Source organism: Meleagris gallopavo, chromosome 4 (genome assembly GCF_905368555.1).
Source record: "Meleagris gallopavo chromosome 4, MGAL_WU_HG_1.1, whole genome shotgun sequence".
Lineage (NCBI taxonomy): Eukaryota > Metazoa > Chordata > Aves > Galliformes > Phasianidae > Meleagris > Meleagris gallopavo.
In genome coordinates this window covers 31,859,221-31,973,721 of record NC_139407.1, presented here as the reverse complement: position 1 = coordinate 31,973,721, position 114,501 = coordinate 31,859,221, and the positions used below count along the sequence as shown (strand labels likewise).

The following is a 114,501-nucleotide window of genomic DNA, read 5'->3' as shown; positions in this document are numbered from 1 at the left end:
ACACACTGTGGTCCCTTTTGAAGAGTACTGAACACAATAGAACACTGCGTTCCCTGACCTTAAACTAAGGCTCCTTTCTGACAGAAATCAGGGGGTACGGGATCTTTTGGAAGGATGGTCCTAATGTGCAACAAGGATATAAATCTGCTGTCTTCCTTGAAGGCAGGTCCTTCACGGGCCCCCATGCCCCCATGTTTTGAATACAACCAAGCAGCCAGGACTTCTAACTTACCACATAGTACCTTGTTTCAGTCAACAGTGCTTTCCCATATAACATGACAGATCAAAACAGCTAATTGCCAAAGTTATTAGTGCAGTGAAATTAGGCAGACTACAGTGCACAGATTCTAAACAGAACTATACATTCACTCTCATGTGCTTCACAGTACAGTATATCTGCAGACACACAATATTCAATTCATAGCAATACAGCCAAAACCATTAAGATTGCAATAACATCTGAGAAATCTCCACAAGTTTCATTTTTTCCCCTCAATTTCCCACCTCTTCAGCTCACCTAGTGTTCCACTTGCCAGTGGGAAACCAGTGTACAACTGGTATGTCACAGTAAGAACAGAAAGAGCTGTTCAGAAGACAAGAACAACCTAACCCACATGAATGGAAAGCATATGCTTGCAAAAGGTTTCTATATACTGCAGGCACAAACCCCCTTCATTCCATAGACATAACATCATGGGCTAGGATACAGAGTTATAAATATCAGATAATTGGCTTATCATGCAAAAAAAAGAAAAGATTAATTGCTGATTTATTACTACATGAGCTTTTTCCATACAAACAAACAAATGCAAATTAAAACAAACAAACAAAAAAAGCACACTATGTTTAATTAGGTTTAATTACTGTTTGCCTAAAACAAGTTCTAGTCTTTACTCTTCCCATTGTTATGTTACCATGAAATGTCAATTCTTCTCCCAGGAACAAATGCTAAGCTCTCAAGCTTTTACTCTTGACTTTTCAGTCATACTGATGAGTCTTAGAAAACAGTAGCAACTGAATAAACAAATATCACAGGTGAAGCTGTAGAACTGGAAAAGCACAGAAAAAGGCACTATGAAATGAAATGGTTATCACCAAATAAACCCTAAACAGACACTTGTGCCTTGTTAGTTTTTTAGTCTTGGCTGAAGGTAAGAAGGTAAAATCAAAGTAGAACCCACAGCTCAATGGCTTCCAGTCTGAGGAAGGACTTTGAGCACCTTTTGGCCAGAACACTACTGCTCCACTCTCTGAGCCCAGTTTCTGACAGACAGAATCATATCTTATTTCTAAATAGTTATTTTAAGAGGACAGACAGATTTACCCTGTAAGGACTTACTCTGATACGGATTTCTCTCTCATTTCAATAAAAACTCTTTGTGAGGACTTTTGACTAAGCAACTTTCTGAAAGAAGCCTTTCAGAATTACAAGCCCCCTTCCTCATACCACACTTTGGCAGGAGTAAGTGAAGGAACGCAAATTGGCTCTGGGGCAGGCTTACAACCACTGGCTTTGGGTACTCCTTGTAATTTGTCTTTAGATTTCTTTGCAGTAAGTTTTCGTGTAAGTGCTTACAGGTTTAGGGGCAATGATGTATAGCAGCTTGAGGCAGTTAGCTGTAGATTGGAGCAGACTGACAGCATGTGTAATATGGCCTATAACTAAAAAGTTCCCTGTATCTCAAATTAAACCCTGCATTGACTCCTGTGCTGCAGTGTATTACGGAGATGCAAGAAACCATTGATGTCAATCAAGATGTTACCTAGGAAGTTCAGAGAAGAGGTGGGTTTCAGCTCCCAGCAGCAGCAAGCAGGCTGTGCTCTAGCTCTTCCTCCTCAGAAGAGGGAAACATAGCATGCTCCCCCGCATGGCAGGCTGAGCAGTGAAACTCGTCTCTTTGAAAGCACAGATGTCCAGGGAGTCTGATGGAAAATATCTATCCATCAAACCAACTCCTTTGAGTTTCCAAGGACTCTCAAATCTCAATGGTCTGTCAGAAATGATGCCTATATATTGCTAAGCTTTCCTAGAAAGATGCAGATTGCCAGCTGTATGTCTTTGGCAACAAACAATGAACAAAAGCAAAAGCTTGCCTTCTTTTATGAAGTATTATATTAATATTATAGCTGTTGTTCTCTTCAAGAAGTTCAATTTGCAGTGGTGTCTCAGTGTCAATTGGGAAAAAGAAACAGGAACACAGAACTCTGTATCATGTGATATATTAAGCTATCACACCAAAACTCTCTACACATGACAGGCTGTCTGAGACAGAGAGCAGAATATACCATGTAGAAAACTGTGAGAAACTGGGATCCAGTGAAGTTCTGTTGTATCCTGGAAACTTTTTCTTCATTCAGCAGAAGCTGTCCTTGGACTTACGTATGTACCTTCACCTCAATACACAGTTTTACATTTACTCATCTGTATAAATTTCTACAGCTGAGCTGCAAATACTACACATAACTACATATATTGGGATACCTAAAGCTGAGTTTTCATATAATACAGCAACCATGTACAGAGGAAAACTAGGTTCTTAATAATCAAGCAATGCTAGACCTGCAAAGGCAAAAAGGAAAATTAGTTTTGCAAGCTATTCACTCACAAGCATATGTGAAACAAGGAATGGAAAACTGAAAAGTGTGATGATGATGCTCAACTCAGAAATGTAGATCAATGACTTCATCAGATGCTGCTTCAGTGGCACATCTGTATGCATGTGCACATTGCAGAATGTGCAAGTCCTATTTATAAAAGTCAGAAGGTTGTTCAGCATGCTGTGAGTCACCTGTAGGTACAAGAAGGATACCCACTGATAGATAAATTACAACAAAAAATACAATGAAAACTAGTTCTTGTAGTGCAAGTTGACAGAAAATCTTAGTTGAAAGTATATTTTTACAAACAAATAAAAAAAGCAAACCCACACACACACAAAACCCAACGAACAAAAAATATACATGACTTTCTATCTTCTGTATTTTATTATGTTTAACTAGTAAGTGTTGAGTATATCAACAAATATGCATATATATTCAGACACTACATCATCAAGAATGTTATCAAAAACTTTCCAGTCCCAATACAACTGCACTAAAACCTCCTATCTGCCCCATTACATGCTACAGGAATCCAAAAGTTAAAGCCTGAATAGAGAGGGTCAAACACCTGCTCTCACTGATCTCTTGATCTTCTCAGCACCAGCTCTGACAGAACTGAAAGCAGTTTGGCATAACAGCACAAAGGGTGAAGAACCTAAACTCTCTCAAGTCTGCCACTGAGATTTCAGTATGGGAACCCACAAGAACATAAGAAACCACAGGAGAACATTTGAACCACAAAAACAGAAGAGACTTTTTTTTTTTTTATTCCCAGTAAAACTGATGAACAAATGGACACTTATAGTAAAAATCTCGTAAGAACAGAAGCAATCCTGCAATGAGAAACTTAAAATTTGTATCAGGAGGATGGTGAAGTCACTGAAACCACTGGATCCCATTGAAATCGATGTCTTCCTGACTTTTTAGAAAAACACACCTTCCAACCAAGGAGTTCACATTCTCATGGAAAAATCTTTTAGAATTTAATGACAGAATAAAATAGAAGCCCTTTAAAATGAACTTATAGGAATAGGTAACTTATTAGAATTAAGTAATTACTGTAAAAATTCTGCAGAAATATAAACTAAGCATCTGTTCTATAAAACTGTTTAACTGTCCTACAGAATTTGAGAATAAATATATCTTTCATTTTTCTTTTTTATAGACTGTGTCATAATTTACGCAGAAAGGTTATCACTTTATATTAAATGCCACAGCAATTTTTTATACAGGAGTCTTATTTCTTTCTCCTTGCTAATGTCTTATTAGACAGAATGCAGTATGCAGCCAAGTCTCCATTATTTGCTTTGGACAGTCAGTTTTGCAGCTGAGCCCATAACGCTTCTCCATATAATTATAAAGTATGTCTGAATTTTTCAGTGGTGGGTGGACAATTACATATGTCAAAAACTTTCCTTCCAGATAATACAAAACTGCATGAATAGCAAACCTGTTATACGAACTTTCAAATTAAATACCCAACATCATATCAATTCTTCAATTGAAATACTGCTGGAAAGCACATACGGAAATTACTTTATGTGAAAGAAAGAATTATTCAGCAGGGCAAGTATTAACACTCTTTAGCATAAAAATCTTACTTTGGCATAGATTTTAGTTGAAGAAAGAATAAACAATGGCCAAAAAAAAAACCTCCCAGCTGAGTATGTTACTGTTGGTTAAAGAAAGTAAAAGGTGAAAACTCCCTCCAAGACCATTTGTTCTTCAGATGGAACATTAATTATTTGAATCAAATTCAATTTCTGTCATTAGATCAAAAAGACTATCTCAAGCATCATCAAAAAATGTCATCCTGTCTCAGAAAGTATCATTTTCACTTCAGTCACCACACATCTATTTTGAACCTCATTTCCTATTTTCTATGGATTTATTCCAATAATACAAACACTTATTTTCTGACTATTTTCTCATAAAAACTTAGTTCCCTCCTCAGAATACAAATCAAAATTGATTATCACCATAGAAAAGTGTATTTCCAAAATGCAGAAAACAGGAATACATTTCAAAATCTACCACACTAAAGATTCCTAACAAAATAAAATTCCTGTGCATGAGGTAGGATGCCTGATGCCCTCATTTACAGAGCTTCCAGAGAGCTTTTCCAAAATGCAATCTTTCCATTATAGCTACAGTTCATTCTGTAAACAAAAAGCAGTTGATGACCATTTATGTATGTACCCAAATTATGTCTGGCACTACAGTTTGCAAAAGTGAATTTCCTGTTTACAAGCTCATATTCTTTTTGGAATTGAAATGCATATTAAAAAATAAAAATAAAAAATGTCCCACACAGCCCCTCATCTGAATTCAAGCGAGAAAATATTTTGATGAGCATTTCTGCTTCAGGTTTACAGTAATATTGCAATAGTTAGACCTCTTCATTAATTATAAATTACCATCAGAAAAAAAATTAAAAATTGCTATTGTAACACAGTGTATGCACATAAACAACTTCATAGGTCTGAGAAGTCCAGCAGTGTTCAATGATACAACAGTTAGCCATCTGTAAAAGTAAAAAAAACATAGCCCTTTTTTTTTGTCAGTCTTCCTCAGCAACTGTTACGCATCATTCACAGAAGTTTGATTTTCTCATATATTTATAAAAAATGATACATGATTTTAAAAAACTAAAGACTCATAGAATTATGCAGAGACATTAAAATATCTTATTTTCTTATTTTTAATGTATTCAGAAAGTGGCTTTTCCTCTCATTTTATTTGGTTACACAGTCATGGAAGAATATACGTTAGCTATGTTCTCCCTACATAATTGCATAACTTCAAAGATAATAGGTGTTATATTAAGGAAATCGAGTATTTATTTCTGAAAAGGAAAAATGACAGAGTCACAAGGATGGAAACTAAGTTGAGGTGAACAATTATGGAGTTAAGAGCACAATTACTTTGTTCACATACGACTTAAATATTGACATGTTCCACAAAAGAACATTGGCCACAGGAGAACTCAGTCTCTCCCATCACTGATTTCCAGCTGTCTGGATTAACAGTGTCTAAATTCCTAGTTTATTTCCAGTCTGACTCTACTGGCTTTGGATGAATTATTTCTGATTTATAATAGAACAAAGGATTTATTATCAGGGTCTACAGTAACATATTGGATATAAAGTAGCCAGAAGACAGTGAAATATTTGATCATGAATAATGTCTTTTAGAATCATGCTAGAACTGAACATCACTGCTTTCATTATTCAAGTCAGCACATTCAAAAAAGAGTCATACTTACTTATGTGGGTACTACACTGCCTCAAGTAGGTACCAGGTAAAAGGCCTGTTATTTTGCCAGTTACAAACTTGTCTTAGCAAATCTGTTTCATACAACAGAAAAAGTATAGGAATATTTGCCAGATAATGGCAAGCTTAATATATATATTTTAAAGGATAAAACAGTTCAGTTTCTGAAGTGTTCTGGAAAACAGAGACTGGGATAAGGGCTCAAATGAGTCATGCACTGTAATGTAGAAGGGGTTTTGAACATAATATTAAAAGTCCTTCTTGTAATTTTCCTTTACTCAGAAAAGCAAATCATTTATGCATTTGCAAATGAGTTACCTTACTGAATAAGTAATTTTATCAAAACTATATATGCAGTTGTGTGGGTACTACGATGTAAGAAACAGGCCTGGTGCTAAAGTCATTAGTTGTGTACCGTAGGCAGAATCATGATCTAATGTGCTATACTTCTGAATCCAATGTGGCAAGGCACTATGAGAGCCAGTACAACTAGTTAAAGCACAGCAGGGCAATACAGCTCATATCTACTAATACTAGTTGATGTCTCACTTCTTCATATATACACCTGTGGCTTTAAACCTGAGGTTTGTTGTCCCCATGAATCTTAAATACTCAGTTACTAAATGGAAACAACTATTGCCAGCAGGCTTGAACTTGCTCCATTGGATCCATTATTAAAAAACACTTTTAGGTCTCAAAACTGTAACATGACGAAAACCCCTAAAGCAACTGGACTGTAGGTAGGACTCATTGCTCAGTATGAAGTGTAATCCCTAATCATCAAAATTAGGTATTCAGTAACCACAAAACCCAATTAGATAATCCACATCTCATTCTTACACACCTTTAGATTGGACATGCTGAGCGAGAGGAATCTGCTGAGGGAAGCACAGTTCAAATCCCATGTGGAGGCAAGTAGAACTACTGCCTTAGAATGGTAGGCAGGGCAAGCCAATTTAATGTCTTTTAAAATAGACACATTTGGCAATCAGGTTGTACATTAACATTTTCAGGTGCAATTTGTTTTGCTTTGCAAATACCTTGGTAACTAGAGTAAAACCTCATGAGCATTTGGAATATGCCACATCTGAGTACAGGAAGTAGGGCTATGAGAACCAGTCTTTTTGACTGAACTAACATGCTCAGAGGCACAGACGATACAGTAACAAGGGGAACCTTTGGCTAATGTTCTCTCTTAGTTTAACTGGAGTGACTTAAATTGAAGATCTTCACTACTTCTCCATGAGATATGCTGCCTTCATTCCAAATGCTTGCATGCGGAACGAGCAGAAATGATATTGTACTTAAATCTTTTTCACTCGACAAGCATTCATTTTCCAAAGAGCTGGAGCAGTTAAAGATGCCATTCCTAACAAATGTTTGCTATTAGTAATCAAGCCGCTCATTTTCTGAGATGTGGTTGCTGATTTACATGAGTGTTCAGTGCATTTCACTGCAGGATGTAACAGGCTTCTCTAAACCAGATCAGCTGAGCAGTGGAAACAGTTTTTTACACAGCTACAAAATGTCAATGCTTAACAACAGCCACGGTCTTAACAAGGCCAGACAGGTCAAAGCCTGGTTTACATGAATCAGTCAGAATTTAGAAAATGGTAATGAAACAACCACCCCTTGAGGAATTGATCTAATAAATGCTCTTGCAAACATATGAATTCACATATCTATTCAAGAGGATAAAGCTCATCGCAAAACATAGTTGTAAAAATAACTACATGTTAGACCATAATTTGTACTTTCATGCAAGAATCTAGTTCTCTGATCACTAACAACGTGAGAGCTCCAGGTCATTCTCTTTCACATCTGCCACCACCCAGGAGTATGATCTAACCACAAGACTGGAAAAAGCATTCTACAGCCTTTTTGTTGAATCTCTGCCATGTTTCCTAGTAAAATACGGGACTCGCTGGTCCACAAAAAAAAAAAAAAAAAAAAAAAAAAACCATAAAAAACATACAAGAGACCACGTTTCTAAAGTCACATAGTTATGTCACTGACTAAGAAAGGGACAGCCTGGTTTCCAGTTCCAATACTTTGCCTGTATTTCATATAATTGCATAAATATACATAAACAGTACATAATTCCTTCCATCGCCTGTCACTTACAATAAAATAAGAATGAATTCTGTTCAGTTCTTTGAGAGAAAAGGAATTTTTCAGAAACATACCCACTCAATTCAGGTGGAAGCTTACTGACTTACACACCTAAGTCTCAGAGGCTGATAAGGACTGGATACATTCCTCCATATTCTTCCCTTCAGCACCTACTATATTATTACATAGATATTCCTATCCTGAAGCACCTTCCTGCTCAATACATTACCTTTCAGGCACCTTCTTCACCACATGGCATCCCCTAGGACAACAATGCATGTGGCATTTGTATTGCAGATTCTTCTTTGGGGCCAGACACTCAAAGGTTGCAATTCTCACCTCTTAAGTACCATAAAACAAATATGCATACTTTTAATCATTTAAGCTAAGAAAACCTGCTTTTCTCTAGATTTACTTCTTGTCTTCTCCAGTCTCTTGGTCCCTAGGACTTCTCTATTCTACCAGTCAACATTCCCATCAAATGAGCAAGCAGCATTTGCTCATATTTGTAGCATAAATATACGATAAATACATGAGTTCAACACTTAAGAAACTATCACCTAGACTGCCAGGTCTTTGCAAAGACAGACAGCATCTATGTTACCAAATCAAACAGGGCCAGGGAACTAGCCCAAGTCCTCACACACTGTCCAGGCTAAGTCTCAGCTGCAGTATGTGACACCACTCTGGTCTCAGCAGCCCAGCACTTTGCAAGACAATGCTCAGGTGTCAGCCTAAGAAACTCCCTGTGACACTTCACATGCACTCATTCTTTGCTGTAAGGGTGACTTTAGCCATACAAATGCAAGCCAAGTTGGGTCAGTTCACCTCAGGGCCAGAAAACAACCCCCTATATTTACCAAGCAGAAGTAGCCAGAGAAATGGAAAAGACATCATGTGTTACTGTTGGCCCAAGTCCTTGATTATACTGCACTGATGGCTCAGTCACAGAGCTAGCACAGTTCTGTCCACCACTGTAAGTCCTTGGCTGCTCCAAAGCAAGTTGCTGTGAGCCCACATTGCTGTGTGGACAGACAGCATTCCAGTTCCAGGAACTCAATGTTCCCACGTCCCAAGCTGATGTGCTCACAGCAAAACGTGCATTCAAAACACTCACACAATGATCAACTGTTTTTCTATAACACAGGGGCTTCTAAATACTTTTTTTTTTTTCAATACTTCTGTGAAAAAAAATGGGATTCAAGAATTGTAAAAGAACATTAATAGAGCCATGTGAACAGCAGTTGCCACTGCATACGTCAGTTTGAGTTGAATCAGGGCTCAGTGACTTCAGTCATCAACTGGAGAACAGAGGTAATGACAGAAATTAACCAGAGATCCTTAGCCCTGAAGATGAACTTTTATTTTCTGTGTTTTCACTTACTGCATAGAGCAAGCAAAATATAGATACAGATGCACACATGGACTCATGTATCTGCATAAACATCAACATGTGCATTGCTGTAAACTAATGTACTTAATAGATACGTTTTCATCTATCCTATTTGTTTAACGTGTTGAGTATAAGTATGTAAGTACAAATATAAATATTTGGATATGTTTGTTTGGGCGTATGCTACATGCACATACACATTAAATAGTTTTTGGGGAACAGCTCATGACATACATTCTGAAATATTTTGGCAAAGGTATTCTTAAGGATGAAACGAGCAGTGAACAGCTAGGAAAGTACCTGTAACCATTATTCTGTTTCCCTGTGCTAGTCTGTAATGTACATAGATGTACACAGACAAAAGCTCCCATGCATCAGTGTGAACTCTGGGCAAACTGTGATACAGAAGCACTCCTTTACAAGTATTTCAGTGAAAATAAATCACATTTGGGTAATTTCTGTGACTGATAGAATAATCATTCTAGCTAGCATGATGAATTCTAAGCCAATTCCTCACAGATTTTTAAACAAAACTTTTAACAGTCTAGAAAGCAGAACATAAGGTCAGGTAAATGCCTGCTCCAGCAATATATCACACATTCAGAAGTGAAAAGAATGTATCATATTTCAAGATTTTTCAGCTTTTCTCAACAGTAACTTTTTTATTTTAAAGCTGAATGTTTCTATAGGTCTCACGCACTTTCCTCCAATGCACTTCAGATTTTGTACAGATTAATTCAGGATTGTTTTATTTATTTATTTATTTATTTTACAATCCTGCATCTCTGAATTCAATCTAAGCTACTACCTACTAGAAATACTTCCACCTTTTTGATCACACACATTTTTTCTCCACAGCATCATTGCTATAAGGAGACTTAAACTGATGCCTGTCTCTGTAAGACAACATTTAGCTCTGAATCTCAGGCCCACTCCCACTATCAGGTATATTCTCTTTTTCTCATACACCCTGGGATCCAATTGTCATACCTGTAACAGTTCCAAAATTGAAAGTTTTAGCATTAATATCAGTGATAACATTAGCCAGTAATGTTAAGATCAATACCTCTGGCTTTGTTCCTATCTGCCCTGAAACACTGCTATTTTATTAACATTAGTTTTAGCCCACAGCTATTTACAGTTCCACTATTAACCTAAAAGGCAATACCTTTCAAAATATCTTTTTATATAATTATCATTGAATGATAACAGTAGATAGAGTACTATTCCTACAGAACTCTTCCTCTGGATGAAGCTCTTTTATCAATGAACTCTTCCCTCAGTGGTGACAATTTCTTAAGGACAGAAAAAATCTATTCTTATCTGTAGCTATGTTTATGTTTAAAGACATTTGAAATATATCCTATGGACATTTCTAGTCTCAATGATTAAGAAGTGAGCTAAATGGCAAAGATCCTAAGGAAGTAATTCAAAAGTATGGCACCATAGCAATGTGCAACATACGGAAAACAAAATAAACAGGGCAATCTATATTCCTGTTAAACAAGACAGAAAAAAAGAAGCATTTATAAATATAACTGATGATAGTTGTATCTACAAAATATGGTTTTCTAACAAGCACAGGTTTGGTATTTGAGATTTTTAACCAGAAAATTTTAAAGCAGCTAGGAGAAGCAGCTAGGTATTTCAAAAAGGGAAGGAGAAAGCTTGTGAAAAAAACAGTTGGCACATTCCTAACTATAGTATCATGAACAGTACTGTTATAATATTATTGCTGTAGGTTAATGTGATCCTTTATACAGTCTTTTTTCTTCAAAGTAGCCTATTTTCAAGAAGTAAAATGGTTTAATTTGAATTGCAAATCCTATCACATAGTTTTATTCTTTTGAGTTAGGATGAGTGACAGTGGTATATTAGAGTTAACAAACCTTACCCACTGTTAAATACATCTCTGGCATTGAAAGCTAACAGAGCTGAAAACTGAATGTCTAAAGGCTCTGCTCTGGTATTCATTCCTTTGTTGAAGCCTTGAAAGGACCGCATGGAGGGAACCTGATAGAAATTTTGTGTTGCTGCAGAACAGAACTCAGTCCAAAGTAGAAAAATGAAAGGTTAGCTCTGCTGTCTTTTATATAATATCATTGCTGGGCCAATGCTTTCAAAAGTAAAACCAGGAGCTGTGCAGCTTCTTTGATTCAGCTAGTCCCTCAATTTAATGGACTACAGCCCTGGCAAAATTGCTGAACCAAACCGTCTAAAAGACTATGCCTCCTGTACCTCCAAATCCACTAGTGTGGGGGGCAGCAGAAGATAACTGGGAAAAAAAAAAAAAAAAAAAAAAGCTGTGTGAAGTAAATAATAGCATCCTTTCCAACTGCCCAGAGGAGAGTCTGGCTGTCTTAACATCTCTATCTGTTCTTTCTTCTCCCCTCCCCATTCTGAAAGTCAGTTTATAGATAAAGTTGGAGATATGCTGAAAATGTAGGAAGAAGTAAAGTTGCATGATGGCAATAACAACCTTACTATCCCTTCTGTGTAAGCTTTTGGGTGGGGTGCAGTGGCCTGGTAGCTGACTAAGTATTACTCAGACAACAAACAAAGCAAACAGTTGACATGCAGATGGAAAACAGAAAAACAATATTGGTACAAGAGGAACAAAACAACAGCTGATATAACGGAAGGATCACCAGTGATATTTCCACACAGGAAAGAATTCTAACAAATGCAAAATACTCTGCTCACTATTTGCTTTCATCTTATTTTACCTGCCAACAAAACTGAAGTCTGGATATATCAGTATCTGAAGGCATGTCACAAACATTGCTTCCATCATTCAATCCAGAACCCTGAATTCTTTTCCTTCAGTGTTTCATATAAATAGACATTGAGAGTAATTAGAGAGATTTTAACAAGCTGGCTTCAATGTGAGGAATAATAGGCATCTCATTTTGGCTTCTCTCTCAAATTCCTAGGCTGACAAGTGTAACTGGTGAATTAATGTTGAATATGTAAACAATAAACACTCTAGGCTTTTCTGTAGCTCCAGTGATGTAAAGCTTAATTAGACAGCAAACTAGGCATAAGGCTGTTTTGCATCATTGTAGGAGCAGAAAACATCTGACGTCTACCCTGCTCCTAGAAATTAGAAGGAATTTAATTGCAGAAGCTCACTTTCCTAGTTGCCAAAAATAAATGGTCAGGGCTCTAGAAAAAAAAAAAAAAAAAGAAAAAAGAAAAAAAAAAGAAGAAGAAAAATGTGACGGCATCTTGTAAGTCTAAATGGTTATAAGCAGAAGACTGAATAAACACTGTCACTATTTTTATTGGAGACCCATTAATAAGTCAGACTCACCAGAAATATTCCCAGATAAAGCCAATAACTACCTTCGTTAGCTAACAACTGCAGCAATTATCACTTTTTGAAAGTAAATTTCAACTTTGAAAACTTATGGCAACTGTTGTAAATAAAGCTTCAAATATAAAAATAAATGAAAAAAATCCTGAATGTTTGAGAATGAGATTTTAAAAAGCTGAGCATTTTACCAGCATGATGAAAAGCAATCTTGTCCTGCTGAAATTCTCAGAAACTAATCAGCAAATACTAACAAAACAGAGCTATTTCTTAAAGTATGTCAGATCCTATTTATCACTTGACATGGTAATCTAAAGAGTTAGGATCTTCTCTGATGTATTAATTATTCAAATTTATTCACCAAATATGTTGTATAAGAGATACTTGTTCTTCTAGCAGTTTACAATCAAATCTCAGAGAACATTAAACATTTAGAATTCAAGCTCTTTTAAACACTGAAGTCATATGATTTATTTCCTTTTTTTTTTTTCCTCTGAAGAAAGATTACATGCAGTCATTTTCCATTACCTTTAGCAGTGGCTATTCCAGTCCTCATATGTGCCTGAAGAAAGTCACAGAAATTATAAAAAAAGAAGAGTCAAATACAAACAGAACCTTTAAAATTTTAACGAATATGTATCAAAGTTGTATAGCCACAAGTAGTGTAATTTTTAATATTTTTGAAACAATTTGGACATATTCACAGAGCTGGAAACATACTTTAATTCATGTAGGTTTTGATTCATTAGGAATGGCCTAGAGTCCACATTTTGACATGGCATGTATAATCCAATTCAAATTCTGTCTCATTTACTATTATTTTAACATCAGAAATCAAATTGCTGTCATTTAACAATCTATATCAGTAGAACTTTCTATATGTATGTAAGAATTAAAGGAGAATAAATCTCTTGGGCTTTGTATCATTCATTGTTTGTTTCTGCTGCATTAGTAAGATTACACAACTTCAGCAATGCACAGTCTCACTCACTAGACTATGGAGCTGAGTTTAGCAGGCTGACAGTGGAGTCTCACTCAGTATTCTAATGTCTGTCATAGCTGAGCATTTGCATGGTTTGGTATAATTTTATCTAACATAATTTAAGTTAGTTATCAGAACAGATGCATTTAGCAGTTTGCTCTTTCCCACTGTACTTCATTCTTCTTCATACATACTCTACCTAACCGTATTATTTTTATATAGCATGAAATACTTTTCCTGTCAATGTCATCTGAAAATAAAAACAACCCATCTCTACTTCCTTCACTGAACTTTATAAACGCATATCTTCCCTCAAGTACTGCTGTTAAAAATATATATGACTCAACTGTTTTGTTGCTGGTTCTTTAAACACATCCTTGTGTTTACTGAGTCCTTCTATTTACCTTAACATTCTGTACTAATGAGCCCACTGCAAAAGACAAACTGGATTACTACCTCAACAACCAATTCCATGCATTCTACAGCTGTCATCTGCACAGTATTGGAAACATTACAAAATCTGTCCTTTGCAGAGGGCTAGGCTAAGAATTTTATGCTGAAAGATAAAACCTTGAAGAGGAACAGAGGAGGCTGCAAATGAGAATCATAGAATCATTAAGGCTGTAAAAAACCTCTACGATCATTTAGTCCAACCACCAACTCATCCCCATTATACCACTAACCACATCCCTCACTGCCACATCTACACATTTCTTGAATGCCTCCAGGAACAGTAACTGCACCACTTCCCCAGGCAGCCTGTTCCAATGCCTCATCACCCTATCTGAGAAGAAATTTTTCCTAAAATCAAACCTGAACCTGTCCTGGCACAACTCGATGCCATTATCTTTCATCCTATCACTAGTTACCTGTGTGAAGAGGCCAACCCCATCTGGCTGCAACATCCTTTCAGGCAATTATTCTTTTTAAAACTTTGAAATGAACTGAATAAGCATAAAGAAACAATGTCCTTAAATAAAAAAAAAACACAAAACAGCAGTAGGCATTCTCTGTTTTATTGACTAACTATTGACAGTTGCTCTAACACAAGGACATTAGCAAGTAATCCAAACCAGTAGAAGATGACTCTTGGATTCAAAAGTCAGTGCTAAAATCTCAGATATGAAAAAATAACTCTGTAAGAACTTTCAGCTAAGTATGACAGACAAGACAGTTACAGATTCAGTGGGAGTGGCACTTCAAAATTTATCTCTATCTGTTTGCTTTCTAGAACATTAGAACAAGAAATTAAAACAATTATACAAGCAACATCCTTCTACAGATATCATCAAGTCTGAATTGCCTTTTAACATCAAGCACATTGCAATAATCGATTAGGAAACTTTTCTTCCTTTAAAAACTACATAGAAAATAGTTGGCCTTAGCTATCACTTGTCTTTATAATAAAGTGGCTGCTTCCACTTCCTCTCAGTAGGAAATGACCCATGTGAGATCAAGGCTCCAGTTTGCATTTTTAAAATAATATTTCTCCCTTTTAATGTGAACTAAATCTTCAGTAATTTTTTGTAGATGAAAAGGGAAGTAGAAAACTACTCTAGCTTTTCATGTTCTTTCCTATAATTAACATTTACCTATCCCAGCTGATGTGTCTTACATGCAAAATTCAAAACAGCCTGACATGAATGAACAAGTCTACCTTTTAATAGAGTAACATGTAATACGTAAGAGAAACAGTGCTAGCTTCCTCTCTGGAAAAGCAGAATCTGAAATACAGAGTAAGGAAAATTTTATTTCAGTGGAAATGAAAGGAAATAAATCTTATGTGGGAAAAGAGAAGATTTGTTCCTAAATTTAAAGACAGAGTACAAAAAAGCATATGGCTACCCTTCACCAAAAATAACAAATACTTCAAGAATTAAAGTGTCTAGTTGCAAGTACATACAGCCAAACATTTTCAAAAGAAAAGTTCCAATGTAAAGCAGGATTTGATTTCAGAAAAGAGTATTCCAGGCATCAACGCAGTAATGCTCTTAAACAAAGAAGGAAAAAGTCACACTTATGGAGGGAAGATGGGGAAAAGGTGAAAATGAAAACAAAGCTATGAGCCACAGAAAAAATTCCTCAAGGATGCAACATCACTGAACGTTCACGGGAGCTATAAGAAGTAATTTGGACTCACCACAAAAAGCACAGCATATTCTATTCTTCACTATTGCTGGTACAGAGACTCACACTCACCCATTCAGGTGTCTGCCATTTTTATTCCACTCACTGCATCATCAGTAGTCCAGCCATGACAACTGACTCTTGTATGACAGTCAGTGCAAGGTGCAGATCAGAGACTTTCTCAGGTGGTGCAAACAAGTCTGGCCAGTTCTGTGGAGCTATCCACAGCAGGTCGCACTACAGCTGGAGAAAGAATCCCCCGTGATTAATCACCCTGTAAGCAACAGCACTGTGAAGAACACAAGGGCTCTATATGTTCCACAGTTCTGTTTAAAACATAAATCCTTTTACATAAACAAATCAACATTGTTTCATTCTCCACAGTAATATGAATTGCGGATAGAAGGGGCTGGTAAATTTGGTACCATTTCAGTTAAACAACTGATAACCAAACGTGGTAACACTTTCAAACAGATTGATCTGAAAATGAGTGTATTCTAAAGATAAATGTCCACAGAGAATGACTAGAAAGAATGGTGGATTTTAGGCTACTTCTAATGTTAGCATTAATACATCTTTTATTATTATATCTCACACACACAACCTCTCCTACAAAAAAAGGCTGAGGGAACTGAGCTTATTTAGCTTGAAGAAGAAAATGCTCCAGGGAGACCTCATTATGGCCTTGAAGGGATTTTACAAGGGGGATATTGACTTTTTACAATGCCTGATAGTGATAGAACAAGGGTGAAGGGCTTTAAACCAAAAGAGAGGAGATTTAGGTTAGATGTTAGAAATATATATTTTTTTTTACTCAGAGGGTGGTAAGGTGCTGGAACTGATTGCCCAGAGACATTGTATATGTCCCATCTCTGGAGATGCTCAAGGCCAGGTTGGATAGGGACCAGGGCAGCCTGATCTAGCAGCTGGCAACCAGCCCACGGCAAGGAGTTGGAACTATGTGATCTTTAAGGTCCTCTACAAAATAAGCCATTCTGTGACTACACTTGATACTTTGGAAAGATAGAAGAAAATTATGGTTCCTTACTGGAAGAATTGACAATGTCAGAATTGTTTTTGCCTCTTTTTTTTTTTTTTTTACTAGGTGATTTTGATATGTATTTGGCACTGAGTTCAGGAGCTGAGCTTCATAAGGTTAACAAAGAACATCAGGAAACTGAAAATGTGAATCAGAACACGCAATTGAAAATCTTGTCTGAACTAGTCTCTGAAGGAACTTCTCTCCCTCCTCTATGGTTCTGTAGGATACCAAATATCAATACTCAAATTAGAAATGGTAGTTTTTAAGTAGTTTTAATTTTAAGAGTCAACAGTATTTGCCAAAAATACTTTTTGAAGCCAGGGATAAAAGCTCTCTAGCACTAGCTGAACTATGCTAATGGTCTCAGATTTAACACTATGAATTAAGAATAAACAAAGTCTAATTTTTGCATTTCCAAAATGAAATATTACTTTATATAAAAATGATGTTTTATTCAAAAAAGAAGCCAAGTATCTTCACACTCCAAACCAAAACTATTGTCTTAAGACAAGTATTTAATTTGATTTTAAGCCACCCTGCTTTTTCCTCTTTCACTGGGGAAAAAATATATATACATATTTTTCCCCACTTCTTTTTCATATAGTCATTTAAAAAAATTACATCTCTAACAGCCTACTCATGAAAGGCACACATTGTCTCCTTCTAGAAAAATTCTGGTCTTTTGACTTTCCATCTGAAACACTCAGCCATAGAAATATTTCTCACAGTAAACGACATGAACGTATTTAAAAGTTCAAGCAGTGGAAATGAACTGCAAGTGGGTAATAAGTATAGAAGTGGGCTGGTATATACTACCTCCTGAATCAATTAAAGCTCAGTCTCACTTTCCATTGCTGCAGCAAATCAAATGATTGAAAGCAGAGACAGGTAGTGAACTAACTTTTGACAGGTGACCACAGGAAGCAAAATCTATGTTTAGGACACTGGAAAAATCATGAGGAAAAAGAAAAAGGTTTCATGTTTAAAACCTACTAATCACAGGATTTTAAGATGTGCCAAAAGGAAAACAAAAAGCTTTAAACAACAGGAGGGATGGAAAATGACCCCTAGGAGGACAGGTTAAGAGAGCTGGGGCTATTAAGCCTGGAAAAGAGAAGGCTCTGGGGAGACCTGAGAGGAGCCTTTCAGGGGCATCATAAGAAAGAAGGGGACAGATCCTTTAACAGGGTCTGTTGTGATCAGACAAAGGGAAATGGTCTGGCACTAAAAGAGAGGAGACTTAGGCTGGATGTAAGGAAAAAGAGTGGCTCAGCACTCATACAGGTTGCCCAGAGAGATGGTGGATGCCTTATCCCTGGAGACATTCAAGGTCAGGCAGGACAAAGGCTCTGAGCAACCTGATGTAGCTGTAGGTGTCCCCGTTCACTGCAGGGGACCTGGATCAAACGACCTGTAAAGGTTTCTTTCAACCCAAATGATTCTATGAGAAAAAATGTTTTCCAATAGTCACTTAAGCCCTCATTTAACATGATGCACCTCCTGAAAAACAAAAGTTGTTTCAAGTCATGAAGTTATCTTATAGGTAAAAAAATGTAAATATATATATATATTAATCTATATATATATCTATATCTATCTATCTATATAAATATAATATCTATCTATCTATCTATATAAATATCTATCTATATAAATATATTATATATTATATATTATATATATAATATCTATATATATAAATATATATTTATATAGATAGATAGATAGATATAGATATATTAAAAATTAGAATTTTGCATATTTCCTCAAAGAACATGCTTTATATTTTTCCTATTTAAAAAAAAAAATCAGATTTTCATGTATTTATCTATATGGTATTATCATGCTTTCCTCAGGCTTTGGAGTGGACTAAAGTGTTCAAAAATCTCTTAGAAAAATATTTGTGAGGATTGAAAAATAACCTCAGGAAGTTAGACTTGACTCTATTGGAATGCAAAGATCAAGGGTTTATTTTCACTACTTCTTTTATAAACAAAGAAATTAGTACAATTGCAGCAGCATCGCTGGGGGAGGTAGAGGGAAGAGATGAGGAACAGTTGGAAAGATAGAAAATATGCAGATACTATTTGAAGGCATTGGGTATATTCCTCCTGTATTCTCCATATCACTATGGAAATGGTGAGGACTTCTCACCAAGATCTTTTCCCTCCTATCTGAATTAAGGAATAACACTACAAATCTTGAAGGATGTTTTAAATGTGTCTATGAGAATTAAGATGCAAATTTCTAAAACAGTCTTTTGCACACATAGAAAAGAAAAACAAAGAAAAACAGAAGGAGGAATAAGAAAAAAAATAAGCTTCATTTCCTGAGCATGCAAACCATGAGGGATTGTTTCATCTTTAACATTAAAAGCCCCAGCCATCGCTAGCATGTAGAGATAAGAAATTTACACCTCCACATGAGAGCTCATACAAACTGTTTCTTGTTTATATCCCTATTAGGAGTTCACAGCAGTCACCAAGATTATTTCACTTGATTTGATTCCTTCTCTGTTCTGTATGGCTCATTTACCAAGTCCTATACAAAGCTATTCATGTCCCTTGAGAAGAGCCGAAGTGAGAATTTGTAACTCACAAAAGCTGCAGCCAGATAACACAAAGTGGAGCCCTTGCCATCACAATGCCATTTCTCTCACAGCACTTCACAAATGGTCTCACTGAGGCAAAGGGGTAAAGCAATTCTCCATGCTGCTGCCATGTTACTGCTTTTCCCATATCTCCCCTTCTATCAAGGACAAAAAGGGGTATTATGACAACGTGCCAGGGACAAACAGTCATAAGGTTAAAGTTGTTGGTTCACATGGCATTCTTTATATCCCAGGTTTCCTGATGCAGCCTTTCTGTTGCAAAAAATTAAAAGTGAGAATGCCAGTCACTGTAGAAAGAATGTTCATCTGGGTAAAACTGAAATACATTCCCAGCAAATCCATTGAAATATGTATTTTTTTTCCTCCTGGATGACTATGATGAATCACTGGTTTTGATCTTCACACACTCAAGAAGCAATGAGGATCTTATTTTTCACCACATATAAACATATAAAAGCTGTTTTCTCACTTTCAAAATATGTGTGTGTGTGTATTATATACATATATATAAAAATATATATAGAGAAAAATAAATGCTCATCTCCCAAGTTAAGTTCTCTGCTAATAGAAAACCAAAACTATCATTTTGTTTTGTGTGACTTCTGCAAAGTTATTATCAGCCTGCTGTTAAACAATATACTTTATGTCATTGTATAGGGTTGATCTTAATTCATAAATGAGCCATTCATTTCTACTTCCAAACCTGATGCAGCAGAAAAAGCCAACATAGGAGCAATAGAGGATGGTATAGCTACTGTAAAACATTCACAGTTGTTTTGTATTAGTATTTGTACTTTTGTTTATTGCAGTGAATACTATCAACACTGCTGAAGAACTACAGCAGACCTACTTTTTGACACATATCCTCAGTATGAAAAACTAAGCAAGCATTTGAAAAGGACAGTTTAAAAAAAAAAAAAAAAAAAAAAAAAAAGTAACCATAACAGCAAAGGTTTTCTTGTATCTCCTACTTGAGAGCTATCCTGTTTGACCCAACAACCACAACATGAGGAGCTAAGAGGCCACACGTGGGCCTGTGCCCAACTACCCATCCTCATCAGACTCTGGCTGACCCCAGTTATTACTGCTTCCCAGTCTGCTCAGCTCTCCAAATGCTGTGGAACTGAAGCACTTGCTGAAGAGGACATTATCCTTACCCAAGTCATGGTCTGCCTTCAGCTCCCACCTGATGTTCCCCTGCAATACAGCCTGCTCCTTCACACACTGGGTTTCGCTTTAAGAATTTCAGCTGTACTCGAATGGCCATGTTTGCTACTCTGAGGTAAAACAGTCTCTTCAGCACACTTATGGAATTCTGTATTCTGCTGTAATCCAGGGGGAAAAAAGACTGAGGAGGGGGATCTGATTAATTTTCATAAATATCTAAAGGGAGATGGGAGGCAAATGAATGAGGCCAAGCTTTACTCAGTGGTGCACAGATATAACACAAGGAACAATGGTCGATCTAAAAATTGAACATAGGAAGTTCCATACAAACATGTGAAGAGCTTTATGGTAAGGTTCATAGAGCACTGGAACCTGTTGCCCAGAGAGGTTGCAGAGTCTGTTTCTACGGAGATATTCAAGACCTGAGTGGATGCCTACTTGTGTGACCTATTATAGGGAATGTGGCATAGCAGAGGGGTTGGACTTGATGATCTCTTGAGGTCCCTTCCAACCCCTGTGATTCTGTGAGACCAACAGTAATTTTATCATCCTGATTTTAGTCATAAAATATATTTATTTTACTGATGAAAGGAGGAGTTTTGCAGGAAGTCAAGAATATAAGACGTGAATTTACTACAAAATCTTTAGTATTAGGCTTCATAAGTCTTTTAACTGAGATACTACCCTCCTGAGAGTTAAAACAATTCAGTGTTACTGTCTTAACTTCATCTGTAAAGCATGAGACAAACTGAAAATGTAACCCTGAGCACTACAAGCAATCCTCCAAAAAAACTTCTCACTCAGTCCTTAATTTAACCCCCATGCCAACCAGATCTCTGCACTCATATCACATTCTAAAATAGCCAGTATATGTCTCACTTTAAAAAAAAATTAAGGATGTGTAATTATAACTAATGCAATATTCTTTCAAATTTTTTGGATATGACCAAATAACAGAGGCTTCTGAAACATCAGCCAACAATAAATGACATATCTGAACTTGGTACAATTCATTTGCACATGTGGACTGGGAATGAAATAAAATACAAGTATTCTGGAAGGAAATTAAAGGCAGTTAGTTCTGAAGACTTTGAAGGTAAAAGCAGGAAACAGAAAAAAGGATACTTAATCTAGACTAAGGCAACTAAATTCCATAGTAGAAAATGCAGAAATATTTCTTGAAAGAGAGAGAAGTAAGTAGAAGTCAGTAATGTTTAAAGCAAACTATAGCTAAGGACAAGGGATCTGTTTTTCGCATCTGGTCAGAATCAAGCCAGTGGATGTACATTAGACTGATGTGATTGGGTCCTGTGGCCTGCTCTTAGATTTTCTCATTGGGTTTGGGTAGCTTCCAGCATTGTCTCCTCCTCAAGCCTCTATCGCACTGTTCTCCTCTGCCTAATGAAGAAGAAGGACCTCACAAATCAGCACTGTTGCATTAATCACTGTCTCTCCAAAATATTCCAGTAACTTACAAACATGAAATTCTGTGCTAGGATGAAGCTAACAAACAGCTGAGCCACTCTAGCAGCTTCATTATCTTTCTCCTTCCTGCTTCTTTCATCCCTGCTACAAGCTGCAAGGTTCAACCCCTCCCCTTGTACTGACACTAGAGCCCATCACACATCTATCCCCTTTGCTGATGCACTTTGCTATAAAACTAATCTAGGAGAAAAAAAAAAAAATCATGGAAATTCATGAACCCCTCGCTGCTTTTAAAGCAGTGCAATGACCTTTTACTTTAAAAAACAATAAACACAGATTTTTATAAAGTAAGAAATTAACTACAGTTGCTTTTTGCCTGCTTCTCTCATCACTCTGAGACATGCTTCAAATCAAAATTTAAGGGAATGCACTTGAATATAAGCATCTCCTTTTCTACCCTTTTCCTATACACAGGCTTCTTACTTGGTTAATTCTTCAGTGAAGGAAGTCCTACAAGTTCTCAGTCAAAATGTTTTCCCCTCTGCTGGTCTCTCTCACCTAGACCGGTTCCTTCCTTACCAGGGTAAGAGAAATATCCTTGTCTGTCCAACAGCTACTTCCAAATAATGGCTTATATGAGTTAGATAATCCTGTCAGCTCAGCTGACTCATAATTCTCCAAATCACCACACAGGGCCCCTTACTACTGACATCTCTAATATCAGTATACAAATATTAGTGCAAACAACTGCAGGCAGTTCCCAAGGCTGCCACAGGTGATATCTGGGACTGCTCGATTGAAAAAACACTGAACAAGAAAGCTGTGTTTTCTCCTTCTTCAGACATATTAATTTCATATTTATTCCTATATACTCTACTAGCAAAAGAAAAAAAAAACAAAATTATTACAGAGAATCAACCAAAACAATGGACTCAGCTGAAAGGCTGATGCACAAAGACCAAATCAGAAATGTAGAACTGTGACCAAGTAGTCCTTACCTGAAAGTTACAAACACATCAATAGAAAGAAATTCTGAAATATTTACTCTATCCCTTTACTTCTGTTATAGAGCACAGTTTGATGGATGCTCCCATTTCATACAAATTCAATAGTAAAGGAGATATTAGGCTCTGATTTTTTACTTCATGACTAACAACATTTCTCTCAATCAAGAATACAACAGGAATCTTTGGAAATACAGGGTTGGGAATAGATAAATGGTGAGAACAGAGTCTTAGAGAAATTCTGCTTGGAGCCTAGAAAGCAAATCATAGAGAAGTCTGAAATAGACTCAGTGATATTAAGCATTGTTACACATTATTTCTCTTGTTTGTATTTCATTGTCCTTGTCAGGGTAATTTAGCACAAAACCTTGTTTCTCCCTTTTTTTTTTTCCCAACATTGAATATTTTGATCTGCTGCAGACATTTCTTAACAACTGCATAATAATATATATACTTGACATCTTCTTCCATCTTTAGATGTTCTGGTTTACTTCTAAAGGGAAAATATTAATGTACCATAAGTTATGGTGATGCCAAATTTAGTACAGAACTGCAGTTTTGTAAATCCAGGCTGCAAGAATGTAAGTTCTCTTGAAAAAACATCTTTTCTAGATGAACTGCCATGAAAACTGAGTTCCAGTATTCTCTAATAATTAATTATTTTCACTAATTCTGAAATGAAAATTAGTTTTATAGTTTGTTTTTAAGCAAGAAGAAAATTATGCCAAAAAAAATATAAAGGATATAAAGAGTAAAATATGTAAGCCATTAGATAAACAGGGAAATAATGGAAGGATGATGAAAATTAATGAAAATTAAGATAGAGGGAGCATTCAAATCAAAACCAGTTCTTCTGACTTCATTTCTGAAAAAGACCAGTCTGGGACTTTTTATTAAGTTACTCATACTTATTTTGCCTTAACAATCTTAAGATAAGCCTCACCTGTTCTTTAAAGTGCCATCTTTTGCCTCACTGTGCTCTGCTTTCTAGATTCTTACTTCATAAGCTACCTCTAGGTATTCTCTAATAGGTGTACTACTGATATTACAATCTACTTCCTAATCCTTCCTTTCCCATTCAATGCTACTGTCAGAACAGAATGCTGCCCTTCCTCTTATCATTACCTCTCAGACAAGGCTTATCAGGCTTATCCTCTGGAAAAAACTCAGTTAATCCACATCTTTGCACTTTTCCAAATGTAAAAGCTTATGCTGATTGCTTTGACTCTGCGCATAAAGTATGTTATCGCAGCAAATGATACTAGAAGGCCTGAATTCTATTTTTACTTTAGAAATTAACCTGTAATGATTTTTCAGGAAAAACCAAGGGCCAATTTTTAGAAATATTATCTCTAGTACTGGATGTCTATATATAGATACATGCAACTAGACTTTCTAAAGAAACCAGAACACATTTTAGCACCTAAATAAAGGTCAGATTTCCCAAAATGATCTGCAGCTGGAAACTCTCACTGCATTCAACACGCTAAACTCTTGGAAATCTAGCAATATATTTAGACACCTCAGTAAGAGCTGAGTTCTGAGAATCTGCTCTCAATTGTGAACACTTGTATCTTCCAATTAGACAATGATTCCAGAAGAACTGACTACCTACAACTCCCACAGAGTCTGAATTCCTAACTTATCTGAAAATCAAATCACATCTGATTGGGCATTCAAAAAAGAAAATACAGTTCAGCCTTTCTTAATTCTAAAATATCCATGTGTTTCAACAGCACAGGACTTAATTTGTTAACATTTCTTAAGGACTCAAGCTTCATAGAAATTACAGACAACACACTAAAACACATAAATAAAGACATCTAAAAATGAGCCATATATTCAAGGCTCCAGAAGGGTATAGTTAAGTTAAACCAGTCTTCTTAGTGGAAACACCACTATATTCTTGGAAAAGAAAGAAGAGGGGAGTCTTCTACTGGGAAGTTTTAGCTGCATGTAATTATGAATCCCTTTATATATGCCATAAGTATTCCATGATTTTGAAACCAACTATTTTTTCAATTAAGACTTCAACAAAAAGTAAGCAATGAAGCACATGGGGTTGGTCCCAAAAAACACAAACATCAGCCTCAGTCTGATGTTGACACTTTATAGCTTATTTTCAAAATACTTTGGTTCCCGCTCCCATAGAATTAACATTTTCTTCAATTGTCACTGTACCATAATGATAATGATACAAAATAAGTATTTTTCATCACTCATGTAACATGAAATTCTTCTCAGTTTAGCTTATGCTAAAATAACCCCAAAACTGAGAAGGATGTTTCCCATCCATGCTACTCCCTTCATTCTCTAGTATTACGACTACTATAACAATTTTGTATGCTGAATCTTGAAAGCACAGTAGTAGTACAGATTTAAATGGCTCATTTTCATTTTGAAATCAATTAAAAAGCAAGTGCCTTAGAGTTTCAGACTGGAATGCACTATTTGAACCTCCTCACAGAATTTTGCAACAAAAATTATATTCATTTATTTTTCCTTGGGAGGGGGATGGGGGGGGGAAGACAAGAACCTAAAACACAGCAATAAAAAAGTCAAACATACTAATGAATCTTAGTGTATAATTAATTTCTTTTGCTAAAGCAACTCAAAGCACTTAACAACAGTTGAACTTGCCTCTTAAATAGCTTCCATGCATGTTACATGGAAGTACATATGACATGGGATATACTCTGAACTGTAACATTTCAAGTGCAGTAGGATATCCAAACTAGGAAAGAGACATTAGAACATTTTTCTTGCTGCGGTACATTTGGTCAAAAAAGAAGGGGGGGAGGGAAAAAAACAGGAATTTTTAAACTAAGCATACTATAGATCTATCAATATTCCAAATGAAAACACAAGTGCCCTATGATCTTCTTCACATTAAAAAAAAAAAAAAAGATTAAATAGATTTTAATAACCAATTCTTCCCCATATGATCATAATCCTGGTTACAAATACCAAAACACCTGAGATAAAACAATCTGATGTACATAAATAATTATTCCTTGTATACAACTGCTATATTTCAGCCTGAGAAATGTGCTAGGGATAAGTCTTCAACCAGCATACACTGTTTTTCCCTCTTTTGATTGCCTTTTGTGAGTGTGTGATTGTAGCACTTTTAGTTGCTATTGTACCTGTTTGGATTGATTTGTGGCTTGGGTTGTTTTGTTCTGTTCTGGGCTGTGTGCATCAGTGGGGCTGCACCATAACTAGAGTGCTGATTTTAGGGAACACCAGAAGGAAATTGTATCTGAAAAGTACAACAATGTCAACATTTTAATTCAAGTTTCCCTTTCAAAATCAATATCCCTGTGACATATTTTGAAGACATATTTCAGAGCAACAGAGTGGGAGACTGCACTCACTACAGGTGTAAATTCAAGCAGCAAAACTGTCATGAAGATAGATTTTTTGGGTTACAAAATTCCAAAGCACTGTACTTCTTCATATTTTGTGGAAAAGGTTCAGCTTGAAGAGTGCCTCCCTGTGGCAAGTGAATACAGCGAAGACCTAGTAAACTACGGACACTGAGTCCCAGGTTCTTTTTCCAGCAGCCACAGCACTGTTTAACAAGCATTGGGATTATGAAACCTGAAGACAAACAAAGATCCTCTCTTTCTAAAACCAGAAAACATAGATAGAAAAACCACAGGATAGATAAGTATTTCTAGTACCCTCAAATGGACTCAGGGACTCAAGCATGAATAGCATCATATGTTCCTCAGACCAGGCTCTCTACTTCTGTATGCTGAGGCAGGAATGTTCCAGAATAAAATGGAAAAAAAAAAAAAAAAAAAAGAAACCAATTTTTTTTCCCTAGCTGTACATTTTAAAGTTTGCATTTAGTTTTTACTTGCTTTAATCAAATAGCATTATATCTAGCTTCGCTTCAACATCATCCAAACATAGATGCAGGCATACTTTTATAACAAGCTACTGTGTCAAGTTCCATTCACAGATGATAATCCATTTTCATTGCTCTCCTTCTACTCACTGCATCCTGAAAACAGGATTGTTGAGCTGCATTAAATACCTCTTTCCCTGCTGAGGGAGCTACTCTTCTAACGACTCCAAAGTGCCTTTAGTTCATTTGTTTTATTTTCCACATCTCTGAAGTATGCTACTTAAAAAATAAGTCCAAAGTTATCATTCAGCAGTTACCATTCTTTCAGTATTTTGTTAAAATCTAATCTAGCCAGTATTATCTCAAGAAATAACTATATTGATTTGATCTGAATGAAGATCAAGTTGCAAAAACAACAGTAAAATCAATTACATTACTCAAGTTGAATCATCACATACATGCTATCAAGTGTTTTCAGATGTGGTTTGTTTAAAAAACAAATATTTCTAAATAAAGACAACTGATTTCTAAAATGACAAATTTTAGATCTCGTTCTCCTTAGGTTGTTTCTCCACACCTTTCTCTTTTCACTGTTTTTCATTGGCATGTTCCTGGCTATAGAAGGGTCATTCTCTCTGAATTCCTCAGAAACATTTAACTACAATTTTTTTCAACGTGGTAAATAATAAAAATAATTGACAAAGAATCGATTGTTTGCTCTACTCTTGACCTATAAACAGATTAAGAGCAAATTTTTCCACTTCTACACACTTTTCCCTTCTCAAACTTAAGCTACATCAGGATGTGCTGCAAACAAACTCTTCAGTATTGTTCACAGGAGCCCAGTTCTGAATAAATCTTCTACATACACATTGTAGGAATATAAATCATAAAATTCAAGAATGTAGAAGAAAAAAAATAATCCTTTATTCTGTCAAATGTAGAAGTCAACAACAGATAGAAATCCCCAAGATCTTGCTCATTTTTACTTTTTTAATATTCAGTTTTCATTGCCATGAATGTTTGTTGCCTCATTTAGAAGAAATTTGAGACTAAAACTCCTTAACGAAACAGAATAAGAACAACGGAAGTTAAAAAAGGATTTACACTGAGTCATATAGCCTACCCCTGCAGATGTAGTATTGTTCCCTACAGAGTATTTTTAGTTAAAATGGAAAACTGCAACTTTCCAATTGAGTCCAAAAGGGAAATGTTCAAGAGTTCTTACATAGGAGCATGAGCTGATCCAGTTTCCAACGGACATTACTATATGTTCCAGAGAGGGTTATAAATAAAAAAAATCTGCATTTCAAATGCTGGAGGAGTGAGTGCAGGGCCATCAGGTAAAGCAGCTGTAGTGGAGTGAGAGAGAAAGGAATGCTGAGGCAGCAGGATGCATTTGAAGCTGTTGGTGGCTAAATGTGCAGCTTCCCATTGCAAGCCCTTCATGCTACCTCTGTCGTGGAAGGGAGGCAGAGAAAAGGGCTTCAAATCACCCAACACAAGGAAGGCAATGAGAACAGGGCAGCAGTGCTTAGCAAAAGAATCCGAGATTTCTTCCTTTTCCATTTGTAAGAGTCAAAATCTATAAAATGATAATGAAACATTAGCATAAGTATGTCGGTTTAGGTTAATCAAACATTCCAACAGCTTGCTTTGAAAAATGGTGCTACCATTTTGAACTGGCATCTCCAGTATGATCAGTTTTCACATTCAAAGAAAAGAGTAATTTCAACCCTCCAAAACAGATCATCTTGATTCAGAAGCAGATACAAATATACTTAAATTCATGTGTTTATTAGATGCTAATTAAAACTAGTATTTATCTGTGAACAGTTTAAATTCCAGTGAAGTGCATTTTCCAGGGAGAAAGGAAAACTTTCTTTTGAGTCCCCCGAGCAGTGATGGAACCCGTACCCTTCACCTCCCATTCTGTGCACAGAGGGGTAAGTGCAACTGAGGAAACATTCTCAGTTGATGTTATACATCTATTGCCACCCCAGATAGCAACAAGGTCCTTGAAAAGTCAAATATATGCACTGTACAAACACTGAGCCTAAGCATGGCCTCAGACGTTGACACTGAAAGTTCTTCAAAGCATGAGTGGATGTGGCTCTTGTGAGAATTATCATTCTCAGGAACAGCTCAATAAACTTCATGGAGAAAGACTTCTGGAAAATAATTACAAAATGCTTATAGCAGGAGAGTACTCTTTCAGAGCAATATAGACATAGTTTAAGATGTTAAATCACTTGCATTCTTTATCCCATAAACTTCTTTAAATTGTGTTATTCTCAAGGTTTTAATAAACACTGAAGGAAGAAACGACCACTTCCTGAAAGACCTTTTTCCCTCTATACGTTAAGCACAAAGATGGGAAAGATCCAGTCATGGCGTTTCAGTAGGATACATATAATATAAATGACTCAAAAAATATATGCACTAACATTAGGAACAAAATATTACTGTCTTGATTGAAGAGTTTTCATTATTTATTCTCAGTGTGAATATGAGTGAAAATGACCAGATTTCCTAAGAATCAGGGCTCTACACTACTGGGTATTTTACAAATAACAAGACCTGGGCCCAACTGTAGAATTTTACAGTTCAGTGACAAATACTCTCCAAGTTCAGCACTCCTCCATCATAGTTCAAATTGATGTACTGCATAATACTTACATATCACAAAAGAATATAGTATTTTGCTTAAATTAAATTGAAAAGTATTAGAATTTTATCCAGGTTAAAAGAACAGAAGCCTGTTAAAGAACAGCTGGACTCGTAGGAAGTAACCTTGGTGATATTGTTTCTTGAATTAATTAAAACTACATTGAATGTACCTCAGAAAGAGAATTTTAACATTTTTGTGATATGACAGTTCAGTAAAATATGTAAGAAGTACTGAAATTCTATACCTTTTGATAAGTGAATTCAGGAATCAATTATTTGCGAGTGCTTTGAGAGGGTACACATGTGAACAGACACAAAATGAACCTAGGAATTACATATCTTCTATTTGTGGAAAGCCATTGTAAAGTTACTTTATTCAGCTACTTCAAGCCATTCAGGTTTTGGACACAGTGCTTGAAGACTTGGCATAAATCTCTTCCCCCACTGTGTTAACCGTTTACAATGCAGTGATGCTTAGCCTACATAACACCTTTATCACTCTTAATTCTATCAAATAACAGTATTTTGTATGTATTTGTATGATTGCCTGTACAGTATATTTGATGTATAAAATCACATATCATTGGAGTTTCAATGTAGCACAAGCTGTTTATACTTACTGATTCAACATATATGTATACATATATATGTAACATCTTCCTTAGACTTGTGTATGCGACATCATATAGGTTTTTCCAATTGGGTAAATGGATGCTTAAAATTTAAGATAAAAGAAAACAGCTTTAACAAGAAGGATGTTTTTGCAATTGAACAGCAAAATATGGATTTAAGAGATGTAGTTGCAGAGAATTACCATGGGTTAAAGTTAAGAAAATAATTTACCACAATAATAAAATAAATATTTGACTTTTAATGAAAGCAATAAATAATATATTGTAACCGATCGCTTAAAACCTCACTAATTTGAAAGCTATCACTATAGTAGCTATTCAAATACATTCAAAAGTCCACACAGACTTTTGAGTCTGTGAGGGCTTTCTGGTTTTAAAATACACCCAAAAAATTCTTCAGATTTTTGTTCCTCTATTCTAGAATCCAATGTAGGCAGATGAAACTTATCATGGTATCATTGTGTTCTGAATTGGCCTTAACTGCAAAATAATTTTTAAGTCAAGGTCTTAAGATATTTTATGACCCCCTTATCTCTCTCTCAGAAATATTCTTGAATTGGCTTAAAAGAGAACTGCACATATGGTCAAATGGAATAAATGGGGAGGTAGGAAAGTCAGATTATTAGAAAAAATAATTTATATATCCTTTTGTATTGGCTTTCTATTAGATGAGTAGTAAGCAAATGAAACTGCAGAATTTATAACCAGCTATATTTTGGATTAAAGAAAAGACTGTTAAAAGAGATTAAGTTAACCTGATTCTGAAAAGTATGACCAAAATCTGGAGATGAAGGGATGAAAATTAGGAAGATTTTGATATGCAATTGAAATACAATTCTTCTTATAGCATATTATTTACCTTCTGCAGTCAATGTTAAATCAGAACTTCAAACCCCATAGATTTGGAATTTATGTTCACATTATCAAACAAAATTGGTTCTTCATATTAGCCTTCACTCTCTTAAGGACAATGGCGAAAATTATTACTCAATGTTCATTATATGTAATCCTTTCCTTGAGGGCAACAACAATTAAGAGAAGCAGTAGTGTCCATTTGATGATATACTGATAGCTCTAAGAAATTTCTTGCTAAATTTTACTAGAAATATCTTTGTACCTAAGAGGACCTATTCTAAAAGAAGAGTCGTTTAAAAAAAACCTGCATATTCTGAAACAATCCCAGCAAAGTTGATCTTTAAAATACAATATATGGAAAATAAGACTGTCTTTACATAGGATTAAAAAAACAACAAACAAAAACTAGGATTTTCTGTTCTTCTGCATTCTTCAGTAATCTTTGAGAAATAAGAACTAAGAACTAGTTCTTCATATGCAGATCATCCTATAGTTACCTAGTAAAGGATTTCTTACTCTTTCGCTTCGTAATAGTTTTGTCTGACTGCAGAAAAGGTGCCAGACTGACACTGACTGGCTTTTGTTTTTCATGGCATATCTAAAAGTTTATATTTAGTAGTCAGCTTAATAAGTGAAAAGAAATGCAGCTGACATTGGTTCAGGCAAGGATTTTCTTCAGTAGAAAGAAAACTTTAGGAAGTGCTTCTGTCAATGCTAGTAAGACTTCAACAGTAACAAGAAACCTCCATTCTTGACCCAGAAAGCCTGGACTGCAATTAACTGGTCTGCCTGCAAAGCTATGAAAAATTTCTCTTTGTGTACTGTAATATTAAGTATATATATTTCATACAGCTGGGAAACAGTATCTCCTATTCAGAGCTGCTGGCAGCACAACAGAGTACTTTCTTTGTTAAACCCTCTGAAACCATCTCCTCCCACCCCCTTTTTTTTTTTCAGCTCTGCTTTTAGGTGCACTGAAGAAGCCAAAAATATAAAAGTCAACAAGAAGAGTACATGATCACTGGAAAACTAAAAGGATATAAATCATTCTTAGTAGAAGCACAACATTCAGTGGAAATCCAGGGAAACTGTCAAATCTGTTGGGTTGATGTGAGGAACTAGGGAAGGACCTAGCTGAAAACGCTGAGCAGCCTGAAATGAAATCCTCATGTTTGCCCTGTCCACTTTCTTCCCTGAAGATCTTCTTCAGTACCAAGTTAGGGGGATAATTGCACATGACTAATAGCACATGGACTTTTACAAGGTAAATATCAGCACTACTAAGAATTTAGTTTATTTTCAAATCTAAGCCATTCAATATATGATCAAACATTCTAAGACAAGGAATTTCCACAGGAAAAGACAGAAGCTTTCTAATTAATAACTCATACAACTGTTGATGTGAATACTCATGACAATTTTAACATGCTTGCAAAATGCAATCTTTTTTTACTATTGGAAAATTGAATGAGTTAAAGCATATCAACATTACAGAACAAATTGGCCAACAAATCTATGCCAAAAGACTCTCTAGCGGAGAGAGAACCTGTTGGGATAGCCACATCAGCCACATAAAAGCATAAAGAAAGGTAACAAAGGAGTTATTTCACATCTGAGATGCCATTACCTGCACTGTGCTGGCAGACATACCTTAGGAAGGGTAGGAGTGGGACACAAGCTTCCCAGTTTCCATTTAGTATACCTAAACTAGCAAAGTTTATAGCACAGATTGAGCCTGAGCTATGTACAAATGTACTCATTGGGAAGTTGGGAAAAGAGTATCTGGTTAAAAGGAAGAAAACAGTTATTCAAAACAGGTAGATATTGATAACAAATGAAGACTTTTCATTACTCTCATACTGCTTCAACAATATAAGATCTGAATTTGTGAACACCTCCTATTTACAGGACTGCAAACAATAGGACTAATGCCTTAGCAGGTTACCTTGTTGACATACACAGGAAAAGACCTACTAGCCCAAAGCCTCCCAATAAAATACACTCAAACTGCAGAGCAACGCACAGCTTGCCTGCCATTTCCTCTCTGTAGCACCTACAGTGCTTCATTGGCCAGGGCTCACACAACACCACAATAAAGCCCATTCTAGAAAAGAAGCCCTCTGGCCTTTTTTTCTTCTTAAGCCTTTTCTATTTGCTTGTTTTTGTTTTTTTCCTCAACTGGGGGATACTTCGAATAAGCCATAAAATCAAAGATGATAGGAAGGGGACACTAAAAAAGCACTATTTCTTTCTGGCTCTGTTGTTTCTGAAGCATAAAAGTCAATTTCTAAATTGACCTTCAGAATTTCTACTTTCCACAGTACCAACTTTTCTAGGCCTCCACCTGATACCCTTGACCAAAACTAGGTAGATAGGAGTGCTGTCTATTGTCTGTCAATTAAATCTGATTTACTCATCCAAACACCTTGACATCCACAGATAACTAATTGGAGAATTGGAACTAAAAGCTTGCATATCTGTGATTCTAATAAGCATTTTTGTTCTTGCATTTTGTCTGTCTTGGTGCATTCTCTACAAACACTCCAAGGCAGTGTGCGTCTGGAACACACAGGAACATTTTGATCTTGCAGTGCTTCTTGTCTTTAACTTAAATAGATGGAAATAAATCAGGAACAGTAATGAGAAAACTCTCTGGGTTATTTTTCTTTAATCCTGAGTAGGTATTCCTTAGGTATTACCATGGTAGGCACTGAACAGGTGCTAAAATCAATACTTTCCGGCTTCTCCTCAGAACTTGTTTGTTGCTGTCCAATGTAAAATGCTAAAGTATTACCATTTGTGTGGTTTTATGCCTACAGTCAGTGTGAAATCTTTTCTTACAACCGTCTGTAACTGCATAAGTTACAGGATGCATAAATACATTTCTGAATACCAATTAAAGAAAACAACAAATTTTAAGTATGTATTCCATTTGCTCAGGAGGAACAATTATAAAACCAGATGTTGGAGCCAGATGTCAACGAATTATTTTTCATAAGTCACAGTTTACAGCTATGTAGTCTCCATTTATCATCTCAGATGGGAACACTTAATTTGACAGCAAATGTTTTGGTTAATAGCCAGTTTCAACATTAGCACTCATACTGAAAATTTTATGTAAAGAGATGTGATAAAACTGTCTAATGAAAATTCTGCTATTTCAGTCCTGTACCTCAGCATTTACAAATCCTGTATATTCTGTGCATAAACTGTAAATACACATGCAAACATCTATAGGAATCTGTCTCGACAGACATACATCTTTATATATGCAAGCATATGTAAAATATATGTACTGATAGACAGACATGCAGCTCTCCTCTTCAAATAAACTTGCTTAGGACAACTGAAAGTAAAAGGTCCGAATTTACTGCATGTTCCAAATGGTTATTGATTTCAGGTGATACTTCTGGTGAAAGAATCTCGCAGGATCATCTGTGTTATTTTCACTACTCAACCTAAACAGTAACTATTTTAGACCTAGAACTCTCAGGGCAGCCTATATTTAGCAACACAAATCTTTCGTTCACGTATGCTTCTTGCATTTCTAGGTAAAATCTATGCCAGACCTTCAGTTGCTGTTAAACTGGCAAAGATCCACTGACTTCAACACTGTATTCAAGCTTCTTTTATATTTATGACAGTAAAAAGCTAACAGTTCTGCAGCCAGAAATAGCGAAGAATAGGTTAATGTTAGCATACCTTACAAGTATCTGAATACTTGAATACTGAATACAGTCAAGCCTGATTTTAGCCCTGAAGGTAAAAAGTTCCACTGCAAGGCTTCCTGCTAACAGAAATGGATTATCTTATCATACATAATACATGACAAATTTAAGAAAAGAGCAAATTTGCTTTCATTCTCACTGAAGTCATGATTTGATTCTTCAGATAGCATTAAGAGGATATTTCATCTTACGATATTTAAGGTTTGAATTATTTTATCCAGACAGCAAAACACATTTTTTGGCTGGGGGTCATAGATTTTCAAATCCAGGTCAATTTTAGAATAAAATCCTGAAGATCAAAGAAACAAACAAAAACAAAAAACAAGATCCTGATGTAGCTGTATCACATACACACATTTATACATACTATATTTTATGTCACTGCTGTATTTGCTAAAAATTAGGGAATGGACATTTAGATTACTTCTATTCTCTAATCAAATAATTAAACAAGGTTATGTATGAAGGAACTGAAATGGAATGTACAGTTATCGTGTATCAACTCCTAGAAATAGGAAATGGAGACTAATCATAACACACCTGTAATTTTTCAATAGAAGGAATGGACAAATCACAGAGTGCAACTTCTAATATGAAAACCAGAGTCTCTTAAATGCAAATTAAGAGACAAGTAATAGCCAATATCCTTCCTTTCATGTTAACATAGAATAAATGTACGTCTGCTGTTCTTTATTGCTAAAAAGGGTTTCAGAATATTTCTGAAAGAAAAGAGATGCATCTATCTGAAATTTTTCTTCCAGAATTTAGATCTATAGGTATGTATTCACACTTATTTGTAATAAAACAAAGAACATGTGGGAGAGGCAAATAAAAGTCCTGCTGAGAATGGAAATGAAGTATTTTCACCAGCAGTGAACAACCCAGATGAAAGAACGTAAGTCTAGTTGCTGTGGCAATTTTATAATTAAAGAAGCTCTTTGTTGAAAAAAAAAACAAATTTATCTTTAAAAAAAAAAAAAAAGAGTAATAATATCTAAAAAATTAAGTGGGGAAACATTAGCAGACTGTCTGGCTTCCTGCTAGTTTACTTAGTAAGCTATTAACAGAAATCCCAAGCTTGTTGTCAGGTTCACAGCTCTAAGTCAGCATCATCACCCATAGGACCCTAGAACCAAAGATCCAAAGGGACTATCTGGATCCTCAGACTAGGTCGCTTTGCCATACAGACTGTTCCGATGTTGGTGGCATTGGGTCATGAAAAGTCACTGTTCACTGAAGAGAGCTTCAAGGCCATAAGGATCCTGACTCACACTGGGGTGATAAATATTTGCATTAATGTTTCTACAGAGTTCAGAGGCAGAAACTCAGAAGCCCTGGAGGCAATTAGGCTCAAAGAGCCTTCCAGATTCTGAGCTGATGCAGATGAAAATATTGGGACTTCTGATGAAAAATAAATGTTTTCATTGTTTTTATGATGGTTCCAGACTTCTTTTCCATGATTATTTTCCCGTCTCAGAGTCTGGAAATTCTACCTTTCAGAAGTGGTGGAATGTCAATCTTACAAGAGTTGGGCAGAAGGCAAGCAAAACAAAATCTAACATACTACTTGAGCGTGTTAGTAGATCAGAATTTACTTCTGACTTTTCTTTCCAGTTCTGGAAGAAAACCAGTACTGAAACATTAGAGTTATTCATTTACAGAAAATCCTGATTTTTCAATATCCTGTACTAATAAGTCAGTGCAAAGCTTTTAGGCACATCTCAGTTTCTTTCATGATTTTGATTGCTAGTGTTAAATGTTAAAAAATTGAATTCGGTACTGATTTTTTTTTTTTTTTTTTTTAAATGTGTACTGTATGAGGTTCTGACACCATTAGACAGAAGAAAGAAAACCTGAGAACGCTGGATGTAATTTTTGGCTCCAGCTGTTATGGTCTGGCAAAAGGTTTTCAGTGCTCTTATATCTGCTAAAGCTATAGGAGCAGAACATCACCATTTAATTAGCATACTAAAAAATGCATATCAAACATGAGGCAATGAGAAAGTACTAGTATACCTTTTCATATGTATCTTTCATGTTGAAGAGCTCTAACATTCAGATCATTAGCCACAAGAAGTTGTTTTTCCAGTTGCCAACATCCATATTTTTACTTCAGCAGCCATAACACTCCTAATGTCTAAATGAGTTTGCTTTCCCAGAGTGTCTGGGAAATGGTTCTGCTAATCTAGTCTACAAACTCATTACCAAACCGAATTCCAGCATCTTTTCTAGTGTCTAGCCAGAATATCAAGTTTCAGGCACCTTTCACTGCTTCTTATTTATGTAATTCTTTATTAAACCTGCACTTTACAGCCATTTTTTACAACTCGGGTATATTAAGTTACAAGGTTCTGGATTGGAAAAGATTCAGCAACAACTCCAGAGGAACCAAAGATTTGGGAAGGAACTGTAAAACAATTTACAGATCAATGATATACACAATGCTGGCAGTGGAACAATTTGATGTTATGCAATTCAAGGGGCTGCTGCTGTGTGCTTTCCATTTCACACAGGAAGGTATGTTACATTCCTTCCTATCTCATGCTGGTCTAGGAATTTATTTCTAAAGAATAGCTGTTTCAAGAATAATATCAAATTACCACAGCAAGATGACCTACACAGCAGCTACATAATCTGTATATATGAAGTACTGTGGATGTTTGAAAGACTGTGCAGACTTAACTACCTAAATCTTCACCATCTTTACAAAGTAGGCAGAAGGGAATACAGGAGAAACAGAGTGATGTTGTTTCAGCCAACAAGTGTACCAGCACCAGTACAAGAAACAGAGACAAGCTCTTCTCATAAGCATGTGGCAAAAGGCCAAGGAGACAACAGGCAAGAGGGAAAAGAGGAAATTACTACTATGCACCAGAAAAATAATCTTAAAGAAAGGGTGATCATACATTGGAACAAGTTGCCTCACTATGAAATCTCCAGCCTTGGACCTGTTCAAGACATAAGCCTGGAAAAGGCCTTAGGCAACCTCAACTGACTTCCAAATTGTATTTAACTACATAATCAGCTCTACTTTAACTGAGCTTCAACCAGATGCCTGCCCACGGTTTCTTCCAGCCTAAATTATTCTATGATTTGATCTGATTTTCCATCCCACATTCAGCGTTTCACAACAATTTTGAAATTGATAGGGGAAGTCTCAGTTGTGGGAAGTTGAGCCACCTTTTCTATAGCAGACATTAGGAAACCTGGCATCAATCCGAGGAAAGGAGAAGTGGTTTCCAGCAGCGCACACAAAATTCTTGTTTCTTTTAAATGTTTGCCATAACCTGTGGTACCTAAAGGAAGATATCATACATTAAAATCACAAATATTACTATTCTAATTTTGTCTTATCAAACAATATTATGCTGGAAATGCTACGATATGGTAAGGTTTTTAATGGACTTATCTCACGATATCTCACTGCAAACAAAGAATGCCAACAGATGGAGGCATGACTGATACAGGAAGCCATTAACATTCTATCCTAAATTAACCTAAGTGGATATACTATTAAAAGAGCATTGCTAGTTTTTGAAAATATATTTTTGCTCTTTTAATATTTGTCCCACACAACAGCTTTTAGCTGTTAAATTCCTTATTTAATTTTTTGCTCCTTTAGAATCTCATTTTCATCTCAGTTTTAAAGGCTTCAAATTACCTACTGAGAGGGAAAGATAAAAGTATACCTATCATAAGTAGTTCAATATACAACAATCCAATTAATTCCAGTTTTACTCGTACAGTCAAATTAGCAAATCCAACTCACAATCTTAGTTCACAAGAAAGCTAAGAATACATTTAAACTGAAAAAAGTTTAGAATCTTCTTCACTAATCTCACTGATTATTCTTAATAAACTAAGCAGTTAAGGCTTCTGTCATACTAATATCTACTTAAAGTCTCATGAAGTACTCTCCAACATTTAAAAAACAAACATATCCATATCACATTCTTCACAGCTTCTAGAATCAATTTCACAATTCCTTTCAAGATATTTTGAGTTGTTTCATTTTCTTTTTTAACAGTGTTTTATGAGTTAGCAATGTTCTTGTTCAAGAGTAACTTACAGGAAAAAAAAAAAAAAATGAAATGCTGTAAGATGAAGGACTAATGCGAAAGTATACATTCCACAAATTCTTACATACAGAGATGGAATTCAGAAAAATTATTACCAATTCCAATGATCATCAGCAAACGGCTGTCATATAAAGTTCTTTAGCAGGGACTGAAAGTATGCACAGATCTGTTATTCAAATTAAGTTCAGCCTTAAAATATGATCTTGGAATTAAGTAACCACATCACCAATTGATTTATATATCCTAATTTGTTTATTTCAGTTAGAACATAAACATTTCATGAACTGCTGAAAGACCAGGCACTGAAATTAACTGGTGGATACACAATATATGCAAAAGTTGTTGCTGTAATACAAATATATAAGCTGAGGAATTCAGCTTTCCAGTGCAAAAAAAACTAAAGCAAAATTTGTCCTATTGTCAGAGTTAATTTCAGACACCATCTATTTTCTCTTGCCACTTTGATAGCTTTTTTGAAACTCTTGAGTTGTACCACTAGGAAGCCATGGGAATATCCCAATTTGAAACACAATCCATTGGAAAAACTGGCACTGAACTGAGCACCAGTTCACAAATAATTTAAAAGATATGTGCAGTTTTGGATAATCTGATTTCAAAACCAAACATGAAGACCAAGCTACAATTTAACATCAGAAGCTGAATGAAATATTCAAACCAATGGTAGTTTAAAGATAGAACTTTGGAAGTATAGAACTTTAGAAGTATACCAATATGTACTGTACAACAAGCAGCTTTCTACATAATATCATTCTATTATATCATTTTATTTAGTCATGTTTTGCTTAATTTTCATCATTTTTTTAAACACAAAAAAAATTAGCAATTTGCTTATGCAACAACTTCCTTTTTTTGTGAAATTAAAAGCAAATCTGATATAGATAATAAGTTTTAAAAAGTAATAGGAAGCCAAATCCAAGTACGTTAATCTGAGTTACATCAGGAGAGCAATACCAAGAATGAATGACTCTCAGAAAGTTAAATTCTGTTGTAATCTGTTCTCGGTTCAAAGCTGTTCACTTCAGTAGATCAAATCCCACTTCTCTCCAATATAATTGAGAACAGGCATAGACTTGTTTAAGTTTCCTTGACTTCACAATTCCATTTTTTTAATTTTTTTTTTTTTAGACTTTTTTTTCAATTTAAATCACTGAGGGATTAATCTACTATTAAGACGTTGCCACTTGTAGTTGGTATTCATTAAGTTTTTGCTAACAAATTTCCTAATATGTAACAGTTTAAAAGTTTTTTGCATATTTTATTTTTTTTGATATTTCGGTTTTTGTATATATATATATATATATTTATTATTATTATTATTATTTTATTTTATTTTTCAGACCTTTAAAGATTTGGGAGGAAAACCTTCAGCTTTTTTGCCTTTAATTCTAAAATTCTATAGGCTCAGTTGAGTAAAATCTGCTTTGTGATGTACAACTCAGTCCTGCTTTTTGCTGATACTTGGAAAAAGTATTCCTGCATTTGCCAGGATACTCATGTTATAAACCAAATGTGATGGTAAGCTGACATTCACATTGTAACCCCTTTTCAAGAATGGCCTCACAATTTGTCAAAAAAAAAAAAAAAAAAAAACAGCTAGAGAACAAATTCTTGTATTTACAGTTGCATTACAATATAAACCTCTCTTGATACAGTCTGACAGAGCAGTTTTTATTCTCCGTATGTGCATATATGAGTGTATGTAAAACCCAACAGGAGAAGTACCAGAGTCAAGAGTGGGAGATTTCAACAAGCCTAGACAGAATCAAATTATTATTTTTTAAATTATGCCTTCTATGTTCACAGGTTCTACAAAACTAGAAATTACCATGTACAGCTTCTGTATGACACTTATTTCAGATTAATCTCGATGTCAATAACCTAGATTAGATTCTAGTCCTTAATCTGGACCACTGAAGAAATAACAAGGCCCCATCAGGTTGGAAGACTCAGACCCTGAAACAAACTTCTCTGGCAGATTCCGCATGCCTTTGTGGACAAGTAAAGCTGAATATATAGAATCTAAGGTGGAACACACCTACATCTGAAGCCAGAAGAGACAGTCTAGCCTAACCTTCCCCCTGCCATCGATTCTGAATTTCACCCAGGTACACTTATTACTGCATTTAATATCTTGTTCTTAATATCAGCAAAATTAATTTGCTGTGTGCAGTGCATGACATTACCAGCAAAAGAAAGAAACTGATTAGCTAAATAGGAAATGAGAAGCTTGCCATCTTTCAGGAAGAATGCAATAATGAATAAGTACTTACAACTGGTTTCAGGAGCTTTCATATCATTCCCAAGCAATACAAATAATTTTTCATGGCATAGTTCTTAATTAATTTGTTCCTAAAAATAAATAAAAAAATAAATAAAAATTAAAAAAAAAAAAAAAAAACAGGTTACCTGGAATAAAAACACTTTCCAAATTTCAGAACAACTTCAGAAAAACAGACCGATTTCTCCAACAGACTTATGCATCTTCCTTGACTTCTCTACCTATTTCTTTTAGACCCCTCTCCTTATACCACAAGACCTCCACACTTTCTGGCTCGGTTGCAGTGAGAAGACCAGCCTGTAGAGAGTGCCTGAGCAATGGGCTGCAGGATTTTGGAAGCAAACATGGAGACAGCTGGAGGATGAGCTGGGCTCATGCATGGCTTTTCCATTCATTTCTGTAAAACCTCTAGGCCAGCTCAGATGATACAGAAACTCTCAAGTGAGAAATGATCCATTTTCATTACTGTCACATTTCCATAGCAAATATAAATCATCCTGGGCTTGTAAAAAAGAAAAACGCCTAAAAAACAAACAAGATGTAGAATGATTCAGAATACTGTTTTTTTACAGCCCTATTGTTATTCTCAAAGGAATTCACATAAAAGGTAGCCAGCATGACATCTGTGTTAATATATACATGTAGCACCTATGGATTTACTTTTTAATTACAGCAAGAAACTTTATGTCATCTGTACAGAGTGAGGTAAAGCGCATTTTTCCTGCCTGTATAAGCTTGGGTATACCAGTTTCCTCCCTAAAGTGCACGTAATAGCTACATTTAAGTAAATCAGGCCAATGTGTCCTCTTTTATTTTATGTTAAGGTAAACTAGCCTTCCTCTCCCATTGGAGCCTAATTTTTCTTTATGGCTATTTAAAACCTATTATAGGTTAACATTAACATTCAGGCTGCTTCCTGCACTGTCTGATTCTGCTAGATGATAAACTTAATAGCTTTCAGTGACAGACAGCAACTGCAAAGTTGGGGGGAAGGGAGAATTTCATCTCCAACAGCAGTCTATGACATTTATAGCAGTTTAATAACAACATCAATAAAAATGCAGATCTACTGTAAAATGCCTGTGGTGGCAATTACTCCAGTTTGTTTACTTTGGCCGCAGTCACCAGCAAGGAGGACCTATTCGGCTTATGAGGCACCACCTCTTCTTTTCCAGTCATTCATATCCCATGTCTGGACCAAGAAAGGAATAGATTTTTTTGTAGGATGAGTGTGGTGAAAAATCAGGAAAGTACAGGGGGCATACACTGTACCACACCTGGCATAGAGCTTATTTCTTCAGCACACAGTCATTCCAGTATTGTGGCACGATGAACTAGTATTGGCATTAAGTGATATGCACACAAAATATAACCTTGAAAAAGATATTACCTAAGAAGAAAAAAATCTTGCACTGTATTAATTTTATAAAATTGAATTAAGCCTGCTTTTATTAAATAGGTATAGCAGTAGTTTTGAAACCCAAATCTGATGCATACATCACTCTACGTTGCCTTAGAGGTTCAACTGCTGGATATTTGAAATCCTTCTCCTGATAGCAAATAAAAAAATCTCTAAAGAGACTTTAATCAAAAGGTTTATGTTTTCTAAAATTGGTCTTTCTTGTTGGGAATAACGTGGCTTCTAGAGATAGCAAATCACCACTTGTCTTACTGGTTGCTTTGGAATATTTTCACTACCCAGAGGTAGTATTTGTATTATGAGGGAACATGTAATCTAATTCTACAGCATTTCCAAATACACTCACACTTAAAGAGAAAACTTTCTTGTAACCATGACAACTGAAAAAATGGCTGCCTTCACCTGTGTGGGCTTTCTCCTTCGCATATCTGCTCCTTCGATCTGCACAAAAAGAGCACTGGTGTACATGGACACAGCCTTGAAGGATCAAGCTGATGCTATGCAATGAATCATTTGTTATTAGGTGCAAAGGAATTTTAAACAATATTTCAGTGAACATCAGCCTAGCCAAAAATCCCATTTAAGACGGGTTTGATCTATAGCCAAGCCTCCCATGGTTTCAAGCTTTGGGCCTTAATAACAGCAACAACAAAGTCTTAGTTTGCAAAAACTTGTCACGTATGTGATCATGTTTCATTGCTATGCAAACCCAACTAGCTATGCCAGCATTTTTTTCACAACATATGCCTACTACACGTGTAAACCTAGTGTCCATGTTCCAGCCTGATGGCATGTTCATGTTTAACATACGATGTTATTTTGACTTCAGTAGCTCTGAACAGAACAGATGGCACATTTAAGAAAAAATCATTAAGTCATGTGAAGATAAGTTTTAACTTTTTCATGTGATTTTCTCCTTATTAAAAATATTTTTGGTAACCACAGTCAGAACATTTTACATTCATTAAGTTTTGTTAAAAGGCAACAAGCCTTCTGCATTAGAAATTCACAGCTGGTTAACTATTTCTTTTGGAAGGCTAGAAGAACTTTGAGGATTATTTGATGGTGACAGTCAGTAAGTGAGCAAAATCTAATTATTTTTAAAGAAAAATGGATTTTATTTTATGCTACTTGAATTTAGAAAGAGCTTTTGGAACTTGTGATATACCATGATATAAGTGAGGAACATAAATGGTGCTAAGATGATCCTAAGATTGGTGTGGGTGTTCCTGTCTTCAGGTCCATTTGGTAAAGGCTAAAACACTTGGAATTAAGTGAAGATGCTTCAACACTATAAGAAAATTATGTACTCGAGGATTTTCTAAGGCTGATAGTTTCCACATGGACAGGGAAAAAACATCAGTATGCCCTTGTGGCTAGGTTTAGCTAATTTTCTTGTGCACACAGGGAAGTGTCATAGGAAACACTTCTATCTCCTTGCAAAAAAAGCATGTCAGGAAGGTATTAATCTGTTCTCATTTATAGATCATTACAAAGCATTATTATTTGATCTTCATTCTAATTCAACCAGTTAACAGCCAGGAGTACAGATTTTACTATATCTCCCTGTGAAACTCAGAAAATGCCCTGTACCTGCCTGAAAGTTTCAAAATAAACCTATAGCAAAATATACGCCTATCACAATACCAGGTACCCATTCATCTTCACAGCATATCATGAATATTTTTCCATCCCAAAGAATGAGAAAGTGTGAAAGGAGGAAGTTGTGCAGCACTGTGAAGAGAGACTCTAGGCTGCACAAGGGAAGACTGCAGTCTAGCAGGTCTCTTCTTAATGCACAGTCGGGCATGGAGTTCATTCAAATTCAACACACCTAGCTCACCTGTGCCACATGTTGTTAAAAAAAATTAAATGCACGTCTAACAGCAGAAGAAGAGGCAAATGTCTACTGTGTACATTTTATTCTCAACTTGAGAGATTCCAAAGTATTCAGGAATATCAACAGCTTAAGAGCATGAAAATTTATGTAATCAGAAAGACAATTACCACATATAGCCCTCTTGCTTCCCACCCCCACTGTACACACCAGTTCCAGAACACAGTGACATCACACATGATTACAGATTCTCAGGAGTTGGGCTGCATCTTCTGTCTCTCTGATAAATACCTTGAAAGAAGATAGGGCTCAGCAGAAACTACAGAAAACCTTTGAATCTAGTCTAAGTCGGGATTTAGGTAGGTCCCTAGCCTGCCCAAAACTACAGAGAGGCACAAAAGTACTATAAAAGCACCCTTCCACTCTAACTCCATTGAATTTAGCAGGAGGTGAGTCCCTACCCTCACAGCTAGTGGAAAGTACGGTTGGTTGGAAAAGGAAGACTTAAAATCACTTTGCAAGACAACCCTTCAATGCTGAATCACAGCTGAGAGCAATACATAACACAAACATGCAGATAACATGTACAAAAACTACATAAAATGGCCAGCAGGGCAAAAGCACTCCACCTGCCAGCTAACATGAGATGACTGAATTTTGGCTGAGCATACAGTCACAGATGGTTTCACTGAGATGGGCAGCCAGCATCAGCGGAGATAGTCTGGCAGAGAAAATCTGGATGGCAGACAAGGTAGAAAGGGGATAAGCATTCCACTCCTTCTCAAAGTAAGTTGCTGTTTTCTTTTCGAAGTTTCAAACTCTTTGGGCCTAATTAAATTTGAAGAGGGAAATGAGGAGTAAGCAAAATTCTTGGACAAAAGGGCTGGTTTTTTCAGCTCCGTGAGGATTGCAAGCAACACATAAAAGGCAGTGTCAGGTATTAAAGCAAAACAGTGTGCCCTTCAACAGCAGTAAGGAAAGCACGAACAAGAGAGAGGACCTGTCTATTTTAGGAGCGTAATTGTTTTGTAGAAAACACACCAACCCAGGCATTCCTCTAATCCTGTTCACTAATACACAGTGCTTCACAGCATTTCCAATCAGGGAAATCAACTGTTACACCTGATAACATAAATATTTGTTCCACATAATTTATTTTTTTAGAATTATGAATGCTGGCATAAACACTGCTTATTCAGCTGGTTGCATGAAGAATTAAGGAGCTCTGCCCTTAGCTATCCTGTGCAGGCCAACTGCAATGCAGGAATGCAGAGCAGCATCTAGGAAGCCAGTAGTCAGCTACTATCTTCAAACCTCAGCAGTAGCCTTCCAGAACCTGCAGATAGAGACCAATGGAGTCTAACTGTTACTGACCTTCAACAAGAGAGATCAATGAACCCTGGGTAAAATGAGCAAACCACTTTACAATTACAGAATTCATGCCTGTCCATGGCTATACTGCACCAGTTCTTCCAGACAATCCTCTAAACTGACTGTTAGTCTGCAAGTTATTTAACAAATGAGAGCCAAAACAGCTTCTCAGAAATAAACTTACTGAAGATCTACAGTGCGTGTCTTTCATATTCAATTAAACAGAGACAGAATAAAGTTTAACTACAGCTTTGTCATGATTTCTGGTGAGGACTAACGTAGAACCATTAAAGACTTGAATTTAAGCTTGTCCCTCAAAATTTGCCTGGATTTAATCCTGCTTATTGGTACATTTATTACACTACTTGCCATCATGGTGAAGTGCCTTGCACAGATTTCACTAACATTTTACTGAAAATAATAACAAAGATACAATGCTATATTTTTCTGTGAGTGGTTCAAAAGACTTCCATCTACACAATTCAAAGTACAAATTGATGAACTCATGTCCCAACAAATGAATTTGGACCTAAATGTCCACATTTTAATAGTGGAAATGGAATGTGGAAAATGAGGAAAAGAGTTCATGACCTCTTGAAGCGGTGACATTTTGTTTGGGAAAAAAAAAGCTTTGGGAACATTAAGACAGAGAAATGTACTTTGCAGCCCATAATATTTGATGCATCATAACACGCAGGACATAGTAGATTTGAGACCTGAAACTATTTTGAACCTCAGCAGCAGGTATAATGCTACGATTGTTCTTGTCTTGTCAGGAACAAGCCTCTATGTCTGAGTTTCACCACAATGACCTCTGAGTTTTCTGAGGAACACAGTCCTGAAAAGCCTCTACAAAGACTGACATAATAGTTTTTCCTACAGCATTATCAAAAACTGCTTGTGTATAACTTGCCCAGCTATAAATGTCGAACCACTCAAACACTGAGGTAGTAGATGAGATGGATCATCAAATATAACACATCACTTTATTAATAAATAAAATTACAGACATCTTGGCTGACTGTTTTTGAGAAACAAATAAGATTTGTTGAAATTAGTTAGGATCTGTAGGTGATAATTTGTTTTTTTTTAACTTTCAAACAAAGCATAGTCTCATGCTTTTAACAATTACACTTTTATAAAATAACTGGAGTACACATTTCCAGATTTTTATGCAGCAATGTTATGTGTGAGAAATTTAAAGATGCAATCTTTTCTTTGCCTCATACTTATCTTCATGTCTTTCATGACATTCAAGGAATTATAAATTGCCATCTGATGTAGTCTGCTGTGGGCCACCACTAAAAGAAAAGATCACAGTTATGCATTTGTGTATCTCATTTCTGCTGCAGATTTTCATGTATTGGCTCTCTTTTGATAACAAAGGTTTCATTGTCTTCTGTTACAAATGCCAATGGGATTCCTCTAAAATCACAGAACACATTAGATACATTATCCCTTTCATACTTTTGGTTTCAACTCTCTATTGGGAAAAGTGCACTTCATCAGTTCTTCCTTATGTCAAATCTTCAGTAATGCAACTCTCATGCAAATACAGCATACTGCCTTGGTATTAACCCATAGTAGACCAAGTATGCTGACATTATAGTACAATAAATAAAATAAATTTCTAATCAAGACTCTCTTAAAGTCCAACTTAAAAATGTGAAAGTTTCCCGTAACAAAAGCATCTGCTCAGTTTTCAAGCAAGATATTTTTATACCTTCACTTACACACACTTATGAATTAGGCAGAATCAGTATCAAGGTCTGTATTTCTGCACTCAATCAGAGAAAAAGAGTGCACAAACAAAATTAATAGATACCTTTATTTAAAAAAAGGAAAGAATAAAGAAAAATTTAAAAAGCTCACAAATATATAATTAACTGTACCTTGATAATCTATGCAAATCAACCATAATTCCAGGAAGTTGAAGACGACTGCTCACTGGTAGAAAACAGAAATATCTAATAACATTTCCTTTATAAAGCATCAAATTTGTATGTTCACAAGACCCATCACTGTAAATAGTTCCTGATAGCTCAGAATTAAAACCAGCATGGCATATCAGAGTATAAGAGTAATTTTATACTGACATACAGATGGAAGTTGCCCCTTCTTCGTCAACTCTCTCACAGTGGCCAAGAGCAAATACACAGAAGAGAGAAAAGAAGAGAGAAGCAGGGAGCAAAACCTTCCTGATATACTCTCAGTTCCAGCAGTCAGTAATTCTCAGACTTCCTTAACTTCATGCAATTCTGCTTTTAATGGCACTGCACGTGATTTCGTTTCATGATTGTTTTATTGAAGCCACGTAAAGTTCTATCATCTTTTAACCATAAGTTACAGTTTAAATTTCTCACTGCGTGGAGAAATACCCAATTCACTTTGTTTTAAATCTGTAGCCCGTTATCTTCAATTTGATCTTGTAAATTTCTGTTCAGGGAGAGGAACATTAATGGAATTTTTGTGGAACATCCATAAGTAACAAAGGAGATAAGTAAGATAATTGCACAGAGAGAATGTTATAGTGGCTCTTGCAGATATAACACAAATTTCTTAGGTTATTTAATTTGTTCAGAGATCTGCCTCTGGAGATACCAGTTAGATAAATGTATCTTCCAATGTCATTTAGTAGCCCACATAAAAAGGGACTTATTCTGTTCTTTTCCAGGTAGAAGATGTTAATCCACACATTAACATAAAAAAAAATAAAGGGTAATTGTCACTATAATTAATCATCTCAAAAAGGGAAAACTTACACCTGTTTGAATTTAGGGAATCAGTTACACTTTCAACATCTTTAACTAGAATCAATATACAGTTTTGGAAAGTCACCAATAGTGACTTCAATAGTACCAGACAATTAAAGGAAAAATGTCATGTTTCACAGACAAAATTTAGTCAGCTGTATTCTTTAGATCTTTGCTTGAAGCAAGGATTCAAAAATCAGAATTCAGGAAGAACCCTGAAATGAGACAAGTAGAATATTAACAATTTATTTTTATTTATTTATTTTTTTAAATACAGCTGATTTCATTCACTAGATTTCTATATTTCTAGTTGTTTATATGATCTCTATTACTGTGGTCACTTAAAGATTTTACTGAGTTAGTTAAGAGTTTTTCTTTACTTATTTTTAAGGAGGAACTCCTGTTTGCTTGCAAATAAAATAAAAAGAAACATTTACATGTGAGCTGAAATTAATGGCTGTAGCATGGATCTTTACTGAAGTGTCCTAATGATGGCCACTTTCTATGCAAGCATAGCCTGCCATAGAACAGGTCTTTGGAAGGCTACCACTGGAGGCTGCCCACTGACCCCTGGAGCCCCAGCAGCTGAGCGAAACCCAGCAGCTAATTGGTGATGTGAATGTGATGACAGTTTCCATGTTTACTTTGAAATTAGTCATTTCTCCCTGTCCAGTTTGTAGGAAATCGTGAAGAAAAAAAAAAGGGAAAAAAATTGTTTAGTTTCAGTTCAACCAGATGCACACTAAATAAATTCTGAATGCTGGCCAGCTTTAGTTTTTATTTAACTTATTCAAGTAACTCCTTCCCCTTTTTTGGTGTGGGATAAAAGAGGATCAGTATCAGATGGCCTTTCAGGTACAAAAAGATTTACCCAGGGGCAAAGCAAAAGTTCTGAACATGCTCTGAAAAGTTCTGAACAGCCCATAGGACCATTTTTCCTGTCTGAACCATTTAGAATATTGTATTTTGATATAATATTAGATTTGAGTAGAGTAGACTTATAGAGCAAAAGCTTTTTTTTTTTTTTTAAATGAGCAAACCTTTAAGAGTAATGCAAATCGCAATTGTCTTGAAGCTGTAGAAGGTCTCATCAAATTTCACCTTTTATGTACTCCCATATTATTTTGGCTTCACTTTTTGCTAGATCTTAGGTAAAAATTAAAGAATAGAAAGGACGTGTATACCCTCCTTACTTCAATAGAACTTCATAAACTGTTTCCTTAAAAAAAAAAAAAAAAAAAGAGAGATTCTATTCTGCTAATAAGTACCTGTACTTCTCATACATACCACCTTACAAATGTAACACTGCAGTACAGGTATTTTAGTGCAGTTTTTTATATCTATATGATAAAACAGGTATAGTTAAATGGTAATGTCAGTATATTACTAAGGTATTTAATAGTCAAGTACTTTTTAAATAATTTCTTTAAAAGTTGTTGTCCTCTGAGGCCTGACATGGAATTAAGTGATAAAATCTCATTTAGAAAAGCACTCATAGGCTTTAAAAATATAAATATTCTCAAGAAATAAACTAGTTTAAAAAAAAACAAAAAAAACAAAAAACAAGCTCTGAAACACAAAGTGCTGAGAACAAGGAACCTCAATAAAAATCAGTTACCACTCCCACAAGAGTACAAGGGAAACACCTTCATTTTTTCATTGTTGTGATCATTTCTAAAGAACACATGTAAAAAATGTGTTTTTTTTAATGGATAATTTTAAAGGGGACTATTTTCTTGTTTTCTGACAATACTACCATTCACTGGAAGCCTCATAAATGCTTTCTAAATGTAGTCTATAATTCATCTCACATATTTGCACAAATCCTATATTTGCAGTGTCCAGAACAATTAGCACATAAATAATGTTTACTTTCCAGTAAATAAGGCTCTCAGGAAGTAAATCAGAGTAAGCAATCCCTTTAAAAAAAATAAGTGACATCACAGCAACTTTAGCTATTGTATATTTTCTCTCCAGTAACTGTCTCTAACTGTCAGATAATAATGGATAATAACTGAAGGCCTGCCTGAAGATAACAAAAACAATATGCAACACTATATGTAACAGTGCCATCTGGTGACCGCTACTCAATAAGTGAACTTCCTCATTTTCCAATGAAAAAGTTCAAAAAACTCTTTCCACATCAATTCTGGTTTCTCCAGTCCCAGTTGCCTATGCACATTTTTCGTTCAGAAGCTGCAAAACCATCTAGAAGAGACCCAGTAAAAAAATAGGAAAAAGGAATCTGTAGTGATGGATGGATCAGTAACTACATCAATGGTTTCTCTCCCCGGGCTTAGATTTCCAGGAAAGAACAAGGACGTTCAAAGGGAAGAAGCACTGTGCTGAACTGCAGACCTCAGACTTTGCTCAGAGAGTCACATTTGGAAAGGAACAAAAGATCACCCCAGTTATAATTTACTCTTTTGTTAAGAGATACTGCAGTGAATATATAGACTATACTTCAAAGCACTTCTTAGCTGAATAACAATTCTTCTTTGAAGATTGCTCTTGATTTTAAAATGATGAATTTCTTACCATACCATTTACTAGTCAAAACAAATGTCATTATCAAGATTCCCCCACAATTACCTTAGCTTACAAGACTCAAGATGTTTTATGCTTTCATACACCGACACTGACAACAGTCAGATAATACAAACCACGTTGCAATTCCCCAATGACTTTTTCATGTGAACTATAAATAGGGAATATTCAATGGAAAGAAAACAACTAGGGATTTTTATAAATCTGCAGAGTAACAGGGGAAATGGCTATTCTTTTTACAGACTAAACTGCACATTGTGTATAAACCACAAACATAAAAACAGACATTAAAGAAAGGAAAAAAAAAAAAGGTAAATCTGATGTTCATTTCCATTGCATGAAGAAAGTTTCACTTTCAAAAACTGAGTGTTGTGATTTCTCATCCACTTCACTGGGATGACTTTGAGCTTTTCTATTAATTAAGTAATTTGTTTGCTTTTTATATGTTTTCTGTAACTTTCTCATCCAAAGAGATATTTCCCTAAGATGATGAATTCAAACAAGTTTGTAGTCACTTACTATTTTCCATAGAAAGCACAGACATGGTTGTGATGTCCAGGACTTCAATTTCTCTCTAGTTCAGAGTCCCTGTCAAACACTGTTTTGAGTTAAACCACAACTGAGTAGTCATCAAATAGCTGAGAAATATAACAAGCATGTAAGGTATGTAGCAATTTTGCGAAGTTTTCAAAGACATTATGTGGAATATTTCTAATACATTAATTTGATCTTATTTCATGCAATTTTAAGACAATCATTTAAAATGCAAGTTGTATCAAAATTTCAGCCCACAGATTCTATGATACAAAGTTTACGACTGAAGCGTTTCTAGAAAAATTTTGAAATACTGAGAATTATATTTGACTTTGAAACAATTTCACCAAAATATACAATATGTCCAAACTGAACTGCTTAGCTAATACAAAAGTCAAAAGCCATAGAACAACAAAGAACTTTAAAATCAAAAGAAGAAAAAGGGAGAAAAAAAATGGAGAAATGCATCTGGAACAATGACAATCTCAAGATCATCTATCTGGGATGTGGATAAATTCATCATAGAAAACAAAGACAGATGAGAACCTTGGAACTAGTTCAAATTCTGAACATTTCTAAAGTCATAGAGAACTGTTTTAAGTTCCACGATCTATAACAAAAGGAACTACTTTATATTAAGAAAACCTACACTTCATGACAAAAAGACAAAAGTTTCATTGTTTAAATCACAAGCATACATTCTTTGGTTATGGCTTCCACTCTACAACTCTCCTAGTGTTTATCACCATCCACCTTCCACAGAATTTCCTTCCAGAAACAACAGTACACACACATATGTGCACGCGCACACACGCACACACCCACACACACAGACAACCCAGTTGTTCCTAAGTAAATTTATAGATATACTCAAATAAAATCAGAAGAAAGGCCAGTCCACATGGTCTGCTTCCGCAATATTGAGACTCATTTCCTGTTTTCTCACTTCCACGTGAAGTTTAATTTCATGATGGTTTCCATTTTTAGAGAGCAATTTTCTGAACTACAATTCAGATCTGAATCATCTGTAAATAAAGATGCCTTTAGCTAGGCTAGAGCTAGATGCCTTTAGCTAAGCACTAGACTTTGTTCTTGCTATAATGACTTCTTAGACGTAATTTTCCCCAGATTCTGATAATACTAAATTTAGAACACAACAGATTTTTTATTACATTCTCTGGCATCTTTGCACCACAGCCATGTCTCATACTAGCTGAACTGAGTAGCATTTTATTTCCATGGCTGTTTTAACAAGAGTGGTGCAACGTGCAATGCATGAGATAATATGTAGAAAAATATATTTTTTTTCAGATGCTTATGATATGTTTATATAATCATATTTATAAATAGATTTCCCGTCTCTTATTCACATTTTTAGATTGAAAAATAACAGAAATCTAATCCTTTGTTACCATTTTCTTACATGATTTCAGACAAATAAATACAGACCTTTATTTTTATACAGAACAAATGAAATTTCAAAATTTCCAGAAGAAAAAAAACAATTTCCAAGACCTCAGCCAAAATTCTATAAATGTTAAAAAACCTAATAATGTCACATTTTTAAAACTAGATGCAAATAGGCAACAAGAAAACTTGGAACTTGCCTAATATTTTATCCCCACAGTGATTGGAGTGAAAAACTAATTTGCCAGAGGTTGGAATCTTGACTCCGGATATAGTAGACAACCCTTTGACCCTAAAGAGACGAGAAATTTATTTGAAACATTAATTTTTTAAAACATGAGAGAGAGGAGGGAATGTTTCTAAGCTGCCTGGAGTAGGAAATCACCACAAGGCTGGTTAGATAGCCTTAACAAAATTAGGTAAACCCAAAACATTTAAATAATTAGCAGAACAAAATTAATATTTTTCTTCAGCTGTCCTAGTAAGAGTTTTTTCCTAAAAGACTCATCAATATAACACCTGAGTTTCTTTTGCTAATACACTATGTCAAGATCATGGCAAATGGTCACACTTCCTAGTCCCCAGGACTGCATTATCACTCAGATCTACGACACAAAGTGGACACAAGATCCATCAGACAGATGATGCTGATGTAAGGTTATGTGCCCTCTCCTGCTTCATATCTTGTTCTGTTTTTTGGTTTGGTTTGTTTTTGCACAGAATGGACGTTATGCAGAGCAAGCTTCAGTCGTGTCCCAATTTAAGTGAATGGAGAACCAATGTTCATGCAAGCACTACAGAAATCTCCTGCCTCACACATTAGACAAAGCTGACATTGTATCAGCTGCATCTGACTGTGTTTGCTTTTTAATGATTTATGTGCGTGATATTTTTGCAATGCTGTTGCTAGATTTTCCACATGCTCTTTTATTAGCAACATCAAAGTTGATTTCCTATATGTTTCCTTTAAATGCTTTGTACAGTTCAAATTCTCGACTTTCTCTCTATGTCTTGTGTTGATCTTCAATAGTGAGACAAAGCAAAAATTACTTGAAGGAAGCAATGTTTTTAAGTCTGAATATCTTGAAATAATATGGAAATATGAAAATGTCAGAAGATAACATACTCCATCTGCAAATTCAGAGATTCTCAAACTGTTTTGTTCCATGTTTCACCCTGCATTTGATAACTTCTAAAAATAATTTAAAACTTGACCAAAAATTAATTATTTCTGTCTTCTATATTTAAGTAAAATGCATAGACCACTCAAGTCAAGGTGGTGCCTTTATTTATTTATTTATTTCTGAATGTAATTGAAAGGGTTCTGCATCAGTGTTAAGTAATATTTTGCCTTGACCCATTTCACGTTCATACTTTTTTCTACTTTCAGGCTATTTGGCAATAACAGGTCTTTCATAGTGATAGTTTTCCTCTTTTGGCAAAGACCAATTTTTATTCCTTTTCTCCTAGCATCTTCGTACACTTGTCCAGTCCACTCGCCTTAAGTCCTTACTATCAATAACTTCAATAATTTGACCATTAGTGAAATCCCTAACTGTTTTATTTTATTTTATGGTCTGCTGACCAATTTGTTTCAGAAAACAGATGCAGAACTATCTTCAGATTATTCATGGATCAATAACCATATTTGCTATAAGCTTATTGCTATAAGCTTATCCTTTACCTCTCAAGATCTTTTCTTTCTAGTAAAGGTATCATCTCATTAACTCTTTCTAAATGATCTATGGCAATGCTGAACCTCTCAAACATTAACATTCAAACATCTTATGTCTATAAATTAAATTTAGTCTTTTTCAGTTCCAAAATAGGAAGAACAGCACGAGGTAATGCAAACAAACTACCTCCAAAAAAAAAAAAAAAAAAAAAGCTTTCCCCTCATTTTATTTTGCAGTGAAAAGTGTTGTGAAGCCAGGGGACAGAATTCAGTTCCACTCATCTGCCCAAGATGTTGGCATCTAGAATAAGAACTAGCTGTGTGGGCATACCCTGCAGAGAGAAGAGCACCTTCAGACAGGGAATTACTCCAATTCAGTGTATACCTACTATGGTCTTAAAAGTATGTAATATGGTTAGGTTGCGGTTGGACTTGATGATCTTTAAGGTCTTTTCCAACCTGAGCAGTTCTACAGTTCTATGATTCTATGAAAAGGTTAAATTTAGAAGAGGTACATCCTCCACTGATTTATGTAGTTGGCAGTCAATAATGTCGTGTCTGACAATGTATGGTTATTCTTTGAAATCCAGCCTACTGTAGTAAAAGAAATCAATAATGTATCTCAGTCCAATAACCCATCCTTCCCTGCAAAACATTTCCTTTTCCTTTTCTCTTCAAACATGTCACAATCAGCATAACAGCTACATGTTCACTCTGCTTCTAAGTAAATGTTTTATTCCAGTAATTCTTAGTCTGTGGAAATGTGTTTCAGAATACAACTCAATGCTTGATAGACACAATAAATCTTTCTCTGTTTTTTCTTTTGCCAGTATTTCTCATCAGTGTGGTTTTGATCAGACATAACTCACAGTATTTTTATGATTTTTTCCTGAACTGGTTTATTTCCATTATAATTAAGCATTTTTTCCTCCCACCATTCAGTAAAATTGATGGTATTCACACTACTTGAGTCTGATATTGATTTCAAGGATTTCTATTTATTTTCCAGATGGTTTTTACAAAGTTGCTACCTAATTGACCTATATTTTTATATCCATCTAAATATTTGCTTTAATGGGAGCAATTTCAACAAGGAGCATTGGCAGGTACTTCACAATTTCTATTTTTGTCTGTAATCTATGCTGTGCTAGTCAAAATAATAAAACAATGACTCCCTTATAACAGCAGATCTGAGATGTCTGCAAAGGCAAAAGTTTAGAAACATTCTGCTAGGAATTTTCACTCCTTGGCAAGTTGAAGGAGAAGATTATCATTTAATAAGTATACAAAAAAAAAAAAGAAAAAAACATCAAAAGCAAGTCTTTGCTTGCAATTCTGTATCCTAGACTCTCTTTAAGGTCTGTGGATCCACACAGCAATAGAGATATGGACTACGAGCAAAGAAATAAATATTGTAGGATACCGGTAAAAGGATCTGGGTGATTTCCCTAAATCTCATTCCAAAAGCTTTCACTACTGCAGAAAAGGTTGATTAGTCTAAGTATTGTATCTTTTTAACCTTAGATCAATTCTAAGGAATAAATCAGCTGCTCTGCAGTATAGAAGGAAGGACAAAGGCAGACTCATGAAGTCAGCAAGAACTGTATCATCTCCTGCTGATCAGTTCAGCTTCCACCCAGGACCACAATCAATGCTTACATGAAATGCAGTTTTTTTCAGGCAATATTTTCATAGAATCATAGAATGGCTTGGGTTGAAAGGGACTTCAAGGATCATCAACTTCCCACCTCCCTGTCACAGACAGGGTGGCCAACTGCAAGATGAAGTACTAGATCAGGTTGCCCAGAGCCCCATCCTGCCCGGCCTTGAACACCTCCAGGAACAGGGCATCCACAACCTCTCTGGGCAGCCTGTTCCAGCAACCAATCACCTCTCTGAAAAACATCTTCCTGACATCTAATCAAAATCTCCACTCCTTTAGTTTAAAAACATTTCTCCTTGACCTTTCTCTAGTTATCTGAGTAAAAAGTTGATTTCCTTTCTTTTTAAATACTGGAAGGTTGTATTATATCCTTCCCTTATCCAGATTGAACAAGCCCAGCTCCATTAGCCTTTTTTCAAAGGAGGGGCGCTCCAGCTCTCTGATCATCCTGTAGCCCTCCTCTGGACTCTTGCCAAAAGCTCCACATCTTTCCTGTGTTGGGGACCCCAGACCTGGATACAGTACTCCAGACTGGGCCTCACAAGGGCAGACTAGAGGGGAACATTCATCTCCCTCGCTCTGCTGGCAACTCCAGGATGGCCACTGGCCATCCTGGGCTACAAGAACATGCTGCTTACTTAGGTTAAGTTTTTCCATCTATCAGCACCCCTAAATCTTTTTTGAAAGGGCTACTCTAAAGGAGTTCTCCCAGTTTGTATACATATCTGGGATTACCCCAGCCGAAGTGCAAAAACTTGTACTTTGCTTTGTTGAACCTGAATAGGATCACATGAGCCCACCTTTTGAGATTTTCAGCATCCCTCTGGATGGCATCCCCTTCTCCTGACATATCAACTACACTTCTCATCTTGGTGTCAGCAAATTTGCTGTGCGTGCACTCTATCCCATCATCTATCACTGATAAAGACGTTAAAGAGTACTAGTCCCAAGACAGAACCCTAAGGGACACTGCTCTTCACTGGCCTCCATCTGGACATAGAGCTATTGACCATAGCCATCAGGCTACAGCCTTCCAACTAATTCCTTATTCATGGAACATGCAATCCTTCAAATCTCTCTCTTTCCAATTCAGATACAGAGATGTGGTACAGTAAATCATTTACCTATAATAGAGATGAATATATAAAACCCATCTTTCTAAGTTCCTCCTATTAAAAGACCTTGTAGAGAACTCAACACAAATGAAACTCATAATCAATATGTTGTAAAGCCTTACATTGTGATTAATAAGAGCTTTCTTAGATGTATTCTGCAGCTAAAGTTCTCAATATGTGGCACCGCAGATAGCAAAACAACATCAAACAGAACAGCTACTTCAGACAACTGGTCGAATTTATGTTTATAGTTATACATTCATGTTATAACATTTAAAATATGCTATGATCATTAGTTACCAGTTATCAGCAGTTTAACTTTCCTAATTCTATGATTGTACTGCTTTCTGGAACAAGGGACTTGATCTGATTCTTATAGTTAAACGTCCTTCAGTACAAAGCTTGGTCAAACCAGACGGTTTAGCTAAGGTCCAGGCTTCAAACAATTAAGTAACACTGAACCAGCACACAACTCTCTTAAGATAGATGACTGAAGAACAAACACTGACTTCAGCTTCTTCAAGTCCACCCAGTCTACCGGGGGCAATCACACCTCTGATCATCTGCAAGCTATGTCAATTGCATCATCTCTTTTCTTTTTTTATTGCTGATTATGGTGCTTAACCTTACTGGCAGACCCAATGAAATAACTACATCTGCAATGATCATTTAAGCTTTACTTTGACTACAGAAAGATGAAGGATTACAATTCATCATCTGTAATTGTGTCACTTTCCAATTCAGTACAAATCCCTGGGGCCAGGACTTTTGCCTCAGAAGCAGCCTCTTCTCAAACCCCTGCCTTGGCTGCCCACCCCATTCCTAAATCTTCCCCATCTTCAATGACTAGACATGAATGCTATGTTACTCAAATCCTGCCATATCATTTTGCGTTTCATGCCCTCATTCATTCTTTTACTTCAATACCTTTTGCCATGTTGTCTATTGCTTTGGCCTTCAGGAAGCCCTTCATTTAAAGTAGATTTTAAAATTATTACTTATCTATATTTTTCTTTTGGTATTTACCAAGAAAAGATTGACCCTAGAATATATATTTGAATACAAAGGACTTGCATCATAGCAAGAGGACCTTCTCTCCAGACTCCAGTAACAGTTCAAAATCAAGATTCACATTATTGTTATCAAATAAGAAACTTTCCAGAATGCTGGTTACTTCCAGTAACTTAACCATGAACACACATGAAAAAAAAAAAAAAAGGCTAAATTCTAGCATTACCCCAATTTCTTTGCAACTATTAATTGCAGATCAGCTTTTGAGTTTCAGCCTTGCCAAGAGACATTGACAAGTCATCATCTGAATCTGACTGAGCTGCTGAGCATAAAGCCAGCCAGTCAAAATGGTTGCTACTTTAATCATCTGCCAATCTGAGAAATTAATGCAGTTCTCTGATTCTTTCTGGTAAGTGTTATATCAGTCATTATAGAAACTCTATTCAAAAGCTTCATTTGCTTTTGCATTAGGCTGTTTCTCTACCTTTTAAGTGACATAACCTTTTACTAGTCTGGTGTGACATTACAAAACTCTTTCAGCAGACTAGTCAATGATGCATTAAAAAAAATATTTCCCCATGCATTTAATTTTATACCTTAGATCATAATTCTATTTTCAAATAAAAAAATCTAACTTAATATGCCAATATTTAAGTTTCTTCAGCACTTAAATAACACATTTGAACTGAAAGACAAATGCAGTAGTTATAAAATTGAATTTTTCATACAATGAGATGTGATCTATGGCGTATTTGAATTAGAAGCAATATTGGAAAGAGAGATGTTTTTTAAATGAACTGTTCTTATTTGTCTCCACACAAAGCTGCTTTTATATAGCCTGTATGGGAAGTTGCTATCTTGTTTGAACCACCTTCAGAGACCTGTAATAGTTTTCCACTTACAAAAACAAGCTCCTTCAGGTATTACATAGAAGTAAAAGTCTAATTTTAGTCAGAGCACGCAAGATAACAGTCTTGAGAGCAGAGGCAGAAGGGTATTCAGATCCATGCTCATGCCCTCAGTCTTTCAAGGTTGCAACAGATAGCCCTAATGACAAGTCTATGGGCTTTTGTTCCAGTTTCCTCTGCGGCTGCACTTCCACTTTTACATACATAAATCAGTGATTGGAAACCTAGATGTGTATCTACAAAATTCCAAAACTGGACTGTAGCATCATACTATAGATTTGACCAGAAATGTTACCCTGGAGCTTTCCAAAACACCACATGGATCTTCCTGCTTAATAAACTGCAAATGGCCCAGCAAAAAGGACCAACAGACATTAAAAATCAAAAACTTGATTAAAATAGAAGAACATTATAGATGATGCTTACATGCCAAAACAATCAATCCTGAAAAAGCTGTGAAGACAGGGTTAAGAAAGACTGCATTAAACCACTAGAGACTTCACAGGGACAAGAGAAAAACAGAAAGACAAACATTTTAAATGAAAGAACACCTGAGTATTTTGTAGGTATGCTAATTCCATAAGTCCACAAAAAAAAAAAAATTAAAAAAACTAAATACAAATGCATACTATACTGCTTTTTTACTGTTCTTAGATACTTCAGGTGTAGAAAAAAATGACAGAAATAATGTGACAAAACTGCAGCCTAAAATAAGTTTTCATGGCCTGAAAGGCCACAAATGAGGAGCAGATAATACATAGTAAGTTGGTTAGTTGAAGGAGCTCATTACCTTTTCATTTTGATAGTCAGAAACTCCTTGATCATCACAAAATACATGAGGCATATAAAATGCCTGTGTTATGCCATATATATATGTCTAATAGTAGATTCTTAAAGCAAACTCTAGGATCTCAACAGAGTTCCATTTTTAAGGATACTTGGTACCTCACATTAGACACCCTGCGATGTAGATGTAAGTTCTCAGCTATGGTAAAGCCTTGTTCATGCTCTTACTTGCTGTATTTCCCAGGATCAAAACTTCATCTATGCAGTCCTCAATACTCTCCTTCTAGTATGTCATCAAGAATGTGTTGTATTTTCCTGTGAAACACCTCAGAAGCCAAACACAACCTAAATGACAGTTTGAGGAAACTGTTTCTCAGAGTAGATGTTGAATGTGTGCAAACACATGCTCTGTTTTTATAAGGGCACCAGCCAGATCCCTGCTGATGCATCAAGTGCAGAAAAATATTTGCCACCAATTCCAAGTCCCAGAATTTATCCTGTTATAGGTAGTGGAAAAATGTGCCTTTTTAGTTATTCGATTCTGTTGGGCCTGTGCATAAATGAAGCATTCTGTCTTCCCTGCTGTGTACAGACCTGTAAGTCTATCCACTTGGCTGGGCTTCTAAGTATGGTGAGGTCCAAATCTTTCCTATCTGCATTTTAGCCTCTATTCAAACTGGAGGTATTTGCCAACAAGAACAAATCACACAACAGGTGTGGGGGAGGTCTCTGTGCTTCAAGTGCAAGCCCTAACCTTTGTCTTTATTGAACACAGCTGGCTCTTTAAAGCTTACCAGTCTCCCACAGTTCCAATGTTTTTCAAATCTGGAGGAATTTTTAAACGTGAATTCTGTAACTCAAACTAACTTCTTATTTCACTCCTAAAACTGGGACTTGTTCAGAGGCAAAATTACCCAGTGGAAGTTTAGTTAACCATTTTAATGAAAGAGAGGCTTTACTACTATATGAATCATTTCTGCTCATTCAAGTAATTCTGCTTGAAAGGTACTGGTTGTATCAAGGAGGAGCCCAGTGACAACAGATAGAAGAACAGGTATTCAAACTCCTTCACCTTGGAGATTAAGATCCAAGTTCTCTCCAGGGATTCCAACTTTAATGCTCACGGTACTGGTATTTTTGGCAACATTGTCAATTATCCTTTAGTCATGCTTAGAGAACCCAACCATCCTGAAAACCCTTCTGTGCTTATCAAATGTATTTTAGAAACGTTTATGGTTCTATTTGCATTCTAAAAATTGAATCTAATTAGACTAAATATTTTATTTCATTCATTTTCAGTAAAACGAAAATAAATGCATCTTAACATGCTGTTTTGTTTTTTTTTTTGTTTTTGTTTTTGTTTTTCCTAAGCTTTGAGGATCTTTTCACATTCAAACATCTATGTGATTATCTTCAGTAAAAGATTAAAAGGGTTCTTCAGTAAAAGATTAAAAGGGTAAATCACAAACACTTGGAATATAAGCAAAGAAAGGATAATTTCCTTTTCATTTTAAACAAAGCAGCAAAGTGTAAGGTCTTGCAAGTAACAGAATAATGTTTATGGCCTTCCTTCTTTTTGCTTAACATCAGGATTGTTACAGGAAACAAAACTTGAACTCATCACAAGCACATTTCTCTTCAGTACTTCATGATAAACTGTCATGTAAACATAGGGGACTTCTGTCACAAAGGCTGAAATATCTTGTATTGGAATACCACAGATATGCATGATACTGTGATATAAGATTTAGGAAATGAAAGTTTCTCCTAGCACAGCTTCCTCCAAGCCATGCTGAAGTGAAAAGCATGCTTTCACTCTCGCTGAATGATCCACTCTCACCAAACACAACCCTCAGGAGGTTTCCATCGAAAACAATGTCTTAATAGAAGATACAAAAAAATACAAACATCTCACCTCTCTCCAGGAATCATCTAGATTTATAGCATGTACTGTAGCTGTCAGAGGTTTTTAGCATGAGAAAAGCATAAAGTTTCAGATCGACAAGGAATCTGAAGGAGGAATATTTCCTTCATTAACTCATTACAAAGAAAATCACATGATCAAAAGCTAGCTTTTTCCCATCTCCACAGCATAAAAGAATTCATCTGTAGCATTTGAAGAAAAACATATTAATTGTGATGAAAGGCATCATATCATAATAACTGAATATCCTCTACCATTATCTTAAATCTTATTAAAAATCGAGACATATTAATGAGCAGATCATTATTTTGTCAAAATTACTCTAAACTATCATGCCATGTTCACTTCGAATAACACTGAGCATAGTTTAACTACAGATACTCTTAAGGTTTGCAGTTCTGAGATCTGAATAGGCTTTACTTATCTTTGTTAGGAAGACTAGAATAACCTCCCTCTCTAAGCACCAATAAGCACTGTAGTGTAATTGTCCCCTAACAGAGGAATACCTACTGGTTAAATTATCCATGATTCATTACTACATTATGATTTTCATTCCTGTTGTCTTATCAGTGCTATACTTGAGATCTGCAGGTTTATTTTTCACTGATAGAAATGAAAATCACACTGATGAGAAAATGAAGACAATATGAGGACATAGTGTCAGGGCGTAAACACACGGATATATGGAAAAAACATTCTTACTTCACAGGAAAAATGGATTTTAATCCATGCTGCAGTTTTGATCATCTTTGACTTACTTCCTTGAGGTACCTTCTTTTTTTCCAGATTGAATTGTATTCAATGACATTGAAAAAATGTCAATTGCCAAACCACCCCTTTCCTTACTTTCATCTCTGTGAACAAGGTTTGAAGCCAATAACATTCCAATAATGTTACTTAATATCAGTCTGAGGAAAAAACCACAATAGAGATTTCCCTTTTTCATCTAGCGAAGCTATAATATTTATTAAGCAATTTCTAACATCTAATTGAAAAAAATATATAAAAAAAATAAAACCAACATCAAGGAATGGAAATATTATATGGATAAGATTTGGGCTCTATGATGTGTTTTAGACTAAAAATCAACATGCATATGTAATTTAAATGTAACTAGTACTCTATAGATTGGAAACAAATTTCTCTAGAAATAGCCAATGGAAGAGGGGAAAAAAGAAACCCTGGCCAACAAAAAATTGGCATTCTTAAGAACTATTAATAAAAGATCTGATGAGAAGGGCATTTGTCTGCAGAACTGGGTAAATATGAAGTATTTCCACCATTCATTTTTTCAAACAGTAAATCACTAAAACATAAGCCAGTATCAGAAAAATAGTCCAGAGCCAACACATCTATGGTCCAAAATGAATTGGTTAAAATAACTTAATAATTATACCTCTTACAAATATGTTTATGTTCTAGTTAGGAACTATTTTTAAAAATGCTCCAGAAAGGCAAACAGCCATACAAATAGTTTTCTGCATGAAGTGCCAACTGAAACAAGCATGTAATAACATTGTGAAATTACGTTATCTGACACATTTCAAAAGCTTATTCAGGTGCTTATTTAAGCCCATAAAACCTGTAGGGAAATAAAGACAGGATGACATTTCAGTCAGCTTACCATAACATTTTTCTAGTGAAATTGCATAGCAACATATTAGATGCTGCAAAAAATGTCAGCAGTAAAAATAAATGCTAAAGGCTTCTATGGAAGACTAATGAAGCTACTGTTAAGGTAATATCAGCATATTAAAAAGGCATGATAGTCTTAATAGGAGTTTACTGCATCAAATGTATGCAATGAAAATATCGTAAAACATCTTCTACACTCTAAAACAAGAAAACAAGGCAGTTGATATCACACATGCTGTGTGAAATCTGTGTCTCAGATCATTCTGCCAATACACACAATTGAGAGGAAACCACCAAACTTTTCAATAATCCGTGAACAAGCAGACAAGGATATCTCAGAGTCAGAGCTTTTCATAGATAAAATAAATATTCAGCAAAACATCTTAACATAGTCATCAGTTCACACACTGAATTGAGACACACCATTCTAGCTTATGTGATTCCTGGTCCAAAAAAACAAACTAGAAAGAATTGGATGGTATGAAAGGTCTTCTTCATACCTAACTGAAATTCTTTTAGTGATGGAGATACGATGACAAAATATCCCTTTCCCCATGATCTAGTTCATCTGCAAGTTAACTCGGATCAGAATACATAAAAAAAGGTATACTTAAAGCAAGAAATAGAAAAAAAAAGTTGTGATTCTGAATATCACATAGGGAATACAATAAATAATGTTATTCAAAATCTGTAAGTACCAAATCATGAAGTTTTAGTCATCTGCTTTCCATAACAGTCACCAGTACATTCTTTTCACACCCAGACAGCCACTGAAGTTGCACCAAAAGGACTGTCAGATCAACATCTAGATGCTAAATGATTCAGTTGGAAAGGTACAAGGAAGCATTTAAACATCTGAAATTTTATTCTTCTGTGCTCTCCCAAGTACACAACAATCTCTTCCAAATTTATTTCCCATTCTTTACCCATTATACTATTTCCCAGGAGAAACATCTGTTGCCTTGATGAAGAAAAAAATGACATGGAAAAGCAAGCAGAGAGAGATGAAAGTTAACTGTCTTTGATGGTTACATCTCTACATACATATGAAGGCAATATGATCTCCTTGGTGCAGTCCACGTTTTAGCGCTCTTGGCAGACACTTCTGATTCATTTTTATATCACACATCTTTATGTTTCAGCACTGTCTACTTCTTAATCTCAGTACAAGTGAATTAGCACAACTGAGCTGGAGCTCACAGCAGCACAGATGCCTTAGGTTGCATGTTGTCTAGCTGTAAAGGAAACTACCTAAAAAGACATTCTTGAACACAATTAATTTGTTCTCATCTAAAATCTTCCCTCCAAAGAAATACGTGATACAATCATACACAAAAAGCTTTTCATATATTCTTATAAACACCTGCTTGTTTTTAAGAGATTCAAATGCTTTCCATCTAAAGCAGAAGAGTACTTCATTTGTTAAAGATATCAAAGTCTATAAAAAATAAAATACTTCCTTGCTATTAATCTATTATTACAAGCCATACTGTGTAAAGAATAAGACTTGGAAAAGTTTGGAGGAAAGAAATAAAATAAACAATTTTTCCTTATTCTATTATACGCATTGCTTTTGCAAATTCCTACCCAGAGATATTCACTCCCAAACTCATACTGCAGTAAGTTATTTCAGCTGTGCCAGTTTACACTGATATAAATCCACCCTTAATCCAACACTTGAAATAAAGGGGCAGAAGGAACATTTAATCTGGTCAACAGCACAGGCCAGAGAACAGTTGACCAGACATCTCCAATGAGGCAGCAAACCCCTACACTGAAACAATCAAGTAGCTGGAAGCCCCACAGGACAGTTTGAAACCTATCTGAAGGCTGTCCCCACCTACGGCAGTGGAAAGGACTGAGCTGATATAATCTTCAGATGAAAACTCCATCTGTGATTCCCCTTCCAACATTATTGGCTTGACTTGGCCACAGCGCAATGGAGATCACTTGAGATAAGAATGAGGTGAACAGAGAAAGAGGAAATGAACAAAGAAGAAATCAACAGCACTTCCTTCTGGAGGGTTACAGAGAAGACTTTGCCTTTGAATATAAACTTCTGATCAAATAGATAACTTAAGTAGTTTATTAGGCAAAAACATAAATGCCTCATACAGATAGTACAGCTAAATCTCGAATTTTCTGTTCATAACATTTTTAACTGGAAGGTCTTAATGCAACCACTAGAGAAAAAGTCACATCTCCTAGTGGAAAAAAAAATCTCTATTTTCTGCCAACCCTCATGACATCAGACCTAAAGTGAACAAGCACCAGCCAGTGCCACCTTTCTTTGGCATTCATTTGTGTTCTCACACTCCCACAGACAGAAGTGATGACAAAAACTAAACCTGAGTTATGAGGCAATTCAGAAGAATATGAAGTTTTTCAAAAGAAGTATGTAGTGAGTACATTACATTCCAAGCTGTTATTTTTAATCTCCACCTCATGTTCAGTAGTTTTGGTTAAATTTAATTCCAATAAAGAAAAAGCTCTGCAAACTGAAAAATCTTTTCCTGCATAAACAGCTTTGAATCAGGATAGTCATTTAATGTTATTTTTCTAAAACAACAATTCAACATGTTTCCCAGAGGGAAAATGGAATTTAAAAGATATACAAAAAAACCTTTCTGAAAATTTTAAATGCTCGGTGTTTCTTACTCTTGTACCATTCAGAAGGCTGCAATAATGAATGAATATCATAATCCATCTCAAAACCTGTCCTGACTACTAATAAATCTGTAAACAGCCATTCAAAATTATCTACTCAAGTTCTACTCTAGCAGACAAAATTTAGTACTCTATAAAAATTGAAACAGAATACCAATTCTAAATTTAAGCAGGACCTCGGTTTATAGAGAACAGATAAATAGCTGAATGAAATTATTGCAAATAAATAAATAAATAAATAATAAGCTTACTTCTAATTAAGGTCTCTACCTTTCTCTACAAGAAAATGTATTATCTTTAGAAAAAAAGAATTTTAAATATTATAAGACTTCCCCCCCCTCATCCTCCTCCCCCCCAGAAGGAATAAATGCAAGTCTGGATTTATATTATTGTTTTGGCTTGCAGCAACACTGTGGTGTGTAAGTCAATTCTCTTATCACCTACACTTAGGTTAAGTCTCCTGAGCTCTTCTGGCAAGCTTGGGCTCTCTTAGGATTACACTAAACTAGAAGCCCTGCTCTGGAAGCAATACTACACCCATCCCAAACACAACTAGGCACACGAGGAAACAGAAGCTTGTCCTTTGGGAAGTCTCGGATTACACAAAGTGGTAAGGAAATGTTTTCTGGAAGACAAAGGTAAATTCTTAAAATGACAAACCATGTATACACAGAAGCCTCAGCTTCCATTGATTTAACATACTCATCCATTCTTCTTCTACCAACCTACTTGTTAATGTAGGTATGGCAGGTCCCACCCATATTTGAGGAAAGCCAGCTAAGTTTTCCTGTCTTTCAACCCATGAGCAGTGTTTAGAGTTATCACATCTGCTTTCTATTTATCAGAGGTATTAAAGAAGGCTATTAAAGAAGGATAGAAGGGAGCCAGCAAAAGGAGGGAGAATGGAAAATGAAACAAAAAACACCTCACAAAAACAGCAAAGTGAATGTAAATTTTAAGTGAATCCATGATTAAATGTTGGAAATTAATAATCTATTTCAAGAGAGTATGTATAGGATGCACTAGCAAAGATTGATTTCTTTACACCGATTGTTTTGCAGACCTTCTTTGGAAAATGATTTAGCACTGTTTATAGATTGACTAAATCCCACTTCAGAGTAGTAGAACTGTTTCAAGGTGCAAACAGGGCCTCTTTCACAGCGAAGTGAAAATAAAATATGTACACATGTATTTAGCTGTCATATTATTTGGCTGTCATACAGTATCATGATAGTTGCAGACCACATGAACCATATCAAGTGTAGGTCCTTTGTGGGGTATATTACAATGAAAGTTGAATCTTGTTTTCTTTCCATCTGATCATATAGCTAACATCTGACTTCTTAAAAAAGTAAACTTTCTGAACTGCTAAATACCAATTTCAAGAGTCATTTCAGTACTTAAGGGTTTATATGATAACACTAATGAATTCAGTTAGAATTTCCCAGAAGTGATTGAAAGACTGTTTACCATCAGGAAATCAAAGGGGGAAAAAGAAATTAAATGTCAAGCACCAGAAATAAATATTGGCTGAAGTCAGGGAGGAGCAATTCCTAGTTAACAAAATTTATTATGTAAAAAGTCACCGAAAGCTTCTAAGATAATCTTATTTGAGGGAAAAAAGAAAGAAAAACGAAAAAAAAAGAAAAAAAATTCTCGTAATATAAAGCCACCGAATCAAGCAGAACTCTTCCAGAATTATCTTTCCATTGCTGAATCTATACCAAGATAAAAGTCTGATAGAAACGTAATATGGATAATTACATTAAGTTGGTTTTACAGCTTTGACACACAAATGAGATGGATAATCAAATAACAATTTCTATGAATTCAGTTCTACATTTTGGTCACAAAAATGGCAACTTCATCCAGAACATGCATCTGAATCTACAGTAAAGATTATTAGACAGTAGCTAAAAGCTACAAAACTCATTCCAATTGCCTTTCAAAGATTTTCAAAAAGTCTAGTCTTCTCTACCCATCTAGTATTTTCACTGTAAAAAACAATAAAAGGTAACAACAGGTTCTCCATTATCCTCTTATTCTCATAGCCTTGTCAAAGCATCTGAGCAGAACATATTCAGGTTTAAGAAAAGCTTTAACCATTGGTAAAAATGCTGTTATTTTCTCAAGTATGTGAATATCCACTTTATGGATTTCATTTTCTCATTCAATAAATTCACTTCTGTTTCATAGATATCAAGACTTTGTAGAATTAACTTAGAGCATTCCAGTAGAAGAGAGATTAAAACCCTCAGAATTTAATTCCAAAGCCAACTGGCCAAGAAATTTCAAATGATAACATTTACTCCATATCATATTTTGAATAAATTAGTACAGTGCACTATTTCAAGAATGATTTTGGATCATATCTATGGTAAATTAGAATTTACAGAGTTTTATTCATCGTGCAAATAGGTATACTGTCCTAATGTATTTATTCCAGAACACAGAACTTACAGCAATATCCATTTTTCCAGTTATGTTTTTCATGAGTTTCTCTTGAATATTCTTGCTGCTGTGTATATTTTCCTCTTACCTTTTAGATAGATGCACTTTTATAACAATTTAACAATTATTCTCTCATCTTTTTTCCCCATCCACAAAACCTCAGATTAACATCTTCGCTATTTCACTCATTTCCTATTGAGCAAAGGATTACGGAGACTCAACTGCTTTAAAAACAACTCAACCTTTTGTGCATTAGTTCTAAAATATACTCAACCAGGGCCAGTTTTCATGCTCTTTGAAATGTATATTCTAAAACTCAGTGTTTTTAATAACAAACTCAGTAACTTAAAAAAAAAAAAAAAAAAAAAGGAAAGAAAAGAAAGAACAAGCAAACTAACAAAAACAACCAACCCAACCTACCATGGACTGATATCACAATTAAATTTTAGTGTTGCTGCATAGAGGAAATTTTCAGTATTTTCCTATTATATTTTCAGTTATAGAAAGCCTACATTTAAATTCCATGCTCACTTAAGAACCCAAAACAAACTTAGACCGGTAATAAGCCTTTTTCTCTTAGCCAACAATATCTTAAGAAAACTTTCCATTTCCTTTGTTTATAAAGTTTCTTCTAACTCCCATGCTGCATTCAGCACAGACTCTGAGAGCGCCATTCATTTAGGAAATTACTGCTAAATGAGGTAGAAAACATTATGATGTGCAACAAAACTGCCACTGATCACAGGTCCCCATGCTCTCTTGCATACTTTACATATCCAGCTGTCAAAACTGATTCTGAAGAGATACAGATCTGCACGTCATTTTCACTTTTTACTTGTTGTTTTTCCTCTAAAACCTAGCTTTCCCGACGTACTGGAAAATAATCTATAAAACACAATAAAAAACAAAAAAACAACAAAAAAAACCAAGAGCATGTTTGTGAAAAGTATTAGTACAGTTACAATGTCAAAAGAACAAGATCTTATACCCAGAAAGTGTTCTGCAGTAATGTCTCAACTGCCAGTAAATCTTAATCCTTATCTGCAGGAACTGCCTTGGAGGCAAAAGTGAATAGTTGTCTCCATGCCCATTTATTACTTGTGAAAGTTGCCAATTTTGCCTCTTTCTATAAAGGAACACAAATCCTGTATTTGCTAGTTTTCTAATTCACTTATGGAGCTCAGCTATGCAAAGCAGCAGAAAAATTCAATACACATTCCAGATTAAAACTGAGAAAACACAAAACCAAAAACTAAATCCAAACCAGTCCCTTTTCACACAGCACAAGAAATGTATGGCTTATTTTTCTTCCTTTTGCTGCAAACAATACACATGTGAAGATATTTACTAAGCAATGTTGGGGGGAACTTTCTGCTGCCTCTCAGCCTGCTTTCTGGGGAGGGCAATAGTCACTGTGAAAGCCATATGTATTAAGTCTTAAAACAATTACTGAAGCAATTCACACAGCCTATATCTGCTAACAGTGGCTTTTACCCAGATGTCAAATCTGCTCATTTGTAAAACGCACAAGCCATTAGAAAGTGAGGCAAATTACATGGAAGCATTTGGCTTCGTGCAAATTACGACAGAAGTAACAGGTTTTAAGTAGAAACCTCTAGATTTTAAGAATTTCTTTTAATTACCAAAATGTTACTACCATCTGTTTACCAAAAAAGACAGAAAGGGCTGTTACAGACTGCATACCAGTTTATTCGAGAAATCAGTGGGAAATTTGAATCATTTATCTGAGACACATCCCACCTGCTCTAATTTTGATCCTATGTTCCACATGCCTGGATGTGGGTGCCACTGCCAAATTACATTTGAAGTTCTGTCTTAAGTTTTTCTCAGTGCAAAGAAGAATCGCTTTTCATTCAGCCTGTAGTGCTTTTTGTAGATTCGAAGCCTACAGCAAGAAATCGTGTTTTTGCTAGAAATGAGGAGAAATTGAAAGCTAGAAGGAAAAATGTTGCCTGAAATCCTTGGCTTGCTCACACAACTAAGAGTCATAACAGCTTTAAGAAAATGAGTGGTCATAACTGTGATCCTCTCAGAAGACACCAGCAGCACTGGCATCTTTTTCAGCTCACCGTCAGCCTATACTTAAAATACTCTAGCCAGCACTATGGAAAACAGAATTGAAGTTAATCAACTTCATGTGAAAGAGAAACCAGAAAAGACATGGGTGTCCCGGAGATGCAGTGCCTCTTCATGCTTAGAAATACATCCTTGACACTTGTGTTGCTGTGTACTCTTTTGGAGCAATAGCATAATTACAATCCAACTGAGTGGGAGAAGGATAAATGATGTTATAAAAATCAGGCAGGATGGTACCTAACTGGGGACAGATGACGCCACAGCTAAATAAAACTGAATTCTTTCACTTTTCTTTGAACAGTTCAGGTTGGTGGATGTCAAAACGAGATGCAGACATAGATGGAATTAGCCTGCCACTGTGGAAGTTAGGATTTTCTCATAGTCCTAGAAGAACATGCTGCATTTCCTTCCATAAATGCTTAAAGCCATTTCAAGTATTAGGTCTTTCTCTGTAGATAAGAGTACAAGTGTTAAAGACTGTAGCTGTCTCTAAATACAAAGCTAAAAAATGAAGAAATATCTTTGCCAAAACATAACAGCAACCTCTGAACTCTTTCTTTAATTTCATATCTGGCTTCTGTTTAATCAAAACAGTCTCTCCCCCCATAAAAGCCACTTTGGCTAAACTATCTAAAAAACACAAAGCACAAGTTCTGATCTGGAGCTGTCACTTGAAAAAAAGTGACATTTCATGAATATAGAGGCTGCATTGTCACCACAGTATGGCATTCGTCATATTGAATTTCATTAATCAGTGAGGTAATAAAAGAGTATATGCTGCCTTTTGCTCAGGAATTGAGAGTCTTCAAGCCAAACCATAGAGGTTTTTTTCTGTCTTTTAAGAAGTAGTAACCCAGCAGCACAATTACCTTCTTGCTATAGGCAACAAACTAATATGACTCAAGGCTTTAATTAGTCTGTTTTCACAGAATGCACAGACTTTTACAGAGGCATTGTACTATCATCCTTTAGAGTAGTAAGAAGACAATCATTCACTTACCACTAGTAGGATGTAAGCTGTTGTTTTAATTCTTTCCTTGTGTGCATGTACTTGCACCCAAAAGACGACAAAGTTTCCATCAATGGGATCTGTTCCTTACCATTTTTAATCAGTTGTTTGGGGGATTTGGAGTCCAAGGAGGACCATTAAAATGATAACGGGAGAAAAGAGGAAGCCACATACATACTAGAGGTACAGTCATGGACAAAAACCAGAAAACATTTAAGATTTCATTCATAGTTTGTCTGTTTCAGGGCTTAATGTCTAACTGAGCAAAGTGGAATGACATGGAGCTCTCTAATTAAAACACAGAAAGAAAAAACACAGGGAAAGAAACATTAATACAGTATAAAGATATTTTACCTCCTGATGTCAGATGCTTGTGTCTTTTTCATACCAAATTTACATTCTTTATTTAGGATAATGGCAAATAAAATAATTCAACTTCAGAGACATTTAACTTGGTTAAATGTCCCCACATTTTTCAAGGAAATTATTAAGAATATCCTGGGATATTCTCTGAAGCAGAGAGCTTCAGAGAGTTGTGTGAAGTTCCCTGAAGAAGCTGCAGTATGCTCCATCTTTGTGAGCTGAAGTACCTATAATTTATGCTTGAAAAATCTCATTCCTTATGGGCACACTCACTCTAGAATGTCAAAATATATCTTTTTAATGAAAATTCCAACTATAGAGCACAGAGATAGGTTACACTATGGCTTAAGGCTACGATAATATTTTGCCTTGATAGAAGCAGAAGTCAAAAGTTAATGTCAAACACTGTGAGTGAAAAACAAATGTCCACTTCAGGAGTAATTCTTACAGCCCAAGGCACTATTTGAACATATTAGTATTCTGCTCTAGAATTTCTTGTTCTGTTTTAGTTTTGCTTTTTTTTTTTTTTTTTTTTCCCCCCTCTCCATTACTGGAGCAAAATACAATGTGGATGTAGTCTGCTCTTTCCTGGGAAAACAAATATATTTTTTATTAATGTAGCAAATTATTTACATGGCTGATGAAGAAATAAGCTTCATACTAATACCAAGTTCAGAAGCCCTTTCATGGCAGCTGTTAACACCTCTTCTCACTGTCAGAAACTTCCGGATGTTGACTTGGAAAAGGTCTTTTCATTTCACAGCAAGATAAGCCGTTCTAATTCTTTTTCTGTTGAAGCAAGAGAACAATATTTTAGCCTGGGGTGGAAAGAGTCAAATAACATTATGCAGTGAAAAACTCCTAACTACCTACTTCTAACTGCAAAGCAATAAATTTCTTTACTAAAACTAAGGAAGAAAAATAGACGAAAATAGACTGAATGGAGAAAAAAAAAAAAAAAGCCACACAGAATAAAAGGAAACACACAGGACCAAGGGAGAAAATCAGAGTAGAGAAAAAGCAAGAACGTAAATAAGCACAGGGAGCTTGGGGAAATCAATCTGGACTTTAGTCTGGATGAAGAACCACAAATCATATACCATAACCCAAATCTGTCCAAACGGACAGAATTGAAAGACAGGAAGGTATCAAAGTGAAAAGAGGAGAGAAGGGTGGGGAGCCCCAGAGACTATTTTGCTTTAAACATCTTATAGTTTATTAGAAAAACTAAATGATATTCTACAGTTAAAGAAATGACAGATGCAAAGTTTATCTGCTCTGATTCAGCTTTGCCCTTGTGTATTTTAGCAATTTTAACTAAAATGTTACATAATTCTAAGTAATTTTTGTTAATACATTTCTGCAACAATATCAGGCCATGAAACATGGAGTACTCCTTATTCAGATCTCTAAAACAAATCAGTAAGTTCTATAAAGCGCATATTGTCAAAAGGCCAAAACCATAAAATGCATGAATCTCTTATACAATTTGAACGGAGCATTAGAAAATATACTGTAGGGAATAATCCTATGCTGGCAAGAAGACAGACTAGATGACTTTATGAGTCTTTTCTGTAAATTTCTATGATGTTATCCATGCAGCACATAACCTTTTCTCATTAATCGTATGACTGCTAACACATGGGTAGTTTGAAGAGCTATCAGTGTTTTCAAATATTTAGGGATTTAAGAGATAGCGTCTGGCTTTATCCCTCGCTGCAGGGCAAAAAAGTTCTATGATTACCAAAATAATGATAAAAACAATTATAATTCAGGGATCATCTACATGCTCAAGTACACAGAAATTGACTTATCTCTAAAGAATGCTGGAAAAAAATCTCTCATCTTCCATCTACTTGAATTGTGTTGCACGTTTATGCAAGTTGTAAATCAATACTTTACAATTCTAGCATCTATAAGAAATTTCTTATTTATAGTACTTGCCACATTCTGACTCTTCCGTGGATGCGCACTGCTGTTGTTTTCTGAACATCTACATACAGTGGAAGATGTACAGTGGAACAAATACTTGTGAGACAGTTCCTTAAGGGGCTCATGCAGTTGTCTTGACTTCACATTTGCTTTAGTGATACTGAACCTGCAGAGATCATGACTGCTGATGGGTATGAACCAAAGACCAGAAATACCAAATAGTGAACAGCTGAATTGATTTATTACTGACTGAGTTTTTCAGGTGCAAATGATTCACTCAAGATCACATTCACCTGGTCCATCTCTCTTAGAATAAAACCAACAGCATGAAACACATGAAGTCTGTTCATCGGGATCCTCCAAATGGAACAAAGAACAAAATTTGTTGGATTATTGTCTTTGATAATTCACCTAGACCCATAAACACTCACTTCTCCATTCTGTTCAGAATTGTCTCCTTCCATTAAGATACATTTTCCCTAATAGTCTCCATCATGGAATTATTTTGCCCTCACACTCAATAACTCAACTCCCTCACATTCAAAAGGAAAGCAGCTGTCTTCACCCGAACTGCTGTTCTGATCCAACAGAACTACTGTGAGCAATCTGAAATTCTTGTTGTTGTTTTACTAGTAGACCTAGGAAAGATTATGGAGTAAAGTATCCTCAACTTGAGCCTCCAGGGGCACAAAATTGATTCCTTCTAGCCGCAGTGAGTTACAAAACATCTTACATGAGCAGTTCTTGGTGGATTTACTGCCTTGCCAAGTAAGTGAACAGGAGATTAAATTAAATCATAGAACTCGAAGTATGAAATATCCTCCACTGTTCCAGGATCTTTTTCTTCACTGGTTGCAAGTAAAAGCAGGAAGATGATTCTCCCACAGATTGCTCTTTGAGGGCTGGGTATGCAGCTGGCAGGTACTCAAAAGCCTATATTTGAAAGCGCAGTGGGGATCAGGGAAAACTGGGAAGAGGGAAAAAAGGAGGGTTGCTGAGAAGGAAGGGCTATTCTGAGCTGCAATATGACTTCGTAATCTAGGAAAAGTGTTTTTTTCTGGGAAAATGGCAGAGGAAAATGTTATACTTAATGCAACATACTGCACAGCAAAATGAACAGTATAATAACTAAGAAAGTCTTTGCACTGTAAGAGAATCTTGAAGTGGTCTCAAGAAGACTGGGAAAATGCCAGAAATCCTTCTAGTGAACAAGGTTGTCTTTAATAGAAATTTGCATAAAATTTGCCAAATTTGTTATAAGTTCATTTCTGCTTCTTTTAAACCACGTGGGAACAAGAAAGTGAGAGGGAAGAATTACTTTTAGGAGCAAACAATTAGAATAGCTTTTAAATAGGAGATATATGTTCTAATCACCTGCTTGCCTGGAAGATTTGCATATTACAGTGGTCTTTATTCACAACTCTGCTGTCTTTCTGAACCATTTGCTCCACTTCCCTTGCTTTTACCTCTCATCTGTAAAAAATATCACAATTATTTTACCTTCCTTGACAGGATGGTGTTATGATTAATTAGTCAGCGTCTGGAAAGTAGTATAAAAATGAAAAGCAACATAAAAGCAGAACTGAATATCTGAGAGCTACAAAGTAGCAAGAGATCCCCATTATTATTGATTCAAGATACAGAACAGTAATGTTGTAAGAAACAATATGAGAAAATTTCAAGGAAAACAATGAGTAAGAATAAAAGAGGGGAACCCTAAAAAAGAATTAATATTTAGTTTATAGAGGCTCTAGACTTTGGCTTGTGTTCTCATTAAAGCTAGAAAAATCAGACATTGTGCCAAATGTATAATGTAATATAAAAAGTATTTTAAAATAGAATTCTTCCTTCCCACAAAATGCTTTTTCCAAATCCCTTATTGTGCTCTGCTTACTTACTCATTACAGTTTTCTGTACTGCTTGCTTATAAAAATGTACTTTCATTGGTTTTCTTTCTACCTTCTATCTTAGTTAAGCCATCACAATTCATTCCTGTCAATCTCTTGTATTACAGTGTTCCATATCAAGATTAAATCCAGATGAGAGCTCCTGCCAGAAAAGAAATAAATTCCTTCATGGATTAGACCAGTCTGCCCAACAATGTAATAGGATTGGAAGCAAAAATATTACAATTTTACTATTGCTCTAGAAAATATGTTCCTTCCTTTCAAAATTTTTTCTATGTCTTCAAACTGGAGTTCAAAAGTTGGAAATTTCACACTTTCTTTTTTTTTTTTCCCTACCAAAAATACAGCACATAAATGGGAGATGATTGCAAAGATAAGGCAGACTGAGGGATAGTTTCCCCCAAGAGTGAGAGGTCAAGTTACAGTTGTCAGACAGGCACATAAAAAGACTATAACAACATGACAGTATCACTGATGCTCCAGGAGCTCTCTCCTTCCATGATCCAATGACAGACATACCAGTACCTGCACAGAGCACTGCAAATTTTCCAACTTCACAGCCAGCCTGAGTGATTATGATATTTTCCTTAACTACCCAAACTTTAAGCTACATAACTCCTATTTCGGATTGGTGCAAGCAGAAAATTTTACTGTATAGTGAACGGTTTCAAGACAAGAGTTCTAGGCAATTAAAAACAAGTAAAGGAATCATTAGGCAAAAAGTATGTTTCAGGACAATGAAGAAAAGGATAGGTAGAAAAATCTCAAAAATCAACAACATTTAGAAGTTTTGCCACATCATCAACAAATAGCAGTTATGGGTATGCGCTACAAGAAAAAAAAAAGCAGGAAGAAAATTCTGGTTAATTTGTCCCAGAAATACTCTAGATGTAACATATTCTTTTTTTTTTTTTTAATTGCTTTTTTTTTTTTTTTTTTTTTTTTACTAATGTCATAAGGAGAAAACAGCTGGCCTTCACGGAAATATGCTCAGCTTTCCAACAGCAAATAGGCACCGGCAAATGAAAAGCATTTTTTGCACAACACGGTTGCTAAAAACTTTCAAGAGGATTCCTTGATTTTTTTCCACTGGTACAAGTGTACAAGGAAAAATAAAGTGAGTATTCCTCTCTGCACACGTACATGAATTACATTCAAGCATGTTATAAATTCGCATAAAATCCACAGTATTAATCTTATTACCAATGTATATTGATCACTGATTAAAATAAGTTTAGTGTGTTCAGAACTTCATAACCATCTAAAACTATTATCTAATAGAAAACCTTTGCAAGCAAAAAATCTGACAAAATAGACTTTTTTGAGAAGTCTTAGTTTCCCTGAACTCCTTGGCAACAGTTTCACACCACCACAGTTTGTTTTCTAAAGAAAATCCTGCAGTTCTCATTAACCTTTCCTTGACATGATGACCAGATTCTGGTCAACCAATTCACCACATCTACCTTCTTTAAATATCAATCAATACAATTTTTATCATTTATGCAGACTTCCCATTATATCCACATAACAAAGTCTCAAATTACTCAAAAATTCTTGCTAAGATACCTGACTGTGAATTGCCCTTGATAGTTCTGGCCTATGAAGGACTCTCACAAATGTAGAGCAGAAATTTCCTGAAAGTCTTTTGTAACAGCCAAATTTACCCTGTTTAGTAGTCAGCTACCGTTATTTCTCCCTTGAAAAAGACTTCAGTGGATGAGATCTTTAGCAATTAGGGTCCAAAGCACAAGTCTTAAGAGGAATAGCTGAGGGAACTGGGATTATTCAGTCTGAAGAAGAGGAGGTTCAGAGGAAATCCCATCACTTTCTACAACTGCCCAAAAGGAGGTTGTAGCAAGGTGGGAGTTGGCCAATACTCCCAGTAAACTAATGACACAACAAGGGGTATTGACCTTAAACTGTACCAGGAGTGGTTCAGGTTGGGTATAAGAAAAAATTTCTTCTCAGAAAAAGTGACAAGGCATTGGAACAGGCTGCCCAGGGAGGTGGTGGTGACCACATCTCTGGAGGTGTTCAAGGAAAGGATAGATGTGGTAATGAGGGACGTAGTCTAGAGTGGTCACAGGCATAGGTTGATGGCTAGTCTAGATTATCTTGGCCATCTATCCAACCTTAGTGATTCTGCGACTCTATAGTCTGACAATATAGCATAAAACAAAGTATTGGTAGAAAATGTGTTCTCATTTGCAGATGAATGCATTCGATGTAGCTACAAGAATGTCCTGTTGTCCTTTTACTACAGTACTGCGGTACAAGTACAGAAGCAACTGTGATTTTCAGAGAGAAAGCAACAAGCACAACCAAGAGACTATCTTCCAGCATCAGCTCTGGAGGCATAATAACTCCAGACTAAAATCTGGAATTCATAAAAAGCATTAGCTACCAAATATGTGACCACAGTAATTGCCAACACCAACTGTTTGACCACAGGATCCAGTTTACTTTAGCCACAGCCGTTCCCAATTTAAAGCCAGAAACATTAATGTAATAGATCTAAAATAGCCAAATATATCACATGGAATGTCCCAGCAGTGAAAGGACTCCTTCACTGGGCAACGCGCTGGCTGCCAGTGCAGCCCTGAGAAATGACAGCACAAGCTGTCTCCCTCAGCTGAGTTCCAGCCAGCTGGCAGGAACTGCTCATGCTTTCTGCCTCCCTCTCTTCAGAGTGCCTTTAGCTTTTTAGGAAACAATTCTCAGTGCCTTCTCTTCACCCACACAGTAAGGAAAAATTAAATGAAATGTACCAGAAGAAGTAGAAAAGGACTACTATTATGGAACAGGTTGTAACAGGCTGCCCCAATCCTGGGAGGGGCCCGGGGCAGCCTGATCTGGTGGGGGGGCAATCAGCCCAGAGAGAGTTGGAACTGGCTGAGCTTTAAGGTTCCTTACAATCTAAACCATTTGTGATTCTGTGGTCATGAGATGGCATTTCTAAACATTTTTTGCAAAAGAGGCTGAGAAATCTGCCTTCACAGGAATAATCAGACATCTGATGTAAAAGTCCAATTCATCGTAAGTATGGATTGGAGTAACGAGACAAACCTATTTCCTTTAAAATTCCACACAGCAGCATACTTGGGTGAATTACTTCATTGTTTGTGAACGTGTCTTCTAATAACAAGGACAAGAAGTAAACAGCCATGCGAGCCCAGACACTGCTGAGCATGTCACCCACTCACACAGCACACTTCCTTCTCTGGTGGCCTCTTCTCAGCACAAACTGCAGACGCAGCACAAGGCCACACAGCACGCACCATGGAGTTAATTGTGCGAAAGACACAGATACACAGCATCACCTGAGGACGATAGCTATGAAGGAGGGAGCTCTAGCGCTGGGCTAGTCTGGGTGCAGAACAGGAAGATCCACAGTCCTCAGATGTGTCTGGCTATTGAAGAGGCACCAGCTAAAGCCAACAGGACACTTTATCACATGGGGATTATAACCCAAGCCAAGGAAAGGCCAGAAGGCTGTCAGAACAGTTCCAGACTCTGTACTCCACAGCCTTCAGTCTTCCTCATGGGGCACTACATTCCCAATCATCAGCAGCACACATCTGAAAAAGCAGAAAAAAGATGGTAAGCACAATCAGTACAGTCCAGTCTCAGTCCCAGGTTAAAGTGAATTAATTTTAGTATGTACATTTTTAAATTTTGGTACAGAAAAAAAAAACGATATATATATATATTTTTTTAAACAGTAAAACAAGTTCTCCTGCACAGCAGCTGTAGATAAATCACTGCAACAGAGAGTGCCAAAGTGGTGAGACAAGCTTTAACTATTGGAGTTCAATACCTACAAATAACGACAACCTTGTCTCGATCACCTAATGGTGATGGCAGTTTCATTTCCCCAAAATATCTATCTGCCCATGTAGTTTAAGCATGTCTGTAAGAATATCTACAAAAGCAACACTCACTAACTCCCAGCACATTCATAGGAAACACTTAAAATTCTGCTCTTTTCTAGCTATGTGGTGAATTAGATGTTTTCACATTCCTAACTTGACTGGCAAAACAAAGTTCTTTTTAAGATGTTTTAGCTCAATTAGCTCAATTTAGCTTAATATGTATTATAAAATATCTAAAAAGTACCATTGGGATGCAAGATAACACATTAAAATCTTTACTGGCTGCCACCACTAAAATGAGTGAACAAACACTTCTGGTTTTTGTTTTCATCTGAATGCAATCCTGTTGAACACTAAAAAGATAGAAACACTTTTACAGTCTTTTCTGTGTTGGCTGCGTGGATGAGATACACTGATTCTTTAGGTCCTTACCAGTTGTGAGTAGTTTATTCACATAATGTACCTTTTCCTTTTTCTCTTTAGTGGTTGATTGTCACCTGGGAATAATGACAGCCTCACGTGAGACAGTCAGAAGATGCCTGACAGGAAATGTATGCTGAAGCATTTGAGATATGGCAGATTTATAAGGCAGTCAACTATGGAACAGTAATAGGAATGTGAGAAAAAATGTGATCCATGGGTAGAAAAAAGAAGTAAAAAATGTACATTTTTCAGCAGAGTAAAATAAGAAAGCATTAATGCAGAACAGTGGGCTACCAGTACACAGTACCAGTACAGGCAGTCACAAACATTCAGCAGTTGACCGGGATCAAAACATCCTAGGAGACACCAGAAATAACTCTTGACAAAGCACTGGTAATTTGGTTTCCAGAAGAGCGATGGGTGTCTGTCTTTACATATCTATTAAAAATCTGAAATAATTATAAGAAAATCCGACAGAAAAAAAGACCAGATAAGGTAAAAAAACACTTTTTCATAATCAGAAGTACAGAAAAATGCATTATGAACAACTGAGAAAATGCTCAGCACATGGAAAAAAAGATGCAAAAATCTGTAGAGAAGTTTCACTATTTTGCTATAAAGTTGTAAAGGGACAGCAAACACGAAGGGAGTTCACAAACATGGAGATACCCATCCTCATCTCAAAACAATTGTTTAGAGAAACAGAACATCCTGAAGTGAAATTAATTAAGTGTAATTAAAGTACAAGTCAGAAAACAATACAATCCTTTTGTTCTTTTTGTACTGAAAAGTAGTGTAGAAGCTAACATGACACTATTAAAAATGCTCTCCAATAAAAATCAAAAACAGTAATAATGAATGGGTGGAAAGTCAAGCTGTCCATTAACAAACTGTACGTGTATTAGAACACAAGAAATTGAAAAGATGTAAAATACAGCCATCTCAAAGAGAAGTAGCAACTGCTGTTCTGAAATGCAACATAGCTCTCATCAGCAGGACAAGTTTTTGCAAGTACTGGGGTTATCCTTGGAAGGACATTGTGAAGCTTATTTTGTGTTCCTATTGGTATCAGAATGACTCTGATGAAGGAAAAGTTTAATAAAAAAAAGAAAACAAGATTAGCCACATTATTCTGATTCTGAGTAGAGGTCTTAGCAAAACAGATATATTGTCAGGTAACTGTCACAGAAGAGCAAGTACTCTGATTCTAAAAAGACAGAAGAGAATTAAATGAAAATATACAAGAATTTATATTTTGTAACATAGAAGGATTTTAAAGATAAGGTTAATGCAGAATGATTTTTATAATATGTGTGAATCTGCAGGATCCTATGAGAGAAAAAAAAAAAAAAAAAATCAAGCCTTGCTCTTGTGTCCTTAGGAGAACCTCTTGCCTGGACCTCCACTTGGATTCTATACAACTTCCACAATGCTTCACTGGGAAATACAACAGTTGCAAAGTTGCAGATTTCTACACAGAGCATATTTATGATCTGAGAGAAAATAATGAGAAGGTATAACTTAAGGCCATATCAACACTTGGAGTTGCTATTTCTTCCAACATCACCATCCTTTGAGTTTCTCCTCTTCTTCTTCCTTACCACTGCAGAACTTCTCCCTTACAGTTAGTAACACGTTTGCATGACAGAGAAAAATATCCCCATCACCACGATGATTCCAAAGTGAGAAACAAATGGAAAAGCAGCAAAGGGATATGAGCTGCCAATAGCAAACATAAAGGGATTGCTCGTATACCTGCTCCAGATGACCAAGTAAAAGGTACAAAGATTTTTTGAAGCAGTAAACTGCACAGGGACACTTTTTGCTGATCCAGATCCCAATCTAGAAAAAGTATCACATTCCCACAGTTTGGAGAAAGGGTCAGGTGCTGGTAGATGTACTAGCACTAGTTAAACAGTCACATTTTCTACACCACAAATAAAGGCATCATAGTTTGTCTTGAAATTCTGCTCTTTGTTAAATTCTTGCAGCCAGAGCTGAGTATGTTTTCACTTATACAAGAAAAAAATATATAGATCAGCTGCTACAACAGCAGAGTTGGAAGAGGTGAAATTCTCTACTACCTCTGAAACTTTGCAGTTGTTCTAACCAACAAAGGTTAATAAAAGCAAAATGTTTTAAATATAAAAGCTTTAGATTTATTGCCTCCATAGTGTGTTCCAGCTAACTTTATCATTCAGTCACGTAAGTATAAAATAATGACTTGCAGTTGCACCTTCTCAAACAATGAGGCAAAGGATTATGGCAAGGAGCACAAGCAACTTTTGCTGAGAACAGAGACTCTACCTAATAGGCTAAGGACAAACAAAACCTTTTAAATAGAGTCATCCAGACAAAAACTCTCAGCCTTTAAAACAATATGACAGTATAATAGCTTTTCCTCTCACAGTGTTCCTATAAAAAAAAAACTTCATTACTCAATAATAATTAATCCCATGGTTCCCCCTGATGGAAGTGCCAAAATTGCTTGAACTTTTCCTATCCAAATTAATTGCAGATCAAGCAGCACTGAAGTCTAGTTGTCCAAGATTTATTTACTGTTGAAACATACTGTAAGCGTTGTTTAATTCTCCCACTTTCTGAATAGCTGGCTATGGAGATGGAAATACTCATCATGTTTATCTGTTCTTGGATCCGTGTTATTAGTCCTTGTAAATGCAAACCAGCATTATCACATTCTAAACACCTAAGCAAACTATCAGCATTGGAAAACAAAAATGTTAGTCTGGTGTGGAAAAACGTTGAAAATAAAAAGGGCATGAGTCTTTCCCCCCCCCTCCCCCCCCCGCTATTCACATTTAACAAAGGGTTCTATGGAAAATATATTTTGAAATATCAATTAGGAAAAAAAAAAAGTTGCTGAGTTGACATTTGGTTTCTAAACAGCTGGAGAGAAACACATTCACCTGTGAGTCGTCAAGAAAAAATAAAGAGCATATGTGTTTCAGTTATTTTTATGTTCAACAGAGTTCAAGGAGAGGTGGGCTTACAAAGAGTGTATCTAAATAACAAAAGCAAGGAAGAGCAGTGGGTTTTGGGAAGAAAATTTATCTTTTCTCAAGAGAAAGAAAACACCCACGACTGCATATTACACGTACTCAGCCTAGGAGTCGGATTCTGCAAAGTGTTAAGTGTACTGGCTTGGTTCCAACAAACCACTTAATCACGTACTTAACTTTAACTGCATCCACAGTCCTGTAGGACGTGAATTAGACTGACCTGAAGAAGACTACTTTAGAATGCTTGAAGTCACATGCTTGTAACTCCTACTGGATTGAAGGAAATAGGCAGCCTCTAAAACCTCCTGTTATTTGAAAGGTAAAGGCAAAAATTCTTACAGTTACAGCTGAGGGAAATTTCATTTGAAAATGGTGTGTATCTGAAGTCAGTTTTCATGAAAGTTTTGCATTACTCACTGAGAAAAAAAAATTCCAAAATATTGGTCCTCCCTGTCCTGCTACTAAGCACAGGAAGAATAGCAGCTCACACTCTTTCAAACTTTTCTCTTTCTCTATTCACCAATTTCATTTGGATTTCTTTTTTTTTCATTCTAAAATTCAGGGAGTTTTATTGTAGGATTTTGAGGAATTATAAAGCAGCAAGAAGAAAAAGCGATGGGACGAGACCTTGTTAGGTTTATGGTAGGAAAAAAGGGAAGAATGAGGAAGGCATAAAAACGTCCACACGTTATAAGTCTGAAATTAAAATATTTGTAGCCTCAATAAATTAAATTAAATATTTTTGTTTAATGTGCAAGTGTGAGGTTGCATTTTCTGATTTCTGAAGCTGTCTTTACAATCAGAATTGGCACTAATTTAAAATAGATCAGTCCTCTGAAACACCAGAGGTCCAGAATAAACACTAGTAGCACAAGAATTGCAAATGCAAGCACAACAGAGGAGCCAAGTCTATCTGAATGAGCCTAGAGAGTTCTGCTTCCTGCTAAGCAGTGCCCATTTCTCCTATAACCGTGCTCCACTTTCTTGCAAGACAGCTGGCACTGAACCACCGCCTAAGAGTCAGTGTTCTGGCCTTTAACTGCCATTGCTACAACTTAATGAAGGTGCCTGCATAACCTGATCCCATCATGTGTTGTTGGTGCACAAATCCCACTATCCAATACTCCAGCCAAAGAACCCTCTAACATGTTCTCCACCTAAAACAAGAGGTCTATACTGGGTCCATGGCAGAATTTTAAACTATTTATTATAAACAATTCTGAATCTAACAAAAAAAAAAAATATAGAGAGCGCGCGAATAGAATTGGAGGTCAATAGTTTAAGGGCTTACCTATAAAATGTGGAACAGAATAAAAACATCTTATCAGTCCAGACTATTTGTCAGTTCCCACTTTCAGGTATTTCTCTTCCTCATCTGAGATGCATGCTACTAACTGTTTAAATACGGTGACATGCTGTTATACTGTTGACTGCATCCCTGAGAAGTCTGTGTGCCTGTTCCCTCACCAGAAGTACAACAAATAAAATGTCAGCATGACCCAAAAAGTAAGTGGGCTCGCAGAACACAGTCTAATTCTTAAATTACTATGAAAAGAGGAAAAAAGTTACAGTGCTTTTGAAGTAATGTCTTTTTAGATGGAAAAGTCTAGAAGAAGCATAGTTCATACATCATAGTTCAGATGGGGAATTAACTAGCAACTACTTTTAGCAATGCAGATTCAGCCCCTCCAGGAATCCCAGCATCAGCCCCACATAATGACTGCTTTTGACATGGAAGATATGGGAGGCTTTTCCCAAAACATCAAGCTGTTCCCTCCCTAACTCCTTCCAGTATTTCTGTTAGTGTCGATACTAGTTTGAAAATTTAATAAGCCTCTGCCTTTATGTGTGGTAAAAGCAAACCTTGATTCTATTTCCTGCTTACAAAAAAAAAAAATCACTCTGAAGAATGATACATGATAGTGAATGATAGTGGATAGTCATATCTAATGAGAAAAACTTGAGAAAGCAAGGTAGTGAATGCAAACAAATGTGATTAAAGAAAGCTAGTCCAACCCCCAAACCCAACCTCCCCTTATCCACTAAACCATGTCCCCTCTGTGGCTCTTGAACACCTCCAGGGAGAGTGACTGCAGCAACTCCCTGGCCAGTTTGTTCCAATGTATCACCACTCTTTCTGAGAAGAAATGTTTTCTAACATAAAACCTGAACCTCCCTTGGTCAACTTGAGGCCATTATCTCACATACTATCACTGTTACCAGGGAGAAGAGGTAGATCCCCACCTCACCATAACCTCCTTTCAGGCACCTGTAGAAAGCAATAACATCTCCCTGAACATCCTTTTATCCTCTTCTCCAGACTGAACAATTCCCTTCAGCTTTACACTATTTAAGATGGAAAAAAAAAAACCAACAACCAAAAAAAAAAAAAAAAAAAAACCCACTCTCCTATCAAAAATTGAAATAGATGACAAGATTATTTTTGACGCTATTAGTTCTCCATCAGAAACTAAAAATGGCCTCATTTAACTTTTTCCATTCTGACAGAATGGCAGTTCTGATAACGGTATGTTGAGCAGTCAAATCCCCATCTGAACGAACTGAATCAAACACATGCCCATTTGCCTACATTTGCACGGGAATTAAACCACTGCACTTACAGAAACCTCATTATCTAGGCTCAAGAGGCAAATATCAGTTCCAAATCCCAGGCAATGTGCTAATAAAATTTGACCTATACTGTGATAGTTTTCCAAGCACTCTTAAATCCATCCTTCTCCCTGTAGTGGACTGAGAAAGGGTAGTATGTAGCACAAATAAACATCACTCAGCTCTAGAATTACTGCTATAGAGAGCTCTGCATGGCTGGCATATTTTCTGTGTTGCTCCCAAAGCAGCAGGCATCTCCCTTTGTTGCTGATGCAGATTGTTTCCAATCTCTCAGCGTGCCTTTCTTAGACACTTGCTCCTGAAACTTAAAAGGAAAACAGTGCACACTTAATTTGAAAAATGCTTCGCAGATTTCAGAGCAGAAGGGGCTGGGTAAGTTGGAGGGGGTAAAAGAAACAGTTTCACAGTATTATTGAGGCCATGTGTGACAGGCTAAATGAAACCTTCAGTCCATTCCGTCACAAGTTATTTTCACTTCTTACAATTTGCACAGGCAAGTGGGTGGCCATACGTCTAGCTGTTCTTGTTTTTCAGCAAATAGAACTAGGAGGGTTTTAATTTTTTTTAATAGTTCTGCTCATAGCTGCTATGCCTTTATTGTTTTCAGATTGACTATGTGCAACTGAACAAGTTTCCTCATTAAACACAAACAAAAAAGCAGATGATGATCATGCTGCTTGCTGCTGTGAAATACTTCTATGTATCGGGCTAGATTTGTCTTTCATTCTGCTAACAGAAAGGTCATTGTTGTGGTTTAACTCAGCAGGTAGCTCAGCACCACACAGTGGTTCACTCATCCCTGTCTCCCAGTGAGATGGGGAGAGAATCAGGAAAAAAAAATGAAGTAGAATTTATGTGTTGAGATAAACACTATTTACAAAGACAAGAATGGAAGAGGAGGAAAAAAAAAAAGTAGTAATGATTATACATACAATCATTTTTTCATACATTTTTTTTCAAGTTTTTTTCCACATGATGTTATATAGTATGGAATATTCCTTTGCATGGGTTAAGTCAGCTGTTCTGGTTCTGTTCTCTCCCAGTTCCTCATACCCACCAGCTCCCTTGTTGGGGGGGCAGTAGGACAAAATGAAAAAACTTGTGTGCCCTTGGCTCTCTATGGCACTGCTCAGTAATAATTAAAACATTGATGTGTTATCAACATTGGGTTTTTTTTCCTAGAGTCATAACATATATCATATGTTATGATGCTATGTATATGATGATATGAAGAAAATCAGCTCTGTTCCATCTGAAACCAGGACAGTCATGCACTGTCTTACACATCACAGAATCAGAGTGTAAATGCCAGACTTTCTCTAAGCTATTTTGGAGAAAATAAACAATCTGAATAAGCTTGATAGTAAAAACAATAAGCAAGACTCTTTCCTTTTCACCTTCTAAAAATAGTCAAGACTGAGATAAACACAAATACATTTTTTTTTCCCTGTACTTAAAGTATGGTGCAGGGCAAGGATAGGACTGTTTTCATAGTCCATCAGACTAAGAGAGGATACCTAACTAAAGTATCAGTTGCAGTGACATAAGTAGTAATTGGACTGCACCCTAAATAGCAAATTTGGAGAAAAGAGTCCCAGTGAGACATAAAAGAGCTTCACTTCTCCAGTTTGTCTCACAGCTTAATCTGTTAAAATGGGTTTCTCCTTCTGCCTTTTGATTAACTATATTATCTTTTCAGTTTCCAGGCACATTCAAGCTGCAGAAGTAGGTAATATACTCAGTGATCAAGTTTCCCCTGAGAAGTAGGAGTGGACCTCCATAACCTTAGGATTTCACTGCTTCACTCCTCCAATTTGAGCTATTCAACATTTCTCAATGAGTAGAAAACATCATTTTTCCCCTCATTCTAAAGCAGCTGGCCAATACAGAAAATCAATTGTTCGGGAATAAAGCATTAAATTCGTACAGATTTCTAATATTTACTACAAAAAAAAATTTCAACAATGGAAAGTGGAAAGAGTTCATCAATGAGATATTGAATTGGAGATCTGGTAAAAAAATCACTTAATCTACTTTTCGTTTAACTAGACAGTAGTCAAGATGCACTCTGGGGTAAGTATTGAGAATACCATTCTTCATAAAAGGGCCAACTCACGTGAAAGAGCTCAGTCCCTGCACAATAGATTTTGCACCGTAATGTTACTCCCAGGGAGATGGCCTTCTGGAAATTGATATTCCAGACTCGAAATTGTGCTACCATAAAACTTAAAAGTCTTTATAGAGCATAAAACATACACACATATGTCAGGGACAAAAAAAGGAAGCTGGGTCAACTTGCTTCTTTTTCACTACCCTGGTCCTATACTTCTCATTTCTTTATCCAAATATCAATCTTTTTTCATGCTAGTCAGTCTCTATCTCATTTTAAGATCTTTACCAAAGTCATACCAATTTTATCTCCCCACCAGAACATAAACTCCCATTCCAAGCACTCATTCTGTACAGGCTTCCTTTTTGTGTCCTGTTTCTTACCTCGGCATGTCTTGAACTCCCTATATGACTTTCATCTAATCTTTATTTTCGAAATTCTAACTAGTCTTTCATCTCTACCTGTAACTGAATGCACTAAACTATTCCAATTCAATAGTCTTTTAAAATACTGTAATCAAATTCTTAATTAACTACTTCTTCCAGTGCAGACTGAGTATTAGATTTATGCTATTTGAAATCAGTGTATGGCATCAAAAATATACAGCCCTTCTCTAAGAATTGTACCCAGTTGCTTGAATCTGCAATGCAAAGCCAACAGTCACAATGTTTTACCTGCTTTTGACTGCTCACACATGCCTTTAATTTACCATCAGTCTCTACAATACATTTTTGATCTAATATCGTTGCATCTCTGGGAGAAACCATCTATACACATATGTATGCATATTATTTGTATGCTCAAATATACAATATAAAGAACAAATAAAATTCAGTGTTGTCAGTAATTCTTTCTAAAATTAAAGGCTTCAAAACCAGTTTGTGATTCACTTAAAAAGCCAAATTCTTGATCTGCACTTTGGTTTGAGAGGTAACAAAATTCGAAAAGATGAGACCCAAGAGGTGGTTTCACTATACATCTATATTTTAGAGAACTGAATATACTTTCATACTCAGTTGTAGAGGGACAAATGAAACATCTCCACCTTTTCATCTATAAACTTTAATTTTTGGATAATCAGGTAGTCCTGTACTCAATTGCATTCTAACTCATAGAAAAGTTAAAAAAAAAAAAAAAAAAAACAACCCGGTACCACCTTCACTACACTCTAGAAAACTCAGGTCTGACTGGCCAGGGCTTACCAGCACTGTCAGGAGAAGGGAGAACCAATTCTCAACACTGGGATTAAGATAATTTAGTTTAGTCTTTTCCAAATAAGGCTGAGATAGCATTACTAACGAATGCACTATGGAGTGAATATCATCAAGGGCAAAGGACTGCCAAAGCCAAAGATCCACACTGACATAAAAGCAAAAGGAGGAAAGGATATGTAGGAAGTTTTTCTGTGGGTAAAGGAAAATGATTTTCTCCTCAGAATCAGTTTGTTACATCATAAATTACACTTATTTATATTGTACAGGACAACTCAAAACCTACCTTAGGAATCACAATTTGACATGTAATCTATTTCTTTCTTCTCTGGATAGCAAGTTAATAGAACAATGATGTAACATATGAAGTGGCAAATTTTATTTAAATACATACCCAGAATGAAAGAATTCAAGATTCACAAGAATTGTGAGAGCACACATATACGAGCATAGAAACCCTCTTCATCCTTAAGATTCAGGTACCATACAATGCACACAAGCCTACAGGAGATAAACTGCACAGCATCATTGCTGTAATTTGGTCCAAAATCTGTACAGTTCATTCTGTACTATATGCAGAAGTTAATCTCTCATTTGCTTTCTATTCTCTATGTGCAGCAATCTTCTGCTTCTTCCTTTCATTAATAACCAATACTAATGCAACACAAGACAAAGAAAGAACATCCCAAAGCCCATAGATCACAGTCATCTTAGTACCTTAGCATCTCCCAGGAAATGAGAAAGCAGATGAGGATCATCAAGACCTGGATAACACCTCATTCTCTAGTGGGAGTTCATTAAGCAGCTCCATTGCTGCATTGCTCAGCACCTTCACTCTGCTTTGATTTAATAAACCAGATATTTCTAGACTTTCATGTTAAGAGGTAAGGACAGAATTTAACTTAAATGCTATCACTCTTTTATATTTTACTTTCTTATCATGACATCAGAACAAGCACTTTACTTTTGTTTAACTTTATCCCAATGGAACACAGCACAGGGGAAAATTATGTCAAAAGTGAACAAAGAGCATCAATTTATACACCAACAAATCATGCTATGTTTCAACAAATGTATGACGGATTTGGGAGTTTCCTTCACCCTGAGCAGCTGTAACAATAAAAGAGCAGTGATGTAACGTTCATCAATAAAACTTGCTAAAGAATCTTTTCTTACAGACAGATGTAGTACATGCAAGAGACACTCATGACAAACACACATTTTGCTATGCTTGCCTTTTTTCAACATATGTTTGATACATAATGAATACCTGTTTTTCAATAAGTATGAACACACTATGCCACCAAACTCTTGTTCTTAAGTGAAGTAAATATAGAGATACAGTAGAAACATCCAAAAATAATACAATAAAGCATAGCATAGATATCACAGCAATTCATTACATCACAGATCTCCTCTGGAGAACTCAGGTAAAAAGTAGCTTGGGAAACAATGAGTAATTGGTCAAGACTCTAAACAGACGTGAGGGAATTTCTCATTGCCCCATTTAAGACGTCTGCAGGAAAGAGTACTTCAGTCATGTTTAAGGACCCAGTGTTTTAATAGGTATTCAGCATAGCATATAAACAAACTGAACAATTTGCAATGGCCAACAATTCATTGTTGGCTCATACTTCAGATTCATATCTGTAAAAAGAAGACCAACAGAACATGCCAAGGGACAGTAAGATAGCCAAAAGCCTAGAGGTTAAAGAAAATGAGGAAAGGACACAGTGTTCCTCAGCCTGGCTAAGTAACATCTGCCAGACATGAGCATGAAATTAAACAGAGAAGCTGAATTACTTCCAATGTACAGATATTGCCCTCGTGAAATGGGACAGGTGACCTACAACATAAAAAATGCACTTAACTGTAAACACTAGAAAGTGATGCTAAAAACATGAAAAATAAAAGCTGTTCTCAGATATGCAGTGAAAGGCATGCTGACATAATCAAAGGGAGGAGAAGAAAAGAAAAAACACCTACCTCATCCAAAGGCTGCACCATTAAATTACAAAGATTTTTTTTAAAGGCAAAAAGAACACCACATACTCAGAAAAATTCAGAAGAATAGTATTTATTAGAAAATCATGGGCCACTGTGTCTGAAAGAAAAAAAAAAAAGCTTTTCAGTTTATTCTACTATTCCTATTAAAACTCAGGGCCCCCAGTAAAAAGTTTTTAAAAATAACTTCCTTGCCTTACATTGCTTCAGCTTCACCAGTGTTAAGCAAAACTTGCTCTCACAGCCACTACTTGAAGCACTGTGGTGTTAATCTCTTCCTTGTGTGAGAGTAGAGCTTGAGATCATGCAGAACGATGTGGTACTTGTCAAAATTCTCAACATAAGCTCTGCCTTAGTTCAAACAGGAATGAAGAGGAAAGTGGTAGAAATTAACTTAATAGTAGTGGGTGACAAGGATTGCTGGGAGGCTGTGCACACATTCCATCCAAGCAGCAGCATCTATAGTAATGGTGGTTCAAAACATAAGTTTACTCTTCAATAAACTTCTCTCAAATAAATATAAAGCATTTTTGGCTCTCAGTGAATTCTGTGTCCAGAAAGAGATGCGTTAGATGGTAAAAAAATTTAGCCAGATTTTTCTCTTTTCCCACTTGAAGTGCTTGCAGTAGAGGTTAGCAAGCCAGTTGTACTTTGTAGCTCTTTTCCACATAGAGTAAAACTGCTTGGCATAAAGGCAAGCAAAAGAAACAAAGAACCTGTGGAACGTGAAGCCAAGTTTTCAGCTGTCACAGGCAATCGTGCAACTTCAGGGACGTTTCACATAATGGCAATCACACAACTGATAACAACTGAATAGGAGCTGTGCAATATGTAGCTACCCAATAGCTAGCTGCTATAACCAATTATGATCGTAGACTCTTAGGTTGAAATATTCTACAACTCCAAGTGAAAGGCACTATAAGCCAGAAAAGCACTGATTTTTTTTTTTTTCCTCCTTTTGGAAAGTTAACAGTCCTCAGACATAAGAACTTATGTACCTATTTTCGTTATTGTTTTTGGTATTTTCACAACTGTCCATAACATTTACCGTAGTAGCAACCCAAGAATTCAGAATTTCTACCATATTAACAATACAGACTATGACTCTAAGGGGCACTACAATAGAACAGTTAGCATCAGAAAACTGAAGATGATCTTTCCCCTATCAGGAAAAATAAAAAGAGAGAGATGGAAAGCAGAGAATGAACAAAGTCAGTTCATGTAAGGACAAAAGGCTATAAAGATACACATTTTATTCCAAATTGATTATATATTTATGGCTTCAATAATTTCTTTCCAAAATGAATATACCATTTGCAAGCAGAAGTCGACATGACGTTTTACTTATAAGATCCAAAAGCAAAGATCTGCTTTAGAAAACATTCTTTGGGTAGGTAGACTTCACACAAACACTAAAGCAATCATTTAAAATCCAAAGTAGAAAAATTTAAGCCAGTGTAAACTGCTTCTAAGACTGGCTAATCCTTAGAAACTCACACAATATTTGGGAGATGTGCTTTTTTTTTTTTTTTTTTTAGCCTAGTCTCTGGGCTACTAACATCTTAAATGAAACTCCTGCCTTGATACTTCCTGAGTAAATTGAAAGGGAAATAGAAGTCCTACAAAAAAAACTTCTGTTGGCAATTAATCTGTTTACTCAGACATCTTACAAATGTCTAATTTATTCTCATTATTTATTCTCTTAAGTAGAATGGATCGATTATTCTTTCACTCAAAACAATGGCATTAATCCTGTTGACTTCAATTAGAGAAAGTTCAAGTTTTCCATAATTGCAACTCCATTTACTTTTCTTTTAGTAATCTGTTTCAGTGACAAGTAAAAAGAAAAGTGTCAGACATACAAGTTCCTCCATATGTTTTTAATTTGACAGAAAATGGTGTATTGCAACATTACAAAATTTCACTGCTACCTGTATGATTTTGATACACTTCACTGTGTTAAAATCAAAATCATTTATTCTAACCACTGTTAAATGTGCTGGAATAGAGATACAAAGACTCTAGTGGAGTGATGTATAAAATATTTAATGCTCTCCTCCACTTGGAGCCTGGTACCTGAGGGTTTTTTTTATTATTATTTAAACTGCAATCTGTTCTTAATAATTTTTGAATTTATAGCAGAATTTTCTCTAAGGTTTCACAGACACTCAAGATACAGAAACTATAGAATACACAGGAAATACTTATTTTTTAAAGAAATGAAGAAAGAAGGCAAACCAGGCAATGGCATTTGAAGTTACAGCTACTATTCACATGCTTTGGAATCTGAATAAAAAACTATCACAAGACTATTCTCTTGACTCTGTAAAAGAAGGAAATACATAAGTAGTACCACTACTAGTCAAAATGAGTTCCTGGATAATGTAGTTTAGTCAACAGTATTTTCAATAACAGTATCTGTCCACATTATACCTGCACAGTGATGTTTTGGCAATTTTTGCATATCAGAGCTAGAAAAGCCTCTTCGAGATTCAGGACAATGGATTTCTTTAGAAACCCACGACTATTGCATCCCACAACTGAAGTTCCACCATGGTTCTCTAGATGAAGTTGGAAAATAACAGAAACTATTTTCTTTCTCATTAAGAGAACAATTGCCACTCTCATTTTCTCAAGTTCCCATGGAAATATTCAGTATTACACAATATTAAAAGCTTTTAGACAGATTTACCTAGGTTGAAAACATCTACATGTTTTCTGTCTCACTCTGTGTGAGAGTTTATCTCAATATACTTTGAGAAGAAATTGATTTTCAGATGTGAGAGTTATTGCAAGTGAAGTTATTTACAAAGAGAACACTTGCAACCCTGAATAAATATCTAAAAGCAAAGGGGTTGTCTCATCTACTCTGTTTGAGAAGCAACAGTGGCCTACTGTTGGAAAAAAAAAAAAAAGTTGCATTGCTTTTAAAAAGATGTTTTTGAGAATATACTACACACATCTGTCAGTAACTGCAAAAAACTGTGCATAGAAATTGCTCCTGCACAGATCTTTCACAGAAGGAGCACTCTGGAAAACAGCTGGGGAAGACATATAGCACTGATATGAAAGTATATTTCATTTACTTTATTTTTTCCAGATGAGCCAGTAGCAGAACTTAAGCATGTACCAGTCTGAGAATTTTGGAATGGTTTAGATGGTAACAGATCAGTGAATATTGCTGACAGTAAATGTTGATGTGCAGCACTGTTTTTGATGCTATGCTGGAAGAGGAAGGACTTCACACTGTAATGTAAGAAGAATGGGAATCTTAAGCAATTAAAGGTACAAAAGAGGTTTACTCTCTGCATGTGTTGTGGCAGCTAGCTTCTAAACTACTGGAGCAAGCAGACCTAAGGTTATTTTACTGACACTCTTGAAATGCTTATTATGTCACTCAGCTGTTATCTCTTAGCACAACTCTATTAACCCATTCATTCGATGGCAATAATTTTAGAGTTATAGGGATGTCAATGACACATCCTTGGAAATTCCTCCTTCCTTACAACATAATTATCTGTTTTGCTCTTCTGCCTCCCCAAGCAACAACCTGCACATTCCTCAATCAAAATCTGTGTCCACCATATCCATGTGGAACCATTTATGCAGGGTGGAGGTCAGGGGTCTCAATCTGACCCAATGCTGTTGATACACAATAGCACAGCTGTCAAGGCATGTAAAATGACTGACCAAAATGTTCCTGACTGACACAAATAAATGTATAAACAGGATCAGACAAAAGATGAAAATACAGTCTTAGATTAAACATGGTTTTGAAATTCTAAATGAAAACATCAAACTAAATTTACCTCACTTAGAGTTAAGGCAAAACTCTTATCCTATGGACACAAACACTTTCAAGGAAATGGGAGAAACGTTCACTTTTATTGTACCTAGATTAAGTCCAAAATGTGTGCAAACACACTAGTGAACAGTACTTCAAGAACATATTGCCTGCTCGCTTCTTAATCATTTGTGAGGAGAAGGGAAAATAATAACAATTTAGGAATAAAAGCTTTTGGTAAAGTATTACAAGTATACCATTTCATTTATCAAATTCCTTCTCCCCCCAAAAAAGATGAATTATATAAAGATGCATACAAGTGAGAACTTAGTCTTGCATTTTCAAAGTAGAATGTTTGAGAGAAGATCTGGAATGAGGTATCTAATAGTTGGAGATACCAGCATCTCTCCAAGTTACTTAAAGTTGAGATTTTGGATCCTATTTTTGCACACTAAGAGTCTGAAAATTTGCATGTAATATTTCTGTCACTAACAGCAAATATAAAAGGAATTAATAAATAAATGGGAACTATCCCCAAGATATTAAAGGGAAAAGGCAAACAGCACACTTTTTCAGTGTTGTAATTAGCCATAGCACATCTTCTCTGGAACAACTATCAAATATACTGACATTTCAAGCCTTTATGACTAAGATTCTAAGTGACTAAGAATTTCCATAAATATACTGAAATGTTACAATCCCAGGTTATTTATATATATTATGTAGCATAATATTACTATTTTAAAATATATTTGTTTAATAAGAGTTACCGGAGGTCCACAGCTGAATGAAGCAGCAAGCAGTATTGAATATAGTTGGAATCCTCAGGTGTTATTCCCAGATTCATCTCATGTTTTCAATCTCTGTAGACCTGAAGAAGCTCAACACTTCTTGAGGACAACTTTCTCAGATAGTTGCCTTAAATGACAACGACTTTTTGATAGTTCATTCGTATGGATTCTCAAAAAAACCTCACCACAGAGTTGCGTCTGTAGACCATAGGCATATATGTCCTGCAGAAAGAGAAGGAAAAGCCAAAGGATGTCTCTTTCTTTCCCCTCTTTTCTCCCACTCAAATCTTCTCATAAGCATACCAGAAACAGATATATATATATATATATATATAACTTAAAAATAAGGCTTCTGAAGGTTGTACATGCTTTATCCACAAAAGAAAATTGCATCGCTTTAAACAGGATTGTAAAAGCACAAATGTGTCTTTTGGTTTAACATCAAGTATGCTTCATCCAGGAACAGGTTTGAGATCAATCAGAATAAAGACAGACAAATGTACATACAACTGCGATCATCGCTTTGTAAACTCACTACTTCCAACTCCTCATTATTGCCTCCTGTTGAACACAAGGAGCCTCCTCTGTGTTTCAGAGCTAATGCAGACTAGTTTAAACTGACAGTGTTAAAGCCGATAAATTAACCCATTTTACCTTGCACTGAAGCAAACTGGACCTGCTTACACATGCAATTCCAGCATCTCAAGGTGACAGTAAGTTCTGAGTGAGAGGCAAGAATAAAAGTCTGGATAACATTTAAAAGTTAGATTGTCATCACACCCCACCTTTACAGTGTTCATAGTTCCTTAAATCACTTCAAAAAACAGTTTCAGTTATATTCAATGGTTTTGTGATTTTATTTTTATTATTACATAAACCACAACAAACATTACATGCTTAATGGCTGAAATCAATACCCATCTTGCACTGTCTGAAAAGAAAAGGAAATTTAATATATTTCTTTTGAGTATATGAACAGATTTTTCACAAGGACGGTGTTCTGAATGGCTTCCTTCTATTGATTTTTTCAAAGTACCTTCTTAATGCCTAATACAAACTTTGAAATCTGTAACTAAACACATATTCATCTGAAAGATAATGACATGGCACTCTGCAGAAAAATTACTCACTTGAAAGACAAAAAATGATCCAATTGTTCATATGCCAAAAGGCAGTGAGCTATCAAGAGTCCCGTGCACCATACCATGTAAAAACAATTGTGGGGTTCTCTGCCTAGAAGACATTCTGAGGGCAAAAATCAATCATCTGGAAAGCACACGTTTAGATGTTCTCTGGGTTTATTATTCTGACTTTGGCTGGAAGGTTGATAAAGATTCTGGAAACTGCAAAAGCAAATCTATTTTTTTTATTAGAAGTTTTGGCAGCAGGCTAGGTGCGTGCTTTACAGTCAGAGAAGGGTGGGGGGGAATGGAGCACTGAAAAAGTTCCAGTCACAGCACCGAGTTCCAGCACATCTGCTGGAGCAGCAAGCGCTGTGATTTCTGAGAGGCTTGTGGTTAACCTCATGGCACAGAATGAATTATTCCCCAATTCCGTCCTTCATTAAACCACCCAATCTCTGAAATGTGTCAATGAAATCAACACATGGCCAGCTACTAATCAGCAGTACGATGGTCCATCCCCACGATGCTCTGATTTTGGCCAGAACACATCAGAGCTTTTTGTCCTATATGATTTTAAGTTGTTTATATTGTACCCAGCCTAGCCGTATGAATAAGTTATCACGATTTAATTAAAACAGCCTGTATATACACAGATTAATACTGGATGTCATGCAACATGCCATCTAAGTGCAAACAGTTTTCAGGCCCTCACAACACAAATTGCAAAATATCTGTCAGATAAAATATTGCATTGTTTAAAATGTCCTGATTTTGAAGGGGAAGGACTGCTCACAGCAGAAGTTGCAAAACACAACAATAGGGCTAATATACCATATGGGCAGCACTCAGGAAATTTCTACAAGAAAGCCATAGGACAGAAATGACTATAATGCTGAAATATTTTGGTATGAAGACTTCTCTCCCTCCTGTGTGTTTTGCAAACTCACAACATCAGCCATCAGAAACGATTGCTATTATTTGACAATAGCACACAAGTAGCAAAGAGGGAGAATAAACATGACAGGATTTTTTACTGAACTAAAACCAAATAAAGAAGTGGTATGTAATCTTGGGCTACCGTTTAAATTAAGCTTTTCCCAGCTCTTCACTTATTATATTCTTCTTGCTTCTTAAGTGTTCAAATCGAGAGGTCTGATTTACAGGAGCTTCGTGTTAATGACTGCAATAGGTATTACAGGGAGCTGGGCTCTGAACAAATGAAGCGCTATTAAATACTAAGCTCCATGAGAAATCAACCTCTGGGCAACTTCAGTTAGGCACCTCAAGCCAGCCATTACAGGCTCTGAAGTCTTATGCCTCCTTCCCCCATCTTTTATAATCAACATATCATTGAACAGGGAGGTGAAGAATTGCAAGGGTTGTGTAATGAGCAAGTTGGAAAAGCTCATAAATAGTATAAAATCAATAAGGCACATGAATTACAAGGAATAAGAATCAAGCATTACTTTGGTTAGCAACTCATTCACTGAGCACAGAATATCCTCACAGTATATTTGGAAAATGAGCTAGGTATGGGGTTGTCCTATCCCCAGTAGGTTGGCCAGGGGTCCAAGGAGTCACCAGATCCAGAACTATACTTAACCATTTTAGGAGTTCAGCTAAATGCTGAGATTTTTAAAGGAAAAGAAAAAAGCAAAGATAAAATAGCCGTATTTGGTAGTAATTTCCAATTTAACAAGAGAGGAAGATTTTTGCAAAATGCATTAAGACATAGTTAATACTTTTAGTCAAGAAGCTGTTTCCCTCATATAGTTACAAGGGGTTGGAATGGGGGCGGACTGAACACATCTGCAGAAGCTAAAGATTTATGCTTTGTACAAGTGGGTGAGATGAAATACAAAGGTATAATAGTCTCTGAAAAAAAAAAAAAATTGTGCCCACATTTTTATTTTTTTAAAGAGAGTAACAGAAGTTTCATTCATCTCGGAAGCCCACTAATAAGTACCTCTGAATTTTTTTGCAGGATCAACAAGCCATTACTTGCTGACTTTCGAATGCAGATAGTGATATGTTCTTAAGTAAGATTCTCACTTCTTTCCTTTTTTTTTTTCCTTAAATAGAACATCCAAAGGCCAAGAAAAAAAGCCCAGTGTCATATGCTAAGAATGTGTGACACTAGAGGAAGCAAATACGAGCTGGTAAAATTTAAATCTGAAACCAGTTTATTAGAATAGGAAGTTCTAAGTGGCCTCATATTGCATATAGCAATACTTAGGTCGTCTATCATCAGAAAGAGGGTGTTACACATAGAGCTCAGCTTGGCTGAGCTCTCCTTTGAACATTCCTCCAGCATCCTCCTCTGTGCCTTCCTCCCAGGCGTTTTATGAACAAGTGAGCTTAAATTACTGTAGCACAGCTAATGGCCTTGGTTTCCTCACTTTTTCCAGTCTTCAACCTAACGCATTATAAATAGAGTGATGTTTCAGAAGGACTAAACATCATTTTGAAATTTAGGTCTCATCAGCTTTTTTAAATTTTGCATCCTAAAATAAACACACACATATTACTGTTCACATTTGAGATTTCATCCCACATACATAATTGCCAATTACCTATCATCATCTATTAAATACCCCCGGGTATCACTTCCCTTCTCTTCTCTACCAACATCAACAATGTGTTTCCATGGTCTTTGCCAGCCCTGTACTGCCTACTGCACCTCCAAATTCCAAGTTGCCAAAAAGAAGCTGTTTCTTCCATCAGTTTCACAACTACTAATTTTCACTAGAAAAATCTCCTCTTCATTTGCTATACATTAATTACACAGATAGCTGGGGTGAAGAGGCTATTCATAGCAAAGTGGTGGTGATGTTATATCTAAATAAAGCAAACAAAAATCAAGACATGCCTAAATAAACTCAAATGTCATTATTATTGTAACCTTGATTTTTCCCACCCAGTAACCATATGTATGTTCAGTTTTCCTCTCTTGCTCTGAGTCCTACCTGAATTAATATCTTTTGCTCCTCAGAAATTTGTTGTTTTTTTTTTTTCCATATGTTCTATAAAATTCTTAGCACAAGTACCACAAAAGTAAAGAACAAGTCCAATAGCTGTTCAGATACCAGTATGAAATAAACCTCATTCCCAGTAGGTGTGTAAACACCACAATTAATATCTCAGGCATAGTCAAAAGCAATGGATCTTATTTTTAGATAAGATATTTCTTGAGAAAAGAGCTTGATAAAGTTTGAATAAAAGTGTAATTTTGCTTCTCTTCATTATACACCTAGTCTATAACATATATCATGCCTTATCAATTATATTATAAATTATAGTTTGTAAGTCAAAGCTGTCTGCTTTTGTAAGTCCTATAAAACATATGAAGAAAAATACTGCCTTATTTATCATATATTAAGCTACATAAAAATCATTGTTATCTTTAAGACAATAAATAAATTTCATTGGTAAATAAATATTATTTTTTGCTGCCATTTATAAGTTGGCTCTTGTGAGCTTATTTACACAAATTAAATAATTACTCAACATAGTTCAAAAGCTCAATGAATTAAAACTCCAAATAAGAAATCAAAACCAAAAGCCATACATAGCAGGACTAGGGAAAGCCTGGGTCCACTGCTGAATGAGGTGGGTGCCCTAGTAAAAGAGGACACTGAGAAGGTGGGGTTATTGAACACCTTCTCAGCTTCAATCTTTACTGCTAAGACTGCCCCTTGGGAATCCCAGTTCCTGGAGGTAAGAGAGAGAATCACGGGAATGGAAGACCCCCACTTGGTCGAGAAGGACCTGGTTAGAGATCATACAGGCAAACTCAATGCACACAAATCCATGGGACCCATGAGTGCTGGCATAAGCGATTGTCAAACCATTCTCTGTCATCTGATATGATCCAGTATTAGATGGGTTGTCCTTGCTCTAACATCTTGTAGTCTCAGGATAAGGATGGCATGTTCAGAAAGGGACTTGATCAACTGTACCGTGCTCATTTCTGTTTAGAAGACATTTTATGCCAAAACTGACATTAAAATTCTTGAGTGCTTTGTACTTAGAGAAGGCAAATAAGACAGTCCAAAGCAGTGTGGTAAATGCTTTAAGCATTCTGCTAGATCAATTCTGCATTTGCTGTGTCCAGTGTAAAAATTAATCTGTCCCAGAGCACGGCTAGGGCTTTAAGCAAGCTGAGTAATACTAGAGCATTTGAATATCCCCAGCACAGTCATATACAAACTCACTATACAAAATTTTCTCGTCCTCTTCGCCATTGTAATTTCTTGTCCCCATGATTGTAACAGTGCGAATCATAAAGCGACAGCTGGAATCATATCAAAGTGTAAAGAAAAAAAGAATCATTTGAGAGGTATTTTTTAAATAAGAGCAGTTATTTTATTCAGCTCACCAACACCTTCATGGTTTTACATCAGCAGCTGAGGAACAGTGGTGCTGCAAAGCAAAGGTAGAAAAAAAATGCAATAAGCTGGTGTTGTCACTGGGTTTTACACACAAGCCAAAGTTGATTGCAAAAGATCAGCAGAATAGGAGCATCAACAGTCAACTAGAAAATTATGGAATTTAGTGTGGTGTAGAGCAGACAACAAGTTTGGGGCTTTAATGTCATTCATAAGATAGATTTTTTTTTCCTAATGAATTTTGACAACTCCTCTTTAATCTTGCCAGTAAGTGAAAAATTATTTTTTGTCATCTTCTAAACATCCATGAGTGAGCTAATCTTCAACTGACAGCAATAAGTAATTTATTGCAATAAGTGCAGAGACTTTGTGAATTCCTTTTCATTTCTAGAGTAATCATTTGGCAAAGTAAGAAGTTGAAGTGAGTATTGATAGGACAAAAAGTCTCGTGGCAAGTAGCAGGGAGAAGAAATTCAAAGGAAGGGTGTCAAAACAAAGTGTTTAAATTTAACAGTTCTTGGCAATTACATAGGTATGTAGTTGCTCCAAAAGTAATGCCTCCTATTTATTTCCATGGAAACTACAGCAGATACAAAGAGCACAACAACACTATTTGATGGAGCAAATTCTCAGCTATAAAAACTACTTCTCAACACAGTCACCACCACTAACTGCATTTTCACCAGCTATGAATAAGAAGGGAGGTTGGGGCGAAGAGGGGTTTGGCCTCTTCTCCCTGTCAACAAAAAGGACCCGGGGAAATGGCCACAAGTTGTATCAGAGGCGGTTTAGGTTAGACATGAGGAAAAACTTTTTCTCTCAGAGAGTGGTCAGGCACTGGAACAGGCTGCCCAGAGAGGTCGTGGAGTCACCATCCCTGGAAGTGTTCAAGAGGTGTCTGGATGAGGAGCTGTGAGATATGGTTTAGTAGCCTGTGGTAGCAGTGGTAGTGAGAAGATGGTTGGACTAGACGATCTTATAGGTCTTTTCCAACCTTCTGATTCTATGATTAAGAGCCTGCATACCACACTCAGAAGCATCTGCACCAGAGAAGCAACCTAGTGTTGCTGTCACCACTGCTTAAAAGCACCATCCCCCTCCTTACTATGCTCACATCCACTGTTTGGTCTCCATCAATGGAGCATCAATGGATGCCGTTGTTTCCACATGGAGGAATTTAATGACACACCTTTGCTCCTTACTCAATTCTACATCAGATGCCATTCTGTTAGATTGTCCCTTTGCTGCCATCTGTCACACAGCAATAACATGAAAACAGAACATTGGTGGGAAGGTTCAACCTCTAACTGCCATACCACCGACATCCATCTCTGACTTTGTGGGCCAACATAATCAGGAGACATTACTTTCAAAGCAGCCTCCATATTTATGAAATAACTTGGCTCAAGGTAGGATTCATGAGGCCGCACAAATTGTCAAGCTGTTAATGACAACGTCATGTCATCCTTTAAGATTTGTTACTTGTTAGGTTTTATTCTCATAAAGTTATTATTTTTCTCAAGAAATGACAAGTACAAGCTCCGATGCTTGTAGTAGTCAGAGCAAGAAGTAAGAAGCTACCACACAAATCCATTTATAATTCTGGAATTCACTGCCACCAGATTTCAGTAAAATTCAACCTAGTCTTTTTAGGTTCCACTCTAGTAGAGAAGGTTACAAGGGTAAAATACCAGTAAACGCATTTCATTAGTAGAAAAAGAAACCACTCATAAATTCAGAAGATGAAACAAACATGTAATAGGTTCAGAATTACTTGCTAGGTTACAAATGTTGCACAGCTATCTCTATGTTAATTGCTTCACATTTAGAAAAAAGTGACCTTTTTTCTTCAGTTTCCAGAAGGTCACCAAAAGCTGAGAAGTGCATTTCTAGTCCCCGTGCTTGACACGTTTTATCTACATGAAAGATGAAGAGTTAATTGTTTGTGGAAGTTACTGAAACCTACTCACATACTCAGTATCCAAAAACACAAGCTTATCTGCCATTTGCTTTGAGGAGAAAAAAAAAATGAAATAGTAAAGTTTTTCACGAAATAAATTTTACCTCTTGGCTAAGTTGCAATTGTTCATAGAACTTCACTGAAGCAACTATGTCTAAACAAGTCCATTACAGTGCTTTATTCTATGAAATGTACTTATAAGAAGTGGGTTACAGGGTTATTGCTTTTTGAGATGCATCAATTACTATTCCTGTATCAACACAAAGTTCCCATAAAAATATAAACAAAGGAGGGAAATTATCATTTAGATACACTTGATAGTTAGGGCTGAACATTATGATGGAAAGGGAGACGGATAAAATTTGTTCTTAACAGTTTAATTTTTTTCACATTTAGCTCATTGAGGATGAGGATGGGCGAGTGAAGTTTGCCGCCGCCTAATTCAATTTTATAGGTTATTTTATATTAAACACTTGTGCTTTCATATGTTTGTGTGCACGCAAGCGTACACAGACACATCAAGTCCTAGCTAACAGTAGTTTTTCAATGATTATATCCATGCAATATTTGACAGCAACAACTTCTGACCTTCTTATTAACACTGAAAGTAATATTTTCAAAACGTTATTTTTCTTTCCTAATTTGATGTGCCGTAAAGAAACCCAAAAGATTTTTGTTTGTTTCTTTAGATCTAATTTTCTCTACTGCTTCAACCCTACAGTTTTCAGGCTGTATCTTTAAATACCATGCTCACATGTATAGTCACAGCTTTCACATGATGCCTGGAAGAAATAACTAAATTAAATTCTATCCTGAAGAATCCACCTGAAGCTAAGTTTCTCCTCCATCTTTAAGGCAAAACTGCTTTAACTACAACTAAAGTTCAACAAGTAGCTATACTCCTCTGTGAACTAGGAACCTAGATCTGGTTATGCACAGGTCAAACACCAGGCTCTCTCATCCACAGTACCACAAAAAAAATTTAAGAGACCATGGAGGTCATCTAGTCCAACTCCCACCTCGAAGCATCACCCCAGCATTGCATCAGGAAGTTTCTTACCATCTACTACACATTTCATAGAGCTACAATTTAAGATACTACTGCTGGGAGCGGTACAGAGGAGGAAACAACACACATGCATACAGACTCGATAGCAAACGACAACTGAGCATTTGTGAACAGCGCTGCAGAGATTCAGTTCTTCACTCTAACAATTTTGCATGCATCACCAACTAGCATGTCATGATAAACAATTATTATTCTCTGTGAAATTAATTAAAATTAATTTCAGAAGCTGCAGCATCAATACTTGGTAATAATTCATACAACTTAATTTACAGCACAGCAATCTATTTTCACAGTTCAGTGAGCTGTAAAGTTGAGAACAGAGCCACCAAATTAAATATTAGGAAGTCTATTATATGGCAGCAGACAAATATAAATAGTTTGTACTTTGTTCATGGTTAAAGTAACCAATTCTGCTATTAGAAATCAGGTCAAAATTACCCAGTAATGCATCTGTTGATAACATCAGGTCTATTGTATCATACTGTTGTTAGACTGTTCTTCCTCTGGGATTTGCCATTAGAATTTGTTAGTTGATTCAATACAGACAAAAAGAAAAAAAAAAGATCACTATTCTTTTCAGGTGGTTATACCATGTTCTCCTGAATTTTGAAGTTTTGATTGCCATTATAAAAAATACATTAAAATTAGTTGTAGCACTAATTAAAAAATCTGAATCTAAGAACCAGCTTATGGGATAAAGAAGATTCCCCTTCATCTTTTTTCATTTCTATCTACTTGTTATCAGTACACTTGAGAACAATATCATCACTTCTAGATAAAGACAATTGAGAAATGAAAATGTCACACTTCCTCTAGATTATTTTTTCCATAATTTACTCTCCGCATTTCATCTTTGCATCAAAATGAAAATAGAAAACAGAACTAAATAATTGAAAGAGAAATACAAAGAAAGTCATCTGCTTGGAAATAAAATATACTTCATTCTTCCAATGAACCACACTATCTTTTGCATTATATTAGCTGAAGTCAGCTTGAAGTCTCCTGATTTTCTTTTTCCTTTGGTGTTTTAGTTATCTGCGCATTTTGTTTCAGAAGCCAAGAGGGAGATCGTGTCTGTTTTAAGAAAGATTTTAAATTTTCTTAATCTGACTCTTTATGCACTGTGAACTCTTCCTTCTCTCTCAAATACAGCTTCTGTATTACAGAAGTAAGGTGTAACAAAAATCAGTCTTCTTAACTGAGACTTCTCTCTGAATTAAAACATTTGCTGACAACACTAATAGAATAAACAACACATTGGAAATTCTAAATTAGGATATAAAGACAAGAAAAGATTAATTAAGTCATCTTACTTGAACTAATCCAAATAAGATAAAATCTTTAGATAAATATCTTTAGATAAAACTCAATAAGTATCAGAAGTTCTTCAGAAATAAGTTATTGGTATGTAACAAAATATTCGCTGTTAATTATAGCAATCAGTTCTACTTATACCTATACGTTTTACTGCCAAGAAAGCTCTGAGATTAAGAAGAAATGCTGACAAACCAAACTGATTTCAGATTACAATGTAGTTGTTTGCTTTCTACTTTGTCATTGAGATTTATCTCAAATGTTGAATGAGTAACTGGATCATTACAACCCTCTTATTTTTCCATGCATGTGGAATCTTCACAAAAATAAAAACATTGAAAAGGATTCGAGCAAGGCCCATGGTTGGCATATGATCAAGCATGAATATGCCATCTGGCAAAAAAAAAATTGTTTTGTTTACTTCAGCTACTGAAGTGAGTGGATGAATTAGAAATTTGCAGGATTTTTTTCCATCTTTGGCTTTAAAATCTATCTATGAATGCGTGTGTAACCAAATAATCGTTTTAATTACACTGGATGATTGTGTTGCTAATGTGACCCTCTTACAGATATCTCAACTCTTTGTCTCACTTGTTTGCTTCCTTTTTATTAAAGATAAGAAATAAGATAATATATTTGTCATCTAGCACTTCTGACCAGTCCTGCAATTCCTTCGTTTTCCTTGGGATTCTTTGCTTATCTTCACTCAGCCCTTTCGGAGTTCCGAATTTGTCTTGTACTGATCACCATCAGCTACACAGTGATTTTTGATATCTAAAGATGGAAAAACAGTTTTTGGTAGATGTTGAGTTTAATTTACATTCTTCATTGCATTATCACTACAAGAATTTATGCTTTGGAAGTTTCTGGAATCTCTCTTCCTGAAGTTTTTGCCTCGCATATAAATAATGAACAGAAACAAAAGTATGTATTCTCCACTTGCAAGCGGATTTTAAGTCATTCCCTTGTTGAGTGTTTTACTTTAAGATCCAGATTTATCTTCTCAAGTCATTTGTGGTGGATGAAATAAGAATCCTTGAGAAAAAGCACATATATGGCTAATGGGTTACTAGAGGCCCACTGTTGAGTTTGCATGTCTTTTCTTCTCCCCCAAATATTTCTAAAATATACTGTAAGTATTACAGAGAAATCCTTTTATATATCATGATTTCTAGTATAAACAGTAACATTATACATTAATGTCAAAAAAAAGTCTTAATATCCCAAGAGAAATATTTCAAAAATTGAGATATTAACCTCTATTATTCTGACCTAATCTCTAATAAAATTCTAATTCCCTAGCAGATTCAATTCCATTTAAACTACACTTACAGTCTTAAACTGCACGTATAGATATAGCTACCGTATTTCACTCAACAAAATGCTGCACCACTGTCACACGCAAAATGATCCCTATGTTCACCACATGTAAACTGTGTAGTGTTGTGCCATGAAAGCATGCACTCTTATGTTTATACATTTGTTTTAAATGCACAAAGAAATATCCGTGTATTTCAGAAGGGCCAGTTTTAGTATCATGTATGAATGCTACAGAAAATTCAGTTGCTACATACACTCTCAGTGCAATATGCTGCACGCAGTTTCCATTCTGTTCTTTTCAATGCTTTTGGAATCAATTGAAGTCAAAACATCCTGGAAGAAAAGTCCAGTTTTTGCACCCCTGGTTTCAATTATTTTTAAATCTGACGCACAAACACAGCTTTTTAAGATATGTGAGTGAAGTGCCAAATAAGGAACTTATGCTTTTTTCAAATACATGTGGTTGAAATCTGAGACCTGTCTGCTGCCAAGCCACAGTATTTGGAATGGAGCACTGGCACAAGAAAATAAGCCATTGTTCAGAGAATAATTTTAAGAAGAACTATCCTGCAAAAAGAAAAACGTAAAATCCCAAACTTTAGCTCATGGCTAAGGGACAATCCCATAATCCTTTGTTAAACACTAGAAAGTTGAAATAGAGATTTTAGCAATTTTTATCCAAGCTCTCAGAAGTAATCTTTTGATATAAACTATACTACAGCCATCTTAATTCTTCTACATTACAAAAAGAATAAAAATTACATGAGATGGAATACTTCATTTCATCAATATTACTACTTGTCCCGTGCTATATATGTTCATGTTGTCTCATTTTACTTACAGCTTTCCCAGTATTTTTGCCATTGACTGTAGCAGCAAAAATAATGATGACGAGCTCCTACTAAGATTGAAAAGAGTACCCTTATGGAAATACTGGATCATTAAGGCAAGGTTCATACTACATCACTGATTTCACTTTATAAATATAAATATGTATATTTAAATACATTTTGGCCTAAATGATATAAATATGTGTATACAAATACTTGAACACTTATCTGCAACCACTGGCATTACCAGTTTTGACTGAGTGACAGAGTAATAAAAATTAAAAAGCAAGGAGTGCTTTGTATGTTAATGAGCACTCAGAAATTAATTCTTTTACAGATAGCCCTTCCTAGAATGACAGACAAGCAAAGCAGACATGACAAGATTAACTGTAATAATATATAATGTTCTGCTGTTTAATTTCTGTGACATCAATTATTACATCAGAAAAAAAATTGCTGAATATCATGGATGTTCATATATAAAGTAGATTGAAGTTGAAAGATTTAACTAAGACAACCGTCATCTTGAAGACAAGCTTGAGTAATTTCCTCTAATATCAGGTAGTGAAACAAAGGAAAAATAAACAGGAAAGTAAACCATCTTTCAGTTCATTACACAGAAGAACACACCAACAGGAGATTCGGTGACAGTTTATTCTAATGAGAGAAGTAATAAAATGAATGAGAAGAAACATAAATATCTTACAGCACATCTAGAAATGTCACCACTAGTTTGGGGACTTAAGTAATAAATGTGTTCCTTCTGGTTGACAGAGTCACCAAGTTGCAACATTTAAATCAAACTTGGAGTGGTGAGAGAGGGATATTTTTGTGTGTGCATATACATACATACACACATACACACACACACACACACACACACACACACACTCACTGCCATGCTTAAGATGGAAGCTTCGGTTTTCTCACTCTGTTCCTGGGGAACACATGCTAGCTGAAAGTCCAGACACCTGCACCCTTGACTTATCAGCCGAAGTGTTTGTTACTGCATGTGAAGCCAACTCAAACCAAGTCCTGAAGTAAGATGGAGATGAGGGGTTATAAGAAATAATATATATTTTGGAGGGTTTGCCTCACGGTCAGAATACCATTGCCCAAATACAGCTCCCTGTCCATGACATTGATTGATTTTATATAGCTGCACATTATAATTGTCTTATTTAAGGCATTTACAGAAATGGAAACTGTTCCAATGTTTATGTTATCCCCAAGAGGTTTTTCTTAGATTGCTCTTATAAATAATTGAATTTTCCTTTTCTGCTCATCCTTCATTTGGATTAACGCTACTCAGTATGCAATATTTCATGCTTAAAGTGATGTAGTGTTAGTAATGTACTGACATAGTGTGGACAAAGCCCACCCTACTCATATGCAAAGCAGGGTGCATGTCGTGAATGTGTGTTCATATGCGTATTTATCTGCCTTGAGGAGAAACAATGCAAAACTTATGGTGATGCCTGTCATCTGGCTTCAAGGCTTTGTAATGTCAATACTCTGAAATAATCCTAACCCAAATATTTTCTTTTGATGCAATAGAAGCATTAGTGCATGATAGATACATTTGGAAGTTATTTATCACTCATTAAAAATTCTCTAAATAGAAATGATGCAAAACACAAACTACTTGCAAGGGCTAAAAGCTAACTCCCTTGGTATTGAAAAATTTCACAATCTGAGAGAAAATGATGCACCAGAAACAGATAAATAGGCTTAAAGCTTAAGCTCAGTCCAAGCAGAACCTCTTGATATTTTTCCCCCCTCAGAATTACCTTCACCCAGGCATTCCATTCTCCTTCTCACATTGTGCTTGGTCTTTTAAACAGACTGTTCCCTCCAAACATGTAATATATGGAGCAAATGAATTACACAAGTCGCTCCAAAAGTAATGCCCCCTATTTACTTCCATGGAAACTACAACAGATACAAAGACCACAATAACACTATTCGATGAGAAAGTTCCCAGCTACAAAGCTCTACTACTCAGCACAGTCACCACCATTAGCTGTGCATTTTCACCAGCAATGAACAAGCTAGTAAACATCTGTATCAGAGGAAGTGGCCCACTGTCTCCACTGCTGAAATACACCACCCACTGTCTCATTGCGCTCACATCCACTGGCTGGTCTCCATAAATGTTCAGCAAACACTGAGGAGTGTCAGTGGTTGCCTTTGTTTCCACGTGGAGGAATTCAGTGCCACCCTTTTGATTCATACTCAGAGTATCAGTCAGATGGCATTTAGTCAGATTGTCCCTCTGCTACCATCAGTCACACAGTCACAAAATGGAATGGAATACTGGCAGAAAGGTCAAACTCTGCTGCCATATCACCAACATCCACTTCTGACACATGGGCTGACATGATAAAATAGGAGCCAATACTTTCAGAGCAGCCACTGTACGTACAGGTGAGGAAAGCTAAGGGACACTATTCAGTGAGCCACCAGGCAGCTCGATCAGAAAAGGATATAAACTAATAGAACAGCACTGAAACAGAAATCTGATGACAGTTGCTGCCATCCCTTAGACATCACTAGGAAAGACACAGTGATTCTTTCTCATCTGGAGGTCTTCAACTGACCTCCTTCAATTAGCATCCTCAGGAAATTTTATGAACTATGTAATATAGTATTTCTATAAAATCCGTATGCAGGTGATTCAAGAGAGCTAAGCAATCATCAAACGTTATTTGCAACAGAAAGTGATCCCTCAACAGGTGCATACTTCCTAGCCATATACTCTGTGTTGACTCTGTTTTACTATTAGATCTACATAGATTTAGGTCAGTTTGGGGTGTCCTCTTCAATCATGGAAAGTATCAATCATGCTGCAACAGAAGCAGGTGGATCTGTGCTCAGCTTCCCTGCTCTCCTCAGAATCTTAGAGTCTGTCAAGACAAGACTGCTAAAACAAAACAAACAAACACACTTACTGACAGTTGGAAAATAAATTATTCTTGAGGTAGTTGAGCTTCACTGTGTAAACTCCAATGAAAAATGCTGATTGTGGTAAGAATCCTGTGAGAAACCTGTGAATCTGTTTCCATTTCATGTGTAACACAATGTTGCTAACAAAAAGGATTTAGGAGGTTAATCAGATCCATTAGCACCAGTATGATCAAGGATGAAACTGAACAGATTACGACTATGGACTCCATAACTACTGACCAAACAAAGTAACATTCCAACATCTCATGAACAGATCACAGAAAAAAATCCAAGTGGCAAAGAGTAAATTATTCTATATACAGCAGTGAGCAAAAAAGGTGCCCTTACAGCACACTTCTGTCCACTGAAACTGCTGTACTTCTTATCTACAATTAAGCCACTAACGACATGTTCACAGGAGGTAGCACAATCAAACTGAAGCCCAATGTGCTCAATTGTTCTGGTTTGTGCTATTGAGTTAATAAGTGCATGCACAAGATAATGCTTTCCATTTCTTCAGCAAAATGCTTTCCATGTGGTGAGAATGCACATCAGACTCTGAACTCACCAGCCGTAATATAAGTCAAATTTAAAATGAGTAAGGCCATTCAATGGATTAAGAAGTCAAGGATGATCTGTCAGTTTGGTTGATGCAGCATTTGTGGCTTACTACAGAAATAAATATACATTCCTAGCTTGTTAGACAGCTAGAACCCACTGATTCCTGTATAGACCCCACTGATTCTTGCATATGCCACTAGTTTTTCTGTTATTTCCCTGTAGTGAAAGACATCTATAGCGATACAGTTTCATTATATTTAAACATTCATCATAGAATCAGACTAAATATATGCCCTCAGTAAGAACTGACTCTGCAGCAGCATTTAGTAACATCACACACATCTTAGTATTATTTGGTAATGATATGATTCAAAAGGTGATCCGTCATTTGTGAGTTAAACTCCACATCCTTTTAAGCATATGGAACATGGTCAATCTCACCTTACAGACTGGGAAAGGGACACACACAGGTGCCATGTGAGAGGTCCTACATCACAAAGTTCTTTGGTGATAAGGCTGGAAAGAGAACTCAAACTCCATTAAGTGTTCAAACCCATAGATGAGGAAAACAGTTTGCCAGCCTCCCACACGCGCAAAAGTAGTGTTTTACTGTTGATCTATTTGGTTATTTGGCACTAAAAATGCATGCAAATTTAACAGTTATAGCCATAACCTCATTAAGCAAAACATTTCCCAAGTAGGACAATTCCTTTATATGGAAAGCTACTCTCCCTGTAAATTGATCTGCTACCCTGACACCAGTGATGTAATTCAGGCAGAGGCTCAGAGTAGCATCTGGTAAAACATGATGATTCAGTGGAATCTGGTAAAAAAGAACTGAGAGAGACAAATATATCTTTGAAGGAATTCCACTGAAGCTTGAAAAGGAGGAAAATCAGTACAATGATGCCAACAAGATTACATCAGGGATTAATCTAGCCTGAGATCGACTTCACCTTCCCCTCTAAGTACTCCATTTAGATCCATTAATTGGCTCCACAGCACCATTCCTCTTGAATTAGAACAGCCTCCTTGACTTTAAGTTTTCACTCACCTCTGCTCCTGACAACTCCATCTCAATTCCCATGACTGTCTGGCTCCAACACCACTCTAGCTCACCTCCCCTTTGCTTCCTTATCCCTCCTGTCTCATATAGCTACAATTTCATTGTTGCAGGCCGCATGCTGTCTGCAGCAACTGTGCACCGAGGAGAGATTTGCTCTTTCTTCGTGCTCACTTTCCCTTCCCATGTACAGGTGCTAATTAGATTGATAACCTATTGCTTCTCCCCAGGCATTGTCCCAGCAGAAATTTAGCAAAGAATGTTTAACATACTGATTGATTTTCACAGCCACTCTCCACATTTCTCAGTTTAAAATTATTTTTGTAGTGGGCTTTAATGTGGAGGCACAGCTGGGAAGGAGGCTTAGTTCTTTTTGCTTACAAAATGATTGTGGTTAGGCAACCATAATTAGTTCTTGTTCGGCTCTTTTTTTTTTTTTTTTTTCTTGTTTGTTTTGTTTTAAAGGGAAAACCTTGAAACTTTTATCCTAAAGTAATGAAACACTTCCAACCTGAAGCTAGTAAGAGATCCCTGCCCTCTTCCCTGGCTTCCTTCCCACCCTTACCAGATGAGGGCTCATTTGGAAATCACAGAAATATCAAAAAAGCCATAGAATCAGTGAGGATTTTTCCCTAATAATACCCTCACAGATAGAGTGCAACATTGATCCAATGAAACATTACCAACATATTCTAATTCTAATGATGCATCTTCCCTCTTCCCACGTCTTTGACCCTGTTCATTGAAAGGGAATTAGACTAGATGATCTTCAAAGGCTCTTCCAACACTAAGGATTCTATAATTTTATGATTTATTAAAATTGATTTTGTGTCAGCTACACAACCACATTTGAATGTAAAAATGTTAAAACACGGCATTCACTTTTAAGAAACTGAGTACATTTATTTTCAGTTTCATAACAAATATCTTGGTATGTGTTTAATGACACACATCCTCTTTCTGTATGCTGCTGTTTTATCAAACCATCTATGGATAAAACAAAATACCTATTTCCATTATTCTTTTCAAAGAAATCCAAGGCAAAATTCTTCACATAATTTAGTGATCTTATGGTCCTGAGGAAGCTTTGCGTATGAGAGAATACAGCAAAATGATACACAAGAATCTGTTTCTCCCAATACTATGAAGCATCAATTTACTGTTTCAAGTTCTGCAGCCTCTGTGTGTATGCTTTCCAAATTGCATTTTAACATCACGGTGTCAGCTTGTAGGCTAATCACATTATTTGCAATCTTCAGCTTTCAAAATCAACAACAAAACCTCTGAACTAAGAAAATTATTTGAAAAGAGAACTGCAATATCAGGGTTAATCGTGGAAATTCACTTGCTTTTAAACATTTCAAATCTGTCACTGTCACACTATATTTGTTTGAGAGGAATTGAATTATGAACATGAGTTATTTTTAGTTTAGTAGTAGAAGGAAAAAAAGTAAGTGATTTAAAAGCTAATTTTTGATAGTTTAAATATGCAAGAAAAACACACTTCCTTAATCCTGTTAATATTAATATTTAGTTCATATGAGAAATGCAGTGATAATGTTTTATGTAATGACTGATGCGCTGGGTACTTGACAGACCATGAGATACGATGTGCCACTTTTTATTTGGCATTAATGTCTTTCTTTGTTCTCTGCATGATCCAGCAGACACTGAATGGATATTTCGGATAGAAAATGAGATCAAACAATAATGTTAAAAATTGATATTTTGAGCTTTTATTTCCAAAATATCCTGCACTTATGGTTTTGGAGAAAACCCTCAAAATTCCTTCCATTGAGCCTACAGACAGCCTGGAGCTACTACCCAAAGAACTGAGTTACCTTTCCTTTCCCATATGGGACTTCAGCTAAAATAATTATCAGGCTTGGTAGCAAGTAT

General features: G+C 35.9%; 1 long non-coding RNA gene across 3 annotated transcripts; it reads right to left on the bottom strand.

Annotated features, from left to right (window-relative positions):
* Positions 1-32,023: 32,023 nt before the first annotated feature.
* Positions 32,024-96,235, bottom strand: LOC109367287 (uncharacterized). Of its 3 annotated transcripts, XR_014883003.1 has the most exons (6): positions 84,788-84,936; positions 79,502-79,759; positions 75,649-75,747; positions 73,010-73,131; positions 41,162-41,240; positions 32,024-38,087 (listed from the first exon to the last, which is right to left on the bottom strand). It is a non-coding gene; the product is annotated as an uncharacterized LOC109367287 (long non-coding RNA). The 3 variants fall into 3 exon arrangements; XR_014883004.1 differs by lacking the exons at positions 75,649-75,747; positions 84,788-84,936 and adding an exon at positions 96,007-96,235; XR_014883002.1 differs by lacking the exon at positions 75,649-75,747.
* Between the last annotated feature and the right edge of the window lie 18,266 nt (positions 96,236-114,501).